At 42.9% G+C, this 144179-nt stretch overlaps 1 protein-coding gene and 1 non-coding gene across 2 annotated transcripts; both read left to right on the forward strand.

The window, feature by feature from the left end:
* Nucleotides 1-49: 49 nt before the first annotated feature.
* Nucleotides 50-121, forward strand: TRNAC-GCA (transfer RNA cysteine (anticodon GCA)). Its single transcript has one exon. It is a non-coding gene; the product is annotated as a tRNA-Cys (tRNA).
* Nucleotides 122-3880: 3759 nt separating this feature from the next.
* CPE (carboxypeptidase E) lies at nt 3881-98464 on the forward strand. Its single transcript, XM_069744189.1, has 9 exons — nt 3881-4612; nt 53582-53778; nt 63602-63769; nt 70756-70873; nt 73765-73947; nt 75726-75865; nt 88906-89005; nt 91934-92052; nt 95693-98464. Exons 1-9 carry the CDS (start codon nt 4336-4338, stop codon nt 95789-95791), a joined length of 1401 nt encoding a protein of 466 aa, XP_069600290.1. The 5' UTR covers nt 3881-4335; the 3' UTR covers nt 95792-98464.
* Nucleotides 98465-144179: the final 45715 nt, after the last annotated feature.

Consider the following 144179-nt stretch of genomic DNA (forward strand, 5'->3'; position numbering starts at 1 on the left):
GCAGCAGGAAATGTCTGCTCCTCTATTGGGTTGGAACCTAGGGGGTATAGGGGGTATAGCTCAGTGGTAGAGCATTTGACTGCAGATCAAGAGGTCCTTGGTTCAACTCCGAGTGCCCCCTGTATGCACTTTTCTATAGAGAGAGTACAAAGGAGGGCAACAAAATTAATAAAGGGGATGGGAGAACTACAATACCCAGATAGATTAGCGAAATTAGGATTATTTAGTCTAGAAAAAAGACGACTGAGGGGCGATCTAATAACCATGTATAAGTATATAAGGGGACAATACAAATATCTCGCTGAGGATCTGTTTATACCAAGGAAGGTGACGGGCACAAGGGGGCATTCTTTGCGTCTGGAGGAGAGAAGGTTTTTCCACCAACATAGAAGAGGATTCTTTACTGTTAGGGCAGTGAGAATCTGGAATTGCTTGCCTGAGGAGGTGGTGATGGCGAACTCAGTCGAGGGGTTCAAGAGAGGCCTGGATGTCTTCCTGGAGCAGAACAATATTGTATCATACAATTATTAGGTTCTGTAGAAGGACGTAGATCTGGGTATTTATTATAATGGAATATAGGCTGAACTGGATGGACAAATGTCTTTTTTCGGCCTTACTAACTATGTTACTAACCTGATTTAATCAAGGAATAATGTGGATTTGTTGCCGGTGGCTGCAGGGGAAGGGTTAAGTGATGCCATGTCCTTGGTGGGAGCAGTGGCAGCTGCTGGGACCTGGACAGAGACAACCAATGTTGCTGTGACTGCACAGTGTGATGTGGAGGAGAGAAGCTGAGACAACGGAGCAGAAATCACCCACATGCCAGCACTGGGCAGAGTCCCTCCAGTCACCAGCCTGGGGCCACGGGGCCCCAACGTACAGCCCACAGCTCAGTTTTATCCATGGCAGCAGCTCCCCTTCCTCCTGGCATCTGGTTAACCCCACTTATGCGGGTCGGATTGTTATCTTTAAGGTTCAGCAATAACCTTAATACAGATGGGAAGGGGTTAAGCTTCTTCCTACCTCACTGGTGCAGGTTTGGTGCAGCATGCATGTATTCTGGGTGAGCTGGGCGGCTGCAGGTTGCACCCCACCAGCTGCTCCTCCAGACATCACCCACATTTTTAGGCAGTGGAGAAAGACAGCAGCAGACTGAGCCACAAGTCCATCTGCAACCACTGCTCTGCTGCAGGGGCGGACATACCGCCGGTTCAACCGGTGCAACCGCACCGGGGCCCAGAGCGGGGAGGGGGCCCGACCCGACGGACATGCACGGCACGTCGGCAATCGGCATTGTTGTGCCGCTGCGTGGATCATCCTGTAATGAGCGCCGGGCCGGCGCCGCGGTACCCAACGAGTGACATGACCGCTGGTGAAGAAGCAGCCTCAGAAGCTGCCGTGCCCAGCGCCCGCCACTGCCCGGAGTCTGCGGAGACCATCTGTCCACAGTCCGGGTCTGGGAGAAGGAGCCAGGAGCAGGAGGTGAGTATCATATTTACCTGTCCACGATCCACGCGCCGGGCGCTGCTCCATCTTCCCGTCTCTGCGCTCTGACTGTTCAGGTCAGAGGGCACGCGGATGACGTATAGTGTGCGCGCCGCCCTCTGCCTGATCAGTCAGTTCGGAGAGACGGGACGGTGAGGACCAGCGGGCGAGCAGAGACGAGAGTCGAGCCGAGGTGAGTATGTCTTTTTTTTTTTATTGCAGCAGCTGAGCAGCATTTATATGTGGCGGCACAGGCGTTATATATAGAGCATCAGCATCTATCTGGGGGCCATAATGAATTGTATGGAGCATTATATCTGGCAGCACAGCTTTATAGGGAGTCCATATAAAGCTGTGCCGCCACATATAATGCTCCATACAATTCATTATGGCCCCATAGATGCTCCATATTATGGATGGAGCATCTATGGGGTAATAATGAATTGTATGGAGCATTATATGTGGCGGCACAGCATTATATGGAGCATCTATGGGGCCATAATGAATTGTATGGACTATGGAGCATTATATGTGGCGGCACAGGCACAGCGTTATATGGAGCATTATATGTGGCGGCACAGCTTTATAGGGAGTCCATATAAAGCTGTGCCGCCACATATAATGCTCCATACAATTCATTATGGCCCCATAGAATCTAGATGCTCCATATTATGGAATGGATGGAGCATCTATGGGGCCATAATGAATTGTATGGAGCATTATATGTGGCGGCACAGGCACAGCGTTATATGGAGCATTTATGGGGCCATAATGAATTGTATGGAGCATTATATGTGGCGGCACAGGTACAGCGTTATATGGAGCATCTATGGGGCCATAATGAATTGTATGGAGCATTATGTGGCGGCACAGCTTTATAGGGAGCATCTATGGGGCCATAATGAATTGTATGGAGCATTATATGTGGCGGCACAGGCACAGCGTTATATGGAGCATCTATGGGGCCATAATGAATTGTATGGAGCATTATATGTGGCGGCACAGGCACAGCGTTATATGGAGCATCTATGGGGCCATAATGAATTGTATGGAGCATTATATGTGGCGGCACAGCTTTATAGGGAGCATCTATGGGGTCATAATGAATTGTATGGAGCATTATATGTGGCGGCACAGGCACAGCGTTATATGGAGCATCTATGGGGAGTCCAAACTACAGTATTATTTCCTCCAGTTTATAAAGTAATAACAGTCTGTGCTGCTTGATAAGTCATAGGCCACAATAAGCACATCCAGATTTGCCAGATATGACATCAATTGCATGCCTGCTTATATTCAGTTGTTAAATATTGAACGTAAATTTATTATTTAGAGTTGATAGTTGTGTTCTAAACAGATAATAAATATTACAACCTATATGTTTACATAACCTTGTTGCAGTATGGGTGGGGGGGGGCCCAGGAAAATTTCTTGCACAGGGGCCCTCTGCAGTCTGTGTCCGCCCCTGCTCTGCTGGGTACCTTTGCACTCACTCAGGCACTAGTAGGACAGAGCTCCTCAGGAATCTGCCTGATAAACTTCAGCACTGTCTGCAGCCACCCAGCGGGGAGAGCAGAGAACGTGCTCTCTCCGCCCACAATGTCACACTGGCTGCCTTCTGTTAACCCCTATGTGTGCCTGCCTGGCTGCACTGACTGAGTGAGAAGATGCTTGTGTCAGAGCTGGCACATAGGGGTTAAGAGAACGCAGCCAGCGTGACTTTGTGGGGGGAGAGAGTATGTTATCTCCTGCTCTGCTCCCCCAGCTGTATCTATGACAGCATGAGTGGGCCCCCCCCTCTCCCCAGGGCCCCGGCATTTACCCGCTGTGCCGGGTGCTGACGCCGGCCCTGGTGGGGGGTCCTCGATCTGCGAGCAAGAGCACTATGTGGGACCATAAAAGCTATATCAAACTGTGTGAACACTATGTGACTTCAATAGGGACACCATTCCAGGGTTGGAGGGGGTCATAAAAAAATGTGTCCTGTTTTCCAGTCATTCAAAATTAAGAAGTATGCCATAGTATGTGTACGAGGCTGAGAGTCACCGACCAGAGACAGTCAGAGTGGTGTTCATCCGCCTACTAGAGGGGCAGTCTCCTAATGTGCTCCATAGGCGGCTGCCTCTCCTGCCTGACACTCTCCTGACCTGGAGAAGCCGCTAACAGGTCCCTTATTCCTGCCTGAATTACCATTTCAGCACCACTTTGCCCCGGATTCATCTGGAGCTGTCTCTTTTCCAGCAGTGACCAGATGTTGAAGAACCCATATGTTTTATCATAGGTTGTGCTTAGTTTTTCAATCCCACATTCAGCTTTATCTGTTTTTCATTATTGATGTCAACCTGGGAAAACTACAAGTGCCCATAAAATAGGGCATCACCCAGATTAGGATAGTGTCAGTACCAGGGGACTACAAAGCAGCATGGTGGGCAGTGGTGCTGCTCTACCACCACCTCATCACACCCCAGAAACAGCACATTATAAGGTGCCCCTTTCTGCGCCCACCACAGCCGCAGCATGGCGGGCTCCATCCCTCTCAGCCAGGATGGAAGGTGAGAGGAGGTGGAGAGCCTGAGTCACAGGAGGAGGAGGCGGAGGAGGAGGCAGCAGGACACAGCAGCAGTCAGTGACAGAGATAAGGAGACAAAGGGAAGCAGCTGGGACCTGGAGGAGGAGGACAGTGGGCACAGGCACAGCACACAGGCACAGCACACAGGCACAGCACACAGGCACAGCACACAGGCACAGCACACAGGCACAGCACAGGAGGTGATGCCACAGGGCGCCGCGCACACTGCACAGCACTGACGACACCGCACGCAGCACTACACACCGCAGACAGGTGAGAAGATGGAGCGGCGCTCCCTGTGTCTGGCCGCCTGCGGGATGCTGCTTCTTCTGGGCTGCTCCTCATCCTCCGAGGCTCAGGGCAGGCGGCGGATACTGAGCCGGGAACCGGGCGGCATCTCGTTCGAGTATCACCGGTACCCGGAGCTGCGGGAGGCGCTGGTGGCGGTGTGGCTGCAGTGTCCGTCCATCAGTAGGATCTACACGGTGGGACGGAGCTCCGAGGGCCGGGAGCTGCTGGTCATCGAGATGTCGGACAAGCCCGGAGAACATGAGCCCGGTGAGTGCGCGGTACACGGCAGGCAGAGCCGCAGGGATAGCAGAGCCGAGCGCAGGGGGCAGCAGATCAAAAGGAATCATTCCTCATTAATAATGGATGGAAGTCGTGGCCCAAAATACGTGACACATAGCCTCAATCTCATGAGCATTCACAATTAGGAGCCATTTGTACGGCGCTATACTGGTCTGCTAGATGTGGACGATGATGGCAGAATCCGGACGGTAGTGTGTGATGATGGCGGCGCAATGACCGGTGCAGCAGCCCTAGAGCATCTCATCTACACGGCGGGAGCCTTATATGATTAGCTGCAGGCTTATGATGGGGTGGAGGTGAGGTGACAGCTTGTCCCTGCCCCTCATATAACAGATCAGCCAGCACCGCTGTGTGCAGCTCTAGGAAGAAGAAACATGCCCTAACCGGTGGGGGATACCTATGGAGTTGGGGGCAGATGAGGATACCTGCAGAGATGGGGGCTCAGGGGGCAGAAGGGGGATACCTGCAGAGATGGGGGCTCAGGGGGAGATGGGAGATACCTGCAGAGATGGGGGCTCGGGACACTAGGGGGTACCTTCAGAGGTAGAGGCTCAGGGGGCAGAAGGGGGATACCTGCAGAGATGGGGGAGATGGGAGCTACCTGCAGAGATGGGGGCTCAGGGGACAGGGGGATACCTGCGGAGATGATGGTTCAGGGAACGTAAGGGGTACACTTGCAGAGGTAGGGGCTCAGGGGGCAGAAGGGGGATACCTGCGGAGATTATGGTTCAGGGAACAGAAGGGGGATACCTGCAGAGATGGGGCTCAGGGGCAGATGGGAGATACCTACAGAGATAGAGGCTGAGGGGGCAGAGATGGCTTTTGCAGAAAGTAGCCAGCTCTGCTACGGGCTCTTTGCCATTGGACTTCCCACCGCAGTCTCTGATAATGACAGAGAGCAGTAAATAAAGAATATCATGCGTGGTAGGAGGAGGTACCGTAAATACAAAATCCAGATTCAGTTTTCCCATTCTGAGCATTGTCCAAAGTCAGGGCGCTTTTCCACCTCTGACGTAATACCTGGCACAGTAAGGTGCATTTAAATAGAGATGGGACAGAACAATCGCTAATATGATCATTTTGTCCACATATATCATGTTACCGGCAGCACATCCCCTGGCTGTTATGGAGCAATGTGCTGCTGATAATGATTTCTTTTGCAGGCATAAATGATCTGATCACCCAATGAATGAGTATTTTGCTCGTTGGGTGATCACCACAGATAATTGGAATGAGTGTCCCCATGAGCTCTCGTTATCTACTCATCTAAATGCACCATGGAGGCCGCACTGTTTATCAGTTGCGACCAGGCTCAGGCCCAAGGGTGACATGTCTATCTACATTTACCACCTGTATGAATAACTCTTGGTTTCCATTTATCCGTTTCATCAGGATCAGATTTTTTTCTACTTTCTACGACCAAACTGGCGAGCAGGATCGGAAAACACCAAATGTAGCATATTCTGATTTAACTCCTGGAAGGATCAGGTACAGCAACTGATGTGTTGGATGAAAGGGAAGAATCCAATAGAAAACTATGGGATCAGTTCCCACGTGAGATTTTCTCTAGCATTTTTGTAGCCTGTCATAGGGAAATAAGGCCAGGTGGTCGAATATATGGAAATAAGGCCTTATAGCAGTGTTCCCCAACTCCGGTCCTCGAGAGCCACCAACAGGTCATGTTTTGAAGATTTCCTTAGTATTGCACAGGTTACTGAATGCTTGCCTGTCCAGGTGATGTAATTATCACCTGTGCAATACTAAGGAAATCCTGAATACATGACCTGTTGGTGGCTCTTGAGGACTGGAGTTGGGGAGCACTGCCTTATAGTATCAAGGGGCAGAATTTGATTTTTAGGGTCTGGGTATCTTGAGAAGAGGTGACAGGATAGGGAATAAGCTTGGCGATTGTGCAACCATACTAGGTAATGAAGTTGAAGAAGTGCCATGGCCTGATGAGAATAGATTATGAGATTCCCATGGAATGTTTCTTTATAATTCTGTCTTCTGTAGCCAACACATTTCCTTATGCAGTATTGGGTCACATGGAGGCTGGAGGAAATGATAGTGGATGATCAGATGGACCCAACATTGCCTTTTCTGAATTACATGATTTCCTTGCTATATAGAAGCCATCTAGGACAGGGTTGTCAAACTGCATTCCTCGAGGGCCTCAGACCATGCGTGTTTTCAAGATTTCCTTAGCATTGCACAAGGTGCTGGAATCATTCTGTGCAGGTGATTAAATTATCACCTGTGCAATACAAGGAAATCCTGAAAACATGACCTGTTTGCGGCCCTCGAGGAATGCAGTTTGACACCCCTGATCTAGGAAATGCTGTTGACAGCTTCAGTTTCTCTTGTGTCTCCATGTGGTACATGGTGTGCATAACAGTGTCCTGCTCCAGCTACAACAGTGTACATGTTTACCATACCTTCTTTCAAGCATCCGTGGTGTTTTTCCAGTGCCTTTTTTTTTACATTGTGCATATAAATTAGCTATGGCTTCCAAACAGAAGCCACCTGAAAAATCAACAGGTCATTTGTTTTTGTAGCCATTTAACATCTTTCGAAGCCTGAAGCAATTGAAAGAAGTGACAAAAGACGTAACACATTCACAAGTGTTTGTTTGTTTTTTGTTTTACATTGCAGTACATATGGTCATTCTTTTTGTAGTTTTTTTTAGCACTTTTTTTCCAGGCGTGTTCCAGGTGGAATTCACCCAAAGGAGACATTGTATGCTCATACCCTAAAGCAGCAGCTCGCCTGCCTGTTTACTGTCTTCGCATAGTCAAATATTTTTTTTGCACTGCACAAACTTACAAACTGAAAAGAGCACTAGCTTTTTTATGTTTCATCCATGCATAAGAAATTTTTACACTTCAGTAAATAGATAGACCTCAATAAAAAGTAGTTATGGTGGAACGTTATGGAAATCACATATTAGTCTTGTATGGAGATGAACATGAAACACTGCGCTTGGTGGAAAAGGTTGCGCTGACCCCTGTGTGATTTTCCACTGGAGATGACAGCGGCCGTGGAGCACAGAACCTACACAACTAAAGGCAGATAGCTGATTTGTGCATACAGCACAGTACACACTATGTAATCCTGTATGTCCTGGGCACCTATACTCCATTATAGAGCATATTGGGCCATCTTTATTTACCAATACTAGGTCACAATAGTAATGCCCTGCAGGATGCAGCAGACCCCGCAACAGGCAAGCGCAAAATACTGAAGGACAACCATTCACACCATAAGGCTGCCGTCACGCTAGCAGTATTTGGTCAGTATTTTACATCAGTATTTGGAAGCCAAAACCAGGATTGGGTGATAAATGCAGAAGTGGTGCATATGTTTCTATTATACTTTTCCTCTATTTGTTCCACTCCTTGTTTTGGCTCACAAATATTTATGTAAAATACTGACCAAATACTGATAGTGTGACGGCAGCCTTAAGGTTATGTGCACACGTTGCGGATTCCATTGCAGATTTTTCCATGCGGATTCTTCAGAATCCGCAGGAAAAACACCCTGCGTTTTACCAGCGGATTTACTGCAGATTTTGTGCGATTTTATGCGGATTTCGCCTGCGTTTTTACACCTGCGGATTCCATTTATGGAACAGGTGTAAAACGCTGCAAAATCCACAAAAAGAATTGACATGCTGCAGAAAATAAACCGCAGCGTTTCTGTGCAGAATATTCCGCAGCATGTGCACTGTGGATTTGGTTTTCCATACGTTTACATGGTACTGTACAACGCATGGAAAACTGCTACAGATCCGCAGGGTCATATCCGCAACGTGTGCACAGACCCTTACAAACCTACCAATTCATGTAGGGCTGGTTACTTAGTGTTATAAATGCACACAGATGAAGCATGTATAGGACGCCAGTCACACATGTAGTGCACAGTGTCTGGCTTACAGCCTATGGCTGCCGTCACACTAGCAGTATTTGGTGAGTATTTTACATCAGTATTTGTAAGCCAAAACCAGGAGTGGGTGATAAATGCAGAAGTGCTGCATATGTTTCTATTATACTTTTCCTCTAATTGTTCCACTCCTGGTTTTGGCTTACAGATACTGATGTAAAATACTGACCAAATACTGCTAGTGTGACGGCAGCCTATCAGTGAGGCCCACACCATCAAATTAGGCAGGCTGTCCGGCGCTATGAAAGTGCACCCCTCAGGGACTGACACCCTCCAGCCAGCACTAAAGGGTCCCGCTGTACCCTGTAAGTGTAAAAGATGCAGTAATGTGCCATTAAAAGATGTAAAATATGTGTGAGGTATTTTGGCATTGATATTTTGGCCAAAATACGCAAACCCTCATCAATGGTTCTCATTATCTTGCGAGTCCTTACACTAAAATTAAAAGCAGCACAATGAAAAGGACTGCAAGTTAAAAAAAAAACTCCACAGAAAAAAACAATACAAATGCGCACTACTACAAGATACAAAAGACCCCCGTGATAAAGGGTTGGAAGATTATCTGAGCCCAGTCACCATCACATGTGTGGGAAAGGTGTGGGGGGACTCGGGTCTTTTAAGACGCAATATGAACAGTGAAATATAGCTAATTTGAGGCAGTCTGAGAGCAGAATGTCTGGTTGGCACCACAGCGTTTTAGGCCACGTGCACACGTACAGTAGTTGGTCAGATTTTTACCTCAGTATTTGTAAGCCAAAACCAGGAGTGGGTGAAAAATGCAGAAGCGGTAATGTGTTTCTATTATACTTTTCCTCTGATTGTTCCTCTCCTGATTTTGACTTACAAATACTGAGGTAAAAAACTGACCAAATACTTGACAGTGTGCTAACTTTGCTCTAATTAAGTGTATCAACTGAATTCTGAACCTACTGTGAAGTGATATAAGCTCACACCACCTATCAGTGATGGACAGAAATGGAGTGATGGGGCTCATGCTAAGGTCTGTCATTTCTTTTTCTTATAAAAGGTCAGTGAAGAAGTAAAAGTTGCAATCTGATGGAGTTCCAGATATCTTGACTTACCCTACATGGTTAGTGGAGCAGATACATGTTTCCAGGCTTCATGATTATTACCAGACTATGTAAACACCCACAGAGACTGATAATGTTTATGTGACTAAAAAACTAACAAATCTATGAAGAAATGTAAATATGGTGCAGAGAACAGCATGTCAGGTTTTCCTTTCGCTGAAGGCTAGCTGCCATCTCGTGCCTCAGTGTTTGTGACGTGCAGTGCTCACTATACTGCACTGCATACAGGCAGATAAAATGGGATTTCTCCTACTCTGTCGTCCGGAATTGCCATATTGTTCACTTTGCTTCCTCTTCTGAAGCCAAAACATATGTGTCACCGGTCCCTGCAAGGATGGAGAACTTCCCGTCCTGGGTCAAGACTTGGCCTTAGAGTTACATTGGTGTCATCTGCATCCTGATTGAGAGTGAATAATTAACTGAGAAGTTGCTTTGTGAGATAAATGGCACTCTGTAAGACCCCGGTAGTGTTGCAGCAATAGCCACGTCATAATCCAAAAATCAGCATTTGCTGCACATCTATGGGTACATGGTTTCTAGGTCAATATTCTTTGATGGAACTGTTCTTTGATCTTCCAACAGTTCTAGGTACAGTTAATTGAGCAAAAGTGAGAGTATTGTTGCTTTCAGCAAGAAGCAGGGTAATATTATCCTGACTATACTCCAAAGACTGGTATATGATTTGGCTGTCATGTAACTTTGTTAAAACTGTATTAACCCCTGTACGTCCACGCCAAGTCCAAATGTATGCCAGCTCCAAATGCGGCAGATGCTGGCCAGAAACTGCACCCTTTTATAAATGTATAAAAACTTACATATATGTATATAAATGGCATTTACCACATGTATTTGATGGGTATGTTTAAAAAGTGTCAAATTAACTAACGCCCAAGGTGATGTACTTATACACTGCTCAAAAAAATAAAGGGAACACTTAAACAACAGAATTTAACTCCAAGTAAATCATATGTCTGTGAAATCAAACTGTCCACTTAGGAAGCAACACTGACAATCAATTTCACATGGTGTTGTGCAAATGGAATACACAACAGATGGAAATTATTGGCAATTATCAAGACACACTCAAAAAAGGAGTGGTTCTGCAGGTGGGGGCCACAGACCACATCTCAGTATCAATGCTTTCTGGCTGATGTTTTGGTCGCTTTTGAATGTTGGTTGTGCTTTCACACTCGTGGTAGCATGAGACGGACTCTAAAACCCACACAAGTGGCTCAGGTAGTTCAGCTCATCCAAGATGGCACATCAATTCGAGCTGTGGCAAGAAGGTTTGCTGTGTCTGTCAGCATAGTGTCCAGAGGCTGGAGGCGCTACCAGGAGACAGGCCAGTACACCAGGAGGCATGGAGGGGGCCATAGAAGGGCAACAACCCAGCAGCAGGACCGCTACCTCAGTCTTTGTGCAAGGAGGAAGGAGGAGCAAAGCCAGAGCCCTGCAAAATGACCTCCAGCAGGCCACAAATGTGCATGTGTCTGCACAAACAGTTAGAAACCGATTCCATGAGGATGGTCTGAGTGCCTGACGTTCACAGATGGGGTTTTTGTGCTCATAGCCCAACACTGTGCAGGACACTTGGCATTTGCCAAAGAACATAAGGATTGGCAAATTCGCCACTGGCACCCTATGCTCTTAGGCAGGTTCACACTGAGCACATGTGACAGACGTGACAGAGTCTGGAGACGCCATGGAGAGCGATCTGCTGCCTGCAACATCCTTCAGCATGACCGGTTTGGCAGTGGGTCAGTAATGGTGTGGGGTGGCATTTCTTTGGAGGGCTGCACAGCCCTCCATATGCTCACCAGAGGTAGCCTAATTGCTATTAGGTACCGAGATGAGATCCTCAGACCGCTTGTGAGACCATACGCTGGTGCGGTTAGCCCTGGGTTCTTCCTAATACAGGACAGTGCCAGACCTCATGTGGCTGGAGTGTGTCAAGAGTTCCTGCAAGATGAAGGCATTGAAGCTATGGACTGGCCTTCCTGTTCCCCAGACCTGAATCCGATTGAACACATCTGGGACTTCACGTCTCGCACCATCCACCAACGTCACGTTGCACCACAGACTGTCCAGGAGTTGGTGGATGCTTTAGTCCAGGTCTGGGAGGAGATCCCTCAGGAGACCATCTGCCCTCTCATCAGGAGCATGCCCAGGCGTTGTAGGGAGATCATACAGGCACGTAGAGACTACACACACTACTGAACATCATTTCCTTGTCTTGAGGCATTTCCACTGAAGTTGGATCAGCCTGTAATTTGATTTTCCACTTTGATTTTGAGCATCATTCCAACTCCAGACCTCCGTGGGATATTAGTTCTGATTTACGTTGATAATTTTTAGGTTTCATTGTTCTCAACACATTCCACTATGTAATGTATAAAGATTTACAACTGGAATATTTCATTCAGTGATATCTAGGATGTGGGACTTTCGTGTTCCCTTTATTTTTTTTGAGCAGTGTATATACCTACATATATCTGCAATTGACTCCCAGTGATACCCCCGCAGAAACTTTTATATGCCACTGCCAGTAATTGACAGCAGCAGCAGCTAAATGGTTAAACATCAGGGTCCAGAGCTAGATTCAGTTCCACTTCCTGCTGTTTAACCTTTTAGCTGCGCTGTCAATTACTGGCAGTGGCATCTAAAAGTTGTTTTGTTTTTTTCAATGGGAGTGAACGGCAAACATGTAGGTGCATAACTCCGGACATAAGTTCTTCTGGTACCTTTTAAACATTCACATGCGTGTGGCTAATAACATGTATACATTTGTATAATAGTATGCAGGCACCAAGCTGGCACAGATCCATGCCCCATCCACTCCTGCCACCAGGTCTGTAGATGCAGGTTGCGCTCCTTTTGACCCCCTTTTCTGTATTCACTTATAATATGTAAGTAGTGCTGCTTGTATGTCTACTGTGTATTTGTGTACTTGTGGCGATGAGGTGTGTATTGTGCATGCTTAGTGTTCGGATGAGTGTTTCATGTTGTCATGTGCTGGTTTCTCGTGTATCGATAAGTTACCCAAACTTTTACATGCCACTACATAGAATCACAGCACTGCTCTAGAATGACGTTTCTATGGTATATGTATCTGTGTGTATGCCAGTTATGTGTCTGTTATTTGTGCTTTACTGTCCCACAAGTAAGGGAACCCTTTCCCAAATTCTGCTTAAGTGCTCAAATGTGTGTGCTTCAATTGGACGTTTGCTTGCCATTATAGTAATAGATCTGACTGTATATACTGTGATGTATGGGATGCAATATAATGCCGCGATTCACTATAATCTCAGCCACAACAGTTTCCTTAGTGAGGCAGGTGCAGCTCACGTACTATTAGAGCGTCTGAGGTTTCCACATGAGAATTCGGCTTATGTGCCAGAGAAGCAGATTCTATTTTTACCTTGTACCATGAAAGCCTATTTGCCCTAATTGAGGTACCGTAATCTTAAAGTGCTTTGTGCAACTAATTGATGTTATACTGTTACTGCCTACACTTGTGCTAATTAGTTTTATTCCATTTGTGCAAATGCCATGTTGTAGTAAATATGCATCATCTGTATATACCTTGTAAGATTATGCTATCCCTTTCATTGCTTCTCATACTTTAGGGTGGTTTCTCATAATATAAGGAACTTCATTTTTGCATTTGTTTTAGTTTTTCTGGGTGCTCAAGAAAAATGTAAACAGTTTGTCATTACAACAAACTGCATAAATCAATAGAACATGCAATTCTATAGTAGATTATAAAATCTTTACTATATATCTCAGCAGATAAACTGCTTCTTTCTCAACATATAAGCCATTTCTTCCCCTCCCCCTGCACCATTAACTCATCATCCACACTGAAAAAATGGCTCAAGTCCTTCTTGATCAAAGCAAGATGGGCTCCCAGCACAGTGAGGTGAGTTTTATATAGCCTATTAAATTCTATGTAAAGGGGAATCCAAGTGTCACAGGGATACCGCAACAGGTTTCACATACTCTTGCATTGGTTAGAAATAGTTCACTATCGTATTAAACTGTGCTGGTGTCACGGATTGACCACGAAAGAGAGGAGCCAGAAGATCGCAGCATCTGATTTCTCCTACTCTTGCACTGGTTAGAAGCATTTCACCTTTTTATTAAATGGTGTAAATTTCTTTTGGCAATGCAAGTGTTAATCTGCTCTGTTGAGAGCTCCTGGAGCTAAGGGTCTCATTTGTGCACTGTTAGTCACTCAAATTTCCTATATAATCTGAGTCCTGTGTAACACTCATTGTCAGACGTAGCTTTTGCTGCATGGCTGCAGGTTATTAGTGGTTATTATTGGAGAAATGTGTATGGTGGATTTATCTGTGACTGCTAGGTTTTGTATGTGTGAAAACTCCCTTTATTCTCCTACTTTGGGTTAACGCCATCCTCCACTCCCCAGTGCACTCCAGTGTTACATGTGTGAGTATATTTGTATGTTTGGTATTTTTTTTGTTACCCCTGCTCATACTACCTTGTTAGTCTGGTTTGGTGTACTATGGTATACTGCTACTCCTCTCTTCCCAAGGTGGGGGAAGAGTACAGACTGAGGGCTGACTCAGGAGCTAAGGCAAGGTACGTGGCCCCGGCATCTTCACGATCAGAAGTTATCTGGGGAACAGGGTGAGCTAGGGTGCCACGTAGTGTTAGGGACAGGGAATGAGTTTCTGGTCCCGGGGCACCCGACAATGGTGACAGCTATTTTTTTCCTTGCTAGCAGTGTTAATCTGTTCAGTTGATATCCTGGAGTTTTCCTACTTGGATTGTTTCAGCTGCTCAGTGTCTCCCTCTGCTGTATATATTCACCTGTGGCACCTAGGGATTGCCATTGTTAGTTCTTACTGCCTGGTTTTGGAGTTGGCGGGGTAGTTTGTTTTTGGAAGTGGCCTTTGGAGATTGTTGCTTGGAGTTTCGTCTGTGTGCACATACTCATCCTTTCCTATTTGGTTTCTCCTTCCTTAGACTTCATAGTGTCCCACTCTGTTGTTTGGTGTGTGTATTTTGTATGGTTGGTATTTTCATTTATGCCTTTACCTCTTCTCTTGTTTGTCTGGTTAGTGTGTTCCTATACACTTCAGCTTCCCACTACCCTGGGTAAGGGAAAGGGACAGATAGGGGTTGATATCCACCTTGAGGAGTTATCCGGGGGACAGGGATAGACTACGTTGCCTCTAGTTTTAGAGAAATGGTTAGCGCCCATAGTCCCAATACCATTGTGACATAAACAGCATGAGCTGTGTTGGACTGGGGTTCCAAGTACTTACCGGTAACATTGACTCTTGGTCCACTGTTCAGCTACCACAAAATTTAAGCATCATTCACGAATTTACATATGCTTATATATACAGTGGCTTGAGTGAATTCACCCCTTGGCTTTTTACCTATTTTGTTACATTACAACCTGTGTTTATATATTTTTGGAATCCGATTTGTGTGTGAAGCATCAGCACTAAATAGTCTAAGTTGGTTAATTGAGAAAAAAATAAACATAAATTAAATGTATGGGATCAAATAACTAAAAATTGGCATATGCATTCCCCCTTTTTCCTATGATTTCTGATTCAAGCAATTACTTTCATAAGTCATATGCTTAGTGAAAAGAAGTCCACCTGTGTGCAATCTAAGTGTCACTTGGTCTGTCAGTATATCTACACTTTTTCTGAAATGCCACAGAGGCGGCAACGCCATAAAGCAAAAGGAACCACTAACCAAAGAACACCGTGAAGACCAAGGAATTCTCCAGACAAGTCAGGGATAAAATTGTTGTGATGTACAGGTTGGATTCTAAAAAAATATTGCAATCTATGATGATTGTCTCGGAGCATCATCAAATCCATCACAATCAAATGGAAAGAACATGGTACTCCAACAAACCTGCCAAGAGAGTGCTGCCCACCAAAACAATCCGCCCGGGCAAGAAAGGCATTAATCAGAAAGGCAGTACAGAGACCAAAGGTAACCCTGAAATAGATGCAGAGTTCCCAAGCAGAAACTGGAGTATATGTCCATGTCACCACAATAAGCCATACACTCCATAGATTTGGTCTTTATTAAAGAGTAGGCATAAAAAGCCTTCACTTACGCACAAAATTTGTAAGGCTCATTTTGAGTTTGCCAAAATACACATGGGAGACTACCTAAATGTATGAAGAAAGTTTCTATGGTCAGCTGAGACCACAATTGAACTTTTGGGCCACTAAGGTAAATGCTATGTGTGGCGCCAAACCAACACAGCAAATCCCCTCAAAAACACCATCTCCACAGTGAAACATGGTGGCAGCATCATGCTGTGGGATTGTGCAAAATACAGGGATATTCTTTAGCAAAACCTTTTTCAGTCTTTCAGCGATTTGAGTCTGGGATGGAGATTTACCTTCCAACAAGCCAAAGACCCAAAGTATACTGCTAAAGCAACTCTCAAGTGGTTTAAGTTGAAACGTGAATGTTTTGGAGTGGCCAAGTCAAAGCCCAGACTCTAATCGAATTGAGAATCTGTGTTCAGACATGAAGATTACTGTTCACCAGAGGATACTAACTTGGTGGAGCTGGCGCAGTTTTGCCTTGAAGAATGGGTACAAATCCCAGTGACAAGATGTGAAAAGTTCATAGAGGCCTATCCAAAATTACTTGCAGCTGTAATTTCTGCAAAAGGAGGCTCTACAAAATACTGACTTCTGTGGGTGAATAATGCACACTGAAGTTTATACTTATTTTGTCCTATTGTTTGCAAACCCTCACAAAAAAAACAGTGAAATTCCAGTTTGTGAGGTAGCAAAACATGAAAAATGCCAAGTGGGTGAATTATTTTGCAAGACACTGTAATAATATACTAGGTAGTTACACAGGGGACCAACTGGGAGTTAATGTGAGCCTGAGCATGAGCCACGGAGAACAAATATGTGCTTTAGCTTCTCTAGTAAGTGATTTTGATCAGACTAGTGCTAGATTAACAGTTACACTGCTCAGCTCTCCTGTATATTTTCCTCCATGCTGCTGTTGCTGCTTCTGTTTGATTACACAGAGGAATTCATCTCTGTGTGTACTGTGTATGTGAGACATCACAGCAACTCGTCTTCACCCACTAGGTCAGAGACGTGGTGGCGTTTATAGGAGATCGTCATTTCTGCTTTTGTCTCATTGAAAAGGAAGCAAATAACGCAATGAAAAAACCCAATATATAACAAAATAAATTACGGTAATCCGATCAGTAAACAGAGTAATGAGCATAAAATCAAAGAGCCAGAATTATGTTTTTTTGCTCGTTGCAACATTGTAATAAAATGCAATAAGAGGCGATCAAAACATTGTACCTACCCCAAAATGGTGTCAATAAAAACTTCAGCTCAGGGCACAAAAAATGAGCTGCTTTTGTGCAACTTAATAGTAATACTTTTAGAGAAAAAAGGGTGGAGAACCCCTTTACAGAGGCCTTGTCACTTGCTAAACAAAAAAATTGATTGAAAGAGCTTGTAAAATTCCCTCAGCTCTACTGATTCTGCCGCTCATTTCTGTTTTGCAGTATGTTACTCTATTGGGGTAATATTTATATTTGTTGCTTTCGGCACTCATCATGTGATTTTTTTGCTTGCGGTCCAACTGGGCATCTCTCTTCTCTGGGGATATGCGGTTTCACCCCTCCATCCCAGATTCTGCCAATCATAGCACAGCACTGTCTGAGACTGCTACGCTGCTAGTGCATGGTGATTGGTTAGAACATTGGGAGGGAGTGATGAAGACACAAGCCAGAAAGAAAATACTCTGGAGAAATGCTCAGTTAGACTCAAGCAGAGATTTCACATATTGCACTCATAAAGGAACAGAAGTGAAGATCTCTGCAATGGAGTGATGCAGTGCAAAACCAAAAATAGTCTCTGGGTTGCTCAGGGAATTTTTCAAATGTCATTACCATAATCAAGATGATTTTTTCAATGGTAGTTAACTCAATTTTTTGAGCAAGTGGCAATATAAATACAATGTAGATTTTAGAAGGATAGAACGACAATGTAATGTGCATGGGATCAGTCCCGTCCGCAGATATTGGGAGAGCGAGCAAGATTGGCATGTAAAGACTTGCAAGCATAATTCTTCCCCCCTCCCCCCAAGAGGTGTATGGCAGCACCTTGTTGAAGCTAAAAAATAACAAAAAATCATAAAACTTAGAAAGTCTGCGAAATGCTAGTATAAAAAGAGCATGCATAATGTAGGACTATAGAAAATATTAGCGGATCAATCACGTCTCCATGCTACTGAGAATTGAAAGTGATTACACAAGATGTATGTGCCCCAAGGCAGCAAAGTACAAACGTAGATGGGAAGTGGAATACAAAGTACAATAAACAAAATAGAATCTGACCTGACAATATTCTAAATATACCCAATAACTGTAACAAGTCAGGATAGCTTGTGTCTTATCAGATATTGTGGTATCATATCCATATTACATCGCATTTATTTACATGAATTCTGCATCAGTAAACAGCTGGATGTTCCATGATCAATTTGCCTGTAATGTAACCCACTTTGGCTATTACATTAGCTAATAAAAGCATGACTGCATCTATCAAGGCCATTGCACAAAAGCTTCTTATTATTGCAGCACAACCTTTGTACCCTCCTTATCTGTACAACTAAAAATTGGCATTTGCATTCCCCCGTTTTGCTATGAAGCCCCTAAAAATTTCTGGTGCAAACAATTATCTTCATAAGTCACATGCTTAGTGAAAGGAAGCCACCTTTGTGGAATCTAAGTGCCACCTGGTCAGTATATACACTTTACCTTTTCTGAAATGCCACAGAGGCTGCCACCCACCATTAAGAGGCAACACTAACCAAACAACTCCACGAAGACCAAACAAGTCAGGGACAAAGTTGTTAAGAAGTACAAGTCAGGGTTGGGTTATAAAAAAATATCTCAACCTCTGATGATCTCCCGCAACACCATCAAATCCATTATTATCAAATGAAAAGAACATGGTAACACAACAAACCTGCCAAGAGAGGGCCGCCACTAAAACTCTCAGCCCAGGTAAGGAGGGCATTAATCGGAGCGGCAGCATAGAGACCAAAGGTAACCCTGAAGGAGATGCAGAGTTCCTAAGGAGAAACTGGTATATCTGTCCATATGAACACAGTAAGCTGTACACTGCATAGAGGTGGTCTTTATGAAAGAGTGGGCAGAAAACAGCCTTTACTTACGCATAAAAATTGCTCATTTTCTGTTTGCAGAAGGTGTGGAAGGTGTAGTCAGATGAGACCAAATTTGAACTTTTTGGCCTCCAAGGTAAACGCTATGTGTGGCACCAACCAACACATCTCATCACTCATCACCTCAAGAACACCATCCCCACAGTGAAACATGGTGGTGGCAGTATTATGCTTTGAGGATGTTTTTCAGCAGCAGGGTCAGGGAAAATAGAGTCAAGGGGAAGATGGATGGTGCGGGGGGTGTGGCTATGTAAGCTAGGAGAGAAGACGCACCTTTTGGAGGCTCCCATAATCCTGACCTGAATCCGGCCATTAATCCCCCTGAACTGCAGCTTACATCGGCTGAGACGGTGCCCTGAGAACTCGGGAGACCGGCGACTCCTTGGGCAGCGACGGTGGAACGCTGGAGAGCCGGTATCTGTGGCGGCCTGGAAGAGCGGCAAAGTCCCTGAGCTGCGGCGGCCATCTTTGAGCGCTGCTCCGCCGGCGGCGGCTGGAGCCGGGTGGATCCCCTGGGAGCGCGGCAGACATTTACATACAGCGGGGACGCTGTGGAACATCGGGGAATAAGAGACAGGTGCCGGGTCTGGAGCGGCGGGCGGGCCCTGGGGGACGGCGGCCATTACTAAAGCGCACGCTCCAGCAGCAAGGAGAGAGGCGCTATATAGCAAGACTGCGGTGCATTCAGGAGGTGAGCTACCGACCTGAAATACTAAAGGGGGCAGAGCAGTGTGCGCCCTGAAAAATTGGGCCCTGCACCCCCCTTATCAAAAACCCCTGCTGGCACCATAACTTTAGAGGGATCGTCCCCCCTCCCTGCTGTTCTGCCTGGGGAGCTGTGGCTGCTCTGAGACGCAGTGCCTGGGCAAATTCCTAAGTTGATACATTTGCAAATATCTGAGACTCTTTGCTTGGTTTGCTGCCTCTCTGGGGTGCATCCCGGTGTTTGGCCCTGTCCGGTCTGCTAGTGGAGAATAGACTGCCATAATAATAAATCCGGTCCTTTGGTGGGGATCTTCTGTCAATCACCATGCATCATTCTAAAGGACTGGGGGCTGCTGACAAGTTGAGGAAATATGCCAGAGAAGATGCCCCAGATAATACACGTTCTCTCAGAAATAATCCCACGCAGAGTCAACGCAAAAATCGTCTTTCTGACAGCAATGAAGAGGGAGAACAAGACGAACTGACTCTTAAACAAGCATCTGAGCATTTGATGCAGGCCATATCTCTCACCAGGTCCTCCCTCACTGAGAAAATAGAAGACGTGCATACTGAAGTGGGCCGTCTGCGACAAGATATAAAAACTATGAGAGGGCGTATTTCAGAGGTTGAAACAAGGGTGTCTCAGATAGAGGACACCATTGCCCCAATGGAGGCTAAGCTATCAAAGGCCACTGGCTCTGTGAATACCTGGAAGCAAAAGGCAGATGACCTGGAAAACAGACTGCGTCGTAATAACATTCGAATTATTGGCCTACCAGATTGCTCGGAGGGTCAGCAACCTGAGCAATTTCTAGAGGACTGGCTTAAAACCTCCCTGGGAGATGGATTCTCCTCAACATTTTCTGTGGAGAGGGCCCATAGGGTCCCAACGAGACCTCTTCCTCCCGTAGCTCCGCCCCGACCCTTTCTGGCACGTCTCCTTAACTGCAGGGACAGAGATGCAATTCTTCGCTTGGCAAAGCAGAAGGCCCCTATTAAATTCAATAACGCCACCATATCAGTCTTTCCGGATTTCTCTATGGAACTTCAAAAGCAGCGAGTTCGATTTATGGAAGTCAAAAAGCAACTCAGGGATAAAAACATCATCTACTCCATGCTTTATCCAGCTCGACTCCGTATTGTTCATGAAGGCTCCTCCTTGTTCTTTACTGACCCGGCGGAGGCGGCCGAATGGTTGCGGTCATACAAGGGGCCTAGTACCCCGGACTCTTGAGTAGCTCTTTCTGTCTGATGGCAACACAATCTGGAGCTTTCTCTGTGGGTGCTGAGTTTATCAACTATACCGGACGCTGATTCCAGTGAGGGTATCCCCTTTTCTACCTGACTGTAGGAGTGTAGGATTATACTCCTCCACTGTTCAAATGTTGTTTTGTTTGGTATTTTACACCAGTTCTGATTGTTTGTTATGTTTGTTAGTCGCCAGTGATAACCTTATGCTCTATATGATGTTCCTGATTCCCGCCCAGGCTGTGGTGTACATTATGCCTCTTCCCGAACGTAGATATGGGATCTGAGATTGTATGTATGACGTGGAACATACGGGGTATTAAGACTCCTCAAAAGAAAATTAAGGTATTTTCACAAATTAAAAGGTATCATCCACATATTGTAGCACTTGTGGAGACACATTTGACCAGAGACACAGCTAAGTGTACGCAAAAGCCGTGGGTGCAATGGTCCCTTCACGCATTTCACACCAGTTACTCCAGAGGGGTCTGCCTGTTGGTACATAGGAATGTCAGGTGGGAGGCTAGAGAGTCACGACGCGATCCCGAGGGCCGCTTTGTTTTTGTTCATGCCTTTATTAATATGCAGGAATATGTGATATTATGTGTTTATAACCCACCCCCGGCTGGCATATCGGTTTTCCGCATGGCACTGGGTTTCTCCCTAAATTATCCTAATGCTAGTGTTATCTGTATGGGAGACTTTAATTTAGTCATGGATAATCTTAAAGACAGACTGAGACTAGACGGCGAGATGTCACGGGGGCCCCTTTCTCAATCTCCCTCTCAATTGGCATCATTTATGAACGGTAGCGGATGGTTAGACCTATGGAGAACATGTCACCCTGAGACAAAGGAATATACTTGTCATTCATCAACTAGACAGTCTCTATCCCGTATAGATTACATATTTGGATCTAGTGACCTAGCGCTATGGGTGAATAGTGTCGAACATGGTAACAGGGGGATATCAGATCACAGTCCAGTTATTCTCAAACTTAAATACGGTCAGTCAAATAATAATATACCTTGGAAATTGAATCCCTTCCGGCTGAAACTGATAGATTCTAGTGATAGAACGGTTGATCAGTTAAACTGCTTTGTCTCTACTCACCCAGACCCCTCGAATCTCAATCTGTTTTGGGACACTCTAAAGGCATACTTAAGGGGATGTCTGTCCTCTACAATTTCCTATATAAAAAGGGTGACGGCGGGGGAGGATGACGAGATAGAGCGACGGCTGAAGGACTCGGAAGCCGCCTATGTGGCCAATCAAACTAACGGCAACAGAGTGGAGTGGCTCACTTCCCAAAGACTATATACTCAAAATATAGACACTAAATCGAAACGTAAATTATTCTTTACCCGTCAATCTTATTTTTAATTGGGGAATCAGGCCAGTACACTCCTAGCTTTTCTAGTACGTCAGCATAACACCGCTAATACGGTACTACAGATTCGGACACTCGATGGTTTGTTGGTATCCTCCACTGAGGAAATTCTTTGAAGTTTTTGTAGTTACTATAAGTCACTGTACAAATCGGGTAGTGGTCTTGGGGTCCCTGAATGTGCAGACTATTTATCAGACATAACATTCCCCTCACTGAGCCCAACCCAGCAAGCTTTTATGGAAGCCGAGTTTACTCTGGAGGAAGTGGAACATGCTATAATGGACATGGCCACCGGGAAGGCCCCTGGACCTGACGGGTTTCCCGTTGAGTTCTATAAAAAATATCGGGACCACCTGGCACCACTTTTATTGAAGGTGCTTCAGAACATATGGGAGGGAGAAATTATGCCTGAAACATTTTATGATGCAAATATCATTGTACTTAAAAAGGAGGGAAAGGACCCCTTGGAGTGTGGATCATACCGCCCCATATCATTGGTGAACGTAGATTATAAAATCTTCACTAAAATATTGGCTACTAGACTAAATACGATCATATTAGACCTTATACACCCAGACCAAACAGGCTTTATGCCCGGGAAAAGTACCTCCATTAATATTCGGCGGGTCCAATCAGTGATTCAATATAGCTCCCTAGAATTGGATAATAACTGGGCTCTGGCATCCCTAGACACAGCTAAAGCGTTTGACTCCCTCGAGTGGCCTTTTCTTTCCGCATGTCTACAGAAATACGGTTTTGGAGATACATTTATTAGAGGGATAGATACACTATATAGGAATCCTAGGGCACGGGTAATTGTGAATAACTCTATCTCTGATTCCTTTACCTTACATAGGGGAACCCGTCAGGGATGTCCTTTGTCCCCGGCTCTCTTTGCCCTCGCGATAGAAGCCTTGGCAATACACATAAGGTCCTCCACGGATATCAAAGGAATAAGTATTGCGGACCGTGTGGATACCATCGGTCTTTATGCTGATGATATGATCATATTTATGGATAAAACAGAAGAAACACTACCACGAGTAATAAAGACTATTGATAATTTTAGTAAATTCTCTGGTCTCTATATAAATTGGGATACGTCTGCTCTGATGCCTCTGTCTCATGTGCCGGTGCCTTGTCTCAAAAATCTCTCGTCACTACCTGTAGTCTCCAGTTTCAAATATCTAGGAATTTATATGTCTCAATATAGTCAGCTGGACCTACGACTTAATATTTATCCACTATTAGACCTGGTCAAATCTAAATTTATAACCTGGAGCAAACTCCCTCTCTCCGTTGCAGGTCGCATTTATTTAGTTAAGATGATATTGCTCCCCAAACTTAATTATTGTCTCCAACATAGTGCTGTGCCAATACCCAAATCTTTCTTTGCAAACTTAAACTCCCTGACCACGTCCTTTATATGGGGGAAGACCAGACCCAAACTCAAACTATCTACTCTACAGAGACCGAAAAAGGGGGGTGGGGCAGCTCTACCAGACTTTTATCTATACTATCTTGCCGGGCAGGCTAGGGCGATAAGCAAGTGGATGCCTAGCAACCCCCTACCTAATTCAGAAAGCCATTTAATCCATTCTGCCCGGATTGACTGCCACTGGGTTTTTTGGAAATGGAGAAAGTCAGTGCTCCCCGTTTGCTGCCATTGCTTCGACAAGCGAGATTAATATGGAGACAAATTAAAAAAGTTATTAAATATACAGATATAATAGCCGAAATGCCACTGTGGTATAATAGTAATTTTCCAGAATTACTAAATCACCCATCTACTGAGTTCTGGATCTCATATGGTGTTCTCTCGGTGGGTAATTTATATAACCAGGAAGTTTTTGTATCCTTTGAACAATTACGGGATACCTATAATATCCCTAGATCTCAATTCTTCCGTTATTTACAGCTGAGGTCAGCTTTCCAGTCACATATGCGAAATATGGGTGCAAGTCGAGCAATTTCATCTCTACCCCTTATAGGCATTCTCAAATCACAGGGTCCTCAGGGACTCATTTCCTCTTTATACACATATCTATTATCCGTGGGAGATGGGCTCACTATTAACTCCTTAAAGAAGAAATGGGAGGGACTTCTTCCCGATACACTGGGAGAGGAGTGGGAAGATATTCTAGAATCTCCAACTAAAGTTTCTCCCTCAGTTAATAACAGGATGACCCAGCTATATATTACATATCAGACTTATTTGACCCCGACACGACTTTTTAAAATGGGTCGCCTCCATACGTCAGACTGCCTACGATGTCACACACATGATGCGGATTTTATCCACATGATATGGAGGTGCCCGGTAATTTTTCACTATTGGAAAGAGGTCACGACATTGTTAACATCTTTATTGTTAATCCCTGTCCCACTTGAACCATTGACTTGCCTATTTGGGGTGTGGGATACAGAGACCTGGGATCACCATACTGGGATCTTCCTTCGAGAAGCGCTCTTCTTAGCACGAAAGGTACTGGCATTAAGGTGGATGGGTAGCTCCTCCCCGTCTCTCGGAGCTTGGATTGACCTGGTGAACTCGGTTATCCCATATGAGAGAACACTGTACCATAATAGAGGATGCCCAGGTAAATTTGAAAAAATTTGGGGTAGATGGAACTCATCTCATCATACTCTGTAGTCTGCGCTGATTAGATATGTACACGAGAGGGAGGGCATGTGGTTTTGGGACATCGTTACGGAGCAAACTTAAATCCGTTTTTCTTTTGGCGACTTATTACTAATGGTTAAAGTTGTTTAAGTTGTATAGTAGGTATTTTGTAGGCACTAATGACTCAACATGCACAGTCTATTACCTCTGTGAACTTTGGATATGATGATGTTCTGTAATCATTTGTATCTGATGATATATTTAATAATGATAAATGTAATATGTGCAATGTTTGTTTACTCTGGAATTAATAAACGAATTAAAAAAAAAAAAAAGATGGATGGTGCGAAACCTGTTTCAGTCTGTAAGTGATTTGAGACTGGGATGGAGGTTCACCTTCCAACAAGACAATGACTTAAAGCATGCTACTATAGCAATACTCCAGTGGTTTAAGGGGAAACATTTAAATATATTACGGTGCCTAGGGTGGTAGCCGCATACAAGTGTCATGTGTCTGAAACCCCAGCACGTTACAGACAATTGTGGGTGATGGCTAGATGTTAGAGTTGTGAGGGCCTTGTGCCCATGCATGCCGCCGATAGCCGATGGTATTGGCTGGCCAGGACCACAGGTGATACAGATTAGTAAAGGAGACTTCTGTTCAGTCTTAAGCACTTTTCATTCACAGCAAGAAGCCTTTTTACTTACATTGTTTCCTTCCACTGTAGTCTACTCCAGGGCCGGTATAGCACACTGTTTTGCCCTACTTCATCACTGCCTGGCTTGTCGCCACAGTGCAGTTGAGTGAGTTTCTCTACACCTGCTCAGTGGCTCCACATCCTATCACAATGGATGCCCTGGATCTATTGCTCAGGACCCTCACTAGGCCCACAGTCTCAGTCCTCTTTAGGTCCGTACCTTCGGAATTTATCAAGCTCAGGGTTTCTTGTGACACATCGTCCTATCCAAGGACCCCTTTAAGGTAGAAGGCAACTTTGCATCTCCTAGTCATGCTACCTCATTGTCCTGTCATCTTTGCTGTAGTTTACCCAAACAGCAGCACTGCACACTTGTCACTTCTTCAGACTCTAACTCCTCTCTGACTAACTTCAGGAAGCAGGTTGCTTGCTCTAGCACTAAAGGTACCGTCACACTGAACTATATCGCTAGCAATCCGTGACGTTGCAGCGTCCTGGCTAGCGATATCGTTGAGTTTGACAGGCAGCAGCGATCTGAATTTTGCTGTGACATCGTTGGTCGGAGCAGAAAGTCCAGAACTTTATTTCGTCGCTGGATTCCCACAGGCATCGCTGAATCGGCGTGTGTGACACCGATTCAGCGATGTCTTCACTGGTAACCAGGGTAAACATCGGGTTACTAAGCGCAGGGCCGCGCTTAGTAACCCGATGTTTACCCTGGTTACCAGCGTAAATGTAAAAAAAACAAAACACTACATACTTACATTCCCGTGTCTGTCGCGTCCCCCGGAGCTGTGCTTCTCTGCACTGTGAGCGCCGGCCGGAAAGCAGAGCACAGCGGTGACGTCACCGCTGTGCTTTCCGGCTGGAGCTCACAGTCAGTGCAGAGATGCACAGCGCCGGGGGACAGACACCGGAATTTAAGTATGTAGTGTTTGTTTTTTTTTTACGTTTACGCTGGTAACCAGGGTAAATATCGGGTTACTAAGTGCGGCCCTGCGCTTAGTAACCCGATGTTTACCCTGGTTACCAGGGGACTTCGCATAGTTGATCGCTGGAGAGCTGTCTGCGTGACAGCTCTCCAGCGACCACACAGTGACGCTGCAGCGATCGGGATCGTTGTCTAGATCGCTGCAGCGTCGCTAAATGTGACGGTACCTTAAGTCTTCAACCAACATTAACTGTCTCTCCATGACTCGGAGTCTGTTGCTGGGTAAACACACCCTTTCCCCTACATTCTATGCAAACACTACATTATGTCCTAAGTCCTAATCTATGTTTTTCATGCATCACGTACTGTATATTATCAAATTATATAGGCAAATAGACTTTAGTCCAATTGCAAATCTGTAGTCAGACTTGAATATTGTTGTTCACCAGAGGAAATCATCTAACTGGAAGGAGCTGAAGCAGTTTTGCCTTGAGGAATGGGCAAAAATCCCAGTGGAAGGATGTAGAAGGCTCATAGAGACTTCTCCAAAGTGACTTGCAGCTGTAATTGCCACAAAAGGAGGCTCTACGGAGTACTGACTTTAGGGGGGTGAATAGTTATGCACACTTTTTTCAGTTATTTTATCGTATTTGTTGTTTGCTTCACAAAACAAAAAGAACAAATGTTCACAGTTGTAGGCATGTTCTTTATATGAACTGATGCAAACTTAAAAAAACTGACGTTTCGGGTTGTAAGGTAACAAAACACTTGAATACTTTTGCAGCCACTGAATAGAGAAGAAAAGTATAATTCAAGATTAACACCTCTTCTATGCTTTGGAGCTACTCCTGGTTTTGTCTTGCAAATACTGACAAAATAGTAAACAAGATCTAGTGTGTGAATAAGGCCTAATGTTGAGGCTGTCTGCTCAACATGCCGTCACTTGACCCCTGTTGACAATCACCCTTTTCGTCTTTTTATTAAGTCAGACTGAAAATTATAACAAATCTTTGTTGGTGGTGTTGAACATGTGCACCTATGCAACAGTCAATACGTTCCCGGGATCACTGGGGGATCCCAGTGGTCAGACTCAATTGGAGTTAATGGTGTCATGGAGGCAGTGCCGATTGGGATTATGCAAATTTATACTTTCTGATCACCCAATGCCAGGGCAGGTGAGCAGACCAATTCCTGAGCACATCACCATATTTACATTTCTACACAACACTCAGTCCAGTTATAAGTTTTTACTGACCTTGGTTACGTTTATTCTGTTGATCCCTGTTATCTGACCTGGCTTGCTTTATACATGTTGCCGATCCTCTGCTTACCTGATTATTGTTCTTCTAATTCCATCTTTCTGGTTCTGACTTGGACAATCCAGCTGACTACAGTACGTGCCTGCTTTCCGATTTCATTGTTTGATCTGTCTCTCTTTTATTAACCCTGTTAGTCAACTAACTGAAGACGTGCTTCTTGCATCCATTTTGGTTACAGCAACCGGTTAATGAGCTTTTTAACTAGTAAAATATAGATTAAATTTGGGTCAGTTGTTGTTCCCTCACTAAATAGAAATCTTTGTAGTAAAGTATATTTTACTATGGGAAGGATAAAATAATGTACCGGTAGGTTTGCCATCAGTGAGGCAGAAAGTACACACGACGATGCTTTACAAGATGTCCTACAACCAGACATCTGTATATTTTCTATCGTCTGTTATTTATTGACCTATTTCCTGAAACCTCATCCAAGAAAACAATTCTGAATGCAGTCAAGCATAGGTTTACACTGTACATAGATGTGCGAGACCTTCTGTCCTGGCATTGGAAACATAACGTAAGGAAGAAACTATGGTATTGGACACATTATTTAGTAGACTTTTAGATGTGAATACATGTGAATCTGAACCTTTTACCCGATTTTTTTAACCTTTTAATGGATAATCAAACATGTCATTATGAAAATTAAAGACAATTGGGCACTAACAGTCCCATCAATAGATCCTAGTCTAGTATAAGTGAGTCTGTGTGTATCCCTATATCTTATTTTAGTTACCAAAATGGGTAGTATTTTTTTCATGGTTGTAGGCGTTTGTCCACCATATAGAAATTAGTTTGTCAATGGACTCCAGCAAAACCAAACAGATCTGGTAGCAAATACCTCGTTTATATAGCTGCCTTAGAGTCTGGGAGCTGCTAAATTGCTTAGGACTGCACTGAACAAACTGTGTCCGCCTCCAGTAGGAGGATATTCCAGAAAATGATAGATGGCAGAGCACATGTTCACTCTGCTGGCACCACTAAAGTCCCAATCCCAGTTGGCACATACATCCGAATCCCGTTTTACAGGGGTTTCAGATGCAAGCCTCAATGGGTGCCGAAACGCAATGTGAAAGCACCCCTACAGATTTTTTTCAGCTGTTGGTCCGGTGTCATCATTCCGAATGACAGATCTGGATCTTGTGGAAGCCCTGGCTACACCGATGATCACATCAGGGATCGGTTAATCCTTTTTATTGAATGTTGTGCTAAATCAAGTTAATGTTGTCCAAGATAACATCATTTTATAGACCAACAATGAACAAGTCGTTTAGAAGGCGCCCATTCTGTATTCACCAATGTATGGCCAACCACTGATTTGTACATATGGTTGTCAAACAGCTCTTCCTTTGCACCATTCTGTCACGAGTAACTAAGATCTTCAGCTAAAGACAGAAGGCTAATCACCATGATATAGCTATGATATGTGCAGACTATAAAGATAGATGCCTCCACTTCCAGTATAGTGTTTATGGACTTTATGTAACTGTTTATGGACAGTTCTATAATGTATCCACTATGCACCGTAGGCTGTGTGAACCCACACTGTAGCCTTTGGTAAGCTATAGACGTTTTGTAACAAAGACATACGTTACACAGAATCCAATTACTGTATGTCAAAATTCCAAAATATTCTTTTGCATTAAATGCGTTCTGATATACAGTACCTAGCTCTCATTCTTTTTCTGTCAATTTTTCAGAATATGGACATATTGTGCACAGAATAATATGCAAAGTACAGTTGCCGAGAGTACTGCCTGTTCTCAAAGACGTCAGGAGTAGAAATACAGAAAGATGCTCATGCATACTAATGATTTATTTCAGTGATTATAGAAAATGAATTGTTTAACCTTCAAAAATGGATTTTCATTTACCGATGAAGGCAGGGTAATGTATGTAACGAATTCTAGATATAGCGGTGCAGGAGTTGTTTCAGTGAATGATAAGATGCTTGATATTCAAAAGACAGTTTGGGAAGTGGATTAATTGAATGACATAACTAGATTATTCCATCATAAAATGTATTGCCCTAGAGATGACATCACTTTCAGTGACGATGTGACAAAAACATGGGACTACAGTGTCTAGTATTACTGCATAGATGATGACTATTTTTCACTAATTTTCTGCCAAAAATGGGAGTGCATCCCACCTGAGCATAGCTCGGGAAGAAATATTTTGAATATATGTCTCTAGCTTACTCTGGTAATCGCTCAAAACCATTCATACAAAACATAATCTATTTTTTTTTACTAAAATTTCAGGTTTTTGTAGTCTATATTTTCCATAAAAAATTCCCCTGAAGATGGGATATATTCCTTACTGTAGGATGTTGAGTGGAGGTATGCATATTTCATTTTTGCTCTTTTTTCGGGCAGGTTTGTAAAAAATACCGTGATTGTCTTTCGTTTTTATCATTTTTTTCGTTGGCATTTTATTTTTGTCAAACACTTATAATGTGTGTTTTGACCCTTTACAGAAGTCTTCGAAAAGATTCGTGAAGAATGCCATACCTAATTTCATAGTTCCCTATTGATTGCTAACTATAACACAGCTAGAAACACAGAAAAATTCCCCAAAAAGTGACATTTTTCCCCCAAAAAAGCACTGTATATGAAGCCACCCTAATCGTAGTATCAGAAAGCCTGACTAGTAAAGGTAGGGCACCTATGCTGTGTGGCATTACCTATCTAATCAGATATCTGTCGTGGTTTCTTGGTCTTCGTGCTGCCCACTCCATAGGATTCTGCTCAGTACGGGGCCATGTAACGAGTATAGGGAATAAACACTCGGGAAGTTGCTACGTGGCCATTTGATTGAGACATGAAAGTCCAGGAGATGTTACCATGGTGACAGAGAGGATTAGCAGATGGAGATGATTTCATTGGTCCTTCCGCTGGCTCTGGTTACTGTTCTTAGCAGTGTTAATATGTTCCCTCCTGCGGCTATACGTGTATTGACCATCTGCCGTCACCCGCCATTCAGACTAAGGCTCTATTTAGGCAGCCACCTATAACATACTGCATGGAAATCCATTACTGAGGATATTTGTAAGGAACGATTCCTTGGTATAATGGAAATGCTCAGTAAAAGATTAATAGTTTGTGATTACAGAGCTTTTCTTTAAAGTAGTTACTGTGGCAGGGGGACAAAAATCTTTTGTCTTATTCTTACCTGTAAGATCTAGTGTCCTGGTCACTAGGTCAGAAATGCTGAAACTCCTGGCACCCTCATACTGATGATTTCTGGGGGTAACACACCCACTTTTAATAATAATAATAATAATCTTTATTTTTATATAGCGCTAACATATTCCACAGCGCTTTACATTTTTTGCACACATTATCATCACTGTCCCCGATGGGGCTCACAATCTAAATTCCCCATCAGTATGTCTTTGGAATGTGGGAGTAAACCGGAGTGCCCGGAGGAAACCCACGCAAACACGGACAAACTCTTTGCAGTTGTTGTCCTTGGTGGGGTTCGAACCCAGGACTCCAGCGCTGCAAGGCTGCAGTGCTAACCACTGCGCCACCGTGCTGCACTTTTAAACTTTGATGATTCTAAAGAGAAAAAAAGCCCCAAAAATCCAAACCAGGGTATGTACACTTGTAATCCTACAGGTAGACTAGCTCACTTCGACAGACTTCAGTCATTCTATGGAACCACAATACTTCCACATTAGCGAAAAGCGTGAGTAATAGAGCAAGTAATCCAGCCAGACAGGATAAAACATTTTCACTATTTTATTTTAACAAGTTTTAAATTCCAAATAAAATAAAAAATTACAGATCCACATCACTATCCAATGCTTTTTGAACATATACTCACCTTTAATTATAGTACACACGCAGCTTCGAGTCCCTTAAGGGGGCTAAAACATAAAGTGAAAAGCAAAAAAGTTTTTCAAAACAATGAAAAATAAAGTATAATAAACTTAAAAATTCAAATCAACTTGTCTACCTCCTTTAAAAATAAAGGAATTAAAATAAACATAATTTATATCTCTGTGTACACAGAAGCCTCTTCTGTTAATATGAAAAAATGATTTAACCAATACAGTAAATGCCTTAATGCAAAAAAAATGTACTAATAAAAACTACTGCCCATCAAGGAAAAAACAAGCTGTTACTCATCTCCATCGATGGTAAAATTAAAAAGTTAAAAGTCTCAGAATGGCAACAAATACAATTTTGTATGTTTTTTCACCACTTCAAAAAACATACAAATTTGGTACCACTAATTGGGCCTCTCTCTCCAACAAAAAAAATAATATTCGTCGGGGTCACAGAAGAGTCTATCTCACAACTTTTAAGCCTTTACAAAGTAAATTTCCTCTTACTGAAGTCCTAGATTCCCCTTTCATTGCACCAATAAAGTGTGAACAAAAGTGCCCCTCAAACACTGTATGATGCCCCCACAGTGAATTTCTCCAGAGCACCTTCCACATGCCAGTATGATGACCCTACCACCTCAACTCTCCTGGCAAAGTATGGTGACCCCAATACAGTTTGATGCTACAACTGTGACCTCCACACAGCCCTGCATGCAGTACTGTATAATGGTCGTATATATTTAGTATAATTGCCCCCACACCTTACCACACTGTATAATGGCCCCCACTAGCCCTCCAAACAATATAATGGCCCCCATACAGTATGACGGACACCATGCAAACTTTATAATTATTTGCATACAGTATTATGCCCCCCACATAGTATAAAGTCTCTCACATAGCCCTCAAAAATATTATAATAGCTCCCACATGGCCCTCCATATAGTATATCGGGCTCCATGGTCCTTCATATTTTATACTGCACCCCATTATCCTCCATATAGTATACTGCCCCATACTCCTCCATACAGTATAATGGACGCTTCATAGTTCTCCATACAGTATAATCTGCTCCCCATAGTCTTCCATATATTATACTGCACTCTCCTGAGTCCTCCATACTGTATAATGCACTCCCCATAGTCCTCCATACAGTATAATGCACTCCCCATAGTGCTCCACACAGTATAATGCACTCCCCATATGCCTTCATACAGTATAATCTGCTCCTCATAGTCTTCCATACAGTATAATGTGATCCTTATAGTCCTCCATACATAAAACCATTTCAAGAAATGGATGACCGAGCAATAATAAAAATTTATAGAAAACTTTATTATATCTTTAAGTATACAAATTATATTTTATCAAAACATAAACATATACTTTTATAATTCAGAGGGAAGCGACACCTACAGTAGGTACACGTTAGTGCAAGGTTATGGTGTACAAGTCTACAGTGGGGTAAATAAGTATTTGGTCCCTGATTTTGTAAGTTTGCCCACTGGCAAAGACATGAATAGTCTATAATTTAAAGGGTAGGTTACTTTTAACATTGAAAGATTGAATATCAAAAATAAAATTCAGAAAATCACATTATATAAATGATATAAATTTATTTGCATTTTGCAATGAGAAATAAGCATTTGATCTCTCTGGGAAACAAGACTTAATACTTGGTGGCAAAACCCTTGTTGGCAAGCACAGCAGTAAGACATTTTTTGTAGTTGATGATGAGGTTTGCGTACATGTTAGGAGGAATTTTGGTCCACTCCTCTTTGTAGATCATCTCTAAATCATTAAGTTTTTAAGGCTGTCGCTTGGCAACTCTGAGCTTCAACTCCTTCCATAAATTTTCTATGGGATTAAGGTCTGGAGACTGGCTAGGGCACTCCATGACCTTAATGTGCTTCTTTTTGAGCCACTCCTTTGTTGCCTTGCCTGTATGTTTTGGGTCATTGTCTTGCTGGAAGACCCAGCCAAAACCCATTTTTAATGTCATGGCGGAGGAAAGGAGGTTGTCACTCCATCCATTCTCCCATTGATGCAGTGAAGTAATCCTGTGCCCTTAGCTTAGAAACACTCCCAAAACATAATGTTTCCACCTCCATGCTTGACAGTGGGGATGTGTTCTTTGGGTCATAGGCAGCATTTCTCCTCCTCCAAACACGGCGAGTTACGTTAATGCCAAAGACCTCAATTTTTGTCTCATCTGACCACAGCACCTTCTCCCAATCACTCACAGAATCATCCATGTGTTCACTGGCAAACTTCAGACGGGCCTGCACATTTGCCTTCTTGAGCAGGGGGACCTTGTGGGCACTGCAGGATATAAAACCTTTCCGGCTTAATATGTTACCAATGGTTTTCTTGATGATTGTGGTCCCAGCTGCCTTGAGATCATTAACAAGTTCCCCCATGTAGTTTTAGGCTGATCTCACATTCTTCAGGATCATGGATGCCCCACGAGGTGAGATTTTGCATGGTGCCCCAGATCGATGTCGATTGACAGTCATTTTGTATTTCTTCCATTTTCTTACTATTGCACCAACAGTTGTCTCCTTCTCACCCAGCGTCTCACTTATAGTTTTGCAGCCCATTCCAGCTTTGTGCAGGTCCCTGGCATCATTATAAAGCTCTTTGGTCTTGCCTATGTTGTAGAGGTTAGAGTCAGACTGATTGAGTCTGTGGACAGGAGTCTTTTATTAAGGTGACTATGTAAGACAGCTGTCTTTAATGCAGGTAACAAGTTGATTAGGAGCATCTAACTGGTCTGTAGGAGCCAGAACTCTTAATGGTTGGTAAGAGATCAAATACTTATTTCTCACTGCAGAATGAAAATAAATTTATATAATTTATACAATGTGATTTTCTGGATTTTATTTTTGATATTCTATCGCTCAATGTTAAAATTAACCTACCCTTAAAATTATAGACTATTCATGTCTTTGTCAGTGTGCAAACTTACAAAATCAGCAAGGGATCAAATACCGTACTTATTTCCCCCACTGCATATAAATGACAAAAAGTCAAAAGGAAATATACAACATATACAGTATATTTATAGTTGTATAGTCATGACATATAACAACCAGGAGGATACTAGCTGATAGTCACACAAAAATGTTTCAGTTGAATAAGTGCATAGTGCATATAAGTGGTCTATACAGACCTACTAATGGAAAACACACATGTGCTAAATGTTAATGGAGTGAAGTAACATAATAGTAAGTATAAGATACACATCCAGACACTGGTGAAAATCCAGAAGGAAGCCAGGTTAAATTATGGCACTGACATTAGTATATCCTCTGACAAGGTAACAAGACATGAGAAGATTGAGAGAACCTGATTTTATTCAGACATGGATGAGGCAGACCGCAACACGCGTTTCGCATTGTGCTTCGGGGGGCATCCATATAGTATTATGCACTCCACATAGTCCTCCATATAGTATATTGTGCTTCTCATAGTCCTCTATACAGTATAGTGTGCTTCTCATAGTCATCTATATAGTTTAATGTGCTCCCCATAGCCCTCCATATAGTATAATGCACTCCCCTTAGTCTTCCAAACAGTATAATGTGCTCATCATAGTCCTCCACACAGTATAATGTACTCCCCATAGTCCTCCATAGTCTATAAAGTATGATTCACTACCCATAGTCCATACAGTATTATGCACTCCCCATAGTCCTCCATACAGATTATTGCACTCCCCATAGTCCATACAGTATAATGGACTCTCCATATTCATCTATACAGTATAATGCACTCCCCATAGTCCTCCATATAGTATAATGCACCCCTATAGTCCTCCATGCATTATAACTCACTCCCCATAGTCCTTCATACAGTATAATGTACTCTCCATAGTCTTCTATACAGTATAATGCAGTCTCCATAGCCTTCTATACAGTATAATATGCTCCTCATAGTTTATACAGAATAATGTGCTCCTCACAGTCCTCTGTACAGTATTATAGCCACCACAATTTACTCCTTGATTTAAAAAAAAAAATACAATACTCACCTCTCCTCGTTTCTCCACTGCAATGGTCTCTGCAGCAAGCAGTTGGAAGAGCCCGCACATCTCAGCACAGCATGCACCGTGTAGTGATTATCACACTCTACTAAGAATGATGGGAGAGGGAGCACCTCCATCATTGCCAGGATGCCGATACAGTTGAACTTGTGAGTGACAGGAGGAGGTGGTACGCCACTTCATTATAGGCATATTCGGCCATTTGCCACTATGTCCACTTGCCCATCTGTATCCACCATACTGGTATTACTGCCTTCCCCACACACAGCATTAGTTTATACCCTTGGAGTCTGTTCATATTTTTTTAGTATAGATATTTTCTGCTATTAGACAATTCTCAGAGGATATGAGCACATTATTCAGTGTTAGTGTTTGCACAAACCTCCCGTTATGGGAGAAATCTTGAAGCTCAAGATTGTTGCCAAAGAGAAGTTTATCCTCAGGAGATTTGGACCTTGATGAAAAGAAATTATATCTTTTGCAGATTGTATCGCAGTATAGGAAATGTTCACATTGTATGGTTTACAAACAGGAAATTATAAAGTTCATCAGAATGTATTGCTAACATCAACGTATACACTAATACGTCACTCGAAAGACAAACATGACATACGTCAGCAATTTGGGACAATATTAAATAAAAAATGTCAAGCGCATGGTGCATGTTACTTTATAGTGGCCAATGACAAAAAGACTAACTGGCACATCCACTGGCTTGGATGTGCCAGTCAGTCTTTTTGTCATTGTATATTAGCTTACTGGCCGCGGACTCCGCCCTTCAGAATGTGGTGTTTTTTAATTGCAGCAGGGTCCTGCCTAGCCATAAAGTCAGACTTGGAATAGAGGTGTTCACATCTACCCAGGAATTCAGACTTCAGTCTTAGAGAGGTATACACATTAGACATGTTAGGACCCATCAGTTTTGAGACCACCTTGTCGTTGGTTGACGGGCCTGCATTAATTGCCAAATTATTTGCTAAGCGTCAAATTTTTTCCTAGTATTCAGAAGCCGTATTGCTATTCATATTTCATATATATATCACATTGACGTGCTGTAGCACTACAGAGTACAACTTGTTTTGTTTATACTTTATAGTGGCCAGCAGCTTCATAGGAGATCTCAATCTACGCTAGATGGACAGGATATAGTGTAAGCAGTCAGGCAATCGCAGGTACACATTGCCTACCTAAACTAACAAAGTAAAAGCTAAAAAAAAAAGTTTTCAAATTTTATATATATTTGTTTTTAATTATCCCCCCTTTTCTCCTCTATAAAATACAAAAATTAAAAAGATAAAAAAGAAGAAATACCAGAATTGTGAATTTTCATTCACCACACCTACCTTAAAAATACAATAAAAAGGGATCAAAACGTCATGTGCACAACAAAATACTTAAATGAAGTTACCAGGATGATTTCACTTTAACTTTAGTAATCTATACATTACTACTTCATACATGGTTTATCAGTTAAATAGAAATATTGGGGGATTTTTCCAATTATATTTTCCACTGACAACACGGAAAACCGCCGTTTTTTTTCATTTATCATGCGTCACGGCCCTGAACCTAAGTACATCTTTCTGCATTAATAGGCCAGCTGTTGTCTTTTGTATGCCCCATTAAGAGGACATGAGGCACCTTTGTTTGCCAGAGCCTGTTCCTATTATCCACCTACACATCCATGGGATGCGTCATCAGCAGTGTCTCCTGCGTAGTCTTGTCTCTAAATGATGCTCCATCAGTCACGCTGCATTTATTGGCCAGGAAACCACTGAGGCTGCACTTGCCGCAGTTGTTGCAGAGATGTCATTGAACTACTTTATGCTGAGAATGAAACTTCCAATTGTAATCATTTATTTATCTGTTATGTACATGATTCCATATATACGGACATATCTACTATTGTGCACCTTGACCTTGGCGGAAATTGTGTCAAATTTTAACTCAAGTTATCAGATCTAGTTTTATTATGTATATAATACTCTGCGGCTTACTTGTACAGAAGGGGTGGCATGGTCTGAAATCCACTAGGTGCACTAGAAATTTACCAACATTTAAGCCAATCAAGAGGTGATTTAAATTCAGACAAAAGTGTCAAATGATGCACCAGATTTCTTCTGTTTAAACAGTAAGTTTAGTAAATTGCTCCCTTAGCGTGTTGATTTCAAGGCATTCTGTAATGCTGTAGATAAGCCCCCGATGTATCCTGAAAGATGAGAAAAAGAGGTTAGATTATACTCACCCAGGGGAGGTCCCGCTGCAGTCCGGCCGATGGTAGTCTCGGTCCGGTCCGGGGCCTCCCATCTTCATAGGATGACGTCCTCTTCTTGTCTTCACGCTGCGGCTCCAGCGCAGGCGTACTTTGTCTACCCTGTTGAGGGCAGAGCAAAGTACTGCAGTGCGCAGGCGCCGGGCCTCTCTGACCTTTCCCGGCGCCTGTGCACTGCAGTACTTTGCTCTGCCCTCAACAGGGCAGACAACGTACACCGGAGCCGCAGCGTGAAGACAAGAAGAGAATGTTATCGTAAGAAGATGGGAGGCCCGGACCGCGACGCCCATCGTATCGGGACTGCCCCCCCAGGTGAGTATAAGCTAACCTCTTTTTCTCATCTTTCAAGATACATCAGGGGCTTATCTACAGCATTACAGAATGCTGTAGATAAGCCCCTGATGCTGGTGGGCTTAGCCAAACTTCCATTTTGGGGGTGACAGGTTTCCTTTAAGTCAAGTATCCACAGAGAAGTCATTAGTGGGAAATCCACTCATAATCGCTCAGATGTTGCTGCAGATTTGGCTGGGATGCACAGAGACTGGCATAGAAGACCTGCTGGGACCACCAAAATCAATGGTAAGAGTGATTAAATTCTTTTTTTTGTGTGGATTTTGCTACTGGTCCGCTCCTGATCTACAGTAAACTCTACTGTGTTCTGTATTTATCCTGAATTTTAGCCACCCATTCCTTTCTATGGGAAACGCCTGCAATAGATCCACATTATTTGCAAAGACAAAATTGATATGCTGCAGAATGAAGAATCTGCAAAACAGGTTCATTTCTGGCCTGCAAATAAAAGCAGCAGGTGGATGAGATTCTAAGGTTGTCACCTTCTATGCTAGGACTCTATTTCTTTGTGGATTTTCCTTCCGAAAACCAATACAGAATATTAGCAAATAATAAGTTACATCATAACATTGCCTAACAATGATTTGCTAAGATTTACAGAAAAGTTACATGCTGTTGAAGTGTACCAGGCAGGTCTCTAGAAATGTAAAAAAATAATTTTGAAAATATACTTACTATGTTTGAGAGGAAATCTGTGTTTGTGTGTACTCTCTTGTGATGAAATTCATGCTCAGGCTAGTCTAGTTACTCAGATCTGCATGTATGTGTTTCTAAAGAATCCCAAAATTGGGGATATTTGAGATAGAATAGTGATCATGGTGGCAGAGATTATTTTCACTTTCAAAACACTACATCAAGCCTCTTCTGAGCCCACAAGGGATTCTCTGGTGCTTTGTATATCAGGAGAGTAATACCGTTTACTAGCATTAACAGGTGCCTGCCAGGCATGTGCACTGTTTCTAGCGGGCATACATGCACACATCTTTAGCGTTGTTGACCTGCCAATGTAAAAGTGATAGGTGCCATAGAACCCCTTTAAAGAGGACCTCCTTTCTTGCTCTTTGAGTGCTCCGACACTCCAATGGTGTACATGCTGATCAAGGCTGCAGCTGTGACCTTTTTTTACGATTTGTTTGCTTTTCCCCTCTATGTTGTGGTTGTTGTTTTGATTGGCTAGCATCATAGAGGAGAAAAGGCAAACGCCCACAGAGAAGTTTTGTGGTATTCATCGCTTTGGTTTAAGGGAAAATTTGCTTCTTTACCAGGGGCATAAGGCTATGTTCACACGCTGCGGATTTTGCTGCGGGTCCGCAGTGGTTACCCATGCATTTACAGTACAATGTAAACCTATGGGAAAAGCAATCCGCAGTGCACATGCTGCTAAAAAAAAAAACACGTGGAAACGCAGCGATTTACATTCCGCAGCATGTCACTTCTTTGTGCGGAATCCACAGCGGTTTTACACCTGCTCCATAATAGAAAACCGCAGGTGTAAAACTGCAGTGGAATCCGCACAAAAACCGCAATAAATTCGCAGCGGTTCTGCAGTAAACCCGCAGGAAAACCGCAGTGCCTTTTAACTGTGGTTTTCCCAAATCCGCTGCGGAAATATCCCCAGTCCTCCAGATTACGTGTGCACATACCCTAACTGTAGAACAGAGAGGCACAGACAAAAATGCAATCTGTTCTAGAATCAGTGGAACAGCAGCAATTGGAGGCGTTATTCAGTTGAAATTAAAAAAATCCAGTGAAATGATCTCTTTAAAGGAAAAGTGCACCCATAAACATAACCTGTCTACTTTATATAACATTTATCACCAATATTGTGGCTTTGTTAGACATTTCTGGGTGCAGTAACAATGTATCCAACATTACACAAATGAAGAACTGATCATTGTTTGATTAGTTGTTCCTTTAGATCAGGGGTGAGGAATCTTTTCTCTACCAAGGGCCATATACAGTCATGGCCAAAAGTATTAACACCCCTGCAATTCTGTCGGATAATACTCAGTTTCTTCCTGAAAATGATTGCAATCACAAATTCTTTGGTATTATCTTCATTTAATTTGTCTTAATTGAAAAAACACAAAAGAGAATGAAGCAAAAAGCAAAACATTGATCATTTCACACAAAACTCAAAAAATGGGCCAGACAAAAGTATTGGCACCCTCAGCCTAATACTTGGTTGCACAACCTTTAGCCAAAATAACTGCGACCAACCGCTTCCGGTAACCATCAATGAGTTTCTTACAATGCTCTGCTGGAATTTTAGACCGTTCTTCTTTGGCAAACTGCTCCAGGTCCCTGATATTTGAAGGGTGCCTTCTCCAAACTGCCATTTTTAGATCTCTCCACAGGTGATCTGTGGGATTCAGGTCTGGACTCATTGCTGGCCACCTTAGAAGTCTCCAGTGCTTTCTCTCAAACCATTTTCTAGTGCTTTTTGAAGTGTGTTTTGGGTCATTGTCCTGCTGGAAGACCCATGACCTCTGAGGGAGACCCAGCTTTCTCACACTGGGCCCTACATTATGCTGCAAAATTTGTTGGTAGTCTTCAGACTTCATAATGCCATGCACACGGTCAAGCAGTCCAGTGCCAGAGGCAGCAAAGCAACTCCAAAACATCAGGGTACCTCCGCCATGTTTGACTGTAGGGACCGTGTTCTTTTCTTTGAATGCCTCTTTTTCTCTCCTGCAAACTCTATGTTGATGTCTTTGCCCAAAAAGCTCTACTTTTGTCTCATCTGACCAGAGAACATTCTTCCAAAACATTTTAGGCTTTTTCAGGCAAGTTTTGGCAAACTCCAGCCTGGCTTTTTTATGTCTCGGGGTAAGAAGTGGGGTCTTCCTGGGTCTCCTACCATACAGTCCCTTTTCATTCAGATGCCAACGGATAGTACGGGTTGACACTGTTGTACCCTCGGACTGCAGGGCAGCTTGAACTTGTTTGGATGTTAGTCGAGGTTCTTTATCCAACATCCGCACAATCTTGCATTGAAATCTCTTGTCGATTTTTCTTTTCCGTCCACATCTAGGGAGGTTAGCCACAGTGCCATGGGCTTTACACTTCTTGATGACACTGCGCACAGTAGACACAGGAACATTCAGGTCTTTTGGAGATGGACTTGTAGCCTTGAGATTGCTCATGCTTCCTCACAATTTGGTTTCTCAAGTCCTCAGACAGTTCTTTGGTCTTCTTTCTTTTCTCCATGCTCAATGTGGTACACACAAGGACACAGGACAGAGGTTGAGTCTACTTTAATCCATGTCAACTGGCTGCAAGTGTGATTTAGTTATTGCCAACACCTGTTAGGTGCCACAGGTAAGTTACAGGTGCTGTTAATTAAACTAATTAGAGAAGCATCACATGATTTTTCGAACAGTGCCAATACTTTTGTCCACCCCCTTTTTTATGTTTGGTGTGGAATTATATCCAATTTGGCTTTAGGACAATTCTTTTTGTGTTTTTTCATTTAAGACAAATTAAATGAAGATAATAATACCAAAGAATTTGTGTTTGCAATCATTTTCAGGAAGAAACTGAGTATTATCTGACAGAATTGCAGGGGTGTCAATACTTTTGGCCATGACTGTAGATATTTATACCATCCTTCGGGGGCCGTACAATCTCCGAGCACAAAGTACATCCTGACTCTGGCACTGGTGTCAAGACGTAATCCTGTATTGCATGTCCTTCAGTGGTCAGTAGTGAACACTGCATGTGTGTGCTAAAAGAGCAAGAAGAAATTAATGAGCTGGTGGCAATCAAAATACACCTCCCTGCCCAAGAATGTGGTCCCTGAGAATCTGCTCGGGGGCCTGATAAAAGGTGATCGAGGGCCGTAAATGGCCCTGGGGCCTGAGGTTCCCCACCCCTGTTTTAGACCATGCTCACATCTGCCTTTTTCACAGATTGTGTCGCATTTGATTTTGATGTTGATGTTACAGTCAAAATCATATTGGGTTAATAGGGTCTTCCGTGGTTGTCAACGGAATCTTAGGTCTCATTTACTCTGGGCAATTATCAAACACGCTGCCAATCATGAATAATGATTGTTCATTAGGTAAAATTATTTTTAAGCTGACTAAAAATCATTGTTCTCGGCAGCACATGTCCTTTTTACACAGGATGATGTGCTGCTGAGAACAATGATATTCTATTAACGATGGTTCTGTGAGCATAGGACGTGCACTTGGCCTGTCCAAGCAGTTTATTAAAAGGCTGCTGATCGGCTTACATGTAGCTGATCGGCAGTCGATTAACAACCGCAGTCGGCTGTGTAAATGCAGCCTAAGTTTCACCCATGGGACAAGAACAAATATAACCTGAATTCTCAGTGTTTTATTGCATTACAAAAGATGAAATCTCCTCATTATGACTTTTCTGTGTACTTTTCCTACATTATGATTGCCGTATCTTGTCTTTTGAAAGCCAAAGTAGACAATGCTTTTAATTATTCGTAAAACACAGCTGTTGTGTTATCCACCTTAATCACTGCTAGTATATGGATCAAGTGTCTGTTTATAAAGTTTCCTATTCTCTGTGTAAACTAAAGCATTATTGGAAAGTTCCTGACCATCCCAGGGAAATAATGTCATTGTGTAAGGGTGATTTCTTTATCCAGATATCATATAATGCCCCAGTTCCACATTGTTCTATGTTACATAATGCAGTTTGATAATGGTAAAATAAAAAAATTATTTGCATTTCTTGACTTTGGGAATACTATACATTATACAGGGTAGTAGAATAACAATAATTCATTCACATCTGCATTAGTGCAACAATCATCCAGCTGTCACAATAATAATAATAATAATAATCTTTATATAGCGCCAACATATTCCACAGCGCTTTACAGTCTAAGGGCTCCTTCTCACTTGGGAGAAATACGTCCGAGTCTGCCAGGTTAAAACCCTGCTCTGGCGCCGGCACTCCAGAGCGGAGCGTGCGGCTCCATGTATTGCTGTACGGCTGCACGCTCCGCTCCGGAGTGCCGGTACCAGAGCAGGGTTTTAACCTGCGAGACTCGGACGTATTTCTCGCAAGTGAGAAGGAGCCCTAACAGTTTTAAACACAAGTCATAAGTAACAACGTTAACAATACAATAATTAAAGCGAAATAAGATGACCCTGCTTGTGAGAGCTTACAATCTACAATGAGGTGGGGGAGATATACAGGAGCTTATTTACAATGATGGTCCAGCCATCTTCAGGGGATGGGGAATAGATGGTGATAGTGAATTGGGCTACACACGCGCCCTTACACATAAAATGACTTTTATTAGGGAACGTGATAGGCCGCTCTGAACAAATGTGTTTTGAGCGAGCGCCTAAAACTATGCAAATTGTGGATGGTCCTAATATCTTGGGGTAGATCATTCTAGAGGATTGGCGCAGCGCGGGAGAAGTCTTGGAGTCGGGAGTGGGAGGTACGGATTAGTGCAGAGGTTAGTCGAAAGTAATTTGCAGAGCGCTAGGCCGATAGACAGAAATAAGGGAGGAGATGTAAGGGGATGCTGCACTGTGAAGAGCTTTGTGGGTGAGAACAAGTACTTTGATTTGGATCCTTTAATGAATGGGCAGCCATTGTAGCGACTGGCGAAGAGCGGACACGTCTGAATATCGATTAACCAGGTAGATGGCCTTGGCTGCTGCATTAAGGATGGGCTGGAGAGGGGAAAGTCGAGTGAGGGGGAAGCCAATTAGAGCATTATAGTAGTCCAGGCGGGAGTGGATCAGGGCAACAGTGAGGGTTTTTGTTGTTTCCATGGTGAGAAAAGGGCGGTTTATAGAGATGTTCTTTAGGTGTAAGTGGCAATAGCGGGCAAGAGATTGTATATGGGGTGTGAAGGAGAGATCGGAGTCAAACATAACACTGAGACAGCGCACCTGCTGCCAGGGTGTTATTATGGTGCCACCCACGGAGAGGAAAATGTCAGATGTCATGGCTCTAACCCAGCAGAAGAGGCTCAGGTTAGTGACTAGTGAAGTATAGGTACAGAGACCACAAGTGAGTCAAGTTTCAAAGCCAATTGCAAAATTAAAAGGGTTAATCAGAACTATATATTTTTTTACTATGGACCTAAGAAATAATAGGCAGGTAGTTGCTAACTACCTGCCTGTTGTCCCCGGATCTGATGTCTGAAGGCACGGAGTTATCACAGACCACTCCTGCTGGGAATTCAGCAGCGTCCGCTGACATCACATTAACAGAGCAGCAGCTTCTCATTTGTGCTTCTCTGTTGATGGGGCATGAGTGCGATGACATGCTCATTGGCAGCCATGCCCAAACAAAAGAGCAGCCCTGAAGAAGAGCTTCTCTGTTGATGTGGAGCAGCTGGATAACCGGTTGGTGACCTTCTTAGCTGGCGCCAGGGGAGAACATGTAGGTGGTTGCCTCTGTTAACAACTACCTGTATGTTAGTTTTAGGCCCATAGTAAAAAAGTAATAATACAATAGTACTAAGCCCTTTAACTTCGTTTCATCCATCATATGTGTACATATATATATGCATGTATGTGTATGTATGTATATATATATATATATACTAGATGGTGGCCCGATTCTAACGTATCGGATATTCTAGAATATGTAGGTAGTATATAGCACAGGCTACGTACTAAATTGCACAGTGACGTAGTATATAACAACCGACGTAGTATATAACACAGCGTACGTAGTTTTTAGCAGAGCTGCGTAGTATATAACATAGCCACGTAGTGTATTGCACAGGTATGTAGTATATTGGTCAGCCACGTAGTATATAGCAGAGCCACGTAGTATATCGCACAGCCAGGTAGTATATTAGACAGTCACATTGTATATTGCCCAGCTACATAGTATATAGCACAGAGATGTAGTATATAACAGAGCCCACGCAGTATATAACACAGCCCACGTAGTATATGCAATGTGGGCACTATATGCGTGGTTAAAAAAGACCTAAAATAAAAAATAAACATATACTAACCTTCCGAAGGCCCCTTGAAGTCCTGGCCCTGTGTGCGGTGCACGCGGCAGCTTCCGGTCCCAGGGTTGGTATGAGTGCAGGACCTGTGATGACGTCGCGGTCACATGACCGTGACGTCATGGCGGGTCCTTCTCGCATAGCATCCTTGGCACCGGAACCTGCCACTTGCACTGCTGAGGACAGCGCCCGACCATGGAAGGTGAGAATAACCTTTTTTTTTTATTGTTATTATTTGTAACATTACATCTTTTTACTATTGATGCTGCATACGCAGCATCAATAGTAAAAAGTTGGTCACACAGGGTTAATAGCTGCGTTAACGGACCGCGGGCATTAACCCTGTGTGAGTGCTCAGCGCTGACTGTAGGGCAGTAAAGCAGCGGCCATTTCGCTGCCAGACTATGGCCGTTGCTGATTGGTCGTGGCAATGGTCGTGGGCATTTTGCCACGACCAATCAGCGACTTGGATTTCCATGACAGACGGAGGCCGCGACCAATGAATTTCCGCGACAGACAGAAAAACAGACGGAAGTGACCCTTAGACAATTATATAGTAGATATATATATATATATATATACAGTGGGGAAAACAAGTTTTCCCACCTACAAAGAATGGAGATGTCTGTAGTTTTTATCATAGGTTTTATCATAGGTAAGCATCAACTGATCTTCAAAAAAAAAAAATCTAGAAAATCACATTGAATGATTTTTTTTTCAATACGGTGCAGTCATCCTGTCCCCTTTGCAGATAAGCACCCCCAAAGTATGATGTTTTTTTCCCCACCATTCTTCACGGTTGGGATGGTTTTCTTTGGGCTTGTACTCATCCTTTTTCTTCCTCCAAAGATGGCGAGTGGTGTTGATATCAAAAAGTTCTATTTTGATCTCATCTGAACACATGACCTTTTCCCATGCCTCCTCTGATCATCCAGATGGTCATTGGTGAACTTCAAATGGGCCTGGACATCTGCTGTCATGACCAGGGGAACTTGCGTGCCCTGCCGGATTTTAATCCATGACGGTCTAGTGTGTTACTAACGGTAATGTTTGAGACAGTATTCTAGCTCTCTTGAGGTCATTAATCGGGTCCTCCCATGTCGTACTGGGCTAATTCCTGACCTTTCTAATTATCATCCCTATCCCACAAGGAGAAATCTTGCATGGAGCTCCAGACCGAGGAAGATTGACAGTCTTCTTGTGTTTCTTCCATTTTATAATAATTGTGCCAACAGTTATTGCCGTCTCGCCAAGCTGCTTGCCTAGTATCTTGTAGTCCATCCCAGCCTTGTGCAGGTCTACAATTTTGTCCCTGGTATCCTTTGGTCTTGGCCATGGTGGAGAGGTTGGAGCATGATTGATTGTGTGGACAGATATCTTTTATACAGGTAGCGAGTTCAAACAAGTGCAATTAATACAGGTAATGAGTGCAAGGTAGGAGGGCTTCTCAAAGAAAAACTAACAGATCTGGGAGAGCCAGAATTCTTGCTGGTTGGCAGTTGATCAAATACTTATTTCATGCAATAAAGTGCAGTTTAATTATTTGGAAATCATTCAATTATTTTCTTTTTATTATTTCTAGATTTTAACTCTAACAGTTGAAGTGTAGCTACGATAAAAATTACTGGCCTCTCCATTAGTTGTAGATGGGAAAACTTGCAAAATTGGCAGTGTATCAAATACTTATGTTCCCCAATGTATATATATATATATATAGTGTGTCCGTAAAGTCATGGTGCACTTTTGACCAGTGACAGGATCCATTTATAGTTTACATTTTGACGCCCTTTCTCTGGCCCAATCATATCAGACCTGTTCAGGAGGAGAGATAACAAGAACCAATTAATCAACACAAACTCATTTAAGCTGTTGCTGAGCCCCCAGTCAGATTAACCCCTGATAAACTAAACTCTGATTAATATACTGCCAGGTCTGTGACATCATGCAACCACAAGCTTATGCCAGCTGTGTGGTTTTCCATGCCAGCAGAGATGTGGGCGGTACAGAGTGTTCTGTGGCTCACTAAATTTGAATCCGTGACCAAAGTGCTCCGTGAATATCGGCGCGTTTATAACGAACGTAACACCCCTAAAGTGATCGTGTGGTGTGGCCTGATGCATGATAAGGTGATAGGCCCATTTTTTCGCAGAGCGGTTTGTGACGGCAAACACATATCTTGACATGTTGGAAGTGTATGCAGTGCCACAATTTCCAGAAGGTGTCATCTTTCAACAGTATGATGCTCCTCCACACTACGCCACCATTGTTCATGAGTTTCTGGATAGAGCATTCCCCTGGTGATGGATAGGCAGGGGTTCTGTCAAGCCATGGCCTCCACAATCCTTGGATCGGAAGCCCTTAGGCTTTTACTTTTGGGATTATGTGAAGCAACATGTGTGCATTGAACGTATCAACTATATTAATCACTTAAAACAGAGAATCACACACGTTATTCATTCTGTTATATCAGACGTCCTTACCCGTGTGTGGTAAGAACTTCACTATTGTTTGGATGTGTGTAGGGCAACAAATGGAGCCCACATCGAACTGCACTGAATAGGTATGAAACTGGGAGAGTTTTTCTTTTATTTGGAGCAGATTTCACATTTCTATAGTTTTTGTTGCTTTCCAGTGACTGGTCAAAAGTGCACCATGACTTTACGGACACACTGTATATATATTGTAGGGTTTCAGCTCTCTGTAACTACTTGCATACGCTCAGGCGCAAGATTATTATATCAAAACAGCAACTTTACAGCTCCAAAACGAAAGCTTTTCTCTAATACAAATGAATAACAAATAGTCCTTTCTTCAGGCACATTGAAACAAAGTAAATGTAGTACTCTTACCATCTCGCTATTTCAGACAGTATCAGCTGAATCAGATTTAAGCATGTTCACCAAACACCTCTGTTTAGCCTCACCCCAAACTCCTGTAAGTCCTGGGCTGGATTATGGGAAAGACCTTTCTCATCCAGACTTTCGGTTGCTCATTACTACCGGACCCAAAAACCAGTCAAATTAAAACTCGGCAACCTAGGGTAACTGTAACAGACTTTACATTACCGCGGCAAACCACCTTCATTTCACATATCTTCCATCAAGGACCTTACCTCCTGCTTTCTTATTATCGATCTGTCTATCTATCTATCTATCTATCTATCTATCTATCTATCTATCTATCTATCTATCTATCTATCTATCTATCCTAATTGTAAATGCATTGTACAACTATGTCTTGTATGCCAGCCTTCATGAAGTGTGCACTGAAGTAAAATGAGCCTCCTAATGAATTCGGCACACTTTTAAAAGGAATCTGTCACCCCAAAAAACAGGTTATATTATACTCACCCAGGGGTGGTCTGGTGCAGTCCGGTCCGATGGGTGTCGCGGTCCGGGTCCGGTGCCTCCTATCTTCATACGATGACGTGCTCTTCTTGTCTTCCTGCCGCGGCTCCGGCGCAGGCGTACTTTGTCTGCCCTGTTGAGGGCAGAGCAAAGTACTGCAGTGCGCAGGTGCTGGGAAAGGTCAGAGAGGCCCGGCGCCTGCTCACTGCAGTACTTTGCTCTGCCCTGAGAGCCGCGGCAGGAAGACAAGAAGAGGATGTCATCGTATGAAGATAGGAGGTGCTGGACCCGGACCGCGACGCCCATCGGACCCGGACAACAGCGGGACCGCCCCTGGGTGAGTATAATATAACCTGTTTTTCTTACCTTTCAGGTTACATCGGGGGCTTATCTACAGCATTACAGAATGCTGTAGATAAGCCCCTGATGCCGGTGGCCTTATATACGATTTTTGGGGTGACAGATTCCCTTTAAACTCCTGTGCGCCAGAATCTACTCCAGTAAAGCACTCCACATTGGTGGCAAATTTTGATGAATTGGTCGGGCTCACTTTGCCTTGCCCCGTCCCAATTTTTAAACATGGTATTTTGTGTTTGCAATATTGATGGTACTATGTTATTTGCATATTATGTCAAAATTGTACTTAAAGCACCACTTGAGTTTCTTTTTATTGCAGCGCTCAAGAGGTGCAGCTAATCAAAGTTTCCTATACCATACTTACCAACCACCGAATTCGTTTTTTATTGGCACCTCTCTGATTGGTCTTCTGCAGGTTGTGATCGAGATGTGATATTGGTCGACGCTGATGGATATAACCTAACCCCTTGCAGGTTTGCAATGTGGAGTTCTGCCTTATCCTGGGCATCTTACATTAATGCAGACTGTTCTTGGCCAAGATTATCTCTTTCGGTGAACTTTGCTGTGGCATCATCCATGTCAGAGTTACTCAGGAATGGAATGTACTTTGCAGACAGTTGCTGGTAATGATCATATACGGCAGATAAACTATTTAGTACTGCTGTTAAATTTGCTGCGTTACTGTTAGAGCATGGAAGTGCTGCTAGTGTTCAACGCTGTCCCATAAAACATCTAGGTTGTCACAAAACTAATCTGTGGTTGCAAAGTTCTCTGATCTTTGGTGTCAATTTGGTTACACCTTTGGGACGCAAGCCATGTTCTGCGGTCAGTGACGAACTTGATGCGTTTGCTTTACCGAGGTGTCTACAGAGCTTTTTGTGGATATCCTTTCTCTAAGATGGCGGATGGCTCTAGGTTTGCCTACACACTATGCATGTGCACACTGACGCTGTAGACTTAGGTTTCCTGTTACTATTCTGCTCTCGATATGTGTAGGTGAGATGTGTCTGACGGATGTGGCTATTGATCTCTATACAAGCAATAGTAGATAGGTTACTCGCTATCCTCTCCTTTCTAGCTTGACCAGCTGCACATAGATGATCCAGGAAGGAAATTGCAGTGGACAAACTTTTAGGTAGTTTATCGACTGTACCTTGACAAATGATGGGGTTAAGAAGTCTAGGAAAGATGAAAGGACATGGATGAGGAGTAGAAAATAGAGAATAGAGATAGCAGGAAGATCCTCTCTCCAGCTCAGATGCCATTTCTGCCATGATGGCACTGACCAGAAAGAACAGGATGTGAAGCAGCAAGATAGGCGGATTTAAAGAGAGAGAGAGGCATGGTGGGAAATTACAGCTACAATACATGAAAACATATTATAACAATGGACAGTCGATGTTAGCAAAGGAACACAAACTCTTTAATAAGCATAATAATATAATGAACTTATTATGCTTATGTCCTTGCAATATGTGTAAGCTCTGCAGAGGATGGCTGACCAGCACAGATATGCTGTATATGTAGCATCAATGCGAGCGATTGGCTGCAGTAATCACATGAATGTTATGTCATCGCTACAGGATCATCTTGTATTTAGTGAGTAATGGGTATTTTTTACTCTAATTCCAGCCATGTGTCAATTGCTTGACTACTTCGTATAGAATTGATAAAATCACTGTTTTATCAGAAGGAGATTATCCCTAAATAACCAGTAAATCTGCTGCCATGTATTCCTACATCTGTATAACACTGACACCAGAATTGAGTGGCAGTTTTCTGCCTATTCAGAGTGTACAAAGAAAGTGGCCAATCAGTGGTGTGGGCAGAGTTACACAGAGCTCAGTATTCAGAGAACTGGCAGATCCACAGCAGATAAAACTGTGATTTTATCAAAACTACAGCAAGCAGCCCATTAAGTGATACATTCTTGGAATCAGGGCCTCTGCCCCTCCTGTTCTCAGATTACATAGCAGAAACCAAGTGACAGGTCCCTTTTAGCAATGTAAATAAAATGGAGACAGCGATGATAATATCTTTAAAGTGCTGCAGAATATGATGGCACTATATGTAAGTGAAATGAATATACAATTTAGCTCATTTATAAAAATCTATTCTTATCCTGCTTTTAAACAAAAGTTTTATGTATATGTTTATTTGCAATAATACATTATTCCTTCATAAACTTTTAATGAAGTTACTTTATCACTGGATAGCACATCTTACTATACAGCTAAGCCTTTGGGAAGATGCTATAATTCTGGCTAATTAAATGTTCCATTAAAACAATAAAAGCACTTTGAGCTATATCCTACAGCTGGGAACATGTACCCAACATTTCAACAAGCTTTATTTTACCTCATCTGTAATACAGCTGTCTTCCATTACTTTCCTACTTCTCCAGCAATGTTACACTCTGATTCCTATATTGGCTGCAGATGGGCCGATAATCCCACATTAGCACAGAACAGACCAAACCTGAGGCCACCCACCAAATTGGGTTTCACAGTAAATATTTCACCAGGGGGAGAATACATTCTGTTGGGGCCCGTAGTGGAGATTTCAGAAATAACTGCACGTCTTAAATGTCAGCAAATTATTTTTGTATCTACTAATTGTTCCCCTGCACCCACATTAATGCTGTAGGTGAACATCTACTTGGTCTACCATTCGTCCTACATTTGCAATTTTGTCCTACCTCTGCACAGTCACAAAGTTTTTAGTCTAAATGAAGACACAAATCCATCCAGTTCTTCCTAATTTTTTATGTGTTAATCCAGAGGAAGGTAAAAAAAACTCCTAAGCAAAAGTTATTTGCCCCATAGTAGGGGAAGAATTCCCCTCAACTCCATACACAGCAGTCAAACAGGTTCCCTGGATGAAAGTCCCATCATTTCGTTCCCATAACCTGTCATGTTATATTTATCGAGAGAGGCATCCAGGCCCTCCATGAACATGTTTGATGAATTGTCCATCACAATCCGGTTTGGCAGTCTGACAATCTTGATTGCTCATTTTGCTCTTTCATGACAGCGTTGCGAATGGGAGATAAGGGCTGAAAGTACATGTTGACCTAACAAACTGTAACTTTATTTCGGCAGGGGCTCTCTTTCCATGTTCTAACAGTTATGAGTTTTTACGGAACAAAAACTAAGGAATGTGAGACAACCATTTTATCTCCCATCCATACTATTTGATGAGAATTGTCAATAAGTTAACAATGGTCATATGTCAAAGAAAAAAATGTCTATTCCTCTAAGGTGCAGAATGCCATTTCAGAATGTAATTGTCAGCTGACATTACATATTAGATTTCACTCAGACAAATCCGATTTATTCAACTGTATTGGGAAAAAAAGAATATGTCTGGTCTCTGCACTCTCAACCATTTTGTTCTGTTGCAGATAAGCTAGAGCTGGCCATACACCATAGATAGCTCGTTAGGCCACCAGCTATTCCTCTGCCCTCATACACATGTATGCTCAGCTGAGCCAAGTGTGCATGTGTTCTAGGTGGAGGGAAGGGTCGTAAGCTACTGTTCGGTGGGTTATATTACCTAAGAAGGTTGAAATTCAACAGCCCCATTTTTTTCTATACATGACCTTTGGATGAAAGTTGAGACCCCTATAAACATTATGGTAGTCTCACTGAAGTTGGCAGGTTCACCCGACATTTATTCTAATATTTATTCTACTTCCTATTGAAATAAGATGCATACTCGGCTGCGTTGTGCATGCATGTATATAGGACAGTGGACAGCTGGGAGAGATAGCAGCCAGCTGAATGAACATTCACATGTCAATGACTCCTTGAACTACAAAAACTGTTGCTTTATTCTTGGTATTCGAAAAACCAAAGGTATCTTTCATACCCGAATATATACCATATCCAGATCATTTCAAAATGATTTCTACCCCACATGCATTTAATGGAGGTCTACAATTGCAATGTTTTTCTGAAACATGCAGTGTATTAATATAGGGTGTAGGGTCTGCAGGATTATAGGACAATCACGGACATTACCATAAGGGTATGTGTACACTTTGACTTTTAGAAGCCAGTGCATCCGCACCTTTTTTTTGAAGCTGAACACCCTTCAAGAAAACATTGGTGTTTTCTCTAATGTGTCTCCTCTGTCGTCTTTCACAATGTCTTTTGTGCGGCCTTTCGGCTGGAGTTTTCTTTTTCTTTTAATTGGATATATAACATAGTGATGGCATCCAAGTGGAAGCCTCCTGAAGGATGGGCCGTTCAAAGCCTGAAGCGGTTAGAAGTGACAAAAAAACGATAATAGGTACAGTAAGTCAGTTTTAGGTTGCTGTGCTTTGTGTTCATTCTTTTTGGCATATTTTAGCGCTTTTTCAGGCGGGTTCCCGGCACAGTATACATACTGTATACCCTTAGAACATGCAACACTGAATGTGTTACTATTGAAATATGACAAGTCTAGTGTAAAATATTTCCAAATAGCAATCAGCAAACCAAATGTCATATAATGCTGTGCGGTGAATATGAAGTATTGTAAGATGGGATGTGCTGTTAAATGGAGATGATTTGTTAAAACTGGGGATCTAATGTCTTATAGGTGAACCTGAATTTAAGTATGTTGGAAACATGCATGGGAATGAAGCTGTGGGTAGAGAACTTCTCATTTATTTGGCCCAGTATCTGTGCAATGAGTACCAGAAAGGCAACGAGACAATCATCAACCTGATCCACAATACCCGAATACACATCATGCCTTCCATGAACCCAGACGGGTTTGAAAAAGCTGCTCAGCAAGTAAGTAAAAGGTTACAAAAAACCATAAAAGGATGTTAATATTGTTTCTATCAAAAGGGTTATCCTGTAATGTTCTTTGGTGTATTACACGTCTAGTCCATTAATGTGTGGTGTGATTGCTGTTAAACCAAGCCATGGGTCACCACAGATTATCAAAACAAGTGGGTTGGTGCGCTCTGTGGAGAGTGGTGGCTCCTTTCATGTTTATCCATTGGTGTTATGTATCCGTGTAGCTATCTCTCATACTGTAGTACCACCTTAGATGACGGAATCCTGGATGTCCACAGTCACAATGATGGCCTATGATGTATGTGTCACCTTTGTCCTCCGTGTGTTCCCCAATCTGCATGATAACTGAAAACATGTGAACACATGATTATATAGTTTGTGTGATCTGTTTAACTTGCCTGTTAAAGGATACCTGTCATATACACAGATGTCATATGTTGAGAGCAAACAGCCTGAAGCCCAATAGGGGAAGGAAAAGGAAATGAGCAACAATTTAGAAGCTGAATAGTTGCAGCTCTGAAGAGGCTCATGTTATCAATAGCTACAATTGGAAGTTTTTGCATCATGTAGACCTAAGGCGTCCAAGCACCCTATATAGCTGTTGACTAAACACTATAAATCCCATAACACCCAGAGAAAAATATTTAGAATTGAGAGTCCTCAGTGGTTGGTACCTTTTATGGAGGATAACACCCATAAGCATTCACACTGGGTTCAGCTAAGGCTGTGTGCACACAGTGCGTTTTTGATGCGTTTTCGCGTTGCGGAAATGGGCCAAAATCTCTGGAATCCTTATGCAAGCTAATTCAATGACAATCTTGAAGTGTTGTGCACATGATCAGTAATTTTCCTTTAGTATCTGCAGTGCATTTTTCTCTGCAGCATGTCAATTCTTTGTGCATTTCTGCAGCGTTTTTCACCCATTGACTTCAATTGAGTCAGTCAAATCCGCAACAAAAACACAGGTATAAAAATGTTTGCAGATGTGCTGAGATTTTGTTTGTGTTTTACCGGCTTCATATGGTGTTTCCACCACCGGCGCAGTGGTTCTTCTCAGTGGTAACGCTACCGCCGGTAAGACCATTGGTCAGAGCGCTGCGGGATCATGCTGTCAGATGTCAGTGTGACCCAGCAGCTGTGACTGTGACCCGTGGTAAATCTACCATCGGTAAGACTGCCGGTCAGAGTGTTGTGGGGTCATGCTGTCAGATGTCAGCGTGACCCCGCAGCTGTGACTGCGACCTGCAGCGGTGACCTGCAGTAAAAAGCTTACTGCAGGTCAGCAGGCATGGGCTGATGAGACTACTGCTTCCATTGGGCTAAGTTTTCTGTCACTGATAACAATAACAGCAGGTGCTGCTGATGGGAGACATAGTCTCATCAGCTGGCGCCTGTACACACAGTTTAAAAAAAGTAAAAAATTACATATATGTTCAAAAAAAAAAAAAAGCATTGTACTCGCCTAACACCAAATCCCCAATGCCCTCGTCTCCTAGAAATAATGTAAAATAATAAACCAACATATACTCCACGTCCTCCGTAGTCCTCGTGTCCCACGGCGATCTCACGTGTGAACACTCTACCGGACCGCCGGTGATACACTGACAGGAGGTAATCACTCCCGCAGGTTTCACTGAGCTGCCGCGAGAGAAGTCACCGGAGTTCATCAGCTGATCAGCTCCAGTGCTCTCACTTATGGCACTGCTGCATGAGAACTTTCTCACGGCAGCTCAGTGATACACTACGAGAGCGATTACCTCCTCTTAGTGTATCGCCGGCTGTCTTTGTGGGCAGTCACATCAGTGACTTCTCTCGAAGTGATCAGGATCGTCATGGGACATTATGGATTATCTTCTCTAGGGATAGGTGAGGAATATTGTGGTTTTTAATTTTATTTTTGTTGCAGGAGACATTGGCTTCGGTTTTGGTTTAATTAACATTCATTAAAGGAGTCTGTGTCATTATTTCAAATAAAGGACTTTATTTTGGGTGTCTGTTTTTATGCAATATGTCTATATGGTTACTAATGGATAGGTGTCTTATAGATGCTTCTCCATTACTAACCTGGTTGCTTGATGTCACCTGACAATACAAAGGTGACATCAACCCCACAAACATGATCCCCACTTGCCACCGCTAAAGTGGGAAGAACGAGGCTAAGCGCTAGGTTTGGCACATCTTATAGATGCACCTTTTCAGGGGCGGTTGAGAGCTGATGTTTTTAGTCTGTGATTGACCAATATCTTTGGCCCCTTCCTAGGCTATGAATATCAGCCCGCAGCTGTCTACCTAGATTTTGCTGGTTAGATTTTATATCATTTTTTTTCTGGGGTCCCCCTGTAAGCTAGCCAGTAAAGTCTAGGTAAACAGCTGTGAGCTGATATTAATAGCCTGGGAACCTTTATTGCTATTGGTTCCTTCCCATAATATTACCATCAGCCCTCAGCCATCGGCTTTCCTTCTGCTGGTTATTAAAATTATGCGGCAGCCAACACAATTTTTTTTTCTTTAAAATTAACAGTTGCTGTCTGGTTACAGCCTATGTAGGTTCGTTCTGTTAATGCTCCTACATAGGCTGGTGACAATGTGTGTGTGTTTGTGTTTACTTATTGGCTTAGTAATGAGGGTGTCGGGCTGACACTTTTTCATTACTAAAGGTACCGTCACACATAGCGACGCTGCAGCGATACCGACAACGATCCGGATCGCTGCAGCGTCGCTGTTTGGTCGCTGGAGAGCTGTCACACAGACAGCTCTCCAGCGACCAACGATCCCGAGGTCCCCGGTAACCAGGGTAAACATCGGGTAACTAAGCGCAGGGGCGCGCTTAGTAACCCGATGTTTACCCTGGTTACCATCCTAAAAAGTAAAAAAACAAACGCTACATACTTACCTACCGCTGTCTGTCCTCGGCGCTCTGCTTCTCTGGTCTGGCTGTGAGCGCAGGGCAGCCAGAAAGCAGAGCGGTGACGTCACCGCTCTGCTTTCCGGCTGACCGACGCTCACAGCCAGAGCAGGAGGAGAGCAGAGCACAGCGCTGGAGGACAGACGGCTGTAGGTAAGTATGTACTGTTTGTTTTTTTACTTTTAGGATGGTAACCAGGGTAAACATCGGGTTACTAAGCGCGGCCCTGCGCTTAGTTACCCGATGTTTACCCTGGTTACCAGCAAAGACATCGCTGAATCGGTGTCACACACGCCGATTCAGCGATGTCTACGGGGAGTCCAGCGACGAAATAAAGTTCTGGACTTTCTTCCCCGACCAGCGATCTCCCAGCAGGGGCCTGATCGCTGCTGCCTGTCACACTGGACGATATCGCTAGCGAGGACGCTGCAACGTCACGGATCGCTAGCGATATCGTCTAGTGTGACAGTACCTTAAGCCTAGGGCTAGGTGTCAATTACAGCTGCTGACACCAATCCCTAATCCCATTACCCTGATGCCACTGCATCAGCATGAAAAAGGTGGTGATGAACCAAGAAATTACATCACAAAACATTTTTTATAAATATCTTTATTTAGCTCAAAAAAGCATTCATTGCTGTAGAAAAATGCACCAAAAACGCGTGTTTTTTTTTTGCCACAGCGTTTCTCCTGCCAAGAGATGCAGAAACCTTGCAGAAATTTCTGCAAGCAAATACTCAATTTGCGCCCATATCCTGAGTCTTCATTTACTCTGAGAGGGGAGATGGGCAAAGCAAACCACTGCCAAAGACCTCTGGTTGCAGATAATTTTCCCTGGGTAAAAAAAGAATTGGATTTTGAAATGTATCATGTCCGATCCTTCTATTTCCCGTCATTATTCACTTTTCAGCAAGACTAGATCTGGACAGTCTGCTGCCTCCAAATAGAAACAAGTGTCCTCACAGACCGCAAACAAAAATGTTGGGTGAGGAATTAAAGGGAACCTGACAGCTGAAACATGGTGCCAGATCCATAGCTAACATGTATCAGACTGTGGCTGTATGAACTCGGACAGGTATGTTTGATTCCGAAATACTTGGGTGTTTCGGAGAAAAACATACATTAAAAGCCGCCAAGGACCATGTTTTGGGAGAGACTAGTTGGTCCCTGGTGGTTTCTCCCCACCTGCTACCAATAACAGGTCTCTCCATGTACATGCAAATGTAACTTAAAGGGGTATTTCCATCTCCAATGTCCTTTCCCAATATGTAGTACGTGTGTTAATAATAATAATAATAATAATATTAGCAAATACGTTTATTAAAAATGAAATATAGTTTTTCTGATTCGCTAAGTCGCTTACTTTATGTGCAGACATTACAGGACCTTAGGTGCTCGGGAGATCATCAGAGATTGGGATTTTATTTTATACCCCAACCCTGACTTGTACTTCTCAACAACTTTGTCCCTAATTTGTTTGGAGATCTCTTTGGAATTCATGGTGGTGTTTGGTGCCTCTTGCTTAATGGTGTTGCAGCCTCTGTGGCCTTTCAGAAAAGGTATATTTTTCTCACTTCACCAACTTAGACTATTAAGAGCTGATGCATCACACACAAATCAGATTACAAAAATATTTAAACAAAGTTTATAATGAAACAAAATAGGTAAAAAGCCAAGGAGGGTGAATACTTTCGCAAGCCACTGTACATGGACAAGCCTCCTTCCAGGACTACGCAGCAGGGCGCGGGATGCGCCGCTGACCTCCATCTGAACTCAACTCAGACCCAACGGATACGTTACGGCCCTGCAGTTCTCCTTACACGGGACAGCAGCTCGTACTGGCCTCATCACAAGGTTATGCTGTAAAACAAAAGGGATCGCCTGCTCTTCCCCTACTACTGCCACCTTTATGCTTGTACAGTGGGGCAAAAAAGTATTTAGTCAGTCAGCAATAGTGCAAGTTCCACCACTTAAAAAGATGAGAGGCGTCTGTAATTTACATCATAGGTAGACCTCAACTATGGGAGACAAACTGAGAAAAAAAATCCTGAAAATCACATTGTCTGTTTTTTTAACATTTTATTTGCATATTATGGTGGAAAATAAGTATTTGGTCAGAAACAAAATTTCATCTCAATACTTTGTAATATATCCTTTGTTGGCAATGACAGAGGTCAAACGTTTTCTGTAAGTCTTCACAAGGTTGCCACACACTGTTGTTGGTATGTTGGCCCATTCCTCCATGCAGATCTCCTCTAGAGCAGTGATGTTTTTGGCTTTTCGCTTGGCAACACGGACTTTCAACTCCCTCCAAATGTTTTCTATAGGGTTGAGTCTGGAGACTGGCTAGGCCACTCCAGGACCTTGAAATGCTTCTTACGAAGCCATTCCTTTGTTGCCCTGGCGGTGTGCTTTGGATCATTGTCATGTTGAAAGACCCAGCCACATTTCATCTTCAATGCCCTTGCTGATGGAAGGAGGTTTGCACTCAAAATCTCACGATACATGGCCCCATTCATTCTTTCATGTACCCGGATCAGTCGTACTGGCCCCTTTGCAGAGAAACAGCCCCAAAGCATGATGTTTCCACCACCATGCTTTACAGAAGGTATGGTGTTTGATGGATGCAACTCAGTATTCTTTTTCCTCCAAACACGACAAGTTGTGTTTCTACCAAACAGTTCCAGTTTGGTTTCATCAGACCATAGGACATTCTCCCAAAACTCCTCTGGATCATCCAAATGCTCTCTAGCAAACTTCAGACGGGCCCGGACATGTACTGGCTTAAGCAGTGGGACACGTCTGGCACTGCAGGATCTGAGTCCATGGTGGCGTAGTGTGTTACTTATGGTAGGCCTTGTTACATTGGTCCCAGCTCTCTGCAGTTCATTCACTAGGTCCCCCCGCGTGGTTCTGGGATTTTTGCTCACCGTTCTTGTGATCATTCTGACCCCACGGGGTGGGATTTTGCGTGGAGCCCCAGATCGAGGGAGATTATCAGTGGTCTTGTATGTCTTCCATTTTCTAATTATTGCTCCCACTGTTGATTTCTTCACTCCAAACTGGCTGGCTATTGCAGATTCAGTCTTCCCAGCCTGGTGCAGGGCTACAATTTTGTTTCTGGTGTCCTTTGACAGCTCTTTGGTCTTCACCATAGTGGAGTTTGGAGTCAGACTGTTTGAGGGTGTGCACAGGTGTCTTTTTATACTGATAGTAAGTTTAAACAGGTGCCATTACTACAGGTAATGAGTGGAGGAAAGAGGAGACTCTTAAAGAAGAAGTTACAGGTCTGTGAGAGCCAGAAATCTTGATTGTTTGTTTCTGACCAAATACTTATTTTCCACCATAATATGCAAAACAAATGATAAAAAAACAGACAATGTGATTTTCTGGATTTTTTTTTCTCAGTTTGTCTCCCATAGTTGAGGTCTAACTATGATGTAAATTACAGACGCCTCTCATCTTTTTAAGTGGTGGAACTTGCACTATTGCTTACTGACTAAATACTTTTTTGCCCCACTGTATATCCAAGGACTAGAGTAACCCCATGAATAAGACCCGGGAGGGTCGAAACGTCGGGTTCATTGTCTACCTTTACCAATGTGGCAACCACTATTTTTTGATTTGTTTTCTTGAATAAAATTGGCATGTACCTTTTTTGCATCATACCAGTATCGAGTGTGCGGTAATTTTTCCTATGATTGACTTGACCACACGGTCGGTTTACCAGCACCTCATTGTCCCACGACCTGAGTGCACACCATTTTCCCTATCTACATGGATGAGTTTATACAACCAGTCCCTGATACATGCTGCCCATGGATCTGGCGCCATGTATTACTGTATGTGTCAGCTGTCAGGTTTCATTTAAAACAAATAGTATATCAGAAGGTTGGTAGGTACAGAACACTGGAAGTCCCTTTATTGCCTTTCTGCTACTTGACGTAGGAAGTGTCTGCGTTATGGAGCATGGTCAAGAGTCCCATACAAGGTGGGTACTGACTGTATTATACAGCCGACACCTGTCTCTAACTTACATGCTGCTGGCAATCTGTGACGGGGGTATTTTGTGATCATGTTGGGTGTCTGTTCCATTCCACCCCCTACAGCAATGTGATCTCCATAGGCTGTGAATCATTATATGTACTATGTACAGCAATACTGAAGTATTAGATAGGGGAAGTGGGTCAATAGTTATTGCATCAAATCAAAATATACCAAATGCAATATGTAAGAAATAATGATAAAGTGCCAAACAAAAGTAGACATAAATATGGTTTCTTACGAAATCAATATGTATGAAATATTGATAAATATTTCATAGCAATACTGAAGTATTGTAGATCCTACAACAAGGCAAAATACACACAGCCAAAATGTAGAAAGAAAAGGATTGTTTATTAAGTCTTTAAAATGACATACAGGAAAGTGAGTCACCCAGTGGATGGAGGCATGGAAATCAGGAGGAAATGCATTACACAAACAAATGGATCAGCGTCCAGACTTCAAAGGTAACTGTATGTTTGAACAGCTGAGAAGTGTCCTGAAATATCGCTGGAGACATGATGTAAGTACAGATCAGAGGAGCTGACATAGTATACGATGTAAATACCATGGGATGATAGCTGTACATCTCTGAATATACAGTATACACATTCCCATAGTCTGCCCCCGCTGACATGGAGCCAACCCCAACATGTCATATATAGTACAAGTTCCCTAAGGGGATTACAAAGTAAAGTGAAAAGTAAAAACAAAGGGTTTTTAAAGATATTAAAAATAAAACCCTCCATAAGTTTGAATCATCCCCTGCTCTTCCCCATCCAAAAATACATTTTAAAAATAAATATGCTTTGTGTCATATTCATAAAATTCCAGTCTATCAAAATATAAAATTATTTAATCCATAAAAGTAAAAGTCATGAAAAAAAAGGTTTTTTTATAGCCGCACTTTCATCTGACAATTCTTTAGTCCCGATTTATCAAAATGTTTACCCCAGAAATCTGGCCTAAACACTTTAAAACGTCACAAAGTTTTTGTGCAATATGAAGTTGCCCAATGATTTTGCAACTTTTGGCTTTTTCACACTAGTTTTAGGCATCTCCGCCAAATTGGAGTACAGAGTTGGAGCAGGACGGCTCACAACAGTACCCGCCCCTCTATTTTATGCGGCGTATCTTACACCACAAATCTTACCCCAGTCTAGGACTGGAGTAAGATTGGTGCTGAGGTGCCTCTTTTTATAGGGCTTGGAAAATGGCAAAACAAACCATTCTGTTAGGGCATGCTGCACCAGGCTGTTGGGGCACTCCGCACCATGCTGTTAGGACATGTTGCACCAGGCTGTTAGGGCACTTTACACAAGGGTGTTATGGCATGCTGCACCAGGCTATTAGGGCACTCTACACAAGGGTGTTAGAGCACGCTGTACCAGGCTGTTAGAGCATGCAAGACAAGGCTGTTAGGGCACTCTTGACAAGGCTGTTAGAGCATGCTGTACCAGGCCGTTAGATCACGCTACACAAGGCTGTTAGAGCATGCAACACAAGGCTGTTAGGGCACTCTACACAAGGCTGTTAGAGCATGCAACACAAGGCTGTTAGGGCACTCTACACAAGGCTTTTTAGAGCATGCTGTACCAGGCTGTTAGAGCATGCAACACAAGGCTGTTTATGCACTCTACACAAGGCTGTTGGGGTATGCTGTACCAGGCTGTTAGGGCACTCTACAGAAGGCTGTTAGAGCATGCTACACAAGGCTGTTAGAGCACGCTACACAAGGCTGTTAGGGCACTATACAAAATGCTGTTAGAGCACTCTACACAAGGCTGTTATGGGACGCTGCACCAGGCTGTTATGGCACTTTACACAAGACTTTTAGAGCACGCTACACAAGGCTGTTAGAGCATGCCACACAAGGCTGTTAGGGCACTCTACACAAGGCTATTAGAGCATGCTATACCAGGCTGTTAGAGCACACTACACAAGGCTGTTAGGGCACTCTATACAAGGCTGTTAGAGCATGCTATACCAGGCTGTTAGAGCACTCAACACAAGGCTGTTAGAGCACGCTACAAAAGGCTGTTAGAGCACGCTACACAAGGCTGTTAGAGCACGCTACACAAGGCTGTTAGGGCACGCTACACAAGGCTGTTAGAGCACACTACAAAAGCCTGTTAGGGCACGCTACACAAGGCTGTTAGAGCACGCCACACAAGGCTGTTAGAGCACGCTACACAAGGCTGTTAGAGCACGCTACACAAGGCTGTTAGAGCACGCTACACAAGCCTGTTAGGGCACGCTACACAAGGCTGTTAGAGCACGCCACACAAGGCTGTTAGAGCATGCTACACAAGGCTGTTAGAGCATGCTACACAAGGCTGTTAGGACACTCTACAAAAGGCTGTTAAGGCACTCTACACAAGGCTGTTAGGGCGCTCTGCACCAGGCTGTTATGACACTCTACAATCGACTGTTAGGGCACCAGGCTCTGAAGAATGGCGTCACAACATTATATATAAGCCAGTTCACGTTATTCGTTGGCCAATCACAGCCATGGCAGGTAAACCCAAACAGTAACACGGACTTTTGTTTTGAAGTCCGTGTTCAGGGTTCGGCATCGGACACTTGTTTTCCGGTACGAAACTGTTATTTTAATGTTTTATTATACTGCTTTAATTTTTTTATCTTGCTAATAAAACTAAATTCCGAATTTGTGCAACTCATCCATGTAAGAGAGGATTTTCTGCTGAGGTGTTTTTGATTTGAGGGCTCCTTGCACCCCCTAGTGGATGACGGCTTCAACTAGCTCATCAGATCAGATGCAAAACTAACATTTCCTGTAGCTTTTAATCAAATGTGAGAGTTCTATGAAATTTCACCTAGTGCTATTTTTTTCTCTTGTATAAGCCTGGAGATATAAAGGACTGGTTTGTTGGTCGCAGCAATGCACAAGGTATAGACCTGAACAGAAATTTTCCTGATCTGGACCGTATTGTCTACATTAATGAGCGAGAAGGTGGAGACAACAACCACTTGCTGCAAAATCTGAAGAAGACAGTTGACCAAAACACTAAGGTACCTATAATTTTGTGCCGTGAGTTAGTTTTAGTCTGTGTTTTGTCAAATGCTATAATGATTATGTAATAAAACTACTCGAGATACAGCACAGATCCTTGAAACGAAAAACAAATGTGAAACTCCAAGAGTGCAGCCAGTTATGATGTAATAAGTGGATTTATCATCATATACATTAATCTATATACATATATATTCCTTATATATGATCACACTGGTGTATTTACTCTGAAAATCCATGTCAGAATGGCGGTACTGTCCTGATATTAAGATGAGCATTTAATGAGTTCAGCTCTAGAATAAAATATCTCATGAAGATTAAGTGTCAGTGATCAGTCTTCACCCCACCCTTCACCCTTCCTGACTGACAGCTGCAGCTTGTACTAAACACTGTGAGATCTCAGCAGCAGGGAGGAGGGACACTGAGGAGCTGTCAGTCAGGCATGGTGGGTGGAGATTAAGTAAACACTTTCTAAAAGGGTTATACAGCCATTCCAAACCTAAGTAACCTACCCACATCAAGTCTAAAAGATCTAGTATTAATGTGAGAAGTTTGTGAAATCTAGTGACAGGTCACTTTAAGGCTCTTGGACACACCTTCTCATTTAAAGATTTTTCTGTATTTTCATGACTATGAAAATTGTACATTCACACTGAAGGCATCAAAACTATGAATTAACACATGTGGACTTATATACTTAACAAAAAAGTGTGAAAGAACTGAAAATATGTCTTATATTCTAGGTTCTTCAAAGTAGCCACCTTTTGCTTTGATGACTGCTTTGCACACTCTTGGCATTCTCTTGATGAGCTTCAAGAGGTAGTCACCGGGAATGGTTTTCACTTCACATGTGTGCCCTGTCAGGTTTAATAAGTGGGATTTCTTGCCTTATAAATGGGGTTGGAACCATCAGTTGTGTTGTGCAGAAGTCTGGTGGATACACAGCTGATAGTCCTGCTGAATAGACTGTTAGAATTTGTATTATGGCAAGAAAAAAGCAGTTAAGTAAAGAAAATTGAGTGGCCATCATTACTTTAAGAAATGAAGGTCAGTCAGTATGAAAAATTGGGAAAACTTTGAAAGTGTCCCCAAGTGCAGTGGCAAAAACCATCAAGCGCTACAAAGAAACTGACTCACATGAGGACCGCCCCAGGAAAGGAAGACCACGAGTCACCTCTGCTTCTGAGGATAAGTTTATCCGAGTCACCAGCCTCAGAAATCGCAGGTTAACAGCAGCTCAGATTAGAGACCAGGTCAATGCCACACAGAGTTCTAGCAGCAGACACATCTCTACAACAAGTGTTAAGCATGGAGGCATGCTGTGAAGCTTGGAGGAGGAGGTGTGATGGTGTGGGGTGCTTTGCTGGTGACACTGATGGGGATTTATTCAAAATTGAAGGCATACTGAACCAGCATGGCTACCACAGCATCTTGCAGCGGCATGCTATTCCATCCGGTTTGCGTTTAGTTGGACCATCATTTATTTTTCAACAGGACAATGACCCCAAACATCTCCAGGCTGTGTAAGGGCTATTTGACCAAGAAGGAGAGTGATGGGGTGCTATTCCAGATAACCTGGCCTCCACAGACACCAGAACTGAACTCAATCGAGATGGTTTGGGGTGAGCTGGACCGCAGTGTGAAGGCAAAAGGGCCAACGAGTGCTAAGCATCTCTGGGAACTCCTTCAAGATTGTTGGAAGACCACTTCCGGTGACTACCTCTTGAAGCTCATCAAGAGAATGCCAAGTGTGTGCAAAGCAGTCATCAAAGCAAAAGGTGGCTACTTTGAAGAACCTAGAATATAAGACATATTTTCAGTTCTTTCACACTTTTTTGTTAAGTATATAATTCCACATGTGGTAATTCATAGTTTTGATGCCTTCAGTGTGAATGTACAATTTTCATAGTCATGAAAATACAGAAAAATCTTTAAATGAGAAGGTGTGTCCAAACTTTTGGTCTGTAATGTATGTCGGAGGCATACATGGAGAGTATTCCGGATCGTACACCATATATGTGCCACTGTAGCCATTAAGGTACATACTGTATATTGATCATCAGACTTTATAAAAAAATAAGCACTTATGGTGGCTACACTTAACTGTTAGGCTCTATTTATGTAGTAATTATAAGGTATGGCGAAACATAGCATACTGGCTGTCCGATCCCCGAATGATGCCACTCGTTCAGTGAAACATGCCGGAGGGGACAGTTAAAATGCATGTCTTTGGTTTAATACACCCTCTGTTATGTTAGGGTTTAAAGGGACTCTGTCACCTGAATTTGGCGGGACTGGTTTTGGGTCATATGGGCGGAGTTTTCGGGTGTTTGATTCACCCTTTCCTTACCCGCTGGCTGCATGCTGGCTGCAATATTGGATTGAAGTTCATTCTCTGTCCTCCATAGTACACGCCTGCGCAAAGCAATCTTGCCTTGTGCAGGCGTGTACTATGGAGGACAGAGAATGAACTTCAATCCAATATTGCAGCCAGCATGCAGCCAGCGGGTAAGGAAAGGGTGAATCAAACACCCGAAAACTCCGCCCATATGACCCAAAACCAGTCCCGCCAAATTCAGGTGACAGGTTCCCTTTAATATTCGAGGGACAATATTCCGAAGTGTTGTCTCCCATGAGGCACATAATGTGTATTAGCATATTTATAGATTATAATAACTAATCTAGGGTAACTAATGAGGGTTATTCTTTTTACATTTTGACCCAGAAAATATTCAATTATAATATACTCCTCAATTATTAAAAGTTAAGTTTTATTAGCCTGTTATTGAGGAGCTATTTCTCTAATGGGACGTAAGCCCTTTTAGCGATTAATTATTATACTACTTGTGTTTCAAAATGTCAAAATAAAGTATCACAAGAAAGAATTCTTAGTTCACCTGCGAATATTGAGCTTCATACAAAATATGCTGTACTAATATACTGAACTGGTGAATGAAACTGTATAACTGTATTAAGTGTTGAAAACTCCTCGTTCACAAGTCAATGTGTTCTTTACTTTTATTTTTAATTTTTTAACAGTTTGTAGCTTCTCGATTTTACAATCCATTGATAGGTGCTTGAGCTACAAAAGCACAAATAGTCCCCTATGTTACCGTGTGACATCCATCACTCAGTAATGCCTTAGCAGTTAAGATTTTAACAAACAAAAATATCTTTTCCAAAATGCGTTAGAGTAAGATTGTGATTTTTATTAGTAATTAGTGATAAATACAAGTGCTCATTACTCGAGTTTGCCTAAGGTGCTCGGATATGCACCGAGTATCACAGGTGCTCAGATGACATGTTTGAGTCCCCGATGCTGCATGTCTCGTGGCTGTTTGTGGGTGTCTAACATGCACAGAACATGTAGCCGTGGGGACTCAAACACGGCACTCGAGGAACCGCAAAACTCAGTGCATACCCAAGCCTCCTAGTCAAACATGTGTAACGAGCACTTATTCTCATCACTATTAGCAATAAATTATTTGATAAGGGGCAAATTATCAGCGAAGGTCACTAGTTTTTCAACAACTGATTAGTGGTGGTTTCCAAAATTCTTCCTACAATGGTAGGTGTTACTCACTCATGACACACGTTCTTCGTATGCGACTGTGAAGGGGGACTCCACTTCCCACTCACCTATCACAATAGGCCAACAATGTGCTAAGTTCATCCCACAGACGGTCCCCACAACCACGCCACACTTTACACTGCCACTGCATGTAGTTTTACCAGACCAGCGAGACCCCCTGCACTGGGCAGCACACCGGTACACATGCATACCCAACTTTGCCAAGCTGAATGGTTGACTACTTGCACTCTGACTACAACATAACACAACAAAGCTATTTTGTCTTCTCAAAATTATGGGTAAGTTGGAGGAACGAAGAACAAACTTATTAATATAAAAAAAGAAGTACAGTTCATGAAAAAGGTTATAAAATGTGAAATAACAAAAATTATGACATAAACAAAAGGATAAATGAAGAAATCTTACACCGTTGGATCGTGTGACTTGGGAAGTGACACTGACAAGGTTGTGGTACAGAGCGACCATATGCATATGGTTCTTCTGAATCTGACTTATTTTCAGTAGATCAGATATGAAGGGTCTCATCAGACCCCGCTCTCCTTCAACTAAGATAAGGGGATGGCTGATTAGATTAGACTCTAAAGGTACCTTCACACATAACGATATCGTTGCTTTTTGTGACGTAGCAACGATATCGTTAAGGAAATCGTTATGTGTGACAGCGACCAACGATCAGGCCCCTGCTGGGAGATCGTTGGTCGCTGAACAAAGTCCAGAACTTTATTTCGTCGCTGGATCTCCCGTGGACATCACTGGATCGGCGTGTGTGACACCAATCCAGCGATGTCTTCACTGGTAACCAGGGTAAACATCGGGTAACTAAGCGCAGGGCCGCGCTTAGTAACCCGATGTTTACCCTGGTTACCAGCGTAAAAGTAAAAAAAAAAAAAACACTACATACTTACCTCACGCTGTCTGTCCTCCAGTGCTGTGCTCTGCTCTCCTCCTGTACTGGCTGTGAGCGTCGGTCAGCCGGAAAGCAGAGCGGTGACGTCACCGCTCTGCTTTACGGCCGCTGTGCTCACAGCCAGAGCAGGAGGAGTGCAGAGAAGCACAGCGCCGGGGACAGACAGCGGTAGGTAAGTATGTAGTGTTTGTTTTTTTTTACTTTTACGCTGGTAACCAGGGTAAACATCGGGTTACTAAGCGCGGCCCTGCGCTTAGTAACCCGATGTTTACCCTGGTTACCGGCATCGTTGGTCGCTGGAGAGCTGTCTGTGTGACAGCTCTCCAGCGACCAAACAGCGACGCTGCAGCGATCCGGATCGTTGTCGGTATCGCTGCAGCGTCGCTTAATGTGAAGGGGCCTTTAGTCAGTTTTAGGGTACCGTCACACAGTGGCATTTTGATCGCTACGACGGCACGATCCGTGACGCTCCAGCATCGTAACAATATCGCTCCAGCGTCGTAGACTGCTATCACACTTTGCAATGTACGACGCTGGAGCGATAATTTCATGACGTACGTGCGATGTAGAAGCCGTTGGTTACTATGCGCACATCGTATACAATATCGTGCACACCTTTGTTACACCATGCGATCATGCCGCCACAGCGGGACACTAGACGACGAAAGAAAGTTTCAAACGATCTGCTACGACGTACGATTCTCAGCGGGGTCCCTGATCGCAGGAGCGTGTCAGACACAGCGAGATCGCTGGAACGTCACGGATATATCGCTCGAACGTCACGAATCGTGCCGTCGTAGCGATCAAAATGCCACTGTGTGACGGTACCCTTAGCCCTCATTTCTGCTGTGGGTTATATTTCCCCCCAGAAACCTCCTTGTGAAAAAATATGGCTGTCATCTTTGCGAACATCCTTCATGCATTCTATTCATACCACACATGAATATGATATATCTATAATTCAGGGACATATTGCACTTCTGTGGGTGACCAACCACACCAACCGAAGACTTGAACAGCCAAAGAGTGTATCACATGCGGGAAATCATTTTAAATTGCCTTTATTAGGTAGAAGTGGCATAATAAAAATAATTGATAATTATGTACGCGTATTAAGACAGGGATACAAGTATACAAGTAAAAAAAAAATATATCTCAATCAGATATAAAATGGTGACCCCAATATATTCTTTACAGATTATATTCCCTCTTTGTGCATCACAGGTATATAAATATTAAGAAATTTAAAAAAATATAAAACAGAGTGAATAACATCAATGTGAGTAAATAAAATAATTAAGCATAAAGTACAATATTAGTAAATCAATCACTCACTTCAAAATTTTACACTATTAGTTGAATGTCCCAAAGAAAACCTACACAGTGTAAGGGCTAGACAAACAGTATGTAAGACCATAGGATATGACTAATCCTGCGGACACAGCAATAATGCTATAGAAAAAATAAAGTGCAAACGTGTAAATACCCATAGGGAAATAGTACTGGGAATATCTGCAATATACCTTTAGGGTCACTACGTCCCGTCACTGTGGTGTGTCTGTGTTTTAACTTGCTACCAACACATTTGCTAGTTTTCGCACATATGTGAATATACTCCCCAATAATGGATATAGCCGTAGATTCTGAAAAACTAGAGTAATACAAAAAATCCTTAAAATATTTTTCTACCTTGTCCTGTCTATGTACTACAGACAGAACAGCTGCACAAGATGAAAGCATTGATGACCCTACATTTAACACCTATGTGCCAGTGTAGGCATACAGGGACACATCTGCTAGCCCAAATAATTATCCAACATTGACAGCTACCTCTTAATTACTCTGTATATACACTCCATGTCTGCTCTCCATCAGATAACCTGCTTCACTTACCTGTACCCAATGGGGGACAGGTAGTGATACTTTGATCTGTATAACTCATAACCACATTTAGGACTTCTCCAATTAGATGTGGCATGGGAGACCGATTCACAGATTATCTCCCAAGCCCATCCCACCAGTTTCTACCTGGCGAGATAACCAACGAGTACCAAAGAATGACCTAATCTGTTCTTTGGTTTCTGGAGTGGACCAGGCAACAATTGCGTCCACCTTCTCAGGTTCTGATTTCAGAGTTTCTTCTACGCATCCAGCCAGGGAAATCTCATGGTTGCCCTCTGTAATTGTTCTGAAGGTTGATAGGGCACAATGAGTCGCCGTTCCTTTAACCTGACCTGCTGATGGTCACAGGGAATAGTGAAGCAGTGTACATCGGCCCGTATGTAGCACCAGGGTGCACAGCAGGAGGGAAAATGTTGACATCCATGGATTGTTGCAAGGCTTAATGGGGGAATAATTATGATATCTTGGAAAAGCCATCATTCTACTAATACTGCAATTCTAACAATAGTTCTGTAGTGGAAGGTAATACACGTGATACTTTTGTGGAAATATATTGCATGGTAACTTTAGTCTGAATTTTGCAGCTTGCCCCTGAAACCAAAGCAGTAATTCATTGGATTATGGATATTCCATTTGTGCTGTCCGCCAATCTACATGGAGGAGATCTTGTTGCCAATTATCCATATGACAAGACCCGAAGTGGTAAGTCTTTTATAAGATACATTGCAGCTCAGACATGTTCCTTAAAGAGATTCTGTCACCAGGTTTTTGCTACCTTATCTAAGAACAGCATTATGTAAGGGCACAGACCTTAATTCTAGCAATGTATCACGTACTGGGCTGCTTACTGCCGTTTTGATAAAATCACTGTTGAATCTAATGCTGATCTGCAGTACTCTGAATGCTGAGCTCTGTATGACTCCACCCACTTCACTGATTGGCAGATTCCTATGTACACTGTGCATAGGCAGAAAGCTGTCAATCAATGGTGAAGGAATGGGTATACATAGCTCATAAATGTGGAGGACTGCCTCACAGCAGATTTACTAGTCCTTTCATGATAATCTCATGCTGATAAAACTGTGATTTTATGAAAACTACAGCGGTCAGCCCAGCAAGCGACTCATCGTTGGAATCAGTTTATCTGTCTGTACACTATGCTACTCTCAAATTAGGTGTCAAAAACCCCTTTAATTACCAAAACATAACCTATCAACAAGTGCAACCCCTTTAAGTAAACACATATGCCCATACTTCTGGTCTTTTCTAAAGAAAAAAAGTGTTGTGTGAGGGGTTATTGTGACTTGCAACATTTAAAGTTTCCCTTCGTTTTCCCATAATAATACTTTCAGTCTCAGACCCCCACCAATGCTATGGGACATGATCACACAACAATATATTGTTTTCCATCGATTGCCCTAGTAAATGGTGCTCGCGGTGGTCAAAGATGTTCCTCCCAAAGACAGAACCGCTCTATGAAGTCCGTATATATGGTACTGAGGCAGATGGAAAGCAGCTGTCCAGATAGGACAGCAAAAAATTTGAAATTGTTTGACGTAAGCCGTCCTACCACAGAGCACAGTTGGACTCTTCCATCTCCCAGTTGTTTGCTGTTAGTCCTTACATGAAGATCTACAGATACATCGGTCAAAAGGTGATTTTTGGTGTTTTTCGAATCTCTGGCATTTTTCAAACACAACATGCTCCTAAAAATAAGGCAGGAACATCTGTAAGCGTTAAAGTGCTGGAAGAGAAACACACGATAAGAGTCCCTGTATATACAGGCATCTATGGAAGTGAGGCAGCGTGTCTGCACTGCAAGAAGTCCAGACCCTTGAAGAATTTGCTTAGGTCTTACGCAGTTCATTAGGAATGCAGAAGAGCACACAGTCACGTAAGCTGAGTAACATAATTATGCTGTAAGTCTGCAAGTTTAGATAAATCAAATATTGATCTGTTTCTCATTGGGTCATTAAATTTTTTTTTCAACAGTTTTATGTTTATAAAGCTTAAAGGGGATTTCTGAGATTTTAAGAAACTTGGTGAAAAGTATATATTTTTTAAATGCTTTATTAGTCATTAGAAAAAATAATAATAAATAAGGAAAGTCTAAGAAAAATCCTCTGCCTCCCAGCTGCCCTCCCTTCTATTAATACCCTGATGGGGGGGGGGGAGAAAAAGATAAAAAAGGGGAAAGAAAATGAATGTACAAAAAAGCTTAAGAGCTTCCAGGTGCTTAAAACGATAAGACACCCCAAGTCCATTATCCTTCCCCTCATAAATTATGCAACACAGACGTTTCTCTCTCTTTGCCTCACAATTTCATTCATTACATGTTATTATCCTCTAAATGGGATTTGTCACCCCCAAAATTCCAATTAAAGGCAATCTGTCACCCCCCGGGATGTATATGACCTATTAATATAGGCATACAGGTAATAGAAATGTTACACTAGTCCTACCTGTATTCCTCATATTAGTGGTCTTGTTGTTGGGAAATGTTATATTTTTTGTTAATGTTAATGATTTCCAGGGATCTTCTGCGCAGTAACCGGCGGCTTCCGCTCCAGTGACATCTGGTGTGCGCATCCATAAGGTGCTCTCCCCACTTCCTCCCTGCCTAATCATCGCCATGTACACATGGTTCCTAGAGATGACCGTGCAGGGAAGAAGTGGGGAGAGCACCTTACCTGTGCGCACACCAGAAAAGAATTTAGGAAAACTTCCCTTTTTTTTGTATAACTCACGGGTTCAAAAACGGGGACACGGACTAAAGACTGATGAAAAACAGATCTAGCTCTAGCTCAGATCTAAGTGAGGAAAAACAATGAGTTTTGCCAACTGATACGAATAACGCCTAACTTACATCCACAGGCAGAAAACCAGTTCATAGTTTGTCCTGCTCTCAGCTGAGATAATAACACCAGCATCTGGTCTAGGAAATTATTATTTTGCTCTCTTATCTAGCGTCATCACATACCGCAGCTCTTTACAGACATCATCACTGTCCCCATTGGGGCTCACAATCTAAATTCCCTATCTGTATGTTTTTGCTGTTCAGGAGGAAACCAAAAGAAAGCAACACAAACACGGAAAGAACTCCTTGGAGATGATGTCCTTGGTGGACCCCGCTCATCTGAACCACACTGTAGATTTCATTTTGTGTAAGGTTGCGGCTACACACGGATTTTGACTGCGACATAAGTTGCACTGTCAAAGATCGCTGTAAGCCGCTAATACATTGCAAGATATTGAGTGTGAATGAGGTCACATTCTGACCTGCGACATAGGTAATAAGCAAGTCACAAAAAAGTCGGAATCATTTTGATTTTTGTGTGACTTGCTTGTTGTGACTTGCTTGTTGTGGTTCCTTGTGGGTGGTAGTGCTGCCCAATTCACTTGCACTGTGCTGCCATGCTGTGATCTTTGCCCTCATGACCTGTTAATGTAGTCAAAGTAGCCCAGCCTTAATGTGCAAGGTCCATATAACTAGACAGCAGTGACAAAACAAGGATGGAATTGTAATGAATTTGCAAACACCTTTTTTTTCTTTAAATTATGTAATAAGTTATTGCATTCCTTGAATTCTGCAGGCAGTGCTCATGAATACAGTGCTTGCCCTGATGACAGCATATTTCAGAGTTTGGCCCGGTCATATTCGTCACTCAACCCAGCCATGTCTGACGCAAACAGGACACCATGCCGCAAGAATGATGATGAAAGCAGCTTTGTTGATGGAACCACTAATGGTGCTGCCTGGTACAGTGTCCCTGGAGGTAAGCGTAACCCATGGCCAACATAGAAACTAATTGAATTCACAAATGAATGTTTCTCTTACAGTGTAAGTAAATGTATATTTGTTTATTAGTCAGCCTCGTGTACCAGAGTTTTCTTATAAACTTCAGTTATTGGAAATGTCCACTTTATTAGTTGAAGCAATATAGATGAAAATCTGCAGGGAAATCAATGTTTCTTGGAGCTTCCATGCAGAATATATTTTATGGAGTTGTAGAAAAATGGTGGAATATCTGAATTCCCCACTGATTCTCTGCTACATTATAAAGTAGGCAATTATTAAACTGAGCAATTAATAAAAAAATGCTGAATGTGCATTCCCCTATGTACAAGAATTGGACTAATTTTACCATAAAGTAATGTATCTGCTATTGTTATATACTGTATTGCAGAAGTTAATAGAGCAGGTCCTCTGTTCAGGATCCTCTTCTCTTTCCCAGAAGTGGAGTTCAGATCCAAAGAGCGTCTCTCGCTCCGGTGGTCCTGTCCTCTTCTACTTTACATAGACCACCTATGGATTTGAAGAGGCGCTGTGTAATGCCTTTTTTCTCCTGTGGAGGCACTGCTTGGAAATGAAACACCCACCAGGTTTTCGAATTTATAAAAGCTGAATACTGAGGATCCCAGGAGAGGACCATGCAACAAGTTTATTGTCCAAGAACTCCTCTACCACAAACTGGGATTGTTATTTAGAAAGACATGTATATAAACCCAAATTAGTGATCTTTTGGGTCTCTCAATTTGTTTCATTTATTTTAATTTATATTTAATTTATATTTTATAATAAATGGATTATTATATTGGACATTCCTTATTTTTAACCTTCACACTGATTACACATTTTCTCTTCTCAGCTTTTTACTAATTCGTAATGGCCATGCAAGAAATAATAACATTAGCTGCTTCTCACCCTCGCAGGATCCAGCACTGCATGTTCACCTCTGCTCCATCGATTGTGTACAGGCTGCAGCGGTGGCATCACATCAACTGTCCTCAGCGGCTCGTGCTGTCAACCATTCACCTGATGTTGACACTGCCGCCTGTACACAATCACCAGAGTAGCGACAGAGGTTCAGTGCTGGAGTGGGAGAGAGTGAGTACCAACTGATTTTATTATTTCTAACATGCACACAATGAATTCGTAAAAAAAATTGTTGAAAGAGGGAAAACCCTTCAATCAGTGTGAAGGGTAAAAGTAAAAACAATGTAAACTAAAAAATATAAAAAAATACCATAGACCCCAACTAGATCACTAAATTATTTTATACACATTTTTTCCCAAATAATGATCATAACCTTTAAAGAGTAACCGTCATTTTAATTATGATTTCATAAATCAACAATACACATGGTAATAAGCACATTTGTAATATATCTTTTTGGAGAGATTTACTTCTTTCTCTGTCAGAATTGATCAATCATTATCAAAATTCTCAATTCTGAGGTAAAATCTGTATTCAGTGCAGGCAGCCTTTCCCATTACTGAGACAGGAGATGGCAGGCGCTACTGATAAGATTCTATGTAGGTTGGAGGAGGAGGAGCCAGAGACAGAGCTCCTCCCACCTCCTCCTTCCGCCTACATAGAATCTTATCAGTAGCGCCTAAGAAATGAGAATTTTGATAATGACTGATCAATTCTGGCAGAGAAAGAAGCAGATTTATGTGATAAGATATATTACAAAGTTGCGTTAACCTTGCGTTTTTACGCTACATGCTGGGTTCGTTTTCATACCCGCTGTTAACCCTTTATGACTCTAGGTATGCAAGACTTTAATTACCTGAGCAGTAATTGTTTTGAGATAACTGTGGAGCTGAGCTGTGACAAGTTTCCACCAGAGGAATTACTGAAGAATTACTGGGAAGAAAACAAGGACTCACTGGTGAATTATGTCAAGCAGGTATGATATAAGGTTTTCATATGAACTACAGCTTTAAAGGGAATTTGTGACCATCTATGAGCAGCATAGTATAGAGAAAGAGACCCTGATTCCAGTTATGTATCACTTAGTTTACTAGGTGCAGCAGTTTGACCCAGTCCAGAGTTTTTAGATGTAGCAGAGCTCAGAAAGTTAACCCCACCCTTACCCGCTAGTCACAGCTTTCTGTACACAGTGCCTATTGACAGAAAACTTCTAGTCAGTGCTGGGTGCATTGGTCGACCAGGACTGACGCTAGGAGTGAATCTCCTGCTGATAAAATACTTATTGTGTTGAAACAACAGCACAGACTAATAAGTGACACATCACTGAAATCAGTGTCTCAAACCCTACATCCTGCTGCTCTCAGATTACATAGAAAAAACCTGCTGACAGGCGTAAAGTCATAAAGGTAAAATATGGTGGACTTGGGCTTTGTGTTCACCTTGCCAGAAATTTTATTCTACTCAGGACCTGGACTAGCATTTCTTGTGCAAAAATAGGTGTCACTTTTGCCAAACTTGACAGGTGGGAGTGTCTTCCTATCCCGCCATGGTTCCTCCCCAGCTCCTACCATTTTGGCAAGCTGCTTCAAATTGGCATAAAATTGACAAAAATTATAAACAAAGCACCACATTGCACAACAACTTTGTCACTTTTAAAACTGTTTTTAGGCCTTTTTTTTTAAAAAAAAAAAGCACTTTGATAAGTCTCATGTTAGCCACAATACATTTTTTGTGCCGGTTTTCACGTAATTTTTTAAAAGTACAGAACTAGTATGAAGGGAATTTCACACACAGCATCCCAATCATTAATGCGTGGCTTTCCGCCCACCGCCCGGGAATTGTGTTCAAGTGTTTGCTGCAAAATAGCAGCCCGATGTTGTGATTATTAAGTGTACTAGCTACAGTAGGCGCTGTATTGTACGAATAGTGAAAGAGAATAAATCAGCAAATATTCAGATTGTCACAAAACAATATTGGAGAATAAATTGGATCGAGGCAGAATAAATTAACAGTTTATTGAAATATATTGAAATACTGATCAAAAAAAGGATCCAGATGTAAGTAACTGGGTTTTACACTAAGTAATTGTAAAAGGTCAGGGTTTCCCCCCCCCAAATTACTAAACTTATGGTATCAAAAGGGGGAACTCTTCCTACACCTCTCTTGAGGTCCGATACCAACTATTAATGCCCAAATTGACTACTAATAATTAATATCCACTTAAAGGGAACCTGTCACCTGAATTTGGCGGGACTGGTTTTGGGTCATATGGGCGGAGTTTTCGGGTGTTTGATTCACCCTTTCCTTACCCGCTGGCTGCATGCTGGCTGCAATATTGGATTGAAGTTCATTCTCTGTCCTCCATAGTACACGCCTGCACAAGGCAAGATTGCTTTGCGCAGGCGTGTACTATGGAGGACAGAGAATGAACTTCAATCCAATATTGCAGCCAGCATGCAGCCAGCGGGTAAGGAAAGGGTGAATCAAACACCCGAAAACTCCGCCCATATGACCCAAAACCAGTCCCGCCAAATTCAGGTGACAGGTTCCCTTTAATACCACAACGTTATCTTTACCTTATACTATACACTAACTGTTATCTATTCCTTATACTATATACTAACTGAGACAAAACAGTGTAACAATAAAGGATATTTATTACACACACACACACACAAGTCTGCAGTCTATAACATACATATATATTTATACCCAAGCTGGCGACTATAAATATATATATATATATATATATATATACACACAATACACGGATGTACAACTCTAATACAGTAATCTCACTACAGTATACAAAAATATAACAATATCACACAGTAAAAACCAACCCTGAATTACCTGTCTAAATCACCCAAATCACACATAAAATATCAGCCCTCGCACCTATGTCTCAGCTATCCCTGAGGCCTAGTATACTCAGCCATGTGTGTAAGTCCATCCTTGTCCCAGGAATCCAGCAAGGCAAGAGAAGAGAGAACCACCCGGTCTTGTCCCTTATATGTGACCAACTAAAAGAGGTGTGTCCAGCCCCAGGTGTGGGGGATGAGGTCACGGTCTATTGTCCACTAAGATACATCCCCTCAGTCCTAAATGAAACTTGTTTTTCTAGCTCATGGCAGCTTTGTTTTACAGCAGGCTGGAAGGGGGAGCTTTGCTCCATGTGGCATACATCTACTATATAAAGCTGAATGAATGTGTGTATGTGTGTGTGTGTGTGTATGTGTGTATGTCCGGGATTGGCATCTGCACCGTCGCAGCTACAGAAACAAAATTTTGCATAGTCACACGTCTGGACCCTGAGAGCGTCATAGGCTACGTAGGTGAGGTGAAATTTTAACCCCGAGCTTTCCAATTCACCAAACAATTTTGCCCCTATCTACATAATGGGGAAAAGTGAAAGGAAAAGTGTTGGAGGCAAATTGACAGCTGCCAGATGTGAACAAGGGGGACACACACAAAATGCGCCACACACTACCACGTGCTTGAACACATATACCACCCTCAGCACACATTTCACCACACATACACCAACCTCGCCACATAAAAGTCGAAACACAAAAGTCGCCGCTCAAAACTGGCCACGCGCAAAACTCACCACATGCAAAAACTAGGCTCACGCAAAACTCGCCACAAGTGCAAAACTCACCTCATGGAAAACTCGCCACACGCAAAACTTGCACACGCGGAAAAATTGCCACATGCACAAAATTTGCAACACATGCAAAAGTTGCCTCACACAAAACTTGCACATACTCAAAAGGCACCAGACATAAAACTCACCACGCGCAAAACTCGCCATGCGCAAAACTTGCTGCACACAACTTGCTACACTAACCTGTCACATGCAACTCGACACACAAAAAGTTGCTACACGCATGTTGCCACACAAAACTCATCTCACAAAAGTCGCTACATGCATGTCGCCACACACAACTCAACACACACAACTTGACAAACGAAACTCGCCCTAAAACACACACAAGTCTGGTATTAGCCTTCAAAAATAAAAATCTGATTAATAAGCAGACAAACTACAAGAGCAACAAATGTACCATATAGGAAATACGGCAGCTGTCAGTCACATGACCTGTCTATTATGTGTATGTGTGAGCTAATATATACTGCCAGGGGGAGGGCTTCCTGTTGGCTGGGGATTTATCAGGCTGCCAATTTAGCTTACAAATACTGAGGTAAAAATACTGACCAAATAACGTGTGAACGAGGTCTAATACAGGAGGAGATGACACACAGGTATATACTATATACAGGAGGAGATGACACACAGGTATATACTATATACAGGAGGAGATGACACACGTATATACTATATACAGGAGGAGATGACACACAGGTATATACTATATACAGGAGGAGATGACACACATATATACTATATACAGGAGAGATGACACACAGGTAAATACTATATAGAGGAGGAGATGACATACAGGTATAAACTATATACAGGAGGAGATGACATACCGGTATAAACTATATACAGGAGGAGATGACACACAGGTATATACTATATACAGGAGCAGATGACCTACAAGTATGTACTATATACAGGAAGAGATGACATACAGGTATATGCTATATATAGAAGATGACATACAGGTATATACTATATACAGGAGGAGATGACACAGATATATACTATATACAGGAGGAGATGACATACAGGTATATACTATATATAGAAGGAGATGACATACAGGTATATACTATATATAGAAGATGACATACAGCTATATACTATATACAGGGGAGATGACACAGCAGGTATATACTATATACAGGGGAGATGACATACAGGTATATACTATATACAGGAGATGACATACAGGTGTATACTATATATAAGGGAGATGCAAACATGTATATACTGAGGTGAAAATGAGGGGTGTGAGGTGAAAATGAAAAGGTGTGAGTGCAAAATGAGAGGAGCGAGGGAAAATAGTGGAGTGATCGGAAAATGACAGATGTGAGGTCGAAATGACAAGTGTTAGGGGGGAATGAGAGGAGTGAGGGAGAAAATGAGAGATGTGAGGGGGAAAATGAAAGATGTGATTGGGAAAATGAGAGGTGTGATGGGAAAATAAGAGAAGTGACGTGCTATAACTAACCACAGATATTTACTATGCCCAGGCAACGCCGGGCTCTTCAGCTAGTCTACTATATAATTGTCTAAGTGTCACTTCCGTCTGTCTGTCTGTCCTTCTGTCACGGTTATTCATTCGCTGATTGGTCTCGCCAGCTGCCTGTCATGGCTGCCGCGACCAATCATCGATGGGCACAGTCCGGAAGAAAATGGCCGTTCCTTACTCCCCGCAGTCAGTGCCTGTCGCCCGCATACTCCCCTCCGGTCACCGCTAACACAGGGTTAATGCCGGCGGTAACGGACCACGTTATGCCGCGGGTAACGCACTCCGTTACCGCCACTATTAACCCTGTGTGTCACCAACGTTTTACTATTGATGCTGCCTATGCGGCATCAATAGTAAAAAATGTAATGTTAAAAATAATTAAAAAAAAAAAAAAACCTGCTATACTCACCCTCCGTTGCAGCTCGCGCCGGCCGCCATCTTCCATTGCAGGTTCCGGTGGCAGAAGGACCTGCCATGATGTCACGGTCATGTGACCGTGACGTCATCACAGGCCCTGCGTGCCTGCGCTACAAAGACCTGCCATGACGTCACGGTCATGTGACTGCGACGTCATCACAAGTCCTGCGCTAATATCAACCCTGGGACCGGAACCTGCCGTGGACTGCAAGGGCTCCCTCGGAAAGGTGAGTATATTTTTATTTTTTATTTTTTCACCTGTGACAAACCTGGCTGGGCAATATACTACGTAGCTGGGCAATATACTACGTGACTGGCCAATATACTACGCGGCTCTGTGCTGTATACTACTTCGCTGTGCAATATAATTCGTGGCTGGGCAATATACTACATCACTGGGCAATATACTACGTGGCTCTGTGCTGTATACTACGTCACTGGGCAATATACTACGTCACTGGGCAATATACTACGTGGCTGGGCAATATACTACGTGGCTGGGCAATATACTATGTGGCTGGGCAATATACTACGTGGCTCTGTGCTGTATACTACGTCACTGGGCAATATACTACGTGGCTGGGCAATATACCACGTGACTGGGCAATATACTACGTGACTGGGCAATATACTACGTGGCTGCGCAATATACTACATGACTGGGCAATATACTATGTGGCTGTGCAATATACTACGTGGCTGCGCAATATACTACGTAACTGGGCAATATACTACGTGGCTGCGCAATATTCTACATCACTGGGCAATATACTAAGTGGCTGCGCAATATACTATGTGGCTGCGCAATATACTACGTAACTGGGCAATATACTATGTGGCTGGGCAATATACTACGTCACTGGGCAATATACTACGTCACTGAGCAATATACTACGTGGCTGCGCAATATACTATGTGGCTGCGCAATATACTACGTGACTGGGCAATATACTATGGCTGGGCAATATACTACGGGGCTGCGCAATATACTACGTAACTGGGCAATATATTACGTGGCTGGGCAATATTCTACGTGGCTGCGCAATATACTACGTCACTGGGCAATATACTATGTGGCTGGGCAATATACTACGTCACTGGGCAATATACTACGTGACTGGGCAATATACTACGTCACTGGGCAATATACTACGTGGCTGGGCAATATACTACATCACTGGGCAATATACTACTTGGCTGCGCAATATTCTACGTCACTGGGCAATATACTATGTGGCTGGGCAATATACTACGTCACTGGGCAATATACTACGTGACTGGGCAATATACTACGTCACTGGGCAATATACTACGTCACTGGGCAATTTTCTACGTGGCTGGGCAATATACTACGTGGCTGCGCAATATACTACGTGGCTGCGCAATATACTACGTGACTGGGCAATATACTGTGTGGCTGGGCAATATACTACGTGGCTGGGCAATATATTACGTGGCTGCGCAATATACTACGTGACTGGGCAATATACTATGGCTGGGCAATATACTACGGGGCTGCGCAATATACTACGTCACTGGGCAATATACTACGTGTCTGAGCAATATTCTACGTGGCTGCGCAATATACTACGTCACTGGGCAATATACTATGTGGCTGGGCAATATACTACATCACTGGGCAATATACTACTTGGCTGCGCAATATTCTACGTCACTGGGCAATATACTATGTGGCTGGGCAATATATACTACGTCACTGGGCAATATACTACGTGACTGAGCAATATACTTTGTGGCTGGGCAATATACTACGTCACTGGGCAATATACTACGTCACTGGGCAATATACTACGTCACTGGGCAATATACTACGTCACTGGGCAATATACTACGTGGCTGCGCAATATACTACGTGACTGGGCAATATACTACGTGGCTGCGCAATATACTACGTAAATGGGCAATATACTACATGGCTGGGCAATATACTACGTGGCTGGGCAATATACTACGTGGCTGGGCAATATACTACGTGGCTGGGCAATATACTACGTGGCTGGGCAATATACTACGTGGCTGGGCAATATACTACGTGGCTGGGCAATATACTACGTGGGCTGTGCAATATACTACGTGGACATGCATATTCTAGAATACCCGATGCGTTAGAATCGGGCCACCATCTAGTGTATATATAAATGTTATATACATAAAACATGCACTAAACACATCTCTATATAGAGATATACATTTTGGAGCATTTCCCTTCTTCTACAGTAATACTTGAACTAAAGCAATAAATAGTTTAATCTATGATGAATAATTAAATACACAAATTAGAAAACCATAGAATTCATACTATTGCAGTAGAAAATATATTGCCTAAGGGCTCATACTCACTTGCGAGCAAATCGGATGAGTCTCGCACGGCAATACCCGGCGCTGCACCCGGCACCCCGGAGCGGAGCGTGCGGCTGCATGTATGAGCCCTAAATATGGGACCACCCTATTTTGAATGAATGTACTGAGACTACAATAACAAAAAGGGGAAAAGGGTGAGGATCGCTGCTAATAATTACTTACAATAGTGAATACTGCAAAGAGAGAAGTAGCCCTTACTGAAGAACAAAGAGGTGCTGAAGTGACCCATAATATAGTCATATTACCCACACATAGGGTGTCACAATCACTGGCTCACAGAACAACTATGGCTATAGTTCATGACTAATAAATGGTGGAATAAATAATTTTCCTATATATCGTATAATAATAATAATAATAATAATCTTTATTTTTATATAGCGCTAACATATTCCGCAGCGCTTTACAGTTTTGCACACATTATCATCACTGTCCCTGATGGGGCTCACAATCTAGAATCCCTATCAGTATGTCTTTGGAATGTGGGAGGAAACCGGAGTGCCCGGAGGAAACCCACGCAAACACGGAGAGAACATACAAACTCTTTGCAGATGTTGTCCTGGGTGGGATTAGAACCCAGGACCCCAGCGCTGCAAGGCTGCCGTGCTAACCACTGCGCCACCGTGCTGCCCCTATATATAGTATAGTTATTAAGGTTGAAGGAAGACTTTAAGTCCATCTAGTTCAACCCATAGCCTAACCTAACATGCCCTAACATGTTGATCCAGAGGAAGGCAAAAAAAACCCGTGTGGCAAAGAGTAAGCTCCACATTGGGGAAAAAGATTCCTTCCCGACTCCACATACGGCAATCAGACTAGTTCCCTGGATCAACGCCCTATCAAGGAATCTAGTATATATAACCTGTAACATTATACTTTTCCAGAAAGGTATCCAGTCCCCTCTTAAATTATAGTAATGAATCTCTCATTACAACATCATACGGCAGAGAGTTCCATAGTCTCACTGCTCTTACAGTAAAGAATCCGCGTCTGTTATTATGCTTAAACCTTTTTTCCTCCAAACGTAGAGGATGCCCCCTTGTCCCTGTTTCAGGTCTATGATTAAAAAGATCATCAGAAAGGTCTTTGTACTGTCCCCTCATATATTTATACATTAAAATAAGATCACCCCTTAGTCTTCGTTTTCCCAAACTAAATAGCCCCAAGTGTAATAACCTATCTTGGTATTGCAGACCCCCCAGTCCTCTAATAACCTTGGTCGCTCTTCTCTGCACCCGCTCTAGTTCAGCTATGTCTTTCTTATACACCGGAGACCAGAACTGTGCACAGTATTCTAAGTGTGGTCGAACTAGTGACTTGTATAGAGGTAAAATTATGTTCTCCTCATGAGCATCTATGCCTCTTTTAATGCATCCCATTATTTTATTTGCCTTTGTAGCAACTGCCTGACACTAGTTTAATATATTCTATGAGCTAAATATAATAATAATAAACACTGATTTAAATAAACCTCAAAATTCATAATATTTCAATAAAAAAATAATTATTGGACTAAATTATCAACAGTAGGGTTGAGCGAAACGGGTCGGCCATTTTCAGAAGTCGCCGACTTTTGGCAAAGTCGGGTTTCATGAAACCCGACCCGACCCCTGTGTGGGGTCGGCCATGAGGTCGGCGATCTTCTGAATCTAGTATCGGAATTCCGATACCGAGTTCCGATATATTTGCAATATCGGAAATCGGTATCCATATTTAAGTGTAAAATAAAGAATTAAAATAAAAAATATCGCTATACTCACCCTCTGACGCGCCCTGGTACTAACCGGCAGCCTTCCTTCCTTCGAATCAGCGCTTGCAGGACCTTGCGGTGACGTCGCGGCTTGTGATTGGTCGCGCGACCGCCCATGTGACCGCTCGCGCGACCAATCACAAGCCGCGATGTCACCGCAAGGTCCTGCAAGCGCTGATTCTTAGGAAGGAAGGCTGCCGGAAAGAAGCAGGGCGCGTCCGAGGGTGAGTATATACCTAATAGGAATGTACTCACCCTCGGACGCGCCCTGCTTTTTTCCGGCAGCCTTCCTTCCTAAGAATCAGCGCTTGCAGGACCTTGCGGTGACATCGCGGCTTGTGATTGGTCGCGCAAACGGTCACATGGGCAGTCGCGCAACCAATCACAAGCCGCGACGTCACCGCAAGGTCCTGCAAGCGCTGATTCGAAGGAAAGAAGGTTCCCGGTTAGTACCAGGGCGCGTCCGAGGGTGAGTATAGCGATATTTTTTATTTTAATTCTTTATTTTACACTTAAATATGGATCACAGGGCCTGAAGGAGAGTTTCCTCTCCTTCAGACCCTGGGAACCATTGGAAATCCAATGCACTGCATTGGGTTTTGAGTTTCGGCCGACCCCGACCCCGACTTTTTTATAGGATCGGCCGATTTCACTCGACCCGACTTTTGAAAAAGTCGGGTTTCGTGAAACCCGACCCGATCCTATAAAAGTAAAAGTCGCTCAACCCTAATCAACAGCATTAATTGTCTGTTAGGCAATCCCCACATATGTTGCAGCTGTCGAACAGCCACGAGACATGCAGCCTCAGGGACGTGAAAATAGTTTTTGAGCACGCCAAAGACACTCGGGTTAGCAAACAAGCCTCATCCGAGCATGCTTGCTCATCACTAATAGTGATTTATATACACCAATTCAAAGCATAAAATTCAAAACATAGCAATAAATGCTACAATACATTCAATAGATCAGAGGGTACAATATAATATATAGGCACGAAAAGGGGAGCAATACAATAATGACAGGTTCGCATGATCCAAAACTAGTAACAACTAAAAGGTTCACTCTCCCAATAAATAATTAAATGAATATATAGTAACAACCATTAAAGGGGTTGTCCGGCCTTAGGGTACAAGTCTGCAGTCACCCTATGTGACTTGAGATTGTGAATCCTCACATCAAGCACACTGCGCACTGTGATAATTCTCCCACGCCGGATGGAAGCAGTCATGTGACCGCAAATATGTGATTTGCATACTTCCAACCACATTACGACTAGACATGTCGGTCATATACTTGCATGGAACGAGGCCACGCACATCTGGTCTGCACATAACCGCATGTATGCACATCCAATGCCGGAGAATCACAGCGCACGTTATCTGAGGATTCACAAGTCTGCAATCACATAGAGTGGCTGCAGATTTGTAACCTAAGGCTAGACAAGCCATTTAATGCTGCTGTATACCCATTGCGCCATGATACATACGGTATTTCGCGTTAACTTCCTCAGGTGCCGTTTGCACATATCTATTGCAACTCCTTTTATTGCAGATTGTTGAATAACATGTTTCTTTAGATGTGCCTGAGAAAGATTCCTGATTCCTATATGCCAACGATTTCCGCACGAGAATCGAAACGCGTTTTAAATACGATCTGAAATAGTGGAAGTTGGAATATTTGTCTGTGGTCTAATCCATACATTGTCACAGTCAGTATCACAAATAATATTTACATCCAGGTACCTTATAGATGGCGTCATCTCTGGAGTCGTTCTCCTTCTTTTTGTCATCTTGTCCAGACCCCATGATGAGTTTTCTCATCCACAGCTGTCACTGCAGACTTTCATCTTCTCCGGTCTTCTGCAGCACAACCTCACAGAACACCCTTAAAGATAGAAGTGTCATTATAATGCTCTTGAATAAAAAATATCTGCCCTACGCTGAGTTCCTGAATAAATGATTGCCCCTCACTATATTGTCTGTACAAAATATGACCCCCACACTGTCCCTCTTATGGTGCATGCTCTTTACATTGTACTGTCACACTGTGCCCTCCCTATAGAGCCCAGTATTTATACTGTACTCTCTCATCATACTCCTCCCCCTTGGTATACTGTCCCATCCTGGCTGTACCCTTACACTGTCCCTCCATGCTACAACCCCACTACTCAGTCTCTATTCTGTGCCCACTCACTTTCCTCCCCCCATACTGTCTCCTCAAACTCTTCCTCTCCCTCCTCATACTGCCTCCTGTCACATCCCACTGTTCACCCTACTGTCTTATATATTTACCCCCTCACTCTCTAAACTGCATGCTAACACATACCTTCAACTCCCCATACTGTGTCTGCACACATCCCATCACCCTCACTCCCCATACTGTGTCCTCATACATTCCCCTGTTCGCTCCCCATACTGTCTGCACCCATCCCCCACTCACAATACTGTGTCTTCAACAAACCCCCCATACAGTTTCATCATACATGCCCTCCATTCACCCATACTGTTTCCTCATCCATGACCCCCATTCCCCTGTACTGTTTCATCACACATGCCCCCATACTGTTTCCTCATACATGCCCTACATCTCCCCCTTTGCTCCTCATTTTGTGTCCTCAAACCCCCACACATTAAATCCTCCATCCCCACTTCAAATCTCCCCACACACATTAAATCTCACCATCCCCACTCCAAATCTCCCCCCACATATTAAATCCCCATCCCCCTCCCAATTTTCCCCCACACATTAACTCTCCCCATCTCCACTCCAAATCTCCCCCCACACTTTAAATGCCCCATCCCTACTCCAAATCTCCCCCCACGCATTAAATCCCCTCATCTCCACTCCAAATCTCCCACCACACATTAAATTTCCCCATCCCCACTGCAAATTTCCCCATCCCCACACTAAAGCTTCCCCCCCGTTCACTTAATCTTTGGTGTCTTCAGCTCCACTGAAACACTTACCACCAATGTGTGCCTTTGCAGCGCGGGCGAATGCCGTCAGCAGCGTGATCACATGACCTGATCACTTCGGACTGACCAAGCGATCAGAGCTTTAATTGTACTCGCATCTGTAAGACAGGAGTACAATTTATCCCTGGGAGCCGGTGTGCTGCAGGTTCTCTGTGCTGGATGTCAGCTTGACAGCTGTCACAGGGAACGCTGGACTCCCAGTCCGGGGGGCGGCAGAATGCAGCCGCCGGGGAAAACACTGGACCAACACTGGACAGGAAAACACGGGGAAGCCCGACTTCTTCCCCGCTGACTGCCCCCTCTAGATACGACTCTGCCTGAAGGTCATTGGTGGTGTTATGACCATAGCACAAGACTTCTAAATTAGCTTATCTAGCGCTATCACATTCCACAGCTCACAATCGAAGTTCCATATCAGTATGTCTTTGGACTGCAGTGATAACCACTGAGTGACTGTGCTGCCCATCCTTTTTTTTTATTTGTGAATACTTTGCTTCACTAGAGTGTCTCCTTTCTCTCTTCGAGTCCTTGTATGCAGCCAGATGTTGGAAAAATATGAAAAAAAAGTACAAGCAAGGCATTTTTAAGTGTTTCTCCCACCTTTTATTTTTTTTATTACAGGAAATACTAGCATTTTTCTTTGATGAAGCTTTTTTGTTTCTTTTTTTAAGCCTTCTTATTGATTTGTAAAGCAAGTTTGGAGCATCTTCCAAACAGAAAAACACCTGAAAAATAATCTGCTCACTTCTTTTAACAGCTTTGATATTTTAGGAATCTGTAAGCAGTTAAAAGATGTGCAAAAGCCTAAACATATACACAGCGAGTCGTCTTTACATAGAAATGTTTATGTTTATTCTTTTCAGCATTTAGATAGCTCTTTTTCAGGCATTTTCAGGACGTAATCCATGTGAAAAAGATGTGGGGTGCACATACCCTCTTTTCAGGAGAACTGGCAGCAGAATTGTCTGTGTTTCACTGTAACTGCTTCCTATTGTCCCCACTCTGCTCTCCATAGAACTGTATGTTAAAGGCTGTTATAATCACTGAAGACCGATTTAACCTGTGAATTGAGATTATTGAGAATGAATGATCAGTCCTGGGGGAGAGAAGCAGATTTCTCTGATAAGATCTATTACAAAGTTTCTTAATTGTACATCATCTATTGATTTATTGTAATAAATAAATAAAAATTAAAATGGCAGTTATTTAAACAAATAAAAAAAAAACAGCCTACCACTACAAGCTATTTTGCATGATACGGTGCTAATGGATTTTAACAGTACTATTATCTGTGTAATCCAATGGAAAGAAATGCGTATTTATTTTTTAGGTGCATCGTGGGGTAAAAGGATTTGTCAAAGATCATCAAGGAAATCCAATTGCTAATGCAACGATATCTGTGGATGGAATCAACCACGATGTGACTTCAGGTACTAAACAGTCTTCTTCACAAGGTCTAGGTTAGAATAAATTAGTCTGTCCAAAGGACATTGACATGTCAGTATTGAGCGAGAGCTGACCCAAAATACTGATAAAAAGTGCAAATCTTTCAATTGCAAAATATTGACCAGAATAACCTCCAGCTGATATGGAGTCTGTTAGCACATAATGACTGTTAAGTGCACGCACTCGGTATATCATGGCGTGGCCAAACTTTTAACTACAGGTGTAAACACTTACTTGTTTTCATTCTACTTCCATCCCGCTCTTGATTGATTGACAGCTCTGACTTAATAGAACCAGAAAAAAAGCAGAAATAAAGAGAAATAAGTAGGTGGGATGGTGCATTTAAAGGGTCTCTGTCAGCACAGGATGACTGTTCTAAGTACAAGTGCTTGGTGCATCATGGTGTGGCCAAACATTTAGCTACACCTTTCCACCTGCTTGTTTTCCCTCTATTCTCCCCCCTCATCTTTGATTGGCAGCTGTCTTGTTAGAGTTAGATGGGAACCAAGCAGGTGGGAAGCACTAAGAGGACCTGTCAGCACAATTTTGCAATGTAAAGTAAATACATGGCTGTAATACTGATTAAATTGATACCTTTGGTGAAGAAATGCTTTGTGGTTCTTCTGTAAAGGGAACTTGTCACCAGGTTTGTACCATATGAGGTTAGAACAGTACCTTTCTGCCCTTATACACAGCATTCTGATATGCTGTATGTATGCCCCCAAATCCGGCTTGCAAGACCAGAAAAAGACCTTTTATGATGCTCACCTATGGGGCGGTCAGGTACATTGGGTGTTGCTGGTCTTGGTCCGGTGCACTTTCCAGTGCTTCCCTTCTTTTTGTGATGCTGTCCTCCTTCTTGCTTCATGTGGATGATTCGCCCTACATCATCCACATAGTGTTCCCGACATCACGCTCCTATGCAGGCATACTTCTCTGCCCTGGCCAGGGCAGAGTAAAGTGCTGCAGTGCTCATGCACCAGGGCTCTTTGACCTTTACTGGTGCCTGCACACTGCAGTACTTTGATCTGCCCTCGACAGGCCAGAGAAGTACGCTTGCGCAGGAGCGCGGTGCCGAGGATACTCTGTGGATGATGTATGGACGCATCTTCCACAGGAAGCAAGAAGGAGGACGGCATTGCTAGATGGAGGAAGGCGCCAGACCAAGACCAGCGATGCCCATCGGGCTGGACCCCCCATATGTGAGCATCATAAAAGGTCTTTTTCTTGTCTTGCCGGCAAGATTGGAGGCATATACAGCATAAAATAATGCTACATATTAGGGCTGAAAGGTGGTGGTCTTATCTCATAATGGTCAACCTGTTCCCTTTAATCACCACTTGAAGTTTTCTGCTAACTAGATTTTGGTTCACAGGGGCATCTCCTCCCCGTCTGTGATTCCGTGGGTCCTCTCCCTGCCTCCAGTCTTGGAATGACAGGTCAATGATGTTTTAAAAGAGCGGCCACCTCTGTTTGAAATCTCCTCATCATACAGAAGAGGAAGGTGGAAACCACAGCAGATATATTGTAGCCTCTGGCTACAGGCAGAATGAATCAGAGTCCGGCTGCACTATTGCATCCATGTAATAATAATAATAGTTATTATTATAATTGTTACTCTGAAACACAGTGAAGTTACAGAGAAAGCACATTTTGTACAGCTGGTTGAGGCCATCTTTGATGACTGGTCTGTGTCAGGTCACTGGTAGCCCTTTCCCTTGACTGATAGGTTTCTCTGTATATACAGAGAGGGCGGGGAGAAGACATGGTGGCCTACCTCTGATTAGTCATCTGAGACATATCATCCCTGGACGGCTTTTCAAAATAATTTTAACCCCTTAGTGACCGGGCCAAATTTTTTAAATGTGACCAGTGTCGCTTTACGTGGTAATAACTCTGGAATGCTTTAACAAGATCCCAATGATTTTGAGTTTGTTTTTTCATGACATGTTGTACTTTATGTTAATGGAAAATGTATGTCTATATATTTTTATATATTTATAAAATAAAATCAGAAATTTGACGAAAATGGAAACAAAATTGCAATTTTCAAACTTTGCATGATTATCCTTTTAATCCAGATAGCCATACCACACAAAACATCAATAGATTACATTTCCCTCATGTCTGCTTTACATCAGCACCATTTGTAAAATGTAACTTTATTTTGTTCGCCTTTTAGTAGGTTTAAAAGCAGTCATATTTCATTTTTTCAAGGAAGTTTACAAAACGTATTTTTTTGAAGGACCTATCCAGGTTTGAAGTGACTTTTGGAGTCCTAGATATTGGAAAATCTCCAAAAGTGATATCATTTTAAAAACCGCACCCCTCCACATATTGGAAACTGCTGTCAGGTAGTTTATTAACCCTTCAGGTGATGTTAGGAATGAATGCAAAGTGGCATGACAGGAATGAAAAAATGTATTTTTGCCACTTAAATGTCGTTAACTTCTGAACAGGCCACTGTAGCGGGGAGACTCGAAGGCCGCTATTTGGCTGTGAATTGCCATTGCAAACATGAAGACCACAGAATCATGAGCTCAGGGTGCGATGGGGTTAAAGAGGGATCCCCCACACTCTGTTAACCATTTAGATGATGTAGTCACTATTGACCGCAGCATCTAAGGGGTTAAACAGTTATGGACATTGCCAACACTAATCGTGGCTGATGCACCAAGTTGTCAGCGTGTAGTGTACAGCCGACAGCTTCTGGATTGTCACCTGTATGGGGAGACTATTCTCTTATATCTCAGGTCAGTAAAAAATCGTACTGGCGGTCATTAGGGGGTGAAAATGAGTTTACCACAGCATTTCAGAGTATAACATGCTCGGCTGCAATAATGCTTCTCCTGTCAGATTCTCTTTAATGGATTTTCTCTTTTCTTACTCTCATTTTTTTCTTTTAACCCAAGCTAAAGATGGTGATTACTGGAGGCTCCTCTCTCCTGGGAACTACAAAGTCACAGCCTCAGCTCCAGGGTTCCTTGCGATCACTAAAAAGGTAGCTGTGGCTTATAGCCCTGCCACTAAGGTAAGTAACTGGCCCTGGGAATTTTGTACAAATTACGCACTAACATCAAGTGTTAGAGGAGCAGTCTGTTTTTATGAAACCATATGAGGTGTTCCCTGACATAACATGGATAATATGCGGAATCACTCTTTTTTTATTGTTTGTACGCTATTACTGACAGGCATCATACATACACAGCCAACTCTGTACTGGGGACATAGAGGACCATGTCCCTACTATTGGGATCAGCTTATGCTAATACTTGTATATAAACTATGAAGGTCACAAGCATTTATAGCGAAAATTTCTTGTGGAAACAAGCCAAAACTAATTCTGTATGTAAGAATCTGAATCATGGCAAGTTAAATAATTCCTGTGTTCCTATAATACTTACCTAGGCTGCCCGGATTGCATGTGGCGCTGCTAAATCGCAACTAAAGAAACTAAAAGTGATTACATTATAACCTGTGATTCAATGTACTGCAACAGAACAGTGAGATTTTAACCCCATCACACTTCACGTCATGTGCGATTTTAAGAGACATTGCAATCTTTATGTCGTTTGGCCAAAGTCACTGTATAGCCCAAGATCTCTTCATGACTCTGTTTTATTTATTTTGGAAATGCTAGCAACAATTATGCATTTTAACCATAATTTTGAAGGTATCTGGTAAAAAAAATGCAATATGTATGCTGTGTCTGAACATACACTGGGATGGTGTTCACATATGATGGATACAATGCATATTTTCTGTCTGGTGGTCTACCAAGCATATTATGACCGCAACAAAGTGGATGAAATTTTATCCGCATATTGCAGGAGAAATACACATCAGAAATTGACCTGTCATGCAGATTTTAAAATTGTATAATTAATTTACCAATGGATTTTCACATTTCACCCTTTGCAGTGCATAGAGTAAAATCCACGGTAAATCCACATCAAGCAAATGTGAATGTAAAATACAAATCCAAAGTAGGAAATCTGTACAGAAAATTTGTTACCATTTCAGTACATTCAGATGAATGTATTTTTGGCTCTTGTGTTGCCTCTGTTAGTCATTCTGCCGGTACAAACTCTACTGGGCACAAAGGTAAAACAGCAAATATACAATTCATTCAGCAGGTACATATATGTCAGTGTGGGCTCACCAGAACAGTCCTTTCTCACGGAACAGGCTTTATACACAGAAAAGGTACAGTCCTACCAGTTTCGGTATCACCTTCAGCCTGAGCTCCAGCAGCTTCCAGAGCCAAACAGAAGTGTTCAACTCCACGCACAGTTTCACTGAACAGGCTGAAGCTTCCACACGTTACTCTGCAGCTCCAACACACAGACTGCTCAGCTTTCCAAGCTGATTTGTGCAGTTTCCATTCAATGAAACTTTGGCTTGTCTCTCCCAGCTACAGCTCACATTTTTCTTGGTCACTCACCAGTTTCAACACACTACAATCTGCTCAACATCCAGCAGATTGACACCAGGTGAACACATTTCCTGGTTCTTATTCAAAGCTAGCCAGGTGCATCTAATCAATATCTGCAATTCTAGGGTTTAACCCAGTCCTACCTGGCTTTGCTACAACAGGTATTATATCTTCTGCAGATTTTTAATGCTTAGTTTGAAAATCTCATCTACGTGAAATTTTATACAACATTGATATATAGTGGCGATTTTCAAATCCACAACATATCAGATATTTGTGCAAAATTCGGTTGGTTTCATGTGGATTTTATCCAAAATTTTGATATGATTTTGTCATAGGGTTCACTCTCGTTGCAATGAATGAACTCTATGGAAAATTCATATCAAAATCTTGAATAAAATTTGCAAGTATCAAACTACAGATACCCTAAAGTCTTAACAGAACTTTTTTTCATTAGTGTCTCTGGATCCACTTTTCTTTCATTTTTGATCTGTGAGTAAGTTTTTATCATTAGTTTGGCATCTGTTTTTCCAAGGTTCTCCTTCCTATCAATGATGAACAAATGCTATATGATATCAAAATAGGATATTTGTATCAGTTTTTTTGGCAGACTATACACTACCATCCAAAATTTAGGGTCACTTAGAAATTTCCTCATTTTTGAAAGAAAAGTTTTTTCTTAAATGATTCAGAAATACACTCTATACATTGTTACTGTGGTAAATGACTATTCTAGCTGGAAATGTCTGGTTTGTAATGCAATATCTTCCTAGGTGTATAGAGGCCTGTAACGGGGTCTACCAAGCTGGGGTACCTCTTTCAGTACCACCCCATGTTTCAGGAGGTCCACTCTGCTTTGGCTGGAGTCTGAATGAAGGACGCTAGCTGGAATTGCTTGGTTACATGGGCGCATATAAAAGATCACTGCTTCTCCACGTATTTCCAGCCTGACAACACTTTACTCACAGGACACAGAATATATCACACAGATACAGAGGGCAGGCCAATAGAAAAGCGGCAGGCCAGACATACATTACAATAGCCGCAGGTGGCCGGAGCCTGCCGATATTTACTGTGGGAATTACAAAGGTGGGCGCAGACAAAAGGGGAATATCGTGTCCCCTCTGCCCAGGGGCGCAGCCTGTGGGCTGATGCATTAGGGACATGCATCTCACATGGAACCTATTATACATACATATAACTGCACAACATATTCTGGGTGCTGAGTGGTTCCGTAACACGTAACAAGGCCCATTTCCATCAACCATCACTCCAGTGTTCTTATGGTACTTTGTGTTTGCTAACTGTGTAAGAAGGCTAATGGATGGTTAGAATACCCTTGAAAACCCTTGTGCAAGTATGTTAGTACAGCTGAAAACAGTTTGGCTGATTAGAGAACCTATAAACCTGACCTTCCTTTGAGCTAGTGAAGAATCTGGAGCATTACATTTGTTGGTTCCACTCTTTCAAAATGGCCAGAAAAAAGAACTTTCATGTGAAACTCGACAGTCTATTCTTGTTCTTAGAAATGAAGGCTATTCCATGTGAGAAATTGCCAAGAAACTGAAGACTTCCTACAACGGTGTGTACTACTTCCTTCAGAGGAGAGCACAAACAGGCTCTAATCAGAGTAGAAAGAGAAGTGGGAGGCCTCGCTGCACAACTGAGCAACAAGACAAGTACATTAGAGTCTGTAGTTTGAGAAAGGGAGCATTCTTTGACGAAAGCAAAGTTTGAAGGAGAAAATTATTATTTCAAATAAAAATCTTTTTTTTGAACCTTGTCAATGCATGGACTAGACTTTCAATTCATTTGGCAACTCATTTGATTAACAAAACTATGAGTTTTCATGGAAAACAAAAATTGTCTGGGTGACCCTAAACTTTTGAACGGTAGTGTATCTCCATAAAAAAGGATATGTGAATATGCTTATAGACAATAATGGATATGTGTTCTATCCACATCAAACACAGATATAACATAGACGTCTGAATGATGCTCATGGGTCTGTGGATAGGGTACGCTGAAATGTTATTTTGGCCCTAATTATAGTCGATTTCTCCTCATGCTTATGGTTCTTAGTGCTTCTCTAGCCCATCTTTGCATTTTCTTTACTACTTTATGTTTTGTGTTTTTTTGTCTCGATTTCGTGATTATTCCAGTTCTATGTATTTTATCACAATGTCATTATGAAGACTTAGTATATTAACTTATATTCATTTTTACATTAAAACAGATTGATTTTGATCTGGAATCATTATCAGAGAGGAAGGAGGAAGAGAAGGAAGAGCTAATGGAATGGTGGAAGATGATGTCTCAAACTCTGAATTTTTGAAGATGATTTTCCCCCTCATATTAAATTAAATTATATGTTGAATTGGTATGCAGTAATGTGGACTATGTATTTATAGGAATGGGTGTATACAACAAGGCATATACTGTGTATCCTTACGTGCATGTTATAGATGCACATTCCTATAGATATTGGATAATGTGTAATTTTGAACTTTCAACCTGTTTATTTTGTTTCTGTGATGATCTGGATAGGAATCTGCACTCTTTCTAACTGCTAGGCTTTCAGCTAGGGTTACCGTAGAACTTGGCACAACAAATCTGTGAGTATATCGCAATGTTTGAGCAACAGTTTAGAGTTTTCTACCCAATGTCAAGAGTCAAGAATAAAGCCGTGGAAGTCGAAATGCAATATTCTATGTTTAAGCCATGTGTTGTAGAGTTCATATTAGTTTACACAATAATATATAGCACAGCCGTTGCCAAAAATATCTTGGCAGTTTGTATGTAGGGATGATGTCAGCTACTCTTCTTGTGGGTCCTGGAAGAGGAAATCCAATATTGTAATTTCTTATCCTTTAGCTCAGAATATTATAATGTATTGACACTGCCTCCAAAAAAGAACCTAGGCAATTCTACATTATTACTTAGGTTATAAGCTACTGCAAGCAGCACACAAGTTAAGAAATAATCACATGTTTAGACCATCGATGGCTTCTCCTAGTTATACCATGTTGCTGGACTAAGTAGAAAGGTTCACCTTTTCCATACAATTTCATACAGGGCAATATAAAAAGTTTTATATCTTGTTTTTGTAGTTTACTGTTTTTTTTGTTTTTTTTAAAAAGATCATTGCTTTGTACTCAAAATCATAAAGCAGAATTTGTTTTGCTGTGTTTCTAACACTGCGATAGTCAACTGTAGCGGTTGTGTTTGGAACAGAATGAGTGTCCTTAAGCATGAAGGTACTAAGGATGCCTATAATGCTTGAAACGTGTTGAAGGTTTTTATTGCACATTAATGATGTGATTTTAAAGGATTTATAATAAAGAAATTTGATTTTAATCTACTGGATTGTACTGATCTACAAGCCGCTACAGCTGACTATCTCGGTCTTCAAAGCACAGTACTGGGATCTCCAATGAAAACTGAAGCGATTGAAGGGGTGAGCTGGCATCGCTTTCTATTATATCTGTATTTTTATCCCCTGTTATATGTGTGCAGGTAGGGCTTCTGTCTATATTAAAAAATGATTTCAGAAAACTGAGAATTGCTGTCTTATATGGAGGATGAAGCCAGGTTACAAGAATAGATAAAGCCGGATAAACAGGGAAAATAGGAAAAAATCTTACTGTCTTTGCATCAACCCTTATATGTGTACAGTGGCCAGTTCCATAATAAAAAGGACATCTCTCCCTAACTGGCTGTACAATAATGGACCAAACCACTGCACAGATAGGCAGGAGATCTGTCTATATTAAAAAATGTAATCTCAGTAACCTGAGAATTTTTGTTTTATAAGTAGTGTGAAGCTAGGACACAAGAATAAATAGGCAACACAAGATAAACAGGAAATAAAATCTTACCGTATTTATAACACCCTCTTCATAACTGGCTATACAATAATGGGCCATACCACTGCACAGATAGGTGGGGATTCTGTCTATACTAGAAAACTGTAATGTTGGTAACCTGAGAATCACGGTTTTATATGGATTGTGAAGCTAGGACACAAGAATAAATACATAACACGTTACCGAATTTTTTTAAATTTAAGACTGTGTTCACATCTTTTGATGAGGATCCTAATCCTCTGATGCAAGCTCTACAAAATAATGCCAGGCAAAACAGCACAGAAAGGTATAATGGCTGTTCTAATGACAGAAACTCAATGGACCCCATAGTCAGTGGATCATACTATTCGACATGTCAATGATCCGCCTTTCCAATATTTTAAGGCAGCAGGAACCTCTTTAAATACTCAATATAGATATGAACGGTGCCTAGCACTGCTCAGTGTTGGACTGGGATATATATTTGACCAACCTAGGTAATAAATCACAGGGCCTATGCATCATCTATAATGTGCATATTCACGATATTTCCACTGTTTTTTTTGTGCACACTGGTTGTAAATATCCCCAAAACAGATAGACCCACAGCATCAATCTGCCATAAGAGCTATCTAAGCTACAAAGTAGTAGTGTTGCGGTACTAGCATCACATGTGAACAAGGCCTTAATATAATACATAGTCCAGCATCATGGGGGAGCATGGCAGGCTGGAGTGTTGGATTTATCATTACCAACCATCAGTGAGTTGATGTTCTGTGTAATAGCTATACTTGTATGGTTCCTTCATTTAATAAATGACTATCTATGGCCGTTGTATAATAATATTTTACTACAGATTATACAGTATGTTCATACAACCATTGCCTTTATCAGAGCACAGTGAACCAGTGTTGAACATCGTTGTGTTAAATGGTCCATACTCTTCTACAAGAACAGACATTTTTGACATGTTAATAAATTAAATGTCCCATCCCCGATTATGCACTGCCAGATATTCTTGTGTAAAGCCAATGTAGATATATCTGCTTTCAAGGCTCTTCGTCTGCACATATTTGTGTCTATTTGTGTAGTCGTTTGCTACATGTTCTCGGTGTATGTTATTTCATTACTGTATTATAAAATATTACTTTATTTCCAAACAACGTTTGATGACTTTTAGCTATACTTACAACATGAAGCAATAATTCAGATCTGGAAACAAGATTTTGTGCTGTATGTAATGATAAGGGATCGGAGCACAGTCCTCAATAAATTAGGTTTCCAATGGAAAAAAAAATAATGGGTAAGGCACCTTTCACATGTCTAATTTTTGTCTAAACGTTAGCCTTTACAATTTCTAGTGCTGATAAGAAGTGTTTTTTTTGTTTGATTTTGATACCAGTTATGGTTCAACATCCCTCATGAAAGTCTCTGAGTCCAGAAAAAACTCAGCACACTGATGGCACTCAAGCTGCCTCCCAGTGCTGTCTGTTTTTCATGTTTGTAGGAAACCTCCCTAATGGAAATATGAAAATAAACAGTGGGGAAAATAAGTATTTCATACACTAATGATTTTGCAAGGTTTCCAACAGTCAAAGAATGGAGAGGTCTGTAATTTTTATCATACGTACACTTCAACAATAGAAGACAGAATCTAAAAATAAAAAAAATAGAAAATCACATTGTATGATTTTTAAATAATTACATTTCATTTTATTGCATGAAGTAAATATTCGATCACCTACTAATCAGCAAGAATTCTGGCTCTCACAGACCTGTTAGTTTTTGTTTAAGAAGCCCTCCTGCACTTATTACCTGTATTAATTACACCTGTTTGAATTCATCACCTGTACAAAAGACATCTGTCCACACAATCACACTCCAACCTTTCCACGATGGCCAAGACCAAAGAGCTGTCTAAGGACACCAGGGACAAAATTGTAGACCTGCACAAGGCTGGGATGAGCTACAGGAGAATAGTCAAGCAGCTTGGTGAGAAGGCAACAACTGTTGGCACAATTATTAGAAAATGGAAGAAATACAAGATGACTGTCAATCTTCCTAGTTCTGGGGCCAACCACCATATTGAAGGGAGAATGGATGGGGTCGTGTTTCGTGAGATTATGGCCAACAACCTCCTTACCTCAGTAAGAGCTGGGTCTTCCAGCATGACAATGAGCCGAAACACACAGCCAGGGCAACTAAGAAGTGGCTCCGTGAGAAGCATTTCAAATCTTGGAGGGAGCTGAAACCTGAAAATAGAGAAGATCTGTATGGTGGAGTGAACCAAAATCCCTGCTGCAGTGTGTGAAAACTTTGTCAAGAAGCATAGGAAACATTTGACCTCTGTAATTGCAAACAAAGGTTTCTGTACCAAATATTATGTTCTGTTTTTCTATTGTAACAAATACTTATTTCATGCAATAAAATGCAAATTGATTATGTAAAAATCATACAGCGTGATTTTCTAGATTTTTCTTAAGATTCTGTCTGTCACAATGGAAGTGTACACACGATAAAAATTGCATAACTCTCCATTCTTTGTAGGTGGGAAAACTTTACAAATTTCGGCAGTGTATCAAATACTTATTTTTCCCCAGATCTATATGAATCTACATATATATATATATACATATATATATACAGTGGGGCAAAAAAGTATTTAGTCAGTCAGCAATAGTGCAAGTTCCACCACTTAAAAAGATGAGAGGCGTCTGTAATTTACATCATAGGTAGACCTCAACTATGGGAGACAAACTGAGAAAAAAAAATCCAGAAAATCACATTGTCTGTTTTTTTAACATTTTATTTGCATATTATGGTGGAAAATAAGTATTTGGTCAGAAACAAACAATCAAGATTGCTGGCTCTCACAGACCTGTAACTTCTTCTTTAAGAGTCTCCTCTTTCCTCCACTCATTACCTGTAGTAATGGCACCTGTTTAAACTTGTTATCAGTATAAAAAGACACCTGTGCACACCCTCAAACAGTCTGACTCCAAACTCCACTATGGTGAAGACCAAAGAGCTGTCAAAGGACACCAGAAACAAAATTGTAGCCCTGCACCAGGCTGGGAAGACTGAATCTGCAATAGCCAACCAGCTTGGAGTGAAGAAATCAACAGTGGGAGCAATAATTAGAAAATGGAAGACATACAAGACCACTGATAATCTCCCTCGATCTGGGGCTCCACGCAAAATCCCACCCCGTGGGGTCAGAATGATCACAAGAACGGTGAGCAAAAATCCCAGAACCACGCGGGGGGGACCTAGTGAATGAACTGCAGAGAGCTGGGACCAATGTAACAAGGCCTACCATAAGTAACACACTACGCCACCATGGACTCAGATCCTGCAGTGCCAGACGTGTCCCACTGCTTAAGCCAGTACATGTCCGGGCCCGTCTGAAGTTTGCTAGAGAGCATTTGGATGATCCAGAGGAGTTTTGGGAGAATGTCCTATGGTCTGATGAAACCAAATTGGAACTGTTTGGTAGAAACACAACTTGTCGTGTTTGGAGGAAAAAGAATACTGAGTTGCATCCATCAAACACCATACCTACTGTAAAGCATGGTGGTGGAAACATGATGCTTTGGGGCTGTTTCTCTGCAAAGGGGCCAGGACGACTGATCCGGGTACATGAAAGAATGAATGGGGCCATGTATCGTGAGATTTTGAGTGCAAACCTCCTTCCATCAGCAAGGGCATTGAAGATGAAACGTGGCTGGGTCTTTGAACATGACAATGATCCAAAGCACACCGCCAGGGCAACGAAGGAGTGGCTTCGTAAGAAGCATTTCAAGGTCCTGGAGTGGCCTAGCCAGTCTCCAGATCTCAACCCTATAGAAAACCTTTGGAGGGAGTTGAAAGTCCGTGTTGCCAAGCGAAAAGCCAAAAACATCACTGCTCTAGAGGAGATCTGCATGGAGGAATGGGCCAACATACCAACAACAGTGTGTGGCAACCTTGTGAAGACTTACAGAAAACGTTTGACCTCTGTCATTGCCAACAAAGGATATATTACAAAGTATTGAGATGAAATTTTGTTTCTGACCAAATACTTATTTTCCACCACAATATGCAAATAAAATGTTAAAAAAACAGACAATGTGATTTTCTGGATTTTTTTTCTCAGTTTGTCTCCCATAGTTGAGGTCTACCTATGATGTAAATTACAGACGCCTCTCATCTTTTTAAGTGGTGGAACTTGCACTATTGCTGACTGACTAAATACTTTTTTGCCCCACTGTATATGTATATACAGTTATATGAAAAAGTTTAGGCACCCCTATTAATCTTAAGCTTAATGTTTTATTAAAATTGATTTTTTGCAACAACTGTTTCAGTTTCATATATCTAATAACTGTTGGACACAGTAATGTTTCTGCCTTGAAATGAAGTTTATTGTACTAACAGAAAATGTGCAATCTGCATTCAAACAAAATTTGACAGGTGCATAAGTATGGTCACCCTTATCATTTTTTTGTTTTAAATACCCCTACCTACTTTTTACTGACTTACTAAAGCACTTTTTTTGGTTTTCTAACCTCAGTGAGCTTTGAACTTCATAGCCAGGTGTATGCAATCATGAGAAAAGCTACTTAAAGTGGCCTCTTGCAAGTTGTTCTCTTGTTTGAATCTCCTCTGAAGAGTGGAATCATGGGCTCCTCAAAACAACTGTCTAATGATCTGAAAACAAAGATTATTCAACATAGTTGTTCAGGGGAAGGATACAAAAAGCTGTCTCAGATTTAACCTGTCAATTTCCACTGTGAGGAACATAGTAAGGAAATGGAAGAACACAGGTACAGTTCTTGTTAAGGCCAGAAGTGGCAGGCCAAGAAAAACATCAGAAAGGCAGAGAAGAAGAATGGTGAGATCAGTCAAGGACAATCCTCAGACCACCTCCAGAGAGCTGCAGCATCAACTTGCTGCAGATGGTGTCACTGTGCATCGGTCAACTATACAACGCACTTTGCACAAGGAGAAGCTGTATGGGAGAGTGATGCGAAAAAAGCCGTTTCTGCAAGCACTCCACAAACAGTCGGCTGAGCTATGCAAAAGCACATTTGGAGAAGCCAATTTCTTTTTGGAAGAAGGTCCTTTGGACTGATTAAACCAAGATTGAGTTGTTTGGTCATACAAAAAGGCGTTATGCATGGCGGCCAAAAAACACAGCATTCCAAGAAAAACACTTGCTACCCACAATAAAATTTGGTAGAGGTTCCATCATGCTTTGGGGCTCTGTGGCCAATGCCGACATCGGGAATCTTGTTAAAGTTGAGGGACGCATGGATTCCTCTCAGTATCAGCCGATTCTTGACAATAATGTTCATGAATCAGTGACAAAGTTGAAGTTACGCAGGGGATGGATTTTTCAGCAAGACAATGATCCAAAACTCTGCTCCAAATCTACTCAGGCATTCATGCAGAGGAACAATTACACTGTTCTGGAATGGCCATCCCAGTCCCCAGACCTGAATATCACTGAACATCTGTGGTATCATTTGAAGAGGGCTGTCCATGCTCGGCAACCATCAAACTTAACTGAACTGGAATTGTTTTGTAAAGAGGAATGGCCAAAAATACCTTCATCCAGGATCCAGGAACTAAAAGCTACAGGAAGCGACTAGAGGCTGTTATTTTTGCAAAAGGAGGATCTACTAATTATTAATGTCACTTTTCTGGTGGGGTGCCCATACTTATGCACCTGTCAAATTTTGTTTGAATGCAGATTGCACATTTTCTGTTAGTACATTTCAAGGCAGAAACATTACTGTGTCCAACAGTTATTAGATATATGAAACTGAAATAGCTGTTGCAAAAAAAAAACAATTTTTATAAAACATTAAGCTTAAGATTAATAGGGGTGCCCAAACTTTTTCATATTTAATTAATTAAGTAAAAAGGGCAGCACACTGCAGCGCCAAAACATGCAAACTTGAAAACACGAAATTTGAACTGCATTACTGCACTAGAAATATGAAAAATGAGAGCTTTTAGCGCATAAAAATGGCCATATTTATGTGTACCTCGTAGCCACTTTACGGCATCTCTCTTATACGAGGTCCTACGCTTGACCTACCTCACTGAGAATAAACGTCTCCATCTGAATGGGTACATGTGAAACCTCTTCTTGGACTCAAATTCTCTCTTTCTGTGGAGGGGTATTGGACCTACTATAATTAAAACACCTGTGGCTAGGAGGCGGGGAGTGCACGATCAGAAGGCTAAAGAATACATTTCAAAAACCTGACCTGCACATCCAAACATAGACTGAGTGTGAACAGGTGCTGAACCTAGAGTCGCCAACTCGTATATAGTTAAGTAAAAAGGGCAGCACACTGCAGCGCCAAAACATGCAAACTTGAAAACACGAAATTTGAACTGCATTACTGCACTAGAAATATGAAAAATGAGAGCTTTTAGCGCATAAAAATGGCCATATTTATGTGTACCTCGTAGCCACAGGGGAACAGGAGAATCTTCTGGTAGGCCTCTGTGAAGGAGTGCTGATGAGCAGTGCTATTGCAATTCATTCACTATTTGCAGAAAAAGTACTATCGAATCATTCAGTACACAAGCTAAACAATATACCGTATATATTCGTGTATAAGTCGAGTCTTTCAGCCCATTTTTTTTCTGCTGAAAACGCCGCCCACGGATTATACACGAGTCATTGTCCAGAAAGCCAGTGGAGGAGGGGGAGCGGTGGAGCAGCAGCAGGAGTCGGCGGCTGTGGCTGTAACTGTGCAGCTGCTAAAGAGAAAAGAATATTCATTTCTCTTATAGCACACAGTAACAGCCGCAGCCAGCGGCTTCCAGAAGACATCCTACTCACCCTCCAGCATGCCGTTGCAGCATCTCGTTGATCCCGGAGCCTGCAGCTCTTCCTGTGCTGAGCGATCACGTGGCACCGCTCATTAAGGTAATGAATATGCTTGCGTCTCCACTCCCATAGGCGTGGAGCGCATATTCATTACCTTAAGTGGTGAGCGGTGCCACTTGATCACTCAGCACAGGAAGATCTGCTGGAAGCCGGAACGAGATGCTGCGATGACGTGGAGTAGGAGGGTGAGTAGGATGGGGTTTTTTTTGTAATAGGAAGCATCCATTCCGGGACGGGGAAGCCATGCATACAAGGATGGGAGGGGGGAGCCATGCATACAACGATGGGATGGGAGGAGCCATGCATACAACGATGGGATCGGGGGTGCCATGCATATGACAGGATCAGGGGAGCTATGCATACAATGACGGGACCGGGGTAGCCATGCATACAACGATGGGACAGGGGAGCCACCATACCAGGACAGGATGGGGGGAGCCATGCATACCAGGACACGACTTGGGAGCCACGCATAGCTGGACAGAGACGGATGGGGGGGCCAACCATGCATACAAGATGGGATTGGAGCCATGCATACAAGGATGGGAGGGGGGGAGCTGAGCCCTGCATAGAAGATGGGATCGGGGGAGCCATGCATACAACAGGGGGAGCCACACACAGCTGGGCAGGATGGGGGGAATAGGAATGAAGGGAAAATGCATACCCAGCTTATACTCGATTCAATAAGCTTACCCAATATTCTGTGGCAAAATTAGGTACCTCGGCTTATACTCTGGTCAGCTTATACTCGAGTATATATGGTAATATTCCATAGAAGCAGAAGTAAATTTGTGTATGAGGGTATGTGTCCACGTGCAGGAAACGCTGCGTGTCTGACGCTGCATAGAGCCGCAGCATCAGACACGCAGCGTCCAGATGTTACAGCATAGTGGAGGGGATTTAATGAAATCCCATCTCCACTATGCGTGGTAACACGCACGCGGCGGCCCTGCGACTCCGGACATGCTGCGCGTCTTTTCAGATCGCAGCATGTCCGTATATCTTGCGGCGACGCTGCGTCGCCGCAAGATATAGCACAGGGCCCTATGGTGGGGAGCGATGATGCCGGATGTGTGCGGTGAACACATCCGGCATCATCGCGTCCCAGAAAGGGGGCGGGGCTTACCGCAGAGCGGCTAAGCCGCTCTGACAATACCGCCGGCCATCCTGAACGTGGACACATACCCTTAATGTCAGGTCTTGTTTTGTATGCAGCTGAACAGTGAGCACTAAGAGTCCATGTTATTGGTGGGCCTTTGCCAACCCAGTCCGACACTGTATGTACATACATAATAATTGTTTATCTAATATACAAATATGTAACTATAAGAACTGACCCACTGACCAAACACTGTTGAAAACCTGATCCAAAATATTGATGAAAATTGGTCTATTTTTCATGTAAGCAAAAATAAATGACAGTATAAAGAAATGATATTGGGAACTTGAGTAGGCCAGCTCAAGCATAGATTTATTTTTCCCTGTCCTAATGCAGTAAGCATCTCTATATATGATAACGGTGTATGTTGTCTGCTACCATGGAGAATATTTGCAAAATTGCCTCATCTTTCATTATAGATGAACTGAAGCAAAAACAATTGGTTGAGAATGTGTGTGTGAGAAGGTTGTGGGATGCAGTAACGGATAGGAGGCAGAACAAGGGTTAAAATTAACTTTACTATAAGGCCGGGGTCACACCTAACGTATAAAAATATGGTCCGTTTTTTGCGGCCGAGATACGCAGAAATGTTCCTGAACAGTGATCCGTATGTCATCTGCAATGCAATGCGAGGATGCGATTTTTTCTCAAAAAAGTATACGTGTGACATCCGTATGGCATCCGTATGGCGAGATTTTCTCGCCGGCTTGCAAAATGGACATATAATGTTAGGCTATGTGCACACATTGCGGATTTGACGCTGCGGATTTGCAGCTGTTTTCCATGCGTTGTACAGTACCATGTAAACGTATGGAAAACAAAATCCGCAGTGCACATGCGGAAAAATGTGTGGAAACGCAGTAGTGTTTTTTTCCGCAGCATGTCAATTCTATGTGGATTTTTTATCGCATAGCACTCGTCCATATTACGCTCTAGTGTGACTCCGGCCTAACGGGTATACTCCACGCAGGGAGGAGGAAGGGTATAGACCAGTGGTATTAACACTTTCGTTACACCGACGGAGGAAGTGAGGGCAACAGGTGTAACCAATGTTCAACGTTCAACAATAGTAAACTTATCGGTCTGGCAGCTTCAGAGTGAGGAGTCTCATATGTGCACAGTCGTGCCGACACAGTCAGGACGTGATGGAAACGATGCAGGCTTGTAGGCATCTGTGGTTTGGTTCTTTGCAATGACAGAGAGTCATAGTAACATAGTAACATAGTTAGTAAGGCCGAAAAAAGACATTTGTCCATCCAGTTCAGCCGAGTCCTCGATGTCTGGCCCGGGGTCCTGAGTAGTAGGTAGAGAAGAAATATTGTGCACTGCCGGGGCTGGAAAGAGCCCGGCAGGAGTTAGCGGGTGAGTAAGGGTAAAGTTCTCGGTAAGTCACCCGGTGTCTTTAAGGTGGCTCACGCGTTATATGGTGGCCTGAGATGAGTAGGTACTGGAGCAGTAGGGGCCAAGAGGCAGAAAACGGTTCCCGGTCACAGTCTTTGTAAGGAGCAGCCGGAACAATGTAGCGTGGTCCTGCGCTGTCACGGTGCTCAGAGGACAGAGCACCAGAATTACCCTGCTACACGCTGCGTCTTCCCGCTATGTCTGCCCTTTTTATCCTCATTCCGCCCCCTGCTGTCAAGTACAAAGGTCGGTCAGAGTCTCTAAACTTTCCCCCAGACAGCAAAGGTGACCGTCCCGACAGTTCCGACCCTGGCGTGAAAAAGGTACCCCTGATCCGGGCTGTCTTCTTACACTCCCCCTCTCCTTTTGCTTGCCATTCCACGGGCGAGAGTTCTGGTAGTTTGTGTTGCCAGCCTGCTGGACCTTGGATGACTTGTTGCCAAATAAATTGGTCCTGATTGGTTCTATTTGGAGGTATCCCAGATGTGGCCCACTCGGAGTGCCTTAAGTCAGAAGGGTTAGTTGAATCAGGTTGAGTAGTTGAGTTGGGATGAATAGACGAGGGCGGGGACGCACCCAGTTTTACAGGAATTAACATCTCTGGAGCCTTGGAAGCTTCAGGGATCTGTCCTACTTTCAATTTTTCAGGTGACTCTTCGTCCTGATTGGGCCCAGGTCTTTCATGAGACACTCTGAATAAGGCATCAGCGTGAGTATTCACAGCTCCCATCTTGTAGGTGATCTTGTATCAGAATTTTGCCATCTGAGCCACCCAGCACTGCTCCAGGGCCCCACGTTTTGCATTTTCTAGGTGAGCCAAAGGGTTATTAGTGTGAACTAAGACATCAGAGCCGGACAAGTAATCTGCAAACTTCTCAGTCATGGCCCACACTAATGCCAACAGCTCCAGCTTGAACGAACTGTAGTTGTCTGGATTCTGTTCGGAGTCATGCAAGGATCTACTCGCGTAAGCGATCACCCACTCTTTTCCATGTTGAATCTGACATAACAGCTCTGAGTCCATACAGGCTTACATCACTGTGGAGGATAAACGGTTGGGAGAAATCTGCATCAGCTAACTCTGGTGCTTCAGTTAAAGCTATCATCAGCACTCCAAACACTTTCTCTTGTTGCTCCCTCCATTGGATAGTCTTATTTTTCATGCCAGACGGCACCCCGTTCAGTAGTTCCAGCAGCGGGTTCACAATGAGAGTAAAATTCTTCACGAATCGCCAATAATATCCGGTGAGTCCCAGGAAGGCCCGTACTTCTTTCACAGTCTTTGGGATGGGCCAATCTTACACTGCGGCAATTTTCTCCTGGGACAGTCTCACCCCTTCTGCAGAAACAACATGTCCCAAGTACTCGATCTGGGTGAGGAATAAATGACATTTCTGAGGCTTTACTTTCAACCCGTGTCTTTGAAGATGACTCAGCACCTGTTCTAGTCTTTCCTGACGTTCCTCGAATGTGGCTGCATACACGATGCTATTGTCTAGATAGATGAGGGTGACCTCGAAGTTCAAATCACCTAGGCACCTCTCCATGAGTTGTTGGAACATATTTGGAGTATTAGCCAGTCTGAACGGCAGACATAGGCACTTGCCAATAAGCACTGGCGAGATCTAACGATGAGAAGAATTTCGTGCTTCCCAGCACAGACAACGATTCCTCTATCCTGGGTAAGGGGTAGGAGTCTCTTACAGTGCAGGCATTCAGTTTGTGGTAGTCCACACAGAAACATAAAATACCATCTTTTTTCTGCACCAGCACGATGGGAGCAGCCCACGGGCTCTGACTCTCGAATGACACCATTTTACAGCATCTATGTTAGCATCCCATTCACCTCTTGATACATCTGAGGTGGGATTTGCCGGTATCGTTCTCTGACGGGTGCGGCATTACCGGTCGGTATCTCATGGGTGATTGCCGTAGTGCAGCAGAAGTCATCCTCATGTCGTGCAAACACATCTTGTATCGCTCTAATAGAACTTCCACTTGTTGGACTTGCTGTGGCGTGAACTCTGTTAGTTCAGCCCGCATTTGCTCCAAAATATGGCATCCCTCTCGCAGGTGCTGAGTTTCTGGTGTAGATGTGTCTACGGTCACAGTCCATGGATCCCCCTGTTTCACTGTCAACTGAATGGCTTGTGGTAGTAGTTCTTTGGGTATGCCCAGAACTTGTGCAACTTCACTCCGAGGTGAGATTGTCCTCTTCTAGATTTACACATTGCACCGGTACTGTCCCGTCATGCACAGTGGCTAGTGTCCGCGCAACAAGGAACCCTGGAAGTAATTGCTCCATAGAAGCTGGCTCTATCTGGATCTCTACTCCTTCCAAAGGGCAGGGTAATCATTGTCTATCCTGGAGAAAGTACCAGTTAGGCTGTGGCTGGGACAATCACTCTCCTCAGTACCTTCCCGTCACCAGAGGTTTCTTGAGCTTGAGCTGTCTGGATGAGCTGTTGGAACACTCTCCTTTGCAGAGTGTGTGGACTCCATTGTTTAAGGAACACTTCTGGAGACTCATTGATGAGAAGACTTCCAAATTCCTTCAATATGTTCATCCCTAAAGTGACAGCATGTCCGTTACTGGCGTCTCCAGCAGCTAGCACCACTCCTTTTCATCCCAGATCCTTACCACTGATGGTGATTTGCATACATACCACCACTGCGACTGGGATGGGTAGGAGATTGGCAGCCGTCAACTTTATTACCGGGCCCAATTCTGGCCGCATCGCTTCAGGAAAGTGATGACGGAAGTACGCTTCAGGCATCGTGGTCACCTGTGAGCCGGTGTCAACCAGACATCAGATGGCCCAACCATCCATCTCAGCCCAGATGAGAGGGCATAGGGAAACTAGACTTGTGGGACTTCTGACCCTTCTTCTTGACTGTTCAGGCTCCGGGCAGCGTCCCCCAGCCTCAGAGCCCTCTAGTTTAATGAACGGCGCTGCTGGAGTCGGCTTCGTCATTTACAACCTCATGCTATATATCTCAATTCACTACAGTTGTAGCATGTAGGGGGTTCTGCTCTGAGAGACATCCTAATTTCACGATGAGGTTCAAAAACAGTCCTACCCCCGGGCAGGTTGGATGCGGCTACTTTTTTCTTCTGAATCAGCCAGTTCTTCTCGTATCTGCTGGATTTCTTTCCACAATTCTTCCACCTATCTTGGTTCGGTGGCCGGTATCATGGATACCTCCCTGCTCTGAACCTTCCCGCCGGAACTGTCATCCCCTGCTCCTATTCGCACATGCACGCTTCACTCCCCACTTCAGAAAAGGTCATGCGTGGGTTCACACGTAAGCGCTCGCGCAAGGCCTGCTTCAGCAATATGTCTCGCAAGCCTGTCACCAACTGGTCCCGCAGCACTATGTTTGTAGACCCTATAGCCCTGCCGTCTTTCCTAGTAATGGCAGTGTGAATTTCTTGGAGCACATTCATGTACTGGGTTACTGTCTTCCTCTCCTTTTGCACCTGACAAAATAAACACATGTGTAACTCCCCTACGTCTGGGCCCTCTTGTTACATGTGCATAGGCTCTAAGGTTTAGTGAGGATAATGCTTGCCAAGACTATCTGTAATCAGGCCTGTCAGTTATTTTATTGAGTTTTAAACCCATTGAACACAGAGCTAAAAGTAAATCAGGTCGTGTAAATAGCTACAGAAGTAATTACTTTTAAAGATGGGCTAAATGTGCATGGAGAAATAAAATATAGGAAATGTACAATGCAGTGAATGCATGAAACACTAGTTTGTTGGGGAAATGGTTTCAGTGTCTTTCACTAATGGGATGTGATCTTAGTTATAAAAGTTAAGCCGCTGATCAGGTACGGACTGGGGCTGAAATTCAGTCCTGGCATTTGAAATCACACAGGCCCATGTTGTCCCTGTCCCCAAATACCAGATGGGATATATTACTAATATTACCCTGGATGGAGGAAATGAAGATTTTCTACAAGACCAATATTTCTAATGATACCCGTGGCCTGCTGGGGTAAGTGACTGTGTCAGCAACCTTGTGCTCCATTACAACTCAAACAGCATGGGTATCTTGAGAATAAAGATTCCGTTAACAATGTAGCAGACAAGGCAGCCCATGACCAGACAGGCACTTCTGGCATTTGCCAAAATTGCCAGATGGCCAGTCCGGCCCTTCTGCTGATTCATCATTGTGTTTTTTTAAGTCACTTTTCTTTTTTTGTGTTGTATTCACTGACATTTTTTGCACCAAATTCATCAAAATGGTGAAGACTTTAACTACGAAAATCCATGTCAACTTAAATGCGTTACACCTATTGTTCTATGATACAGTTGTGGTCAAAAGTTTACATACCCTGGCAGAAGTTTTTCTTGGCCTTTTTTTCAGATAATATGAATGATAACACCAAAACTTTTTCTCCACTCATGATTAGTGGTTGGGTCAAGCCATTTATTGTCAAACTACTGTTTTCTCTTTTTAAATCATAATGACAACCCAAAACATCCAAATGACCCTGACCAAAAGTTCACATACCCTCGTGATTTTGGCCAGATAACATGCACAGAAGTTGAGACAAATGGGTTTGAATGGCTACTAGAGATAACATCCTCACCTGTGTCCTGTTTGCTTGTAATTAGTGTGTGTGCATAAAGGCTGAGTGATTTCCCGGGATCCACATAGACTCTTGAATCTTTCATCCAGCCACTGACATTTCTGGATTGTGAGTCATGGGGAAAGCAAAAGAATTGTCAACAGATCTATAGGAAAAGGTAGTTGAACTGTCTAAAACAGGAAAGGGAGGAAGACCACCTCTTGCACAGCACATTATGTTTCTACATTCTCTGTTCCACCTCAGCTATCTCTTTCCTCACTGGCATCTCTGGCCCATGGGATACTGCGTCTGGCTTCATAGTTTCTGTGATTCCTGGACCGTTTTCCTCATGCCTTTCCCCATCTGGCTTCCACTGGAACGGAATAATGCATGCTTCCCAGTGCCTAGCCTGGGCTGTAGGTCCTGGATGTTACAGGAGTATCCACTGAAAACAGTTGCCAACATTCTCATACTGCCAAACAGTACATACTTCTCATGCCCTCCAGCCTTCTGACCTTGAACTCCTGCTAACATTTTATCTATCTTAGCTCTAATCTCCAACTCTCATCTCTCTGACTAAAACCAGGAAGTGCTTCCTTTATGAACTAACCCTTCCCCCTCTGTAGCTGGGGCTGATCCTGCGCATTTAACTTAATCCTAACCTGTACAATTTACTTCTTTATATTTCTAGTAAGCCCTTAACTGAATCTTTCCCTTCCTAACTTAATCCCTATGTCCTATGCTATACCTACGTCCTATGCTTAGCCCTTGTGACAAAGTCACTGGTAAAGTTCTGGAAGAGAGATATGTTTCACTGTGCTTAATGGTGCCAGTGATGTGAAACGCAGAGATTTTCCTCCAGCACACTAAGTGCTATGAGGGGTTAACAGCTAATTTTCATAATGGGCTGGGGCTTTGTGGACAACCATAGAGTGGGTGGGAGGTTGTCTACCTTATCTCCACCCCAGGATGTGGTCAGGGGCTTAAATAGCTGGACTCCAGGTTTCCCAAGGAGATCCCCAGAATGCAGTCAACCTGGTAGGCCTCGTAGAAAGGTAACAGGTGGTCGAGAGGTCCCTAAGGAAGTCGGGGTGGTGCATCTCCATATTGGTTTACCGAGTGGAAGCCAGAGTCCCAAAAGAGGTTTAGCAGAGCCACCACTCTGTAGAGTCCGAGGGCCCAAGGAGTCGCAAAAGACTGCTGGTAAAGACTGGTCTGCTGGAGGTGCCATGGTCCTGGACTCAGTGGCACATTGTCCTATGTCTTCTGAGCAGTTGGATTGCAGCCTAGGCAGGTGCTGCTTGTAATATGCTTATCCCGCTTGCAGACTGGACTATCAGCCTGGAGAGGGGCTGCAGTCATGTCCCATGACCATAAATTGCATGCTAGTGTCAGAACTTTTGGACTCAGGGAGTTTGGTGACCCTGAGAAGGGCCACACTCCCCTCACCAGTTCATCTCGGGAAGACACGTGGGCATCCAATGTATTAACGGGGATGCCAAAGACTACCCCATTACTAGAACGTCGATAAATACGAGCCAAGGTACTGAGTCTGATAAGGTCGAGGTTGTTAAAGACTTACTACACCCCGTGATAATCGTGCGGGACTTCAGCCTGTTTTGGGACTTGTGCGGAAAGGCCGGAATGCTAAGTAACAGGCAGAAGCCAGCTCAACCCTGATAAATCCCCATCACAGTCAGAGGTGGATGAGTTCCCCTTGTGTGTCCTCGTGGGTGACGAGGACGAGACGGTGGCCAGTGAGGCTGAGTTTCCTGAACTGGGGATTTCTGGGGAAAATTTTGGAACTGCTCAAATGCTGGATCTTACGTAAATGGGGCATTGGAAAATGTGTCTGTGATAGGTGGGGTTGCTCAAGAGCCGGGGGCTGATACCAGGTTCCCACACTTTGCAGTCAATGGCGAGTTACTGTATCGGGTGACCACACTGAGGGTAGGAGAGATAGCGGAGCAGCTGTTGGTTCCAGGATCCTACAGGCGGAGGGTTTTAGACATGGCCCACTCACATGTTTTGGGGGTACATCTGGGGGTAGAGAAAATGCAGGAAAGAATAATGCATAGGTTCTATTGGCCGTGATGTTACCGGAAGATCCTAAATTATTGTCGGTCCTGCCTCACCTGCCAAATAAAAGCTCCTTCCACTCACTTCCGAAGTCCCCTAGTCCTGTTACCTGTAACAGAGGCCCCATTTGAGAGAATTGCCATGGACCTAGTTGGGCCTCTGGTTAAGTCTGGACGAGGGCATTAATGCATCCTATTGGTCATGGATAGTATCGAGCGAGCGCTAAAATGCTCAGGTGCTCGTTGTTTGGGTCGAACAAATTGGAATACTCGGGTACTCGACCCGAGCAATGGGCCCAATGTAAGTCTATGGGAAACACAAGTTTTTACCGCATCTCCCTCCGGGGGTCCTTTTAAGGTCTAAAAACGTCTGAAAAGGATGGAAACACTGCTCAAATGACATGGGAGCATCATGGGGATCGCCCCTGGAAGCATTTCTGACTCCAAGGTCACAGCTGTAAGCAATGTTGTCAGAGTTTCATGCCATTTTTACAGGTGCACCAAAAAACATGCAAAAATGAAACCAAAATGGAACAAGGCTAGCAGACAGAACTATGCAACTTATTTATCCAATCGCCATATAGTCTTAGGTATGCTTCAGCATGATAATGCTGCTAAGTGCAACCCGGGTTATATAGATTAAAAGAGGAGACAGAGTAATAAACTATGCATGTATAGCAAAGTATAATAAATTTTCATTATATATAAAGATAATTAAAAAAAATTACATGGACATATCAGTAACTGTGAGCAAATCCAAAGAGGGCAAACCAAGACAAAGAGAACAATAACAACATCCACAATTGTGGGACTACACAGGGGTGCCTATGGACCAACGGCACTATAGCTGGAAAACATGAAAAAGCCTCAATAAGAGGAAACAAATATATGCCTATAATAGGGTATACAGATAGAAAAGACCGGATATTTAAGGATAACAGATAATATCTACACAGGTGGAGGAGCTGTATTAATATAACATTCATATAGCATAAGTTCCATTCGCAATAACAGATGATGGAACTTTTTGTAAGCTTTTAGCTGGATACAGTTTCCCACTTGTGAAAACGATCACAGCCGGTCAAACCATCCGCACACCAGTGTGACAGCAGGGGAGATTTACCAGCTCTAGACATGGCCACAGGTACTACATGAAAATGTGCAGATGGTTTTACCGGCTGTGATCTTTCCCACTATTAACAATTGTTGTGGACACGAGAGAAGTGTTGAGGGGTCCAGCAATCCACTTTAGCTGCCATGACAATTATCTACTGCCAGTGGGACTATATGTCCCATCTGGCCCTTCTGCAACATCTGGCACCTCCCCAGTGGCCCACCACAATTTTTGAGGTCACAAACAGGATTCCTTTGTGTGCCTATATCAGAGACTCTGTCCTATTGTGAGCAGTCACCTCAGCATCTACATGATGAGTGAACCTAGTGACAACAGCCAATCTGGTGCTAGCAGCCCTTCCGTGCCCATTGTGTGCAACATGCTGCTCTCTGTCCCAAGTAATCCTGGGGCACCTTGGTTGAAACACTACAAGGGCGAACCACACATCTTCGGGGACTTCTGTGACAAGTTGCAGGCTCTCTTTCTGTTTTACCCTCTCTCTCCAGAACAGCAAGTGCAGATCCTGCTGGGTCAGCTTGAGGGTGCTGCTTCCAGGGAAGTAGCATCGCACTTGAAGGCATGTAGACCTAAAAAGACACTTCACTGGAAACACCCTCAGACAGACCTTATGGGACTTCCTATAGAAACCCAATCTACAGCTAATAGTGTGACAATAACTGAAACATAGGACTACTGCAACAAGCAGATTCTAAAACTAGCTAATGAAGAAAGACAGTGACAAACTAAATGGGAGGCTATGGAGCAACATTACTTATCAGCTAAAGCTCAATCTTAATTAAACCTGCTAGTAGAGGGCCCACTAGAATTGGAACTGTAGTATCCTTTAACTTGGACAGAGGTTGGGGATTTATCAAAAACCTGATTGTTCCACCTTAACGCTACAGGGAGCAAACCCAAGGCAGTACTTTTTCCCCTGAGCCTACACCCAGACGTCTACCTCCATACAAAGTTGCTCGCCGTAAGAGACCTTTCTGTCAGCAATGCTACAGATACGGACACACTGAGGCCTAGTGCTATCGGATTAAATGTGCCACCCCTGAGGCTGAGAACCGCCCCTCGGGCACAAGAACAAGTCCAGAGGGAGCATCTTCACTGCGCAGATACCAGATTCCCAGCCACGCAGTGTGAATACATCATTCATAACACACTGCGGGCGGGATCTGGGACCTCCGCTACACGCAAGCGCGATATACTTACATCTCCTGATATAAGAGGCCAGAGGGGGATGATGGATGGCTACGAGGCGGTTGACTCAGGGGGAGAAAACATACCTCACTGACTCAATAGAGGTATGATGGGAAATTTATGCAACTCATGCCAGCATTCCTAGGGATAATAAACATAAGAGCTACCTTCACAGAATGCAGCCTTATTGCTGCTGAAGGTGGCACTTTTACTTTAATAAACCCTGGGGAGGGTGACAGGTTCCCTTTAAATAATCCTCCAGATGTCTGGATGAACATTATAGTCAGTAATGATCAACCCCTACCTCACCAGGATTAGTGGAAGCCCACTATTCGGATTGGGGACATTAAACTCCAAAGACAGGGTGTCATTGTAACTAATGTAAAGAATGAGGGTTTTGTTGTAATGGTTCTAAGCATGAATGTTCTTAGAAATTGTTTTCCAGAAGTGTTGTCTGCTTTGCATACCTCTCTCCCTACAGCTACATCTTCTGATCAGTGGACCATTCAGCATGCCATCCGTGTGCTTGTCGCTCAACAGAAGTGTTGTGAATTCTGCTCTTGGGCTCCCTCCGGTGGTTATGAGTGGTAGTGCTGCTGTCTTGGGATCGCAGCATTTATCAGGTGTGTTCACTTTTTGCAATTTGGACTCAACTATTTAGTCCTGCTTGATCCTTTAGTCAGTGCCAGTTGTCCATTGTTTTTGGAGGACTCACATCCCTTTCTGGTCTCTCCTGTTTGCTGTGCTTTTCAACAAAGATAAGTCCTGGCTTTGTTTTTGCTGTCCACATGCTGTGGGCTTTATAGTTCAGTGCATTTTCATGTTTTGTCTTGTCCAGCTTGTCTGTGTAAGGATTTTTTGCAGCCAAGCGGTATCTCTGGAGATGCAGATATACCCTCCATGTCTTTAGTCAGATGTGGAGTTTTGTATTTTCTGTGGTGGATATTTTCTAGTGTTTTAATACTGACCGCATAGTTCTCTGTCCTATTCTTTCTTTTTAGCTAGTAAGGCCTCCTTTGCTAATCCTGTTTTCAGTCTGCGTTTGTCATTTCCCTCTCCTCTCACAGTCAATATTTGTGGGGGGCTGTCTATCCTTTGGGGATTTTCTCTGAGGCAAGATAGTTTTCCCGTTTCTATCTTTAGGGGAAGTTAGTCCTTAGGCTGTGTCGAGGTGTCTAGGGAGTGTTAGGTACATCCCACGGCTATTTCTAGTTGCGCTGCTAGGTTCAGGGTCTGCGGTCAGTACAGGTACCACCTTCTCCAGAGTACGTCACATGCTGCTCCTAGGCCACCAGATCATAACAGTACAACTGGCCAACAATGAGTTAATTGCATCTCAGAAGAAGGGAGGAAAGGTTTTGAGCCATTTTTTTTCCTTAGCCTGTTTTGTCTTTTCCTCCCTCTTAATCTCTGGGTGGCTGCGGAACCTAGTAATAAAATGAATGTTCAGGAGTTAGTCTCTCGTGTGGATCAGCCTGCTGCTAATGTACAGGGTATTTCAGATTATATTGTTCAGACTCCTGCCTTAGAACCTAAGATTCCCACTCCTGATTTATTCTTTGGTGACAGATCCAAATTTTTGAGTTTCAAAAATAACTGTAAACTGTTTTTTTGCATTGAGACCCCGGTCCTCTGGTGATCCCATTCAGCAGGTTAAAGTCATCATATCCCTGCTGCGTGGTGACCCACAGGATTGGGCATTTTCCCTGGAAACTGGCAATCCTGCTTTGCTTAATGTTAATTCTTTCTTTCAAGCATTGGGGTTATTGCATGATGAGCCTAATTCTGTGGATCAAGCTGAGAAGATCTTGTTGGCCCTGTGTCAGGGTCAAGAAGCGGCAGAATCGTATTGCCAGAAATTTAGAAAATGGTCTGTACTGACTAAATGGAATGAGGATGCCTTGGCGGCAATTTTCAGAAAGGGTCTTTCTGAATCCGTTAAAGATGTTATGGTGGGGTTCCCCACGCCTGCTGGTCTGAGTGATTCTATGTCTCTGGCCATTCAGAGTGATTGGCGCTTGCGCGAGCGCAGAGTTGTGCACACTGTGGCGTTGTCCTCTGAACGGAGCCCTGAGCCTATGCAGTGTGATAGGATTTTGTCTAGAGTTGAACGTCAAAGATTCAGGCGTCAGAATAGGTTGTGTTTTTACTGCAGCGATTCTGCTCATGTTATTTCTGATTGCCCTAAGCGTACAAAGAGAATCGCTAGTTCTGTTACCATCAGTACTGTACAACCTAAATTTCTGTTATCTGTGACCTTGATCTGCTCATTATCATCATTTTCTGTCATGGCATTTGTGGATTCAGGCACCGCTCTGAACTTAATGGACTTAGAATTTGCCAGACGTTGTGGTTTCCCCTTGCAGCTTTTGCAGAACCCTATTCCTTTAAGGGGCATTGATGCTACACCGTTGGCTATAAATAAACCTCAGTTTTGGACACAGCTGACCATGCGCATGGCGCCAGCCCATCAGGAAGATTGTCGTTTTCTGGTGTTGCATAATTTGCATGATGATATTGTGCTGGGTTTTCCATGGCTACAGGTACATAATCCGGTGTTAGATTGGAGATCTATGTCTGTGACTAGTTGGGGTTGTCAGGGGGTTCATGGTCACGTTCCTTTGATGTCAATTTCCTCTTCCCGCTCTTCTGAAATTCCTGAGTTTTTGTCAGATTTCCAGGATGTATTCGATGAGCCCAAATACAGTTCCCTTCCACTGCATAGGGACTGTGATCGTGCTATTGACTTGATTCCAGGTTGTAAGTTCTCTAAGGGTCGACTTTTCAACCTGTCTGTGCCAGAACATGCCGCCATGCGGAGCTATATTAAGGAGTCTTTGGAGAAGGGGCATATTCGGCCATCTTCTTCACCATTGGGAGCAGGTTTTTTTTTGTTGCCAAGAAGGATGGCTCCTTGAGACCCTGTATTGATTATCGCCTTTTGAATAAGATCACCGTCAAATTTCAATACCCCTTGCCTTTGCTTACTGATTTGTTTGCTAGGATTAAGGGGGCTAGCTGGTTTACTAAGTTTGACCTTCGAGGGGCATATAATCTTATTCGTATTAAGCAGGGTGACGAATGTAAAACTGCATTTAATACACCCGAAGGCCATTTTGAATACCTTGTGATGCCATTCGGATTCTCCAATGCCCCATCTGTGTTCCAATCCTTCATGCATGATACCTTTCGGAGTTATCTTGATAAATTCATGGTTGTATATTTGGATGATATTTTGATTTTTTCCGATGATTGGGAGTCTCATGTGAAACAGGTCAGGATGGTATTTCAGATCCTCCGTAATAATGCTTTATTTGTGAAGGGGTCGCAGTGCCTCTTTGGAGTGCAGAAGGTTTCTTTTTTGGGCTTCATTTTTTCTCCCTCATCTATAGAAATGGATCCGGTTAAGGTTCATGCCATTCATGATTGGATTCAGCCCACATCTGTGAACAGCCTTCAGAAATTCTTGGGCTTTGCTAATTTTTATCGTCGTTTCATTGCCAACTTCTCCAGTGTGGTTAAACCTCTGACCGATTTGACGAAGAAAGGCACTGATGTGACGAATTGGTCCTCCGCGGCTGTTTCTGCCTTTCAGGAGCTTAAACGCCGATTTACTTCTGCCCCTGTGTTGCGTCAGCCGGATGTTTCTCTTCCATTTCAGGTTGAGGTTTACGCGTCTGAGATTGGGGCAGGGGCCGTTTTGTCTCAGAGGAATTCTGATGGTTCCTTGATGAAACCGTGTGCCTTCTTTTCTCGGAAGTTTTCGCCTGCAGAACGCAATTATGATGTCGGCAATCGGGAGTTGTTGGCTATGAAGTGGGTATTTGAGGAGTGGCGACATTGGCTTGAGGGGGGCAAGCACCGTATTGTGGTCCTGACCGATCATAAGAATCTGATTTACCTCGAGTCTGCCAAACAGCTGAATCCTAGACAGGCTCAATGGTCCCTGTTTTTCTCCCGTTTTGATTTTGTGGTCTCGTACATTCCTGGTACTAAGAATGTTAAGGCGGATGCCCTCTCTAGGAGTTTTTTTTCCTGATTCCCCTGGGGTTCTTGAGCCGGTCGGCATTCTGAAGGAAGGGGTGATTCTTTCTGCCATCTCCCCTGATTTACGACGGGTTCTTCAGGAATTTCAGGCTAATAAACCTGACTGCTGTCCAGTGGGGAAACTGTTTGTTCCTGATAGGTGGACTAGTAAAGTGATTTCTGAGGTTCATTGTTCTGTGTTGGCTGGCCATCCTGGGATTTTTGGTACCAGAGATTTGGTTGGTAGGTCCTTTTGGTGGCCTTCTTTGTCGCGGGATGTGCGTTCTTTTGTGCAATCCTGTGGGATTTGTGCGCGGGCTAAACCTTGCTGTTCCCGCGCTAGTGGGTTGCTTCTGCCTTTGCCAGTCCCTGAGAGACCTTGGACGCATATTTCTATGGATTTTATTTCAGAGCTTCCGGTTTCCCAGAGGATGTCTGTTATCTGGGTGGTTTGTGACCGGTTTTCTAAGATGGTTCATTTGGTACCTTCGCCTAAATTGCCTTCCTCTTCTGATTTGGTTCAGTTGTTTTTTCAGCATGTGGTTCCGGTATTCCGGAGAATATTGTGTCCGATAGAGGTTCCCAGTTTGTTTCTAGGTTTTGGCGGGCCTTTTGTGCTAGGCTGGGCATTAATTTGTCTTTTTCTTCTGCATTTCATCCTCAGACAAATGGCCAAACCAAGCGAACTAATCAGACTTTGGAAACTTATTTGAGATGCTTTGTGTCTGCTGATCAGGATGATTGGGTGGCTTTCTTGCCATTGGCCGAGTTTGCCCTTAATAATCGGGCTAGTTCTGCTACCTTGGTTTCGCCTTATTTTTGTAATTTTGGTTTTCATCCTCGTTTTTCTTCAGGGCAGGTTGAGCCTTCTGATTGTCCTGGTGTGGATTCTGTGGTTGATAGGCTGCAGCAGATTTGGGCTCATGTGGTAGACAATTTGGTGTTGTCTCAGGAGGAGGCTCAGCGTTTTGCTAACCGTCGTCGGTGTGTTGGTTCCCGGGTTCGGGTTGGGGATTTGGTCGGGTTGTCTTCCCGTCATGTTCCTATGAAGGTTTCTTCCCCTAAGTTCAAGCCTCGGTTTATTGGTCCTTATAGGATTTCTGAGATTATCAATCCAGTGTCTTTTCGTTTGGCCCTTCCAGCCTCTTTTTTCATCTATAATGTTTTCCATAGATCTTTGTTGCGGAAGTATGTGGTGCCCGTGGTTCCCTCTGTTGATCCTCCGGCCCCGGTGTTGATTGATGGGGAGTTGGAGTATGTGGTTGAGAAGATTTTGGATTCTCGTTTTTCGAGGTGGAAGCTTCAGTATCTGGTCAAATGGAAGGGTTATGGCCAGGAGGATAATTCTTGGGTTGTTGCCTCCGATGTTCATGCTGACGAATTGGTTTGTGCCTTTCATTTGGCTCGTCCTGATCGGCCTGGGGGCTCTGGTGAGGGTTCGGTGACCACTCCTCAAGGGGGGGGGTACTGTTGTGAATTCTGCTCTTGGGCTCCCTCTGGTGGTTATGAGTGGTAGTGCTGCTGTCTTGGGATCGCAGCATTTATCAGGTGTGTTCACTTTTTGCAATTTGGACTCAGCTATTTAGTCCTGCTTGATCCTTTAGTCAGTGCCAGTTGTCCATTGTTTTTGGAGGATTCACATCCCTTTCTGGTCTCTCCTGTTTGCTGTGCTTTTCAACAAAGATAAGTCCTGGCTTTGTTTTTGCTGTCCACATGCTGTGGGCTTTATAGTTCAGTGCATTTTCATGTTTTGTCTTGTCCAGCTTGTCTGTGTAAGGATTTTTTGCAGCCAAGCGGTATCTCTGGAGATGCAGATATACCCTCCATGTCTTTAGTCAGATGTGGAGTTTTGTATTTTCTGTGGTGGATATTTTCTAGTGTTTTAATACTGACCGCATAGTTCTCTGTCCTATTCTTTCTTTTTAGCTAGTAAGGCCTCCTTTGCTAATCCTGATTTCAGTCTGCGTTTGTCATTTCCCTCTCCTCTCACAGTCAATATTTGTGGGGGGCTGTCTATCCTTTGGGGATTTTCTCTGAGGCAAGATAGTTTTCCCGTTTCTATCTTTAGGGGAAGTTAGTCCTTAGGCTGTGTCGAGGTGTCTAGGGAGTGTTAGGTACATCCCACGGCTATTTCTAGTTGCGCTGCTAAGTTCAGGGTCTGCGGTCAGTACAGGTACCACCTTCTCCAGAGTACGTCACATGCTGCTCCTAGGCCACCAGATCATAACACAGAAGTTTGCAAATAGCAAGGGTGAAATTTGCCCTATCCGCACCCAAGACACCCGACCGGTGATTCTACAGCCTAATTCAGAGACCATGGTATGGTGATGTACCTGTTAACCGCCACAAATTTCATTCAGTAGCGCAGTTGTCTCAACTCTCACCAGAAGACATAATTTCAAGTGAGGTAACAGGTAATCAACATTTCACCTAAGCTGCCCAAGACAGTAAGAAGGCTGCTTCATACCCCTGGTGGACTGAGCTGAATGTGGGAGATGCCACTACTCCAGTACAGAGAATCAATGGAGTTCTGTACATTGCCAAGCGTCATCATCAAGCATTCAGTAAGCACCCGTTGGATTTTGGTAAGACTACTCTGATTCAGCATCGAATCCTCACAGGTGATCATCTTCCCATATCAAGGAACGACATCGTCTCATACCACCAAGTATCAGCCTTTCAAGAGAATGCTTCAAGACATGAAAGAGGCTGATGTCATATGTGAAAGTCAAAGCCCCTGGGCTGCACCGCTGGTCCTTGTGAAAGAAAGATGGCTCCATCCTTTTCTGCGTGGACTACTGCAAATTGAACAACATCACACATAAGGATGCCTACTCCTTGCCATGAATTGAAGAGTCCCTGACTACTCTTGGATCTTCATCCTACTTCTCTACCCTTGACTTAACCTGCAGATACTGGCAATTTCCCATGGTGCCAGAAACACAGAGAAGACTGCCTTTACTACATCAATGGGGCTTTATGAATTAACTTTATGCCTTTCGTGCTTTGCAATGCCTCTGCTACACTTCAGCGTCTAATGGAAAGATGTCAAGGCCATGAAAATTTCCAGAGTGTCCTCCTTTACCTTGATGATGTCATTGTCTATTCATGGACATATGAAGACCACATTCATCTTCTGTCTAAAGTCTTCAAGGTTGTAAGCCAACATGGCCTCAAAATGAGGCCCTCGAAATGCAACTTGTTAAAACCATGAGTCAACTACTTTGAACATGTGGTAAGCGCGGAAGGGGTACAACCTGACCCTGACAAAATTGCTGCAGTTCAAAACTGGAGAACGTCAACTACTGTCAAAAAGTCCAAAGGTTTTTGGGATTTGCAGGCTTCAATTGCCACTTTATTTCTCACTTTGCTCAAGTGTCTGAACCACTTACTGAGTTGCTATGGGGATGTCCTAAGGAAAACTACAGCTGAAGGCTTCCAGTAGCTGGACAAATCGTGAAGAACAAGCATTCCAAACACCAAAGACCCTTCTTACCCAACCACCTATCCTGGTCTATCTTGATTACATTCAGCCATTCCTTTTGCATACAGATGCTAGCCTCCAAGGGCTAGTTGCTGTTTTGTCCCAGGTCCAGGACAATAAGGAGTGAGTGATTGCTTACGCCAGATGCAACCTCAGAGGAACGGAGATGAATGGCAACAACTACAGTTCGTTCAAGCTTGAACTGCTTGCACTTGCCTGGGCTGTTACAGAAAAATTCAAGGATTACCTGGCTACCCTGCCATTCACTGTCTACACAGACAATAATCTACTATCGCACTGGGATATTGCCTGGCTAGGAGCCATGGAACAATGGTGAGCTTCAAGCCTAACGAACTATAAATTCACAGTCAAATACCACAGTGGCAAATCAAATATTAATGCCAATGCTTTGTCTCAACTGCCTGTTGGAGAAGAATCACCCCGAGATGACATTTCAGAAGAGGTAGAAAAGCCTACTTTCTACTCAAGTTTTACCCAACAGAATGCCATCACTGCCTCTGCTGAAAAGGAAGAATCTCATTCCAAGCTGCATGCTGAACCTCTTCAAAAACCTTCCCTGTGGAAGAAATTACAAGAAGAGAGCAGAGTCCTGGGAGAACTCCATGACTTCCTTACTACTGGAAGAGTTCCCACCTGGCTATGACAAGCTCATCCTGATGTGGAACTTACCTGCCTCTATAGACAGAGAAAAGCCTATATGTCCGGAAAGGGCTCATAATAAGAAACACTTTGGACCCTGTCTCAGGCGACAAACTTCACCAAATACTCATTCCGCAGAGAGATGCACGAGTCATCCTTGAAGCTTATCATGATCGCTCTGGCCATTTTGATGTCCAGAAAACTGAAGCTACCATCCACCGATGGTTTTAATGGGTCGGCATGAGAGGAGACATTGAAAGTTGGTGCCAAGAATGTCCCGTATGTAGCCACAAAAGATAGATGTAGAGATCAAAGAGCACCCCTACACCCTATCAAGTCACAAAAACCAGGAGAAATTGTTGCTCTTGATCATATGAAATTTGGTCCAACTCGCTCTGGCTATATATATATATATATATATATATATATATATATATATATATACTCTCACAATGGTGGACCATTACACAAAGCTTGCTTCTATTGCTCCTGTCAAAGATCTTACAACCAAAACTACAACTGAAGTCTTCTATACCGAGTTCGTCCAACACGATGGATATCAAGATCAAATCCTCACTGATCGCGGACCTGCCTTTGAATCTCAACTTTTCCATGAGCTGCGCAAGTGCAGAGATTGCAAGAAACTGCATACAACCACTTACCATTCATAAGGTAATGGACTATGTGAAAGAGTGAACCAAGTTATTATGCTGCACACCGTTTCTGTCGCCAAGGGAACTGAGTGGCCTGTGATTCTAAAAGATCTTGTCCAGATCTACAATAACACCACCCATTGCTCAACTGGAACACGGAGCATGCCAACCACCAAAGAAAACATAGTATTTAATAAATTATCATTTTAATGACACAATATATCATAAAACAGTACATAACATATTTCACAAAATTATTTTATCTACAAACAGAGCTATTCAAATCCGGTCAAAGGTGCACGAAGAATATGGTGTCACCCCACAGGCAAAAACATAGGAGAGAAGAACCACAGAATCACAATCCTAGAACCGGTATATATAGCTTTGATGAAAATTAAGAGACCACTGCAAAATGTTCAGTTTGTCTGATTTTTCTCTTTATATGTATATTTATAGGTATATTTTCAAATAAAATGTAAATTGTTCATTTATTCTATAAACTTCTGACAACATGTCTCTGAATTTCCAAGCAATAAATTATGTATTTTTTTCTGACAAAGAAAAATGGTCAAAATTAAAAAAAAAAAAAAAACAGTGCTATCAGACCTCAAATAATGCAAAGAAAACAAGTTCATAATCATTTAGAAACAACAAAACTAATGTTCTAACTCAGGAAGAGTTCAGAAATAAATATTTTGTGGAATAACCATGATTTTTAATCACAGCTTTCATGCATCTTGGCATGCTTTCCACCAGTCTTTCACACTGCTTCTGGCGTAAAAATGTATGCAGTTCTTCTTTGATGGCTTGTGACTAGCCATCATCCTCTTGATTACATTCCAGAGGTTTCAATGGGATTCAGGTCTGGAGATTGGGCTGCCCATGACATGGTTTTGATGTGGTGGTCTCTTAATTTTTGCCAGAGCTGTATATAAAGTGACAGTGCAACTAGTTATATAAGAAAGGTGTTTTTGGAAATAACAGGCTCATTACCACCACATAGGGGAAGTATTAAGTAGTATCATTCATTCTCTGCGGTCAGTGACCATTCAGATTTTTAGACCTAAACAGTGGAAAAGCCTGTAATCCCATTATTGGTTCTTTACCCATATCAATGACTGTGAGTGTAAACACGTGCCCCTACGCGCATTTCGCGTCGGCTTCCTCAAGGGGCCAAGATGTGAATGTCCCAAATGCCCTTCTTAAATACCCCTCTCATAATCACTAAAGGCGGCGCATGTGATCAAACAAATGAGCACCAGGTGCCCCCCCGGCGCCATCATGGCGGTGCAAGTCACGGGGAAATCCCCGGTGACGTCAATGACTCGCACATGTCACTACCAGGCGCCGAAAGCGATGAAGACACGCGCACTAGTGATTCCACAAAAAGAATGCCTCTGGATTGCAACACTAAGTACCATGGTACCTGTGGGACTAAATGACATGTTTTTGCCTCTTTTCAATAGGAATTGACGTCATCTCTGGACATTATTCATTTTCCACAAATGGACTGGGTGATTGAACACCGCAGAGGAAATTGTTGATTCTCGCATGGAGGAAGTACGAAGAAGACAAGAATTCTATAATCAACGTGCCCATGCCAAGCCCTTACAAAATGACAACCGAGTCTGGCTTCAAAACAACCATCGGACTGGAAAATTGGATGCACTTTGGGAAGCTGAACCATACACAATAATTGCTGTACCCTTTCCATCATCTGATGTGTACGAGCTATTCAAAATTATTTGGAAACCCCAGATGGCACACAGAAACCGCCTAAAACTGTGTCTCAAGGAAGAACTCCAGAGGGAGTCACCACTATCCAAGTCAACGTTGATTGGAACACAAAATCCTCCAGATTTTTCCGAAAAACTTGCCGAGCCTCGCTGAACTTTTCTTTGCTTCACAATTTCTGTTTCTTGGCTATCATCAGTTTATCCCTACATCAACAGAGAATACTTTTCATCCACCCGAAGAGACCACAGAACCTGTACTAATCTCCAGTCAATGGACAGTACCTTTGAGATGATCTGAGCAGAGTACAAAAGGTATCCTACCTGCTCGGTACAGGGACTAGGTACCTTGCCTGCCATATATCCTTCTTGAATCATATGCCCTCTTGGGCAAAAAAAGTATTTAGTCAGCCACCAATTGTGCAAGTTCTCACACTTAAAAATATGAGAGAGGCCTGTAATTGACATCATAGGTAGACCACAACTATGAGAGTCAAAATGAGAAAACAAATCTGGAAAATCACCTTGTCTGATTTGGCAAGATTTATATTGCAAATTATGGTGGAAAATAAGTATTTGGTCACCTAAAAACATGCAAGAATACTGGCTCTCACAGACCTGTAACTTCTTTAAGAGGCTCCTCTGTCCTCCACTCATGACCTGTAGTAATGGCACCTGTTTGAACTTGTTATCATCAGTATAAAAGACACCTGTCCACAAACAGTCACACTCCAAACTCCACTATGGTGAAGACCAAAAAGCTGTTGAAGGACACCAGAAACAAAATTGTAGCCCTGCATCAGGCTGGGATAACTGAATCTGCAATAGGCAAGCAGCTTGGTGTGATGAATCACATACACATACCACTGTACATACTTAGATTTACCAGATTAATATGTGTTCTTTTTCTAGTTAATATAACAGGTCAAGGACTCTGCCTGGCTCACAATGCCAAGAAATCTTAAACTTCATTAACCCCATTTACATGTAACAGTATTATAGTTATTACTAACAATGTTGTTTATGCTCATGTTTATCTACTATTGCATTTTTTCTAGGTATGGACATAAACATCAAATGCCTAGGAACTCTATCCCAAGTTCTGAATATTTCTCATGTTCACATCCTACGTTGGTTTTACTACTAATTATTCTATTTTGCCATGCACTTGTGTACAGCACTTTTTCCTCTCTATCCCTAACTTTGACATTTGTACAAGGCGTCGCTCTCCTACTGTACGCGGAGGGCGGCATTTCTTAAGAGGGGGAGTTTTTGATATCCTTATACCCATTCTAATGCTGCTGAATGAGACAGTTGTCGTGTGGGGCAGTAGATTTCTTCCAGTTTGTCAGAATTAGTTTGGGCATTGCGAGTTAGCTGTAATACATTGCATTGTATGCAGATTTATAAATAAGCTTTGTTGCCATCTACTGGCCAATGTGTGTATAAGAAAGTAAAGTGATTATTCTCCTCCCAACAAGCTGCCATAGAAACGGCTGGGAGGAGCCTCCCAGCTCAGGGCTCTCACACTTCCTGAGGTAACTCCCAGCTCAGGGCTCTCACACTTCCTGAGGTAACTCCCAGCTCAGGGCTCTCACACTTCCTGAGGTAACTCCCAGCTCAGGGCTCTCACACTTCCTGAGGTAACTCCCAGCTCAGGTCTCTCACACTTCCTGAGGTAACTCCAGTTCTGGGCGGTTCAAGCTGTCTGAGGAAGCAGACACTATGGCTCCCATAATAGTTTCCAAGCCAGTTCACACTTAGGGGACATTTTTCTTATAATCTCCTCCACAGAGGAGTGAAGCCTCTTCTAGTCAGGAGATATAATACAGCACATGTGCTCTCCTGCGTGCTGGTTTTCCTGTTTGCTCCACACGATAGGGAACGGTAGGCTCAAAACTGTGAGCACTTCCACAGTTTAGTGTGATTCCACAGAGAGCTAATCTGTGTAGGTCCCACCATCAGTGTAATATTTCTTGGACTGCACATAACACTTTCTCTAATAGCAAGTGAAGAGAACTCTGCTCCAGCCACCCTGAGAGGCCATATCCTCGCTTGTCTTTCATATGCACAATACACTGTGAACTTTGTCTTTAAGAGAGGGACTGTAGCCCACTACATCTTTCAGTAAAATTGTTATGTTTACAAGTTCACCTGAATGTATGGCTGCTTGAAATTGCACAAACACCATGGGTGCTCCAAAACCTGCAGCCAGGCACCACCGCTACAGGAATTCCCCCGAGAGGTCCTATGCTATCAGCAAGTGCCGCCTCCCACTATTGACAATTTTTGTGGACATGCAGGAAGTGTTGAGGGGTCCAGTATCCCACTTCAGCTACCGTGAAATCATTATCTGCTGTCAGTGGGACTACATGCCCCAGCTGGCTCTTCTGCAACATCTGGCACCTACCCAGTGGCCCACCACACTAGTGCTTATCCCCATGGTAGAGAGCAAGTTCCTAGCCAAGTGGCAAGGCCCATACGAGGTGGTGGAAAAACTGGGCAAGGTGAATTACAAGGTACACCAGCCAGGTCGAAGGAAGCCACACCAAATATATTAAGTGAACTTGCTCAAGCCATGGCGACATCCGGAATCGCTGGAAACCTGTTGCCTGGGAGTAAGTCCAAAAACAAAAGTGGACAATGTCACCATTGCAGAGATGCTAACTCCGGCCCAGAGGCAACAGTGTCAGGAGCTGTTGCAACAGAACCGTGACCTGTTCTCGGAGTTTCCAGGGCATATGCAGGTGGTGGAGCATGACGTGTTGACAGAATCACATCTAAGGGTAAACCTCAAGCCCTATAGTATTCCTGAAGCTCACCGGGAGGTAATATCAAATGAGGTGAAGAGAATGTTAGACCTAATTGAGATAGAGGAGTCAAAAAGTGGGTGGTCGAGTCCCATCGTCCTCGTACTGAATCCCAACGGTGAGTGGTGGTTTTGTAATGACTATGGCAGGCTGAATGAGGTCTCTAGTTGTGATGCGTATCCAATGCCCTGCGTGGATGAACTTATTTAGGGACTTGGAACCATGAGGTACATTACAACCCTTTACCTGACAAAGAGCTACTGGCAGATCCCCATGTCCCAGAGTACCAAGGAGAAGACAGCTTTCTTGATGCCTGAATGTCCTCCAGACTGCAGGGGGTCCCAGCAACTTTCCAGAAGGCTATGAATCGGATCCTGGCTCCGCGTAAGTCTCTCTTTCCCTGATGAAGTCACAGATGTGACGATATGTGTCGGGTTAAACAGGAGCCGGACTTTGCTCCTGCGCCTCTAACACTCATCTATGTGTCCTGTGAGCATGTCCATTATGGTTGCCTATTGAGAACTAATGGAAGATTTTGTGCTAGCCAAACTTTGTGCTCAACAAACCGGTGTCTTAATGCCGGATATGGTATATTTATTGCTGTTTGGTCTTTATTATATTAGTTTTTTCTTCTTTTTCATTTTTTTTATTTTTTTTATTTATTGATAATCAATTATATCATTTTTTCACTTTTTTTTAATTCTTGATTTGCTTATATTGGGTACCAATCACTTTCTGCATGGTATTAAGATAGTGCCATTCAAAAATTCTCTTCTTTGTATGCTTGAATAATTTAAAGGCAATGTCTGCAGCCTACAATTACAATGGGCTCTGAGAGCAAATGATGGTACATTAAGCTGTATTGAATTATGTTTGACACATTATAACTACTCAGATATCCATGTTGCAATTCTTACTTTGATAGAGGCGTCAGTCAGCAGTCTGCAGCTCCTGCCCTCAAAGGGCATGATGCTGATATTTTTGTGTTTTTATATGGTTTTAACAATTGTGTGTGGTTTACGTATACTAATAAAAATTTGTGATTTTGTATGGTGATCCCTGCTGTTGGGCATGTCTATTTGATCTTTTTTGCATCCACATAAGAAGTATGCCGCAGGCTACCCAGATGACATTGTGGTCTTCAGCCCTGACTGGGGTAGTCATCTACAAAAGGTAGAGGCAATCCTGGATGCATTGAGAAGTGCAGGGTTCACCATAAACCCCACAAAAATGTGCCATAGGGAAGGAAGGAGCCAAGTACTTAGGCTATGTCATTTGGAAGGGCAGATTCAAGCCACAAATAAACAAGATTGAGGCGATTCAGAAGCGTCCATAACCACTTTCTAAGAAGCAAGTGAGGGCGTTTCTTGGAATTGTGGGTTATTATCTGCGGCTTATCACAAGTTTTGCCATAATTGCCGCATCATTGACGGATCTCCTTAAAGGCACAATATCAACGATAATTAAATGGTCTGCTGAGACTGAGATAGCTTTCCAGGAGATGAAGCAAGCTCCGTGTAAACATCCGGTTCTGGTCGCACATGAGTTCAGCAAAGAATTTGTGGTCCAGACAGATGCATCATATGTCAGCTTGGGAGCTGTGCTATCTCAAGAAATAAATGGAGAAGAACATCCCATCTTGTATCTTAGCCGGAAGTTCTCTTCATGCAAGAGAAACTATGCCATCGTTGAGAAGGAGTGCTTAGCCATAAAATGGGATGTAGATACACTGAAATTTTACCTGCTAGGCCGTAGGCTTAAGCTAGTTTCAGACCATGCCCCCTGAGATGGTTGAGGGAAAAGAAGGGTAGGAATGCCTGGGTGACTAGGTGCTTCTCAATTTCATGTCGAGCACAGGCCAGGGAAGCTGCATGGGAATGCAAATGCCCTGTCCAGACATAATGGGCTGGGGTTTTGTGGAGAACTATAGAGTGGGTGGGAGGTTGTCCACCTTATCTTCACCCCAGGAATTGGTCTTAGGTACTTAAATAGCAGGACTCTAAAGGCAGTCTTGGTTCAGTAGTGCTGGAGAGAGGATCTCCAGTGGTTTGTGTCCTGAGGAAGAAATACTGAACCTGTGTTGCTCCAGAGTGGGCAGCTCCCCACAAATGTATGGACTGTGTTACAGCAGTTTTCGTTTTCATGTTTTGTCTGAAGGGCTGTGTTTACTTTTCCCTTCATTATGGTTATACAATAAATCAAGAGAAGATTTAAAGAGACAGTGTTCCTCTTTTCTACCTCCGTGTATCGCTAAGTGAGTCGAACTACCACACTCTGAACTTTCCCTATATACCATACAGAAATCAAAGTATACATCTATCACAGTATATTACATTAACCGCACACATTTGTGCCTATAAAACTCTACTCAGTTCCACATATTAATACAGTCAAAAAATACAATAAAATCACACACTTTTATAAACACTGTTTTGAGAGGGAGAGGCATATGACAGCTCATGTCACACTCTTACATGTGTATCCAGTTTGACAATTTAAACAAGTGTGCCAAATCAGCACAGTTAAATATCTCAATTTACTGTAATAATTTATTTGCAAATTTTTGACTTAAGCATATTAATTCCTCTTGCGTAAAAAGGACCATGTAACAACAAATATAAATGGTAGGAACTCCACTTATAAATGTTGCAACACTCATAGTATAGTTGTGGGGAGTATGGTTGGAATATTAAAACAAGTATGCAAAACATAAAATGTGTATAATGTTTCCAAATTCTTATATTTCTTTTTTAACACATTTATTGTCCACCAACAAAAACTGTAACCCAAAATGCTTTGTTGATTGGTAGGTGCACATACGGAAATTAACTTTTGGCAAAAATCGCAGTATTTTTGTGACATGTACACTTATTAAATTATACTAGTAAACAGCTATGCAAAAAAAAAATTATTTTCTTAATTTTTATTTGATAAAAAGTTTTGGTTTAAAATTTTCCCTTAACAAAAGTACTGTAACCCTAAAAAACCATGTTGTTAGATAAATACATGCACTAAAGAAATTTGCAGTAACAGCCAATAATATTGTATTACTGCTGTTAAATTCAACTAGAAAAACCAAAACCTTTTTTGCATGCTACTTTATAAATTTGTTTTCTTATACAGCAACTTGCCTCCCTTGAATAAAAATACAAGTTACCCTAAAATGCTTCATCACAAAGTAAGTACACTTAGGTTCACTTACGGCAACAGCATGGTCGTAGATTGTATGTTTAGGGTATGTGCACACGGTGCGGATTCTCTGCGGATCCGCAGCGTTTTTTGCAGTGTAAAAACACTGCAGATCCACAATTGATTTACAGTACAATGTAAATCAATGAGAAAAAAAAATGTTGTGCACACTTTGCAGAAAATCCGCTGCGGAAATGCTGCGGTTTAAAAGAAGTAGCATGTTACTTCTTTTTTGTGAATCTGCAGCGTTTTTGTACCCTTTCCATTACAAAGAACCACAGGGGTAAAAAATGCAAAAAATCCGCAAGAAAACCGCAACAAAAACGCACAAAAAACACTGCGGAACCGCACAAAAAACGCGACAAATCCGCAGGTACGTTTTCTGCCAGGAGAGGAGAATCCGCACCAGAAATTCCTAAGGCTAATCCACAACGTGTGCACATAGCCTTAGTAAGTTGGACTATTAAAACAGGTATTCAAAAAATGTTTAATGATATAAAATGAGAGAAACAAACACACAACCCTTAGACCTTTAGAGAAAAGGAATGAAAAAGAACAGCTACGTAGTTTCATGTCCCAAAAGCAAGCATCTGCAGCACACCACTGTACTCGTGTGGCATGTATGGATCAAATATTGGACTATTACAAGGAAACATGAAAAAAAAATTATATCATGCACATGTAAGGTAGACATTTGTGTTTAAATTTCTGGATTGTGAGGAGTTTTTTTTCGTTTTAAAAAAAACAAAAATTATGACTTGGCCTACTCACAATCTAGAAAGCACAGTTCATGTGACAAACAAGCCTTGGTTTCAGAATTTTTATTTAGTATTAAAATTAGGATAGAGTGTTAAACTGCCTTCTTTTTGTGATGTATGTGAAGAATGAAAAACTGTTGTTATTAAGGTGCTGTTACTGCAGTACATCACAAATCCATTCATAGTCAGGCTTACCATGCAGGCACAGCAGTGCCCTATATCACTTGAATCTTTGGATTACTTTTCATAGACTGTGTTTACACTTCCATTTTCAATCAGCTTCAGCACTGCAATAGCACACCACAATCAAACTAAGGCCTTTCTCTGTTGCTATGTGTATTGAATAGCTGTGTACTCGGTTCTCTTATCCCAATGCTGTAAAATTCTAAAATGGCACTACTCTTTTATAGTCTTGATACTCCCCACTAACGTGGTGGGCTACACCAAGTGATATGATAGCTGCAGTGCATTATGGGGAAGCCCGCACGGCTGCCCTTGATGTCACGCAAATGTTGTTACAACATCTAAAGTTGAACATTTTTGGCCAAAAAAGGCTAGAAAATTAGAGACTTTTTGTCACCAAACTTTTTTTCCCTATATATTGCAAACATTTAAATTACTTTTACTAGCATTTCTTGCAGCCTTTTGTATTTTGTGATATTTTGGAATTGTATGATTTTCCTGGTAATTTAAAGACCTAAAGAAAAACCTAAAGGAAAAGAAAGCAACATGGCAACTCATATATATGAGATTTGTGCACTACTTCTTTTCTGAATGCAGCATGTGTAAGTATTCGGACAGAAATCCGAGAGTGGACCCTCTGGGTCGTGACTCTAGAGCCCTCGGGGTCGAGCGGACCAGATGGAATCACCCCCTATACAGGGAGTGTTAGGAGCAGGACCTCGGGGGAATGGAGACACAACAACTAGAGCCAAAGGGACGACCCAAAATAAAGACGGAAACCACAGGCTATAAGGATGGCAGGGAATAATAGGAAAACAAGACTTAACTGAAAGAATGTCTGGAACACGGAACGGCAGGACTCAGCAGGAACACGGACCGGCAGGATACAACAGGAACACGGACTGGCGGGATACAGCAGGAACACGGACAGGCAGGATACAGCAGGAACACGGGCTGGCAGGACACAGCAGGAACACGGACTGGCAGGATACAGCAGGAACACGGACTGGCAGAATACAGCAGGAACACAGACAGGCAGGATACAGCAGGAACACGGACTGGCAGAATACAGCAGGAACACGGACTGGGAGGATACAGCAGGAACACGGACTGGCAGGATACAGCAGGAACACGGACTGGCAGGATACAACAGGAACACGGACTGGCAGGATACAGAGACAAAGCAAGGACTGGGCTGAGAAAAGACACTGGTACAGGGGAGCCTAGGGCATAGGGACACTGACGGCAGACAGTGCACCTACAAAGCAAAGGCGTCTTACCTAGGAAGACGCCGGGAAGAAATACCCGATGGGCGCCGCCATGTTGGGGCGGAGCCACCGGGTCGCGACCTCCCAGAAGGCTCAGCGACGGGGGAGACGCGACCGCGCATGCGCGAAGAGACCAGACGCCGAGAGCCGGCGAAGGAGGAGGCAGAGCGGCGCGGGACAGGATCGTGAGCGCGCCGAGGGATGGGAGAAGCCGGGTAAGTATGTGCGGGCGTGACAGCATGCTCTAGATATTGTGCTTTATTCCTAATGAGGTGGTCGAGAAGTGCAGCAAGGCAAATGCTGATTTGCTTGTGGTCACACTTCATTTGGCCTCTGAAAGGTGGCCACATTCAAAACATTTGTCGCCTTGCTGTACCTCTCATTGTACAGAAAAAACATATCTAGAAAATGCTGTATTTGGATAGAACCACCACTGACACAAAATATCTCTAGAAAAATGCTAGAAAACAAAATCCCATGCTTGTTGAAACAAAATATGAAAAACCAAACTAAGTGCTGTGTGAACCCAGCCCTTCGTACATATTTTTGGTGTCCACAACATCTTTTTCAGCTTATAAACTCCACCATAGTCTTCTATAGAGACTGAGCTCAAGGGTTCATATCCATCAGCGTTAAAAAAATTGGTCAGATGTTATTCCTGAAAAGTGAGACGAGTGTCATGCGATTTTCATGCGAATAAAATGTGATTGTATCAGACATCTCAATGACATACGTATGCAATCCGTATGCAATGCAATTTTAACATTAGCTTTACAAAGAGTAATTCTTTGTAAATTTTGTTAATTAACAAATGAATAAATTACAAAAAAAACAGCATGCAAGCCCCTGAAATTTTGTTAACCAGCTGAGGGAAAGCGGACAGCTGGGGGCTAATGTTTATAGCTTGGGAAGGGGGTAATACACATCGAGCTTTGCAGGCTATTAATGTGAGTTCACAGCTGTAAATTTAGCCTTTATGTATTATTAAAATGGTGGCAGACAGCTGTGTGCTGATATTAATAGCCAAGGAACGAGCAATGGATATTGGCCCCCTCACAGACTAAAAATCATCAGCTCTCAGCCACCCCAGAAATGACACATAGATTAGATGCATGAATTCTGGCTCTTAGCCTCCCCTCTTCCTGGTGAGGTGGCAAGTGGGATGATAGTATTGGGGTTGATGTCAGCTTTTTATTGCCAGCTGACAACAAGCCCAGGGCTTAGTAATGGAGAGGCATCTATAAGACACTCCCATTAGTAATCCCATAGTTATAATGAAAGCAAAAAACACCCAAAATATAGTCCTTTAATTGAAATAAAGACACTGAAACTTTTATTTGAAATAAAAAAAACAAAAACAAAGCTATATTCACTGAAGTCCATGTCCCCTGTAAAAGAAAACAAAAACCTAACATAATCCTCACCTGATCGACGAGATGATAATCCAGTTGTCCAGTGAAGAGTGTAGCTCTGCTACATCTAGATTCCATGCTGAACGTTGGTATCATGCGAGCGTTAAGCCTGGCAGCTAGAAGACACTGTGCAGCGCTGTGACGTGTCTTGCGGTGATGTGAATAGAGTGAGTGGAGTTCTTAGCTGATGAACTCTGTTCATCTTGCTGACGTTACCGCTAGCACGAAAACTTGCTTAGATAAGTTTAAAACAGGACTGCACGGCACTCCAATACTCAGGGGTGCACAAATAGGATAATATTACAATATTATGCGAAAATAGATTTGGCGCACCCAATTCAGATGCAAGAATAATAGAAATAACTTTATTGGTATAGGTACATCCACCGTTTGAAAATGTTGACGTTTCGGCCTGAACTAGGCTTTCATCAGAAATTGTCTTCAGCTCTTGAGGACAAAAGACAGGTCAGATACACCTGAGCAGAGGAGTCATAGAGGAACCGAATAGAGCACTGGAGACATGCACTACTGTGCAGGGGATAGGGCGCCCTATCTGTCTTTCGTCCTCAACAGCTGAAGACAATTTCTGATGAAGGCCTAGTTCTGGCCAAAATGTCAACATTTTCAAACGGTGGATGTACCTATACCAATAAAATTATTTCAATTTTTCCTGCATCTGAATTGCGTGTGCCAAATCTAATTTTGCATAAGTTTAAGTGATTGCATTTCTACATGTGGTGCTCCTACTTGGTACTGAATAAATCGAGATGTTTTGAAAATATTTTTCAGAATTTGCTTATCATTAACTTGTCTGTCCTTCCTGTAATTATCATAATAACTTTTCCTTAGTGTTGCAATTTTATTGTTGAGGAGTATACATGGTTATTATGTTTATTGAAGATAATGTAATAATCCAAATACTGGCCAGACAGAGTGATTTATTTTTTATGTGAAATATTTCAGTTTCCTTGCAAATACGTTGCTGTAAATCACAAAACCCTGCTGCCTGCCAAACGGTTTGAGCGTGTCACAATGGCTTTAATATTCAGTGCACTGGTTTTACTTATTCACATTTAATCTAGTAAATCATTAGGTCTGGTGGTTACGCACCAAGTAATTACAAGCATTTCCTTGACTGTTTCTAAAATAAAAAGTATCTTATATGAAGTACTTGCCAACATTTCCAAATGATTTCTAGACATTCTTTAGAGTTTGTACTTCAAATAAAAAAAATTGCTTATGCCTCTGTACAGCAGAATAACTTCTAAAGTGCAGAATTACTTGCCAGTACAAAAAGAACAATGAAAGCTTTTTAACCAAATACTGTAGTTGAGAAAAAAATGCAAATATTTTTCTGAAGAGGTTTATCTGTGTATGTGAGTTGATTATGTCAAGGAAGAAAATGAAATATCTCAAATAGGTGATAGATGGTGTTCTAGAGTTAGAATATTTGGAAAGTATAAAATGCTATAATTTAAATAGTCACTGACTGTCTCTTCAACAAACTTCACATAAATCAATATAGCACAAGCCCTGCCTTCAGGTCATTCGATTTTATCCGCTGCCGAAGGAGCGCCATTTACCTGGTATCTTCGTCCTCATTATGCACTGATCATTGTTTGTTAAACTACTATGGGTTGCACAAAACCGTAATATCTCTCCAGCAGGGAACGGTGTACAAGCATTGCATCTTGAGTTCTTTGTTTGGGGGTGGTGGTGTATTCACTATACATATTAGTAAGATCTGACTGCATTAAGCCCGTCTGGACTGTCAGGGCACAGGGTACATTAATTACTCCTCGCAGGGAGATAGACACATCAAACATATATTACATTAGCTCCTTGTGAGCCACCGCATAAAAGAGTCCATGCTCTGTAAAACTAAATGCCTGGCTCACAGTCCTCCAGGTTATGTCCATTTTACAATAAATATGTACGATAGTGGGGTCCACAGTTTGATTGGGGGTTGCACCCCCTTCTTTTGAGAAAAGCACGGTCCCGTATCTTGGGGCCAAACATATCATTAAGTTTACAGTCCTTATGGGGAGGCGTACCCCTTCCTTTGAAAGTGGTACTGCCCATAAACATCATGTGTACTGTCTGTTCTGGGAACAGTCTGTTGCCACAGCACACATAGTCCCTGACACAGTCCTATGGAAAGTTCCTGCTTTCCAGCAGAAGAGAACATAAACAGTTTAAAGGGGGAAAAACACAGTTAAACCGTGGCCTGTATTGGCCACACTGCACCCGACTTTTGGGTGCTTCAGGGCTCCTTTGCCCACAGGGACGCGGAATAGTCCCAAAAAACAGCATAATGCAACACTTGCAAAACGTGTACAAAATAACTTGGCACTTAAACGTATATGCAAAGGGAGAAGTTCAATTTAATACGCATCCAGACAAAAAAACAGTTGTTGAATGTTTTCGGTCCAGAGTGGACCTTCTTCAGAACAGTTTTGATTTATCTAGTGCAAAGATTATCTTAGAGACAAGAAAAGGAAACATATAAGTAATGTAAGAAATAAAAATAAAATTAGAATGCTTGTCCATTGCCGTACAAAGATAAATAAGTTTGTGTATATGAAAAGGTTCATACATGTCAAAATTATGCTTATACATCAATGTTTAAAGCAGAGTCCAACTTATCCAAGGTGCATACCCTGACTTCATAAATTTACAATATTTTATATTCTAAACAGTTCAAAAGAAAACCATAGTAGAAAAGGATATAAGTGTTCCTTGATATAAGACGTGACGTGTCCTTGTAGACCTAGTTCTTTAACGTGATAGATTTTCTCCTTTTAATTTTTAATATACCGGTGTAGAATACAGTATAGTGTGCCTAGGGAGATAAATGCAATAATTGTGTTAAAAAACGCCATGCTGACCCCTGTGATCAGGCAGAAAAAGTATGGTATTACAGTTGTGGTAGAAAGCGTTGTGTTGTCCATTGATAGTGGATTGTATATTTGCTATTACGGGTTGGATACCCTATTGAGCACCAACATTCACGCTTCAGCAGAGTGCCATGTTTCTTCTACTACTTGCAAAACTTGGTCATTCAGTGACCAGGGAACAGGGAGCGGATTGCACCTGTTCCGGGCCTGATAACTCCAGGTGATGATGTAACAGGCCAAGAGGCACAGGACTGCTATGCAGGAACTCACTACCTGGGATAGGAGGCTGGGTGACAGGTTGGGCATCTTGGGTGAGGGATCGGGGCATGTACAGGGGTAGACTCACCACCTCCAGCTCCTGCAGCTTGGCCGTGCCCGTCCTATGAATGTTAGATCCTTCACACTCTGGCTACTGAGACTGAAGTTCTGGCTCGGCCTTCATATCTGGTGCTGGCTCCTCTGAGACGGTCGCTGTTTCTGGTCCGCCAGCCTCCAGCTCCCAAAGACTTGGCTCCGGCTCCCGGCGATGAGGTTCCTGATCCACAAGAAAAGATTCCGGCCCCGCTGATGTTCCAACTCCCATTGGCTCCGGCAGCCCCCGGCACTGCTCCTCCACTAGACCAGGGAAGCGGTGAGTCCAGGACTCGTTGGTGACTCCCCTCTGTCATCCAGGTCGGGCCTTCTCTTCTTGACTCCATTCGATGTGGCCCAGGCCACCGCAGGTGCCCACGGAATATTCTTCTGGGCCCCACCCAGTCCAAGGTCGGATCGCTTCTAGCCACTCCACCCATTTCACTGCATTTGGTGGTAGAGGGCGGGGTCCTTACCTTTTCATCCGCACCTACCATGGGCAGACCGGGGAATGCTGCCAGACAGATTTTGGTGACATTTCTGCGCCATCAGGCCCACAAAGGAGGGAGTCACATTGGTTGTCTACTTCTTTGGTGCCAAACACCACCATCTTCTCAGTCGCCATATATGTTACACTTAAGGTGTCATTCCCATGTAAATTCTTAGTCACATCCTGGCTACTTGCCATTTCCAAGGCATCTGTTCCTCCTGGATTCACAGTTTTGGTCATGTCCATGTTGTCTGCCACTTGCAGAGCATCACTGCTTCTTTCTTTTACAGTTTCAATCACATCGACTTCACTTGCTGCTTTCAGCACATCATTCTCTTCTCTCAGAGCATTCCCATGCTGCAAGATTTTTGCATCCTGCCGACTATGGCAAGTGTAGGGTTTGGCCATGGCTGTAGTCATGGCCAAGCACTCTGTTACATCAGTGTCTCCTTACAGAAACATATTCTCCATTTTTCAACATGCCTGTGTCTTCCAACTCTTTCAGACTCCCTTTTCTACTTTAGGAGCTCCTCTCCAGATGAGTCAGGAGAAACTGAGACGTAGTCCAAATAAACTTTAATAATAACATCTTTACTGGCTTCAGGACTCAGCACATCCATTTCTGTTACAGCATTAATACCATGTTTCAAGCAGTACACGTCTTCCTCTTTCCCTATACTTCCTTCACTGACACACAGCATGTGCCCGCACGGTTCCACAGCGTCCTACCTATTCAGCTCTGTCACGGTCAGGCATCCTGTAATCTGTTTCGCCCCAGACACAAGAACTTCAGCCCCCAAAGTCAGCTGCAAACAGGTGATCGACCTGCCCTTCTGTACTGGTATAACTTCTCCTGCTGTTCTTCCTACAGCCTACAGTCTCTGTTCCGACACTGCTTTGAGCACCCCTGAAGCTCTGGTTTCTTCACTCACTGTCACTGTTATTACTGCTGTCACTGCTGCGATCTTCTCCACTGACCCTGGATGGCTGGGCTTGCACTTGAATGTTGCGGGGTCACTGTGTAGTCCTGGGCATTAAGCCCGTCTAGACTGTCAGGGCACTCAAGCCCTCCTGAGCTGTTCAGCTCCCAGGCTACACTGAACTAAAAAACGGGAAGCTCTCTATCTTATCACAAAGTGGCCCCTCCTATCATGACTATGCACAATGCTATGACTAGCAGTGTACTGTACTCTATCTTGTGGCTAAATTTAGGTACTACGCTTCCCTATGAAAACTATATACATGACAGCAATAATACATAATACGCATAAATAGAACATTCCGCATGAATATATATAAATATATGGCAAGATGACGAAACTTAAAGGGGTAACCTTTTGCATCCCCCCACATACATATGATAAAGGAAATACAGCAGGGTGTATATACATTATACAGGGTATCCAGCAGTGTGTACATTTACATACACCTTGCTGTATACACACAGATAGGAGAGAAAGTTGGGTTTGCATAGAGAGCTGGCAGCATTCACAGAAACTGAGTGAGCGCTGCTGAATACAGCCCCGCCTACACCTGTAGCAAGCCTCGCCCACCCTATCAGAGCAAGGAAGTGAGGGCAAATTTGGTGTGACATCACAGAAAGCCAGGATATTCCCAGCGAGAGATCATGTGACCAAACCGAAGCTTAGGCTACAGCAACATTTGACAAAAAAAGTATTTAGTGAAGTGCTTTTCTATGGCAGTTAGTTCACATGAAAGGAACATGTAAAGTAGTGGCCAACCTCTTTAATAAACAGCATTTTCCATATCTACTTTATATTAGCAGCATTTTTCAAACTTTCTTTCATTTTGTCTTTCAACAGCAATTTTTAATTTTTTTCCAATAAAATTTACAAATCCAATTTTTTATGGACCTATTCAGTTTTGAACTGATTTTAAGGGGCCCATATATTGTAAACCCTTCAGAGTGATAACATTTTAAAAAGTGCATGGCTAGGAAAAGAGGAATGAAAAAGGGAACAATTACATTATTTACACTAAAGTATTGATCAGCACCAAATTTCTAATTTTCACAAGGAGTAAAAGGAGATAATGGAGCCCATAGCTTGTTACATAAATTTTCCTGATTGTGGCACTATCCCCAATGTAGTAAAAAACTGCTGTTTGGGCATATGTCAGAGAAGAAATGCTATATAAGTTTCGGAACTCAAATTTGGATGGAGAGATTGTCGATGCTATATTACATTTACAGAGCGCCTGAAGCACCAAAGCAATTAAATAAAACTCACCAGTAATGACCCAATTTTGCAAACTAGATAACTGAAGGAATTCATCTAGATTTGTGGTTAGCATTTTGAACCCACACGTGCTTCCCAGAATTTTATGACAATGGGACATGAAAACTGAAACTGTTGTCATCTTCACAAAGGGTAATAATAGAAAATGGATATCACAATTGATGCTATTTCTCCAGAACATCAGGAATCCTCATCTCATTTTAAAAAATAGTCTTCTCATGGATATGTATTTTGCACCTAGTGGCATACCTCCCAATTGTCCTGAATGTAGTGGGACTGTCCCAAATTTGGGTAGCCGTTCCACTGTTCAATGAGGTTGGGAGTATGTCCCAACTTCAGCTGCATTTATCTCTTCAGGACACCAATGCAGCTGAATACAACGGTGGAGCAGTGAGCTCTTAGGTCTTTCCTTCACCATTATGTGTATGTAAAGACTCAAATTACTGCCAGGACCTAAAGGTAAACTAAAGTAGTGATATTCTCATGTCATGAGAATAGATATCAGATAAGTGGTAAGAGGAGCAGGGCACAGGCATGTGTGTGTTTTAAAGTAGCAAAATTGTGTGTGTTGATGTTACAGAGTTGTGAGTTGTTTATGTTGATGTTTCAGACTTGTGTGTGTGTGTTGAGGTAGCAGAACTCTGTGTTCAGTTTGAAGAGCTGTGTGTATTTATGTTACATAGTCACCATATTTTTTGTACTATAAGATATACCTTTTTCCCTTTTTCCCTTTTTCCCCAAAAATGTAGGGGATAAATGGGGGGTGCATATTACAGTCCGATCATAGCTTACCAGGGGGTTGTGCCGTTGGTGGAGCAGGATCACAGGAGGCAGGGTCCCTTCTTCAGGAAGCTGGCAGCGGCAGAAGCGATGCAATGCTGCAGGCTCATTGTTGGCAGTGAGGCAGAGCTGAGTGTATTGCTTTCTCGGCATACATTTTCCTGAAGCCTTGAGATGCCAGAGACGACACAAGGGCAGACTGGTGTCTCGACTTGGCCGAGATTTCTATCTGCGCAAGAACTACCTCCGGTGATCATTTCCCTGAAGCCCATGGCTTCAGAAAGATGGCTGCTGGAGGCAGTGCTTTCACAGTAGGCAGAGCCGAAATCCCAGTCTGTGCATGCACCACCTCCGGCCGCCCACGGCTTCATGTAAATGGCTGCCAGGAAAGCAATGCATTCCGCTCTGCCTCAATGCCAACCAGGGCTGCCACTAGAAATTTCGGGGCCCCATACTGGCAAAATTTTCGGGGCCCCCTTGAGACTCCACCCAGGCTCCACCCCAGCCCCGCCTCCAGGCTCCACCTCTCGAACTGTCCACAGTCCCACCGCTCTCTCTTGGAAAATCTCCACTTCTCACCTATCACACATTAACAGTTCCCATCACCAGATCACACATATAGCCGGCAGCTTTTGTTTTGGCCAAAAGATTTTTTAAGCCGCCACCAGAACACGGTTGACAGTTTTGGCCGGGCCCTACTGTACTGTAACCTACTAAATATTTGTTAAAATATGCAATACAATTTAGGTATATTTTTATTTATTTTTCAATTTTTAAAATGACCTATAATACTACATACAAGGAACAAATACCACAGCACTATGACCAGATGACATATTACCACCACAGTGACCGAATAATATCAAACACAAGGAACAAATACCACAACACCATGACCAGACCGCATATTACCACCACATAGTGACTGAATACTACAATACTGATCAGTAATAAAAAAAAAACCACAATACTATCACCATCAGTGCCATTATACACAGGAGATCTGTAATTAGTAAGCAGTGTCTGTGTACAGGTAATACAGTGATCACCGGTGACATACACAGGAGCTCTGTATATAGTATACAGTGTATAGTGTCAGTGTATAGTTAACACTGACTCACTAGTGACGTCTCTAGGTGAAGTCCTTCATCTTTCATCCAGCACAGACCGCCATCATTTCTTCCAGCCAGGACTCGTCTCTGCAGGAAATAACACAGTTATCTCGAGTTCCACTTGCAGAACACATTACTTAATTTTCACAGCCTCTACATTACACCACATAAAGAAGGTGACATAGTATCACTCTGCACAGTAACAGGACTTCCCCCCATTTAAAACAGTATGCTCAAAAAATAAAATAAATACATCACTGCAATAATAATATCCCTTAATTAGCCCCTATGGTAATATTCGCCATCCTAGCCCCCGTGTGTCTCATTGCAGGCTCCAGCCATATGTTCTCCCATCCTGCCCTCATGAGTATCCATTCTGCCCCATATGA

The sequence above is a fragment of the Ranitomeya imitator genome, chromosome 1, assembly GCF_032444005.1.
Source record: "Ranitomeya imitator isolate aRanImi1 chromosome 1, aRanImi1.pri, whole genome shotgun sequence".
Taxonomy (NCBI): domain Eukaryota; kingdom Metazoa; phylum Chordata; class Amphibia; order Anura; family Dendrobatidae; genus Ranitomeya; species Ranitomeya imitator.

Bases quoted from the DNA above. Each gene is read 5' to 3' on its own strand.
- CPE (XM_069744189.1), top strand. From the start codon at position 4,336: ATGGAGCGGCGCTCCCTGTGTCTGGCCGCCTGCGGGATGCTGCTTCTT. The intron at 63,770-70,755 runs GTACCTATAATT...TGAATTTTGCAG, and splicing joins CAGTTGACCAAAACACTAAG to CTTGCCCCTGAAACCAAAGC. The intron at 92,053-95,692 runs GTAAGTAACTGG...ACATTAAAACAG, and splicing joins CTTATAGCCCTGCCACTAAG to ATTGATTTTGATCTGGAATC.